The 120,424-nt window shown below is 40.5% G+C and overlaps 3 protein-coding genes across 4 annotated transcripts; 2 read left to right on the forward strand and 1 right to left on the reverse strand.

Annotated features, from left to right (window-relative positions):
- Positions 1 to 13,285: 13,285 nt before the first annotated feature.
- On the reverse strand, positions 13,286 to 15,192 carry rpl19 (ribosomal protein L19). Its single transcript, XM_079565427.1, has 6 exons — positions 15,146 to 15,192; positions 14,683 to 14,789; positions 14,353 to 14,475; positions 14,145 to 14,265; positions 13,858 to 13,968; positions 13,286 to 13,477 (listed from the first exon to the last, which is right to left on the reverse strand). Exons 1-6 carry the CDS (start codon positions 15,148 to 15,150, stop codon positions 13,354 to 13,356), a joined length of 591 nt encoding a protein of 196 aa, XP_079421553.1. The 5' UTR covers positions 15,151 to 15,192; the 3' UTR covers positions 13,286 to 13,353.
- A 7,883-nt stretch (positions 15,193 to 23,075) lies between these two features.
- On the forward strand, positions 23,076 to 96,806 carry cacnb1 (calcium channel, voltage-dependent, beta 1 subunit). Of its 2 annotated transcripts, XM_079564439.1 has the most exons (14): positions 23,076 to 23,324; positions 35,606 to 35,692; positions 68,092 to 68,211; positions 68,985 to 69,107; positions 69,327 to 69,463; positions 70,963 to 71,030; positions 75,998 to 76,026; positions 84,945 to 85,025; positions 85,200 to 85,258; positions 85,339 to 85,448; positions 91,880 to 92,031; positions 92,116 to 92,211; positions 93,115 to 93,300; positions 95,916 to 96,804. In XM_079564439.1, exons 1-14 carry the CDS (start codon positions 23,235 to 23,237, stop codon positions 96,483 to 96,485), a joined length of 1,908 nt encoding a protein of 635 aa, XP_079420565.1. In that variant the 5' UTR covers positions 23,076 to 23,234; the 3' UTR covers positions 96,486 to 96,804. The 2 variants fall into 2 exon arrangements, with proteins under 2 accessions (XP_079420565.1, XP_079420566.1); XM_079564440.1 differs by lacking the exons at positions 23,076 to 23,324; positions 35,606 to 35,692 and adding an exon at positions 49,633 to 49,855 and having other exon boundaries at positions 95,916 to 96,806.
- Positions 96,807 to 104,350: 7,544 nt separating this feature from the next.
- Positions 104,351 to 113,947, forward strand: arl5c (ADP-ribosylation factor-like 5C). Its single transcript, XM_079564614.1, has 6 exons — positions 104,351 to 104,399; positions 105,340 to 105,400; positions 105,515 to 105,662; positions 107,819 to 107,902; positions 111,019 to 111,170; positions 113,222 to 113,947. The coding sequence occupies exons 1-6, from the start codon at positions 104,354 to 104,356 to the stop codon at positions 113,268 to 113,270; spliced, it is 540 nt and encodes a 179-aa protein (XP_079420740.1). The 5' UTR covers positions 104,351 to 104,353; the 3' UTR covers positions 113,271 to 113,947.
- Positions 113,948 to 120,424: the final 6,477 nt, after the last annotated feature.

The raw sequence follows: 120,424 nt of genomic DNA on the forward strand, positions 1-120,424 counted from the left end.
TATAGACAGCTTGGTCATAGCTTATGTGGCTGTGAAATTGCTGAAGAAAACTATTCGATAATGTTTTCTTATACACAGAGCAAATGGGAAAACAAAGCTACAATGGGGAACATTCCAGGTCATGTGATCACATTATATCGCCAAAACCTTCAAAACTACACAAACACGCTTGTAATACGCAGCTAGACCCCGACAATGCTATTTTTGTTTTGCGATGTCAGATGTATTAATTTGTAAGAGGAGAAAACTTTAAACAAACAACTGCAACATCTCCATGGCAACGAGCTTGTGATTCCCGCTCCCGGCAAAATTACGAGAGCTGCAGTACGAACAGACATTCTTAAACAATTTTCATTTTGAGTAAATCCAAATGTGTGATTCGTGTGGTTTTTCATATGTTTTCAATCCTTCATTAAATTCCAAAGCCCTTCTTTTCCTCCATAACACACTTTTCTGAACTCCCTTGATCTGAAAGAATCCAGGTTTGGGGCAGATGCATATTTGATGTCTTCATACTTGGAATATCCCAAGAGGAGAGACAGCACATGGAGGGGCCTGCCGCTGGGGAGGGAGACGAGGCATACGGATGACCTTTTATGGATCATGAGATACAGGCAAGAATGTGCAGAAACATGCGGCAGGAAGCGGTGTTATTGTAGCACAGAAATGTTATGAAGTGAAACCACAGAGATCTGACTAATAAAGAGTGCGCGGTTCAGTTACTCAAAAAAGAATCTCATTTTCCATGCAACCAAATGGGGAAAACCCCTTCTCTGTTTTATACACAGCTAATAAGAATAACAGGAAGTCTCAGGAAGTGAGTGAATTTGAACAGGTACCGGTGACTGTTTTTTAACAGAAGCTTTGTCCCATCAGACACTCTAACATCTTTAGATCAAGTCCCAGAATAAAGGACTTTTATTCAGTCAATGTGCCTCGGACTTTATGGACACACGACTTTTCACAAAGGAAAACAATATTACTTATTATAATTATTTATTGCATATTAATTGTGAAGTAACGCCGACTGTAACAAGTGAATTTCTCCTTTGTGAGATCAATAAAGGTTTATCTTATCTTATCTTATCTTATTAATACATATCGGATCAGTCCCTGTGTATCGTAATACGTAATACTAGTTGTTACACTTTGCATTCGTTTGCGGATGGAGACTCTCACCCCAGGTGCTAAAAAACATTTACAGCTGCACCACTGAGAGCATCCTGACCGGCAGCATCACAGTGTGGATGGGGGTTGTTAAGTAACAATGGTGTTCGTGAGGATAGATGAAGAATAGGCAGCAGTCTGGATGTCTTATACAGGAGAAGTTTATTTACCATCGGTACATTGGTACACAAATTCGAGACATTGCACTAGTCCTACCATTCAAGTCTGTCTATGCTTCCACAGAAAAAAGGGATAAATACCCTCTCAGAGCGTCATACTGATACACAAGAGTCTGAGCACCACAGTCTATGACAGAGATACAGGGGGCTCCACTAAGCAGGATCGCCTGGCTCTCAAGAAGGTGGTCTGCTTGGGAGAGAGGATCCTGAAGATCAGTTTTCCTAAATTGTACGACATTTACACCCAGAGGTGCCGGCTCAAGGCAGAGAAGATATTTAGGGAGACCAGCCACTCTGTAATAACCTGTTCTCCCTGCTCCCATCAGGGAGGCGATACTCAAGACTGCAACTGAGAGGATTAGGAAAAGCTTCTATCCTGCGGCGATTGGACTTAAGCAGAATGAAATGTCGTGTGATTGGTAAAGTGTTATGTGACTGACGATGTGATTGACTGTTGACTATGTAACCAGGGGCTACGGATGGAAACTAGCTATTTAGCTCTAATCTGGTGCAGTCCATCTCTGTCTCTTTGAGCCTAATGTCTCTGTACATTGTCCCTTCAATAAAGATTAAAGTAAAGTAAAGTATAAGACTGCTTAATAAATCTGACTCCTAGTACCTCCCCCGTAGTATATATTGTCTTGTCTATGTCGTTGTTATTGTTGTGGTCGCTGGACGGTACAAAATAAATTTTCACTGCATAAACATATGCACAACACCAGCCTGAAAAAAACGACATCACATCCTGGGGCTAACTAACCCCCTGGTTTCTCAGAATCTTATAGTGACTTTTTTTGACCACTTCAAGATCTTTAGGCCTGATCCTGCAGCACTGGTGATGAAAGTGTCACTCCTCTGTCTCCACCACCAACTACCACAGGCAAGCGAGGATAGAATCTCTGGTACACAACAGCGTCAACTTTGCGGTACAGATGTAGACCGGGAGCCAGACCCCCTCCTCAGGCACATTTTTGCTACCTTTTCCAAACTAGTATCTTTCAATAGAGTATATCTTGGGTCATTACCAGTGGGGACCCCCCATTGCAACTCGGCCCTGTTCGGCTGTGGGACCCCAAAAAACACTTTAAAGGGACAGGCTTCAGACGGAACTTTGTGATTCTATCCAAAGTAGTGCTGTGGTCTCATACAGAGTCACAGATGAATGAAATTTAGAACAAAGAAAGCTGACATGATGAGGAACAAAGTAATATGACAGTTTTGGGCTTTAGCTATTTCTTTTTCCTGTGAGACCATTCCATGGAAAAGTTACAGTTCAACTTCACCTTTTTGGATTTGCTTCAAATCCCCTAAAACTCATAAATTAAAAAAGATATGCAGCTCAAATTGTATTCACAGAATATTTAGTATATCAACATCAACTGTGCCAAGTTTGAAGCAAATCCAAAAAGGTGAAGTTGAATTGTTGTCCTAAAAGCTGTAACTTTTCCATGGAATGGTCTCACAGGCCTATATGGACAAATGCATGAGGATTCCACAGCTCTGAGAGGGAACGTGGAACACATTTTCTGTTATAGCTGCTGATCCGTTTGAGGTACTGAGTTCATCTTGGGCTTAATATGAAGCTAATGAGTTGGGACAGTTTTCTATTTACATTTGAAAAGGTAAAAATAAACTCAAAAGACAATGATGCACTCATTTGTGAAGCGCTTTTCTTATATACATGACATTTATTAAGCATTTTTGTAGATATATTGTTTAATATATGGAAAAAGAAATAGCTAAAGCCCAAACCTGTCATATTCCTTTGTTCCTCATCATGTCAGCTTTCTTTGTTCTAAATTTCATTAATCTGTGACTCTATGTGACCACAGCTCTACTTTGGATAGAATCACAAAGTTTCGTCTGAAGCCTGTCCCGTTAAAGTGTTTTTTGGGGTCCCACAGCCGAACAGGGCCGAGTTGCAATGGGGGGGTCCCCACTGGTAATGACCCAAAATATACTCTATTGAAAGATACTAGTTTGGAAAAGGTAGCAAAAATGTGCCTGAGGAGGGGGTCTGGCTCCCGGTGTAATGTATCTTTCACAAGAATCTCGTAAAGAGGAGTTTGGGTTCCTCTTTTAGATCTGATTGAGGCTTGCATTTCATCACTGGCTGCATATGAAATCTATCACTGAGTTGTGATTCACATGTAGGTTACGTTTGATCACGGCCATGAAAGCGTACGTACATCTAGTGTCGGTGGCAAAATGCAGTATAGGTGAACTAACTGTCTGCACATGGGCAGTTTAGAGAAGCAAGACATGAGCAAATTATGACTGACCTTTCCCAGTCACTTATATTTTCTTTACAGTAGCTCTGTATTGTCTGGCATAGTTAAATTTAGACTCTGGGCCATTTTGAAGCATTTTGGCCTGTCTGAGTGATATTGTTTTTAAATGACTGTGCGCCTTTGCCTGGGGGCTGTTTCCACTATCAGAGCTGACCATCTGTCGGACACGCCGCTAAGCACGAAGGTGGAGTCTGGGCGGAGGGCTCCAGGGACGTTAAGTGGTGAAGACGAGCGTGTTGCAGTTGTGCTGTATAGAAACATTTAAACTTCAGTGTCACATGTTTCAACACATGAACATACTGACATTGTAAAGAGTACACAAAGCTACGTGATTCACCGATGTCATTTATAATGAGCAGCACTGCGAAGGCAAGTACACGTTTATTTGTTGTTGAGTAAGAATTAGAAGCCAAATAAATCAATCAAACAGAGGCCTGACGCTGGGCAACAGCAGGAGGGTCTGAGATGGTTCGTATGGCTGTAACTATGACCTTTACAAAAGCAGAGCTGCTATAAAGTCTCTTCTCTGAGCGACAGGATCGAGTGCAGAGACCTGAGTACTGAATTGACTATTTCATCTAAAATTTTATAGTTAAGGTACCTTTACTCACAAATACTACTCATACTTCTACTGCTGCTTGGCCTCTAGGGGCATGAGCTACTTAGTTCTGCTTTAAGGCCTTAAAAGTAATTAAATTGGATTCATACTGGCATTAAATCTGATTTTTTTTGAAAATATTATTTTGTCTTTAGAGACTGAACCTGAACTATTTATAACGTGTATTTTGTCAGAAATACTAAAACTATGGTTCACCTGCCATTTTGACTGAAATTTGACACAATCTTTTACTCCCGTTGTGTTCAATTTCTATTTGAATATCAAAATGTCCCCCTCATTCTCCTGCTTGATTGAATGTTAACGAATCATATGCCAAGAATTTTTGCAGTTGCAGCATTAAGAATAGAGTATTTAGGCATCACAATGGTATTAAAAGGCATTGTTTATTAATATTACTGTGAATTAGTTTGCAAGATCATTATTATTATTGGAACGATTGTGTCAAACGTAATTTCCGGTATCTATCAAAAGAATTTGCAGAATGTCGGCTACATGAATAAGTTAGTAAAAGCAGCGTCCACTAAATGAAGTTCTTCGAAACATGAATGAGGCAGATTCTTCCTGACGTTTCTTGTGCTTGATCTTATGAGGATGTTGAATATCACGCATTTTTCCTCGGTTTACCGCTGTGACCATCCAGTTTTCTGTTTTCGGTACGCTCCGCATGAATGGAAGCTCTTGTGTTCCTCTGGGCCTGTCCCGAGCAGTGGATATACCAGGTGGAGGGGGTCAGAGGGGGGGGAGCATACTCTCTGACTGGGGGCTCCATTTGGGAACAATAGGACCCCTGTGTTTTTGGAGTGCCTTAGGATTGAGGGGAAGTTGGTCATACTGTACCCAGCCCCATCTGTGCCGCTAAAGGCCACACTGTGAGCTGGGACGTCCGGTCAGGGGCAGCTGTGGAGGAGACGGGCACATATGTCACTTGTATAGCAACTACATTAGCTATCGCGCCATCTGTACCTCTGAAATAGCACGGCCGCCATCTCAATGACACTCTATTGTTTTCCTTTAAAGGCTTTGAAGACCTTGAAGCACGGGGGATGTTTTTGTTTTTTCACTTTTGAACTGTAGATGATGCAGGTTCAGGCACAGTCGCAAACATCCTGTCTTTATGACGACAACTGAAGCTTCTCAAAGTGCATCGGGTGCATTGGTGTTTGGAATTTCTGCAGACTTTTTTTTGTCGCCTCTGCATTTCATAGCCAATGCCTCAGAGAAACGAGTGCAGCCATGGCGACTCATCTCCAAATGCACAGTACCTCCCTGGATGCTTAAAGTGCATATGACAAAATATGACTTATTCAGAAGGATAACATCAATTGCAAGTTCATCAGTTGCATAATTATCGTTTTAATTTCAGCGAAGCAGCAGTTTTAATGACGAAATTTTGGACAGAAAAAGCTGTTGACAGGAAGCGACATAGAGGTAAAGTTCCATAGAAGTTTGACTCATTTCCTATGCGTTTGTACACACAATAATTAGCTACTTCCGGGTCCATACAGTTGAGAGTTCCACTGATTTACACAGCAAAACACGCAAGAACTTTATCTATGAAATAACAGCAGAGAAAAGGCCAAAAACTGTTTTACACCTAATTAGAACAATATAGCTCACAATTTCTCCCGGGAAAAAGAAGATATTTTATATATTTTTAAAATATAGTTTTTATATTTAAAAATTTAAAAAAGAGAGAAAATTAATGCCAGAAAAGTAGTACTAATGAAAATCCAAAGTAAACGTAATATTTCCTTGTGATCAGATATTTAAAAAGAGCCTTGTAGTCAGCTCTACAGCAGGTTAAAATCAGCTAAATCCCATTATAATGAATACGGCTAAAGCGCCTTTGGACCCGTAAGTGGAGCGATAACATCACCACTTAATGAACGTACAGATGCAGACGGCATCTCTGGAATCGCCCATATATGGCCATGTTTGAAAACAGTTAAGGGGGAAAACAATTTTGAGAAAAATCTGGAGAGGAGCAAAGTGGTTCAACAGCCCATAAATAGATAAATAACGGAGAACGCTAACATGGTGCTACATCTTAGCATTGGGCTAATGCTAACGATTAGCCAGCGCTAGCTACGACTGCCGTTTTTTGCCACCTCAGGTCTTACGCGTAACTGCAGTCTCTATATTAAGCTCGTGCATGACGGCACTTCAGACCCGAAGTAACACCTTTTTGAGTGACAGTGCAGGATTTTAGAGGCAGTTGTGGTGAACAGGTCTGAGCTCATTCTACACATTAGGACAAGGCTGGAACATGTAGGAAAATACTTAATGTTTTACATTTTTAAACTCCGTATGGTCCCTTTAAGGTCCTATGGCTGGTTTTGTGGGGTAAATTCATTTTTGCCCCATACTGTAAAAGTTGAAATTTGTGGAGGGAAAAAAACAAAATGGATGTTTTCAGTCTACGTTATATTAGGATTTGTTGATATTGTCAATGGTCAACCCAAATTGTCAATATGCAACAAAAAGGGGTAACCTTTTTTTTTGTCAGATCTTGACACCAAACGACTATATTACATGACCTGTTGTGAGTTGACAGAGAAATATGGGATGCTTTCAAAGTTTTGCAAAAATTTATCTATATCTAATCTTTATTTAGCACAGACACATATAGATTTAAAACAAAGCGACAAAAGATTAAAGAGACATTTAGACAAAAGATTATACAAACAGTCTCTCCATAAAGAAACAATGAGTATTTTCAAGAATGAGTAAAAATCACCAAGAAATAAAACTCTCTACGTCTGAAAGTGTAACAACAATGCAATGCTTTATCTGTAAATCTGTTCTGTTGGGTCAGTGCTTGCAGACTTCCTGTTTGTGCTGAGTCACTTGAGTCGCAGACGGTTTGTGACAGTGTCTCCGCTCTGTTCATGTGCTCGGCTTGTGACACATGTCTCTGTTTACAAGTGCACTTCCACCTCCAAACACCACCCAGAGGGGCCTGAGGCTGTATGTTGGGTTTAAGAACAAGTTCAAATCATTTTTACTCATAATAGGGGGGTCCGGGGTTATTTGTCACATTGATTTTTATAGCTACACTAGAGGGTAGGCTGGTACTGATATATAATATGTGTATTGGTCTTCCTCTTCTCTTCCAATAATAATTGTTTTTATGCCTTTTCCCAAACGTTTTTTTTTTTTGGGGGGGGGGGTTATTTCTGTAATGAGAGCTTTGCTTTAGTTAGTGCCTTAAACAAAAGACACTGATCTGAAGGACACAGATGTTAGCTTTGATTTGAGCCGTTTTAGAGCTAACATGCTAAAGCCGTTTGTTTGCTAGCTTATATTGTTGTGAACACTTGGAGCTATTTGTCACAAAAACTGAGGGGTCATTTGTCACATGGGGTGTAAACAATGGCCGCTGGCTGCTCTGCTTTATGACCACGACACTGGGGGCCGCCATTGCTCCGCTATTGCTGCAGTACCTCCATATCGCCACTAGGCCCCCATTGAAAAGCATTGGAGTTTAGGCACCTTAAAAACAACTTTAACGCCTGGTTTCAATTTTTTCAACACTAGACTAGGCTGGATATTCCTCCTGAGATAACGCTGGGTTAATAACAATATATGAAACCAGGCTGGTTTTCGTAATATGAATTTTTGAAATCTCGTACTTAATGATTGTCGGACTGTTAGCATTGGAGCAGCGCGAGCTACACGTCACGCAAGGGCCGAGTCTACGGTGAAAATCCCGCCCGTATGTCCTTTTTAGGAACATGCTTCGTCAGAGCTGGGGAGGGGGGAGTCTGTAAATCAGCCATGAATTCCCCCTCGGCCGTGGTCATTATGGTAAACGGGGAGGAGTGAGCATAAGACGTCCATTATTTTTTACAGTCTATGGGTGTAAATGGTGTGACGTTTTTTTTCTTTTGTGTCTAGTATGTTTTTATGATCACCGAAAAGACAAGGTCACAGATACAAGCGGCCGAAATGAGCTTCCTTCACAGGGTAGCTGGGGTGCTCCCTTCGAGATTGGGTGAAGCTCAGTTACCCGGGAGGAGCTCGGAGTAGAGTCGCCTTCACGTCGAAAGGAGCCAGTTGAGGTGGCTAGGGCATCTGTTCCGGATGCCTCCTGGCCGCCTCCCTTGGGAGGTGTTTCAGGCATGTCCTATTGGGACGAGGCCTCATGGAAGACTCAGGATACGCTGGTGGGACTATGTCTCTGAGCTGACCTGGTGTCGCCTCGGGGTCCCCCCAGAACAGCTGCAGGAGGTGTGCGTGGATCGGGAAGTCTGGGCTTCTCTGCTGAGACTTCTGGAAGAAAATGGATGGATGACTTTACTTTAACATTAGCTTTTATAGAGACCGTATGTTTGGGTCATTTTAGTGAATTTGTACATTTTACACCTCATAAAAAAAAGTTACAAAGGTTTATCAAATTTCAAGTTAAAGGTCCTATATCATGCAAAATCGACTTTTTGGAGCTTTTAGCCATGTTGTTATGCTATTTCCTTATCAAAAACACCCCCAGAGTGGTTTGTGGCTTCATTCACGCAGCTCTCAGTAATCCTCCTGAATCCTGCTCTCTGAGCAGCTGCTCCTCCCTCTCCTGGTGAACGACTGACCTGTTCAGTTGTGTCGTAACAGCGGAACGGAAGTGCTCGACGTCTGTAATGTAATGTCTTAATTCTATGCTTACGGCCTGATTTTAATTTGTAAAACAGCTTTTTCATTATTTCTGTCGTAAGAGAGAAACAAAGAGTAAAAAATTTAAAAAAAAGAAACAAAAAAAAAAGGATGTGCCCGAGGTGCTTCCAGGTCAGCTGAGGCCAAAACAAACACATCGCGTCTGAACAGATCAGTCATGTTTGCGCTGCAGCTGTGAAGATGGAGCTCGTTACCTACTCTGGACACACCTGTTTTTTATTCTTAACTAACGATAATGTCACGGACGGAGAAAAAGAAGCGCGTTTGGCTACGAGGACGAGGAGTTTATATTCAACCCTTTTCAGGAAGAGGCCACTCAGCTGTTTTTTTCTCCGGGAAACAGCGACTATCAACCAAAATATTGTTTTTCTGTGTCTCTGATGGATGTTTGGTGAACCTTCGCCAGAATCAAAGTGGATTAACTTTTATAACCAACGTGAGTCCCATAATGTAAACAGCGATGGAGCAGAGGGTGAGTCAGTCCAAACGCGGGTTAGCTTGTGTGTTAGCATATTAGCATGTGTTAGCCATTTATGAAGCTGTGTTGCAGATGTCAACTCCTTATAACTGCATCGTGAAGTAACTTCACTTATTGCTGTTTATTTATATTACGGTAAAGTTGTATGAGTGGAGAGAGGGGGCGGAGTTAACTGAATCGAAGCGTTGTGTCTTCCGGGTTTGAAAAATACCTCCAGAAAACACTTATATTTATCACAAAAATGAGTGCTCCATAATGGTAGAGGTACAATATATCATATAAATGCCTATACTTAACTTTGGAATGGCTAAAATAGCATGATATAGCCCCTTTAACTAAAAAAAACTCCATTAAAAACAATAGTGACAACCAACCCCACACCTTGTGATAACTTGCCCAGCGTATGGGGCACATTGTCACGGTCGATTTTGTTGTGTTTGACGGTTAATAATTATTATTTGCAATATGATAGAAAAAAAGAGCGAGGTCGACTTCAAGTCAAGGGTTCAGGTTTACTTTAATGCAGGTCTGACACTCTGTTGATGAGCAGCAAATTCTAGAAAAAAAGTATGACAAATGTTGACAATATGCAATATAAAAAAAAAAACACACACACACCACATAAGACAGGGATCGCAATCCTTGGGTCAGGATCCCAAATGTGCACATGCCTTCTTTTCATTCTGAACAGAGCCCTCGACCTTTTTTTCAAAGCAAATATTCATAAGGCGGATGTTCATGTGGCTTCTGTTGCTGTGCTGTTGCAATGCCGTGTTTATTGTTCAAGAATATCTTCATAAACCATTGAAATCTCCGATATTTATTACCTTAAAATAGTTGAGGTGAAGCTGAAATGTAGAATGACCAAGTGCCACCTCTGGGTCACCCCACTGAAAGAGGTTTAGACACGCCCCTGTAATCTGACCATCTGAGACGCCCAAATTGAGATCAACTCATCTCATCCCCCTTGTATAAACACTGGGGTATTTTAATGTTGTGACACTCTCACCTTTTATCTCAAATGCCCCGATGATACCTCGAGCCCGGGTCTCACAGGGAGGAGGGGGCAGTGGCGGGACGGCCAGGGGATCATGTGTTTGGGAACAGCTGATCTCTCCACATTCCTCCGGTGCTTAAGCTTTAGGCCTGAAGTTCTGGTGCCTGTTTGAACTGTTACCACTGTGTCCCGCGATTAAACACCCTCTTACACCAAACCATGACATGCACTGTGTTGATGTCAGGGGGTAATTTTGGCCTGCGGATGATGACAGAGGAGGATCAAGTATTGTTAAGAATTACTATCATTTTCCATGCCATTCATTGTTGCCTGCGCCACCCCTGATGAGATGGGGGAGGCGACTTATGTTGGAGTTTTAAAGCCCTAACCTTCTGCTGTTCTTTAGCAGTGATTTGGAATGACCTCAGAGCCCTTTTGTTGAGAAACAGACACATAAAGCGACATCAACTCCCCTTCCTCAAAATGCCCAGACTGCCCTACCTTTCTGTATTGACCTATTTCTCTCCTTATGGGTCTTGGGGCTAAAGCAACAAATAAAATGGCTCTATGGCGACCTTTAAGTTATAATTTTTCAAGTCTGTCCCACCCCATCTCACAACTTCTTCCAATTTTATTAAGTTTTTGAGGTGGCCACCCGAGTGATTCTACGCCCCTCATGTTGTAAAGAGAATCACCCTAAACAGCACCCTACATGCTCTTTGCCAAAGGTGCCAATAAGACAATTAGGTTTACTGTAGTGTTGGCTATTTCGTTGGGTGCCATGTGGTACCGTTTATGGCCTTTAGGGGGAGCCAACGTCGCCGTCTTATCCAGGCAGAGCAGGATGTAAGTACTATTTTTCCAACATGTATTGAAAGTATGTCTGAAACTGTTCTGAGGGAGATACAGGTTAAGGAAGAAGCAGGATGAGAGTTCATACAGTGAGCACTTGAGTTTATGCCGAGGATTATTATTCCAGACATGACAGGAAATTAAAGTCATCATTATCAAAACCAATTCTGTTTTCTTCTAACGATCCTAAAATACCATATATTACTGAAGTGGAGTTTTCCGTGGGTTTTGTTTTACTCTTTTGTCTCCAGTAGGGATGGGACGATAATGAAATTTGGGGTCACGATTATCTTGGCCAAAATAATTTCAATTAACAGTATTATTAAGATATTTGCCCATGGTTTCAAAAATCACTGAAACAGCAGAAATGATGGGGATTGGGCATTTACTAAATATTCCTCTTCATTATCTGCTGTAAATGTCATAATGAGTGAGACATAAAGTAAGTATTTAAAGGCACACTGTGTGACATTTTGGACTATACTGTTGTCATCAATGGGGGAGACTGGGTATGGTGGTTGTAACATGGGCAGAGTTATAACACTAGCAGTTCCACCACTCAGGGAGAAGACAGGAGTCAAATGATCATATCAGTGTTTACCCACTTCCTCCCTGATCACACATCATGATTGTCAAGGTTGCAAACAGGTTCATGCAGATTCTATAGAGAAAAAAAATATTTTGAGGTAAGAAAGTAATTTTTTTGACCTATAACTAATAAGACTATATTTTTAAATTGTAGTTTCTCAGGCAAAATGTGACGAACATTTCCCCTGATAATTTCAAACCATTATGCAAATACAGCTCGCGAAACAATGTCAACAGGGGTATATAGTTAATAACACTTGATTTTAATACTTTTGCAGAATGCCTCGGCAGTGGAAAAGAAAGATTGACAGATTTGTGCCAGCTAATGTTTTTTTTATTTTTTTTAAAGCATCTGATGTGGTCAGAAAGAAGGGCAAATCAGATAAGGTGCAAACAAATAGTTCTCTGGGTGCAAAGGCACATGGGATCTGCCACGTAAAACTGAGCAGATACTGCAAAACACAGCTGAAGCTGAGAGTCCCAGTGTAGGTTATACTGAAGCATCAACAGTTTTCTCTGAGGTGCAGGAGAAAGTGTTGGCTGATTATTTGACTCAGACAGCAGACCTGTATTATGGACAGACTCCACCTAGGGTAAGCATGACAGTTTAGAGAGAGAGACATTGTTCTTTTATTTAAATAAACCTCTTTTTGAGACATGTCACATGACGTGGCCTCTGTTTTTGCTTCTTTTGTTTGTTACAACCTACCCCGGTAGTGGGGTAGGTTGTAACAAAGGACCACCATGTATTTGACATCAACTCACGAGGTCTGTGATATTGGTGCCATCTGTAGTTAACAAATGTAGGTCCTTTGTATAAAGGTTTGAGAACTCGAGCTCAAATATTCAGTGAGTTACAGGGGCTGAAGTAAAAAGTGTTACAACCATACCCGGTCTCCCCTACAAAGCATGCAGCTCATGAGCAGCTCGACACAGAAAATGCTATTTCTGCAGTGGGTAATCAAAGAATGGATTTGGATGAGGAACTAACCTACTGAAATATGAAATACTTTAGTCACACCTCCACGGAGACGTACCCACTCCCGGTAAAGTTGTTGCTGTTTGTCTGATGGATTTAGCGACTATCTCACTATTGCACAATAATCATTGGCCCTTACCCAAATCTAAAAGCTGCATTACGTCTCAGTGCAACGCCCCATTTGAAAGCTAAGACCAACAAAGCAGATCTTTTTTCCTTGTATTATTGCTTTGTCACTTTTTTTTTTGCCACTTAAAGACTTTGAAGCCAAACACACAAACAGGCAGGGTGTGGGGTCCATCGCCGTTCCAAGTGTTTGAGAGCTACTGTGTGACGCTACATGAATGAATTACAGGATTAAAGCAGTTAGGGATTTTCTTCCTTTGGTTCCAATGCCTCATAGAAGTTACATAAATATGGTCATGGGTGCATTCATTACCTAGTTACTGAAGAACAACAGGAAAACCAGCTGTGTCTTTTCTGTACACTTTTATTGTGGGCACTTTGACAGATGGAAAAGTCAGGCAGAAACAGGAGATTACTTCTTGGTCTCCTCCTCCTTGGACAGGTTCTTGATGATCTCCTCCTTCTTGGCTGCAATACGTTCCTCTCTGCGCTTACGGGCCTCCTTCGTCTTGGTACGACGAGCCTCGGCCTGATCGCTGAAACGCAAGTATTTCAAAAACATTAGGACCCCACATTTGCACCAAAACCTAAGCATTTCAACCTTTCTGATAAGCATCCTTTATTAGAAAGTATTGGTATTTGTTTAACACTATCCAAGAAGAAAGAATAGACTAGGTTGGGGCAGCTGGATTAAAAATGGTTGAAGATCCCAGTCCATTAACAAGACACTAAAAGCACCTGATTTGGACAGAAATTGACACCCAGGCAGATTCATTAAATCCAATTATTTAAAAACTGCTCGACGTAATAATATTTTTTTCAAAAGTGACGTCAGTTATGAACAAAGTAAGTTCATTCGTTTTGACAGATGGGATTTAATAGTATTTGACTGTGACGGTATATCTAGAAAACTTACGACAGGAGCTTCTTGCGGGCCTTGTCTGCCTTCAGTTTGTGGATGTGCTCCATCAGGATGCGCTTGTTCTTGAACACATTACCCTTGGCCCTCAAGTAAAGGCTGTGGTACCTGCACAACACGATGGAAAGAAAATGAGGAATAGACGATAGAAGGCTTAGTTGTGAAGTGAAGTTACAGTGTTAGATAATTTACACACTTTCTAAAAGATCTAATGCAGAGACTTTGTAATTTCTATGGCTTTAGAACAACTTTGTGCTTAGGAATATTTCCAGTGATGAACCTACATGTGCCTGTCGATCTTCTTAGCCTCCCTGTAACGACGCAGCAGACGGCGCAGAATTCTCATCCGGCGCATCCAGGACAGCTTCTCAGGCATACGGGCGTTCGCTGTACCTTTTCTCTTACCTGTTCACGGAAAACAAATATGCCCAAATGAATAAAATCATATAGAAAAGCAAAGACACCATCATCTCCATTCTCGTCCATGCCTACCGTATCCCATGTGTCTGCCCTTGCGTCTGGCCAGGGTGTTCTTGCGACAGCGCGCCCTAGAGTGGACCGTGACAGGTTTACGGATGATCAGACCATCCTTCACCAGTTTACGGATCTGCTGGCCTGTAGCAAGGAAAAGTAAGCAAGTCAATGGGGGATTGTGTAAACAAGACAATCTAAAAAACAACACGTGACTAATTTAGCAGGTCTGTTTAGCCAAAAAAAGAGACTGTGCATGGCCACTGATAGCTTTCCATCAAGAAACAAACAGACGTTCAATCGCTATTAGGCGAACATCCTCGATCTAGAATTATTAAAGGTTAGACTCACGGGAGTTCGCGTTGGCGATCTCGTTGGTCTCGTTGGGGTCCAGCCAGACCTTCTTCTTGCCACAGCGCAGGACGCTGGAAGCCAGCCTCTTCTGGAGCCTGAGCATGCTGCAACACAAAGCTTTAAAATCAAACTCTTACGTCTTTGACAATACATTTCTATCGTTTGACTGTGTGAAAGTAAGAAATTTCGTGTATTTTTGATAATACATTTTGGCACTAAGCTAAACTTAGCCACCGGGCTAAAGCTAACCGGGTTCGGTTGACAACATGGCTTCTCACGAGCTACAACGTGGTGAGCACAGTCACAGAATACAGGGTTTATAGAGTGTTTTGAAACGTGTTTATTATATAAATGAGTGTAGATGGACTTTAAGCATCTTCGACGCTTATCACTGTGCCGATGTAGATGTGGTTAAATGTAAAAATATTCCGTTTTTCTCTGGAGTAAAGGCGGACCGTACCTCATGGCTGCTACTTCTGTAGGAAAAGGAAGGCTGAGGCGTCGAGCCGGGAGCTACCATTTTTTAGGAAAGTCCAACTGTGAACGTTTCAGAAATAACGTTTGTCTAAACAGTCACGTTGTTCCTTCGTAAGACGATGTACAGAGAAGATTATATTTTAATGTTTTCATTCGTAGGACTAGAGTTTGCTTTCTTTGGGGAGTCTGTTATAAAACGGTCGTATTTTGAACCCCCCTGTAACGCTGTTTGGTACAGGCCCAGTGTTCAGATACTGCATTATGGGTAAAATTGCACAGTGATGCATTCTCCTTTATGGCCACTTGATGGAGACAAATCTTATACTTTACAAATGTCCATTTTATGTCCAATTTATTACAGACCAAATTTTGCAAGTCTAAAGTATGAGGTGTTTGCTGATATTTTGGTATCTATAGTTATGTTACTTGGTGTGTATGAAAATGTTTGTTGTGTAGGTATAGTTTGTTTGTAACTGACCTATAAGGCAACAATATTTTTGTAAATTGTTAGTCTAAAAGGTGCCATTCAGTTGTTGCTAATGTTAAAGGAACAGGCAACCGTTTTTCCATGCTGAGATATGTTCTTACCTGAGCTTAGACGAATTGATACGTACCTAGTCTTGGTACCCGTGGAAGAGCGTGGTTGTTTCTAACTTCACCCCGTTTGGAGCTATATGAATATGCTGGAAGAGGCTAAATGCTAACAAGACAGGTATGCATCAACTCGTCTAAGCTCAGGTAAGAAAACATCTCAGTGTGGAAAAATGGTGGCCTGTTCCTTTAAGTCCCAGCGATAACAAATCATTGTTTCTGTCTACCACTATCTTCATTTGTTTTATTAGTTTATTTAAACATGGACAATGCACATTAATCAACATGTCTGTAAATGTGCCAGTTTTGGATATCAAGTTAGTTTCCAACTGGGCTAGATGTAGATTGCCAGCAGCAAACAAGACTCAACTCAACTCAATATCCCTAAATGTTCGATGGCAAAACCTGTAAACCAAGAATAACTGAAGTTTTAGTTGAAATTGAAAATGTGACTATTTTATAAAAGCATTGCGTGATTTAGGCGTCTGTAAACCTGTCTTGTACAAACTGTCCATTTTCATGTTCTGATTTTGTCTCCATCATGTCCATGTGTCCGTCTCCATGGTGACGATGTTTGCTGCACAGCATCCAAAACCCGCCTGAGGACTTCTTCACCTCCTCAGCAAAACCAAATATTCACAGCTAGGACTTTAAAGACTTGCATTATAAAGAGATATTACGGAGCGAGCAAGACTTTTGTAATCTGCTCCGTGTTTCCGAAGGTTTCAGAGGTTAAACTCATTTGCAATTCATCCTTATTAGACATGTTACAGCTAAAAGAAGATTTATTATGTAAGGCTAGATCACAAATCTTTAATGGTGGTGTCAGGGTCACACAATATTAGTCTGGCTTCAATTTGTCATCATTGCTTTTTGGATTTAACCCTTTAATGTTACTCCCTACCACATTTTTTGTATTTCTAAGCATTTAAAAAAAAAAGATGTATAGACCTCTGAGTTACTTAAACCAGTCCAAGCCTGATCTAAACCAGCACAAACCAGTCCATCCAGACCTGAACTAAACCTGGTCGAAACCAGTAAAAAAAACTGCTCTATACCTGTCAAAACCAGTATAAACCAGTCCAAACCTGTTCTAAACCAGTCCACACATGGTCTAAACTGGTCCAAACCAGGTCTAATCCAGTAAAAAACTGCTCCATACCCGTCAAAACCATAATAAACCAGTCCAAACCTGGTCTAAACTGGTCCACACCAGTCAAAACTGCTCTAAACCGGTACAAACTAGGTCGAAACTAGCCCAAACCTGATCTAAACCAGCACAAACCAGTCCAGCCAGACCTAAACTAAACCTGGTCGAAACCAATCAAAACCTCCTCGAAACCAGTATAAAAAACTGCTCTATACCTGTCAAAACCAGAATAAATCAGTCCAAACCTGTTCTAAACCGGTCCACACCTGGTCTAAACTGGTCCAAACCAGGTCTAATCCAGTAAAGAACTGCTCCATACCCGTCAAAACCAGCATAAACCAGTCCAAACCTGGTCTAAGCCAGTCCAAACCTGGTCTAAACCAGTCCACACCTGGTCTAAACTGGTCCAAACCAGTCAAAACTGCTCTAAACCGGTACAAACTAGGTCGGAACTGGCCCAAACCTGATCTAAACCAGCACAAACCAGTCAAGCTATTCCAACCCCAACCTATACTAGTCCAAACTGGATATTTTGAGCATTACAAAGTTGAACCGAATAGTAGCGATTGGCACAATTCGAAACAACACATGATTCAATAAAGTGTGCTCTACCAAACGGTTGAGCAAAGTTTTAAAGAGCTAAGTGGAGTATTTTTCCTGTTTAGTCCACATGTTGTCTTGGTTTTATACTGATGGCACTTGGAAAGCAAAGTCAAATCACTAAGGAGGTGCAACTTTGTGTGAAAAGGTGGAAAAGCATTGGGAACCTATATTTAGCAGATTGCAGTGTTGAGTTTGTATATTTCTGAAGTCCTCCTATAGCACTGTATCTGAAGGGGAAATAAGGACTATTGAGTTGCCCACGTCCGTGTTTTAAATAACTCTCCCTGCACTTGAAAATGACTCAGTTTTAATTTACACTTACGCTGCTTCCTGCAATAATGGCCCAGTTGAGAACGTGGTGGTGTTGCAAGGACTTTATTTTAGCTTTTCCTTTTTGTTCTTGCATCTATTAAATGTGTTTTGCTTATTTTCAGTTGGTTCATGACTGGTATAGAGCTACCGCAGGCCCAAACATTAGGGCAAGGAATCGAAATTTAATCGAAATCGCATCTACATGGTTAATCTCAATAATCGTCATGGGACTTTATACTCGTCAGGTTTACAGCCACTTCTTTGCCAGAAACAGCATTTTTGTTGAATTTTTGGTTGAATTTCTGTCACTTTTTTGTTGAGTTTTTGTCCTTTTTTTGGTTGAATTTCTGTCACTTTTTTGTTGAGTTTTTGTCATTTTTTGGTTGAATTTTTGTCTCATTTTTGTTGAATTTTTGTCACTTTTTGGTTGAGTTTTTGTCACATTTTTGTTGAGTTTTTGTCACATTTTTGTTGAATTTTTGTCACATTTTTGTTGCGTTTACATCCTTGCTTTCTCCTTATTTTTCGTTGCTGTTTTTGTGTTTTTTCCCAAGAAGCTTTTTGATCAGGGTAACGCCAAACTGGAGAAAAGACTCGCCCGGCCCAAGCTATTGGCACTGGAGGAGAGCATTTGTTTGTAGTTGAGCTGAGGTTTGTATCCAAGTATGTCTAAGTTCATGAATCACTTACATGCATATGAGAAAATAAAATACAATAATGAGAAGAAGAAAAACTGACACACTCTATCTATAAAACATTGTAGTCTTAAACATACAGCTAATTATCACAATTTTACCAGTGCAAAAGCAAATTCTGTTCCGTAAACTTCATTCAGCACATGTTATGAAATGTTATGACACATTTCGATCAAATCATGTGTATATAGTAAGTCTGGGCAGCGCTTTGCAACAGTATGGCAAACATTAGCCACTTCTACTTTAAAAAAAACAGGAGCAAGTTTTTGTAAAGGATAGACAAAGCATAAAGTCTGGAAATAAGAAATGCACCTTATTCATTTCATGGTGATTTGATTCAACATAAGCCTAACCTTAAAAATACCATGTTCCCTGTAAATGTTTTAAGGAAACATGGTATTTTCCTGGTGATAATATGGAAGCAGGTCTGCAAACTTCTTTACTTAGGGGAGACCGGGTATTGTTGTTACACTTTTTGCTTCAGCACCTGTAACTCACTGGATTTTTGAGCTAGAGTTCTCAAACTTTCATACAAAGGACCCACATTTGTTAACTACAGATGGCACCGATTCAAACCTCTGCAAGAATATCACAGACCTCATGAGGTGATGTGAAATACATGGTGGTCCTTTGTTACAACCTACCCCACTACCGGGGTAAGTTGTAACACATGCTGGGGTAAGTTGTAACAGTTAAACAAAAGAAGCGAAAACTGGCCTGATAAAAGAACAATCCAGAAGAATGTCTCTCTCTCTCTCTAACCTGTCATATGCTTACCTCATGTGGAGTCCTTCCATAATACAGGTCTGCTGTCTGAGTCAAATAGTCAGCCAACACTTCCTCCTGCACCTCAGAGAAAACGTTGTTGATGCTCCAATATAACCTACACTGGGATGATCACTGGACCCCGGTCTCTCAGCTTCTGCTGTGTTTTACCGTATGCTCAGTGTTATATGCAGATCCCATGTGCCTTCGCCATTGATCTGACTGACTTGCCCTTATTGTGACCTCATCAGATGCTTTTTTAAAAACACTTGAAGGCACCTCTGTAAGTCTTTCTTTTCCACTGCCTTGGCATTCTGTTGAAGTATTAAAATGAAGAAAGTGTCATTAGTTGTGTAAGGGGATGGTTGTGTTTAAACAATGGCTGACAGTATGGGGTGCACTGCAAAAAGTATATAACTAGATCAGTATAAACATCTCAATTTGAGCATAATAATCCAAATTTTTAGTTGTTTTGACTAGTTAAGAAGTTCTTGGGCATTTGTCCTAGATTATTTCACTTGTTCTGAGATGTTTCTGACTCGTTTCGATACATTTCGTCCTTATTTCAGGTAATTTTCTTTGCCAATGGGGTAAGAAAATTGGTCTTATCTCATTGGCACTTTACTTTCTTATTTCAAGCGAGATTTACCCTAGAACTGGTCTGAAATGTCCTCGAACAAGCAAAGTAAACTGGAAATCAGGAAAAGTGTGTAAATGAGTGAAAACCGCTCAAAACAAGATACATTTCCTCAATTCAAGTCATTTAAGCCAATGCTTGATATTTACTTTTTGTAGTGTGGGTTTTGTTTGTTGTGTTAGCATAATGGTTTGAGATCAGCAGGGGAAATGTGCATCACATTTTGCCCGAGAAACTACAATTTAATCTAATCTAAGTCATATGGTTTGATGTGCAATAGTATCGGCACTAAACAAAACATAGCCCTGGTCAAAAAATGTACTTTCTTACCTCAAAATCAGGCTTTTCTCTATAGAATCTGCATGAACCTGTTTACAACCTTGACAACCACCATGTGGGATCAGGGAGGAAGTGGGTAAACACTCTCCCCATGTTACAACCATACCCAGTCTCCCCTACCTTGCAAGGCCGTGGGAACCCAGGGTGCTGAGGGCGCTGCAGCACCCCCTGGTGGATAGTTTGTGAACTGCAGGCAATATTAACCTCTTAACTCCCACCTGAACCGAGCACATTTTCTCCAGCTTTACCCCAGTCCAAAAGCTTCTGGAAAAAAGGTGTGAAAATAGCAACAAAACTGAGACGAAAACAAGGATGAAAATGTGAAAAAAGTGAGAAAATATTGACAAAAATTGACAAAAAATGACAAAAATGGACAAAAAAAAGTGAGAAAAATTTGACGAAAAATTGAGGAGAAAATGGATGAAAAAGAGACAAATAAGTCACGAAAATTTGACAAAAATGAGATGACTGCCCAACAAAAAAAGTGATGACAAAAAATCTGATGTGAGGAAAAAGATCCATTAGTTTTGTAGGTCTTAGCTTTCAAATGAGGTGTTACACTGGCCTACAGGATTTGGGTAAAGCTGAACTGGAGAAAATGCTCTCGGTTCAGGCGGGAGTTAAGAGGTTAATAAATAGGATTTATGCACAGAAAAAGTATTTTGGGGGTAAATTTCGTCCCTCAGCGCCCCCTAACTAAAATATCTTCCCACGGCTCTGCTACCTTATGCTATTTCTATCCATCATATATTACAATGTTATTATCTCTTCTTAAAATGAAATGAATGAGTGCACATGGAAGTTCACCCAGGGCCGCCTGAAGAAGCCCCTGTGGTATTAGAGACCTAACCATGTTTTAGAATAAATACCCCATTTGCTCATATCAAGCTTACATTTTTGGACACTGTTATGAACACATTGGTAATTAACAGGCACATCACTGGGACAACATAAGTCCTGTCCCTTGACAACTGCACACACTGGCCCCGCACTGTAAATAGTGGTAATTGCAGCCATTTACCAGTCCCCCTTTTATAGCCCCATGCAGCCAGCTCTTTTAAACCAACAATTCCCTTATCCTCCCTCCAGGAGATTTCAACTCTGCCCCTTCCCCAAAGCGCTGTATCAATAACACCTTCCCTTGGTTGTAGGAATAAACACATTTTTTCGTTTTCTTTGACTCGCATCGCAGTGGATCATCTGCCACAGCTGTCAGTCACTCAGGGGACATTAGGGCCATCAGTCTCCCCTCGCGCGGCCCTGTTGCTCTCGCCAATCGATGAGCGGAGGTGGGATCAGAGCGAGCGGGGCGTGGACCGTGGCTCTCAGCTGGAGTCTGCCGAGCGCTCGCCGAGAAAAGACACCGGGCAAGTTGGAAAAAAGCATCCAGGTTGTGACAGGAAGTGTGGAGAATGGTGTTTCAAAGTAAACGCCGTGGACCGCTCCGCCGCTGTGGTTTTGAGTCTGGACTTGTCCACTTTGTTTTTGTTTATATCACTTTGCTCATTATTTCCAAGTCTCAAAACGTCAAATTAACTAAAGTCTGATTTGAGAATGTAACACAATTATTTAGTCGGGCTACATGACAATTGGTGAAAAATAGATGGTTTAATTCTAAATAGACTGGTTTATGCCACATCCAGTGGGGAGTCATTGCTCGTTGTTAATATACATGTAATTTTAAGTTGCAAAACAAAATTAATGATTTTTAGAATTGTGATTGTTTTTATTATTGGGGTCCCCCTTATAATTTTAGGATCGCCTCTTGACCTCCAGTAATGCAAATTTGTCCTCTGTAAAGGACATTTTTAAACCTTAATATCTCTCACCCAATACATGGTACTGAATTAACTCCTTACATCTACAGAGGACATTTAGAGCTGTTCTATGATACCAAATGTGAAGGGGCGGGGCTTTGGTAAGTTTCTTTTTTTCATCCAGGAAAATGGTGGCCGTCAATGCGAGCATATTTTATGGAAACGTTTTATGGAGCAAATATTGGATTGATTTGTTGTTTGCATATTTCATATATATATATATATATAACAACACATTAATACACAGTAGGACTTAATTTAACTGTATTTTACCACAGTATTTAAAAAATGTACTCTGGACATTTGTAGTTATTTTGTCCATTTTGATGGAGAAAATACACACTATAACTACACAACCCCACATCAAAAGTGGAAACCCCAGGCAAATGCAGCTGTGATACACTTGGTGTCGCAGATCAAGATGCCAGAGCAAAGCCTGTGCAGAAAGTGCATTCCTCTGTGTCTCCAAGAAGAGGAAATGCTTTTTGAAGTATCATTCCAACAAAGCAACACATAAGTGATGATGGACAGTGTTTTGGATCATTATAATGTTGACTTTTTGGCTTTTTCTTTGGGATTAATTTTGCCACCATGGTTCAGTTTCACAAGTATGGCCGTCCAATGCCCACTGGAGTGGACACATGATATCTTAAAAATAAAAACTTTGTTTAATTTTTTGTTACTTATTTTTATTATAGTTTTTCCAGTCTTCTAAATACCTTACAGAGATTTGAAAAAAAGTGAAGTGATGCTTGAACTTAGAAATGGCTGGGATAGGGAGTAGGATTGTGACTCTCAGCCTACTTTGAGCAGAAATGAAGTAGCCTAGATAGATATCCATCATCAACACAAAAGATACAGTATTACAAAGCAGCTAAGTTCAATAATACACATGGTAAATACCCTAAGCCAACTATTTTATTTTGAAAAGGCAAACCGGAAGCTTGGCTGCGGTCACGCGCTGACCTGACTTCATTGTGCGCTCCTGTGTAACGCCGGAGAGGGGCAGCTGTTGCCATTATTATTATCATCAGCCGCTCAGACACACCGCGAGCCTGAGGGGGAGAAAAGAAGAAATAATAACATGACAACACCGACACCGTCTTAGAAAAAACTCAAATACAACCCGGAAACAACGTAGATTTTGTAAAAAAGTTAAATCAATGGTACAGAAAAGTAGTATGTCTAGGACGCCTTCCACTTCAACACAGGAGATTCAGATGGACATGTTCGAGCACCATCCCCACACGCAGGTAAGCGAGATGTTACAAGGCGAAAATAAGGCGTGACACGCGCGGGGGAAATCACTCGTTTGGTTAAAATGGGTGCTACATTTCGACTGATGGATATTTTGTTCTTAGTCAAGATGCCGCACACTCGGAGGATTAACAGGTTGTTTCAGTGCATCTCGACGGAGGACTTGGGAAGCTTTGCAAATCGTACCAGCTGGAATCATTTAAAGCATGAATTTCTTGTTAGAATATTGCCAATATTAATAATGTGGGATTGCTGATCCTCTAGTCGCCTATAATTTGCATGTTAATTTTTAGCGTACAATTTTATGGCAAATGCTAATCCCGGGTTATTGCAGTGGATATTCTCGGGAAGTAAATGATCTTGTAGGAAGTCATAATGTTAAATTGTAAGGCGTCTTGAAAGGGTCAAATATAGATCAGCGGTTCTCAAACTTTTCACACCATGTACTCAAAAGAAAGATATTGCTGGATGAGTCTAAAATTGCTCATCATATCCCATAGTTTGAGAACCAATAGATCATATTATAGTGATGTTGACGTGTAAAGCTGTTATATTTCTGCAGTTATTGGGTTATTTTGTCCCATATTGATCAACACAGGCTGGTTTGAAGGGTATTTTGAGATTGCAAAGCCACCTCCGCTTTCCAAAAATGATGCCCTGCCTTTCAGTCAACAACTTTATTTTTTTTGTCCATGGGCTGTCACTTAGATGTAGCCACAAATAGGCCCCGAAAGAGGCTTTTGAGAATGACATGAATCTGTAGGCATGTTTAGTCATAGCTGGGATGATATTATATCGGGAAGGAACCACCTACGCTCCACTCAGCCTTTGTCTCTCTATAGAGCTGGGGAATTAATAATAACTCACCGGCTCTGGCAAAACAGCAGCGAGTCAAAAACACGAGATACTGTAATGTCATCAGCGGTGTGTGTGGACTGCAAGAACTTGTTTGTTTTCTTCCTTGTGCCAGTGCCGGGCGATAGGAGACAAAAGGGGACCGACTACATCGACTGTACTTTATTACACATGTCCAGGAGTAACATTACACTTCGAAATGCAACAATTACTACAAATAGGGCAGGGCGATGTGGCCTAAAATCTGTATCTATGAATTAGAGCTGAACGATATGGACAAAATGTCATACCTCGATATCGATACGACACGGTATAACTACGGGTCAGGTGAAAACTAAGCATTTTTCAGAAAAATTAAATTCTAATACAAATGAGTGCAGTTTTATTAACGATATATATCTTTGGCGATATTGATATCGTGAATGTTCATATCTCGACATCGATACGATAACGATATATCTTTCAGCCCTACTATGAATATAAAAAAGAAATATCACGATAACGATATATTTGACGATATAATTGACAACGGACAAATGACTTCCAGCCTTACGCCTTTTTGGGAGATAAATGCAAAGATTTTTTATTATTTTCTTGTAGCGCCATATTAACATTAATTTAATATGATCTACTCTTTTTTTTTTTACTTTTTAAGCGTAACATAAATTATATCGTGTCCACAGCGACAAAGAATTACGTTGCGATATGCAATATGGTAAAAAAGAAAGGTCAAAATATGGCAAGGCAGCAGCTAGCATGATATAATATATTCACCTACCATGACCAAGACATAACTACTATATCAACTTGTTTGATAAATGACAGATAGACCATATTTTCAGTCCATTTATTTGCATTTTCCTCCATTTGTCTAATGTAATACTTACATTTTTACCCAAAGTTGGCTGTTTCTCATTGTATTTCATGTCCATTGTGGGATAGTTTCAGATTAAATGGTAAATGATCTCAATTTATCAGAATCAGAAAAATGTTTATTGCCATTGTTTGAGAACAGGTTCACAAACTAGGAATTTCTCTAGAACATCTCTATAGAACATAAAACACAGAATTTAGATTCAAAATTAGCTCTAAAACTTTAAACTATACAGTTTTGTAGCTTGTTATAGCGCTTTTCTACCTTCATCAGACCTGATGCGCTTTACAGGAAAGAAACCAGTCACCCATTCATACTCCAGTGTACGCAGACACTGGGAGGTGCAAGGTGGGTGAAGTGTCTTGCCCAAGGACACAATGACAGTGTGCACCTTCAGGAGCTGGGATTCGATCCCCCGACCTTCCGAACTGTGCCTTTCGAACAGAACTTTAGTGTCATTTATAAGCTTTAGTGTTTAGTTTCTGTTCCATTATAACGTCTTCAATAATATCGTTATCACAATAGTTTCTTACCTCAATATGTCGGATCTTTAGATTTAGTTATCGTGACAGGCCGACCAAGAGGCGTCACAGAGAGTGCAAAGATTTGAAGGAAAGCAACTAAAAACCTGTCGTTCAGAGAAATTTACTAAACCACTCAAAATGAAAGGAATTGGACACTATTATAACAGGGTTTCCGCGGGGCATTTAAAGTCATTGAAAGAACTGTGATAAAAGTGAGGCTTTAAATATCATAAAAACATGGATCGTAACAGCTTCTAAATCCAAAGTTAAAAGGTTCAGTTCACATTGCTCGACTTTCGGCACACCAGAAATTTATTACAAATTGATCGAATCACCATGGCCGAAATCTTTGCGTGGATTTGGGGACCAGTCACACAACGAGGAGGGACGACAAGACGATGACACGCTATTCGACATTCGGAAGCTTGTAGCTCTTTTATGGATAAAAACATTTTTTAAATATTTATGGATCCGACATAAGAGCAGCAGATGTGACGACATCTTTCAATCAAGCGATACGATTGGCTATGGCCACGTGCAGACCACACTCCTACGAGAAAATTAATTGATGGACCCCAGACTTAATATGGTTTGTGATCGTACCAGCTGGAAATATTTAAAGCATGAATTTCTTGTTTTAATATTGCCAATATTAATAATGTGGGAATGCTGATCCTCTAGTCGCCTGTAATTTTATTAATTTTTAGAGCGTACGATTTTATGGCAAATGCTAATCCCGGGTAATTGCAGTGAATATGCTCGGGAAGTAAATTATCTTGTAGGAAGTCATAATGTTAAATTGTAAGGCGTCTTAAAAGGGTCAAATATAGATCAGCGGTTCTCAAACTTTTCACACCATGTACTCAAACGAAAGATATTGCTGGATGAGTCTAAAATTGCTCATCATATCCCACAGTTTGAGAACCAATAGATCATATTTTAGCGATGTTGACGTGTAAAACTGTTATATTTCTGCAGTTATTGGGTTATTTTGTCCCATATTGATCAACACAGGCTGGTTTGAAGGGTATTTTGAGATTGCAAAACCACCTCCGCTTTCCAAATCGAATCACCATGGCCGAAATATTCGCATGGATTTGGGGACCAATCACACAACGAGGAGGGACGGCAAGACGATGACATATATCTTTCAATCAAGCGATACGATTGGCTATGGCCACGTGCAGACCACACTCCTACGAGAAAATTAATTGATGGTCCCCAGACTAAATATGGTTTGCGATTTTAGTCCGGCGTTAGCGAGGCTATTCAATTGCAGGATTTTCTGACAATTTCTGTAAAAGTTCTGTCAGTTTAGACACACTTTTGCACAAGAGCTTCCTGTTATTTCCAATCCGCTTTTGAATATCAAAAAATTCCATCAATATTTGCACTTGTGGTATTAAAATGGGATTCAAAAGCGTTAGAATCGACGTGCTGCTTGACCCTGTGCAACATGAGTGTCAATGATCGTCACATGGAATGAGCTTTTGAAGGACAAGTGACACAAACGAGTTTTAGAGATCGCTGTAAAGGGTTTCAAATCATTCGGAGCAGGGGATTGAAATGACCACAAGATGTACAGGCTTTGGCAACACTGATAAAACTACGAACGGCGTCTTAGGCTGGAGTTATGTCAATTTGTCGATTTGTCACCTAACACCAACAATGTCTATTATGTGACCGTAAAATGATGACTCGAATGTTGAAAATTCCTCAAAATGGCGTCCACATGATGAAAGAGACATGTGACTGAGAGCCATCTGTATGTCGGCGATGTTTTTAGGATGTTGGATGTATGGGTACATTTGTGAACATGGCTGACAGCTCTCCCTCACTTCCTGCTCTCACCTCGCCTCGTCTGTTTTTAGCGGTGGGAACAGATGGACCCCCTCCGTTCGCCAGGCAGCGGGGAAACGTTTGTGCTGCTTTTAATCAATCGCACGCAAAGTTCATTCAGGAGGTCATGGCAGTGTGAGCCTTTGTCATTTCCCTTTGGAGATTTCCTGTGGATTGGCTCATAAGAGAAAGATCGGGGATGGGTTTGGTGAGCAGTGATGTCTGACGGGTAAATATGGGCAAATGATTGTGGTGTCGCTTAATGGGGCCGAGACAACTCTATAGGAGAGATACAGATTTCGAAAGTCAACAGAAAATGGACAAATGTTGTACCTCATCAGTATTTGGTGGTGATTAGATTCACAAACTCTTTCTACTGGCCAACATCATGCACATGTTTTTGAATATTGTCACTACTACTACTGAAGGAAATGACTCAAATCACAACAACGCTGCCCATGAAATGACTTTCTGTTTCGATCCAGCACGCCAAAATAAAAGCCCCATAGATACAGATGGCATCTCATTATAGAAGGGGACGTGGCCGCGCCAAGGGGGGAAATAGAATCTTTTCGGAAACACAGATTTTCACTCTTTTTAGCCGTTTTCTGGCGAAATATAAACTTATTTATCACATACAAATAAACTCAAGTCTAAATCGGGTCCATATGGATGTTTATTCACAGCAGATTCTTCAGTAGAAGTGAAAAAATGGCAGTCATAGCAAGCGCTAGCTAACGTTAGCATTATCACGAAGCTAACATGTAGCGTCATGTTAGCATTCTCTGTTTTTTTATGTATTTATGGGCTGTTGAATCACTTTGCTCCTCTCCATGTCTTTGTATCTTTATTTAGTAGAAAACTACTGTATATTCACAATTCAGCATTTGTTAAAGTAGTTTTTGAATAATTAGAGAAAGTTAAGATTTTTCTCCAAATTGTTTCCCCCTTAACTGTTTTCAAACATGGCCATATATGGGCAATTCCAGAGATGCCGTCTGTATCTATGTTATTCATTAGTTCAGCAGTTCCTTTGTTCAACTTTCTCTCTGCCTAACTATTAACAGACAAAACACTTAAAATGTGTATATTTAATTATATTCTTGTAATGTTGCAAGTGCCGGCTGAACTAATCAATGAGACGAGCTGTGTGCTTTTATTTTGGCGTGCTGGATCGAAACAGGAAGTCACTTCTTGGGTTTCCGTGGAAAAAGTGGTCCTCAGTAATATCGTTTATCGCAATATTTTACAGCCTCACGTAAAATTCTGCTGTTGTGAGGCCTATTCGTGATTGTTGAGAAAATTGGGAGGCTGGAGTGCTACTTGAATGTAAAAAAGTTGCATCAAACTTTGTCCTTTGGGTGCTCTTCAGTGCAGAGATCAGTTTCAGAGGGTCACAGTTAGGGTTAAACAAACTGAGGCACTCCAAAAGTAGAAATTAATAAAAAGCCTTTATTAATACATGGCTAGAGGAGATAAAATCCTTGCCAACGCGTTTCGGCTCCAGGCCGTCCTCAGGACGTGCTCCAGATGGCTGCCTCTGTACAGCTATAAACTTACAAGCATTGGTCACAAGTGGGTTGGTCCAAGGTGGGTGTGTCCTTTGTCACCTGGTTCACAGAAGACAAAACATTAAAATATGTACAATGTATAATGTAAACACTATTCTGTACATTCTTTACAAGACCATACAGAGAAATGTGAATAATTATTTGTGCAAGATGCAGATTAGACCCATACATTTTGCAAAAATACTAACAAATCTAATTCTCCATTGAGGCCTGGGAATTCCATGACTTTGAGGGAATAAATCCAAAAGGTTTTTTAATCTGTCCCCTCCTCTGATAGTCTGTTTTTGCTCTGAGCCACACATTTTAAGGCTATTACAATTCCCATGGTGGGCATCTTTATAATGCATGGCCATAGGATATAGGGTGTTGCTTGTTCTATTTGTTTGATGTGGATTGCCCAGGTAATGACAGAGCTACTGGCCAAAAAACTAAGACAAAAAAATAGTTACCCGTGTCACCGCCGTGCACAGCTTCAACTATAGACTCTTTGATTTAGATCATATGAAGGCTTGGCAGCCCTGCCAGGGTTTAGCTGAGGGTAAGCAACTATTGGCTTACCACTATTGTGTATGAAGTGAATGAATGACTACAGGGTAGATTATAAAGCGCAATTATTATTAACAGACTATTGGAAATGTAATGACTTAAACAAGCTGCATCTACTCTGTTTCTGAACAAGGTTATTAAAGTAGAAACAGTGCATTAGTTTGTTATTGTCGTAGAGCTAGAAATAAATGATACATGGCTTGGCTTATACAATAACAATAATGTCATTTTCATTATTGATTAAATGTGTGACTATATTGTGCTCTGTGGGGAAATGTGTCCCCTGTATTCGACCCTTCCTTGTGCCTCGGGGCGACCTGTGAGGAGCAGTGGGCGACCGTAGGGCAGCACCAGGGGAACCATATCCAGGATCTCAGTCAGGAACCACCGACAGAGCAGAGGGTCATAATGTTATGCTCCATTTGCGTACAGGTCCACTAAATTCAAACCCACGACCCGGGGCCCCACATAATAATGCCACACGATCTTTTGCACAGATGAGAAAAGTCTTGGCCTGCACATTCAGCGCTCCGATATTACTGAGATCAAAGATTGTGTTTGTTGCTGCCATCAGATTGTACCGCTGCATAAAGAGAAAGCCTCAACCTCCACCTAAGTCCAAGGTTTGGCCGAGCAATGTGATATAAAACTGAACCGTGATCCTACTCTGTGACCATTAGGGCTACTCCTTATGAGAAAATGTTTCATCTTTGATAGCTATTGTAATATTGCAATAATTATGTTGATATTTTGCTGAGCCATTTCAACACAATGCACTCAATCGTACCAAATTCACACACTATTTGTTTATTTGGTCTTTTTTTTGTGTCAGATTGTGTTAAACAAGACCAGACAAAATAGATTAATCAGGACCAATCCGAAGCTTAAAATGAACTAATTCTTTAAAAGTTATGATTGAAACATGGCAACAACAAAAAAATGATGAATACTTTATTGTCCATCAAGGCGGAAATGTGTCTTTGGCATCACCTTTAAGACACATAAAAACAGATCAACATCCAGAGCGGCAAACGGCAAAATAATGCAGGCTACTGTCTCATCAGACAACAGCTTCTCCTACAAATTTAAAGCAGTACTAAGTAACTTATGCCCCTAGAGGCCATAAGCGCAACTGCCGGTGTCATAGCAAGTTGCTATTTTTTAACTTATTAATTGTCCGTGATAGTAAATACTACGCTGACAGAAAAGACAAAGGGAGAGAGGGATATTGTACATCCAATTACACAATGGAGATCATTTTTTTAACTAAAACTTGGCTGTAAATACTGTTTAAGTGGCGCTAGCCCGCAGTTAGCTTTGCCCGTTAGCCTGTTAGCTTCTTCTTTGTGATTCCATTGCTGTGTATTGGTGGATCCGCTCCGGTGGCAGTCAAGATGCAATTGTGGTTTTCTGGCCAGAAACACCAGGGGGAGATGAAAGACCCTCTGATCATCTCATTAACACTTGTATTACCCCAGAGGGACAACGAAAAGTATTTATTAAGGTAAACAAGTTACTTAGTACTGCTTTAAAGAGCTGCTTTTACTGCTCTCGGCACAAAGGAGTTCACATATATGTTTTTCTTTGCGGATATGACTCTGTATCTCCGTCCTGACGGCGGGAGTTCGAACTCATTGTTTTGCGGATGGGAAGAGTCATTTATGATGGACATTGCCTTCTGTCCCAATCGCTCTCCATATAGACTGCCCAAAGATCTCTGTGGCTTCCCAATGATCTTTGAGCTCATGTTCACGAGTCCTCTGGAGTTTGTTCTTATTCTTCACAATAAGGTTACCATACCACATCAGCATGTTAACGAGGCTCTTATACCGTTTCAAGAATAGACAAACATGAGCACTTCTTAAAAATAAAGTCAGTGTTCTCCATTTATGTATGTGCCGAGATACTTGAAGCTGTCAACTATTCCGACCTTTTGACCATTAATCTTTACAGGTGTCAGTGCCTCATTGTCACTTTGCAGAATGAGCTCCTTTGTTTTAAGAACGTTTACCTCTGAAAAACTGTCCACACACCACTGTTGTAACACGGACAAGTGACTAAAATACTGACTGTACATCACAGTGTTCCCTTTCTGTAATAAGGCGAGCAAATTAACAATACATTATGCAGCCCTTGACAATCATCCAATTTAGAGGGTTTTTTTTTTTTTTTGGGATGCACTTTCCCCTGCCCACTCCTCACATTCGTCAACCTCCCATGCTCTCACTAGTGAGTAATCTGAGAGGATGTTTACCAGCAGGAAGCAGCCCATCTCCACTTCCTCTGGCATTTTCTCTGCCCTTTGCCGATTGGAACATGCCGCATAGAGGCTCTGACAGGGCACACACCGGAGACACGTACGTTACAACTGTGGAGCTCATGTTTACAATCGGGTTGATGGTTGTGGCTTAAAGGAATAGGCACCGTTTTTCCATACTGAGATATGTTCTTACCTGGGCTTAGACGAGTTGATGTGTAGCTGTCTGGTCTTCACGCCTGCGCTCGGTCACGCAAAAAGATCGAAGATGTTGTTAGCATTTCCTCTCCTCCTCTCCTCTATGGGGCCAAACGGGGGGGAAGCTAGAAGCGACCAAGCACTTCCACGTTTTCCCTATTCAAATATGGTTACTTGAGTAGTTACACGATCCAAGTCTAGTCACACAATATTAAACATGTTGATTTTCTAAGCGGATAAAAAGGAGTTCTATATTGTAGGGCATAGTAACACCTTAGGACCACTTTGACTTTACGTCTAAGTGGAGGAGTTCAAGTATCTCGGGATCTTGTTCACGAGTAAGGGAGAGATGGAGCGTGAGATCGATGGACTGGGCGCACCCTTCGAGATCGGGTGAGGAGCTCAGTTACCCGGGAGGAACAGCTGGAGGAGGTGTGCGTGGATCGGGAAGTCTGAGCATCTCTCTGCTCAGACTTCTGCCTCTGCGACCCGGCCCCGGATAAAGCGGAAGAAAAGGGATGGATGGGTATACTTGGATTGTGTAACTACTCATGTAACCATATTTAAATAGGGAAAACGTGGAAGAGCTTGGTCGCTTCTAACGTCAGCCCCATTTGGCCCCATAGAGGGGAAGAGAGGCTAAAGGCGAACAACATCGTCTTTTTGCGTCACTGAGCGCATACGTAAAGACAAGAGAGTTATGCATCAACTCGTCTAAGCTCAGGTAAGAGCATATCTCAGTATGCAAAAACGGTGGCCTAGTCTTTTAATAAAGGCTCTACGTACAGGCTCATTTCTTGGCCAATTTGAGATTCTTGTTTCGTTCTACTCTCAAAACACGGCTGCACCTTTAGGTATTATTGGTTCGATCAAAGTGCGTTACGCAAACGAAGCATCACCTTTGAGAAAGAGCGCTACTAAACTAATGGTTAGTTTCAGCCCTAAACTATTCCATGTCCTCATATCGTCCGGCCTTGCTCTCCATTTTGTTGCCTCGTCCTCATGACTTCATCAAGTGCCGTAAATCACTGATGACATTCAAGGCTGTTTCCATGATCCCAGCCCGTTGCTCGTCAACAGTGATATTGTGACGGTTGGTTGAGTTTTTAGGAAGGCCGTGCAGATGTGCGGTTGTCGTCCCTCGTGTCATGTTTGCTTAGAGAGACGCACGTCACTTCCTCGCGCTCCCCTGATTGCGTCGGTCGTGTGTGCAGAGTGAGTAAGGAGATACACGGCGGAGGTGGTATCGCAGCGTGAGTTAACCTCTCACCGAGCCGCTCGCCATCACCGGACGTGGGCCGTAAACAGATGCGAGGAAGAATTTTCATTTAGGAGCTGTGAAATTTAGTCAAAAGCTCAAGATCCTTCTTTTTTGGGAGCAAGTGAATAGAGTTTGGGATAATATCTAATTGCAGTTTTTTCCTGACAAGAGTTAAGATTTGCGATTTGTATTTTAGACACATCCAGGACCATTTGAGCGAAGACTGAAAAACAACCTGTTCAACTAATACAAGAAACACACACACATTTCAGGACGTTCATAGATGTCTTAATGACAACATTAGCAGGTTTGAAACACAATAAAGACTCGATAAAGAGAAGATATGTTTGCAAATGTTGTACAGATGTCAGTCTTTGGAACCATTCAATTTGCGATTACCGTCCAATTGTGAGTAATTGTGCTGCTGAAAAAAAATTATTTTGTCAGTTTGGGGCATCTTTGATCATGTGACCAAATATTAATAAGTATGAAGTGTGTCGTCGTGTGGCTAAATAAGGCTTGAGTTTGATCGACCACTTTTAAAACTGTTCCTAGCCTTCCTTTTTATGAATGCTCGATCCAAAAATCCTTCGCATGATAAGGATGTTAATAACTTACTCTATTCAAAGGACTTCACAGTTAAAATTACTATTTAAACTAGCAATGAGTAATGACTGTAAGCTAAAACTGTTTACCATACACATTTCCTTTAAAAGTACAACCATTTTCAATTTGCTTGTGTTTTATGGCAGATGTGGGGGTATAGCTCAGTGGTAGAGCATTTGACTGCAGATCAAGAGGTCTCCGGTTCAAATCCGGATGCCCCCTGGGATTATTTTAACTTTAAAAGAGTTTTGAAGAAGCACAGTGTTTATTTAATTTCACTACAGGCATTTTTTAGGCAATACTAAGTAACTTGTTTACCTTAATAAATCCTTTTCGTAGTCCCTCTGGGGATAATGGGATGATTGGAGGGTCTTTCATCTCCTCCTGGTGTCTCTGGTCACAAAACTTCGCTGCCACCGGACCGGAGCCACCAATACACACTATTTACAGCCAAGTTTGAGTGAAAAAACACGTGTGCTACTAGCATCTACAGCAGTTGTTCCCAACCTTTTCAGGCTGTAAGATGTAATCAATATTTATAGCTTTGAACTTTAGTCACTTTCTCAAAAGTTTGGTCTAAGTCACCGTCAGGGGGATCCAGATTCCTGCCACTTACCCTATAGTTGAGGTTTGTTCAGTTAAAGCCAATTGAAAGCACTGGTCCTGTTGCAGTTTTCGTGTTTGGCTCAGTAATGTGTCTGGTCACGTCAGGATTTGGTGCAACAATGAGAAAATCACTGTGGCAACCCCAGATGAAAGGGATCAGCTGAATGAAGCACAAAGGTTTCGCTATAGCTTTTTTTGTTGTCTTTCCAAGGTTTTATTTTGAACATTTTATCTGTAAACTTTTTGTATCGAATTGAACTCGAACTCTGCATTTTTTCTATGTTGCCGCTACTTCGAAAGTTGGACTTGATGTCAGTTTTAAATGTTTTATGAGGTTATCTGTGTTGCGGGCAACATTGTGGAGCTTTGGTGCTGTTTTTTTTGCCTCGTCATAGTTTAAAAAATGTCCGTTGGTAAATTGAATAAACACTGTACTTCTTTAAAACTCTGTCAAAGTTAAAATAACTCCAGGGGGCATCCGGATTTGAACCGGAGACCTCTTGATCTGCAGTCAAATGCTCTACCACTGAGCTATACCCCCACACCTGCCAACTACACACGCTCCTCAAAGTGTAAATATTACTGTCCGCTCCGCCTCTTTATCTAAACCAGCAGCAGCTCCTGTTTTTCCCACCGGCCGTGACCGCACACAGCGACGCGGCCAGCCTTTCCTGATTGCGAACAAATGCGATTAGCCGGCATTGCGCAACCATGGCGACGCGGACCGGGCTGGTGGGCCGACGGGTAATTTGATGTGTGGCCCGGGTGAGACCATTTGCCAGGGATCGGGCCAATCGCATTACGGCGTCCCAGTTTGCATCAAAACATGAAAAATGACGATAATAAAAGCTCATAATGGACTCTGTGGAACAGGAGCAGGAAGCGCTGGGTCTGCGGGACTTCCTCTGCGGCTCGCCGTCTCGATCTATCGGGCTAAACGGTTTTGGATAATGCCGTGTAATTTTTCTGATTGCAAGTGGATTTTGGTGTCTTTGTGACCGAGGTGTGTTAAAGTTCGACGGAAGAGAAAATCCCTTCCTTACTAATCGGAATAGCTATTGTCACTGAATTTCGGTCTTCTTCTTCTGGGCCAGTCTGTAAAGTTTACAATCATCTCTCCTCCATCTTGTTTCTCTTCAGGGAAAGTACGCCAAGAGGAAGAGCCGGTTCAAGCGCTCAGATGGCAGCACCTCGTCCGACACCACCTCCAACAGCTTTGTCCGACAGGTAAGATCTGTGCACCGATGTTTCATTTCAGATCAAACGTAACTCTTGTTTTCACTACATAAAAGTCAGGGTTTTAGTAATATCTGATTTGAATAGACTGTATGCTCCTAAAATAGTAGATCTTGTAGAGACAGTAGATAGACGCTTATAAACTACTTTTCATCTAGCTGCATGTTATAGTGAGCTGTTTTACTAATAATTGTATAAAGGGGGCATCCGGATTTGAACCGGAGACCTCTTGATCTGCAGTCAAATGCTCTACCACTGAGCTATACCCCCTGTTATGAGAAACAGTAAGTCTGTTGCTTTTAGCTTTTGTTTTCTAAGATAGCGCTGGCCTCATGTGAAACCGACAGCAGCACTAACTATGTTTAGTCTCATGCAGTGTCTCTGTGGTACATCGTGTACCAATGTTGTTCTCTGGGCTTATTCTGGAGATACTTCTGCTGATCAACTGCAACTTAGAGCAAGTATTATGCTTTTCGCAGGTATTTGGTAATAATCTCAAACATGTCTTTATTAGCCTGGCCAGCCAGAAGAAACGCTTTGTCTATTCTTTACAAACTCTGGGATCAGGAGTGATTTCTTCGAATTCCCGATGGGCGTGATTGACAAGCAATTTAACCAATCAGAAAAAAGCCAGATGTGATGCACAAATGACATGCGACATATTTTGTAAAGAAGGAAGTTTATAGTTTTACAATGGCATCGGCCAAAAGAGCTGAGACTAATGTGAACGATCTACTTTGTTTTTGCGACATAAGGATACAAGGAGTCATTAGAAAGTCAGTTCAGATTTGTGTCCGGACCATCCGCTTTTTAGGGAGTTAAACCTACTCCCCTCCGGACGCAGGCTAAGAATGCCCTGTACTCGAACTCGTCGGGCCAGGGACTCTTTTATTCCAGAGGCTGTTGCGAAAATAAATGATCATATGTTGCTCAGTGAAGCTGCTGCAAATTAGGCTTTATTTGATCTTGTGCTGATTGTCTCTCAGCTTCAGAGCCAGACTGAGGATGATGTGACTGTATGATCTTTGTCCCAAACACAATTGTTGTCTCACTGTGTTTTTTTGTTTGTTTTTGCTTTATTATGTGTGGACACTTGCTGCATAATAATTTCCTTCGGGACATTAATAAAGTTGAACCTTGAACCTTGAACCTTGAAACATAACGATTTTATCAATCAATGTATGTTTGGAAAGGGATGAAAAACGTCTGATAGATGGCAACTTCTTGTTGCCATCTAATAAATCCTTTGAGAGAAGATGAAGCATCAACATCTGCGCATATACATTCTTGTTAATACTTAATTTCACTAGCAGTTAATTCGGTTTCTGTCGTGACATCGTGGTCAGTGATTGGATCAATATCAAACTTTTTGAGATTTGATTGGCTGTTAGCGAAATTCCAGATGGTCCAGTTTATGGCTGGCCAGACAAAAAATGCAATATTGAGCTTAAAAGAAATCCAGTCGTTTTACTTCCTGGTTTTGATGCGATCTCCCCATAAGCTCGTCCCGCCCCCTCCTCTTCCTCTTCCTCCCCTTCTCTGTGCAGCTGTTTTAATAAAAAGAGAAAAAAAGAAATGCTACTCCTGTGGCTGTAGTGAAACCACAACAAGTGTAGCAAGAGTAGCTACTGGCGACAATTCAAAGATTGCTCAAAGTTGCACTAGCGGCTCGAAACACAACCGGTTTGTTCTTATTTTGAGCTGTTTTACTAATAAATGTATAAAGGGGGCATCCGGATTTGAACCGGAGACCTCTTGATCTGCAGTCAAATGCTCTACCACTGAGCTATACCCCCTGATATACAAAACAGTGACTCTGTTCCTTTTAGCTTTTGTTTTCTATGATAGCACTGGCCTCATGTGAAACCAGCAGCACCAGCTATTGTTTAGTCTAATGCAGTGTCTCTGTGGTACATCGTGTGCCAATGGTTGTTCTCTGGGCTTATTCTGGAGATATTCCTGGATACATAGATCCTCAGGAGGAGATTTTTGGGAGCTGAGAGTAGCCACTGGAGATTCAAAGATTACTCAAAGTTGTGCTAGCGACTCGAAACACAACTCCAGGTGTGTTTTTAATGAAAGACAACATTTGTAACGTGGTAAAAATCTTTACAGAGTCGATTTTGTATAATACCCCCTCAAGACCTGGTTTGTTCTTCAAATAGGCGGCTTAAACCCCTGGTGGAACTCCCCGAAGCGAATAAAGGATGTCGGTAATTATGACATAAATGTTTTCTTACAATAACTGTAGCACAGAATTAGACATAACATCCGTGCACTGTGCTGATCCTGTGATACATTTGGCTCCGAGTTTAATGGCCTTGATCTCACTTCAAATGCATTAGTGCAGCTCCGGCCCACACAATTACTACACCAGCGCTTAGGTCCAATTAAAACGACTCCTGTCTGTAGGATGTTTTAATTGTATTCAGTCTCTAAAATTACAAGCAGTGAAGTTAGGTCGGTCACTCTTTCAAAGCCGATAACATTACCAGCTCATCTCCATTAGGATTGAAGCAGCCGTTCAGTGGAGCTGATCATTTGGGGCATTTGTTATCGCTGGCTTGTATGTTTTGTGTTTGAAAACATGCTGATGCTCTTGGGATGTAACACACTATCCCCTGTAATGATCCTCGGTGTGACTTTAATCATGACAGCCTTTTAAAATCAAAATATGAGACACTTTGAGCTGGAAAAAATGAAATTGTTTTGTTCATGAAGATAAGGGTATCTTGATTATAAACTGTGTCAAATCATATCAAGCATTCATTATTGGGTCACTTATCCTGCTTTGAGACATTTTATTTCCTTGCTATTGGCTTTGCAATGACCGACCAACATGCAGAATACACATATCATTAGGTACACCCCTATATAAATCACCATAACTGCATCTTGCCACAACAAGCTTTCAGATTTTACCAGAAAATATGCTTCCTGACGTTTTTAAGAGGCGCTGTCTGGTCTGCTTTATCCCCCTATTTCACCGGTCGGTGGTTGTAGCGTGTTTGCCTTCACCCCCAGCCCACACGCCGCTCTGTAGCTCGCACATTGAAATGGCTCTGATAGCACCACAATAACAACAGCAGCCCCCCTGGGACTGGGACTACACACGGCCGCACTCTCTGAAAATCAGTTATGGGAGCATGGGACAGCGCGCGTGATCGGGCGTCCTACATTTTAGATTGGGTTTGTGTTATGACTTGTTGGCAATTTATTTCTTTAAAGCTGCACAACCTGAAGTGTCAAACCGTGGAAGTCGTAGGTAGTTGAGAAAAATCTCCCAGCTGTTGCATAAATGTATTTCTAGCTCTCACAGACCCTCCCGCACATCCCCATTGCTCCCTTAAAGATATTTAGCAGCTCGTCTCAGTCGGAGTTCATGACGAGACAGAGTGGAGACGTGAATGCTAACTCTGTGCTAATTTAGCTTCTGACTTCCTGCTTTGCGCTGGAGGAAAATGTGCCATGTTTTGACACACAGCAGCGCACGGGAACTGTTTTTCTTTCACTAATGTGCAGTTTACAATGTGGATCTATGGTGCAAAAAGAAGTTACGCTAATACAAGAAAATAATTTGAATACCACAGCTTTAAGGACAAGGTATTTTGACTTGAGTTTTAATTGTTTTGCTTTTGTTGCTGTTTTTGTGTCTGTAACTAGATTGGATATTGGTCCCACTGCCAAGGGACCAATAACCCGTGATTGCTGGTATTGCCTCAAAAACACTGTGACCAACTCAATATCAGAGAATATCGACATGCCATACATTCAAGCCTCTAGTTTTCACATTGCTAATGTTGTTAATGCGAGCTTAAAGCAGTAATAAGTAACTCATGCCCCTAGAGGCCATAAGCGCCACTGCAGGTGTCATAGCAGGCTGCGTTTTTTTTTACTCATTAATTGTCCGTGAGAGTAAATACTACCCTGACAGAAAAGACAAAGGGAGAGAGGGATATTGTACATCCAATTACACAATGGAGATTTTTTTTTTTTCACTTGAACTTGGCTGCAAATACTGTTTAAGTGGCACTAGCCCATAGTTAGCTTTGCCCGTTAGCCTGTTAGCTTCTTCTTCGTGATTCCATTAGTGTGTATTGGGGCCTCCAACCCGGAGGCAGCAAATCGCAATTGTGGTTTTCTGACCAGACACATTCCATTAACACTATACTACTGTTTTACTCCTAGGGACTATGACAAGGATTATTAAGGTAAACGAGTTACTTTGTATTGCTTTAAAGTAGGGCTGCAACTAACAATTATTTTGTAATTGTATTTTTTACTTTTTCATCACATATAGCTTAAGTGGCACTGCTTGAGGATGTGTTGATGGAGTAAACTAAAGGGAAATGTTTGTTGGAGGCTCTATTCGTGAAATTTACAATGTACAAAACACTACAGACCCTAACTATAAAGTTTTCATCTAAAATAAAGATTTTTTTATGTCATTTTTGCTCCATTTAAGTCTGTGTGAACCAGAAAACGATTAATCAATTAAAATAGTTGAGTATTTCAATAATCGATTAGTCGTCGATTAATCAATCAATTAATTGATTAGTCGTTTCAGCCCTGCTTTAAAGCTACACTGCTTGATTTTTCAGCTAATGAATAGAATACAAGCCTTTATATTATTTCAGGTATATCAATTGTTAAAAAAAAAAAAAACTTAAAAAAAAAACGTTTGTCTTTCGTGTGACTGGCTCGACTCTCCTAAGACCTGACGGTAACTTTACTTGGAGCGGGACGTCTCCAGCTCGTCTCCATGGAGGTGTGGACTAAAAGCAGCCAAATGTTAGACTTAAATATATGTTTTGCCACTGCTAATGTGGCATTTTCTGTGTTGACCCGGTTATTAGCATGTTTTCTACCTGGCAACAGTAGAATCCAAAATGTTACACTGTGTGCCTTTAACTATTAAAGGCTGGCATCGATGTCATGATTGGAACAATTTATTGGGCATTGTTGACAGTCTATGTTTGCACTTTAGTTTATGATAAAGCTCTTACTTTTGTAATGTTTCACACTTGCACAACAAATCTATGGACAGCACTTTATCTACATAATTGGCAGATATTCAAACACCATCTGTTTTACTGAAATATACACTGCTTAACAAAAATCCTGCATTTTTGATTGTGTTCATAGATGTCTCAAAAGTAAAGTCAGCACGTTTGATTCACATGGAGATAAGAGTATGGTTGTTCGTTGATTACCATATATTAATAATTTGCCAACTGTGACCGTTCTTGTATTGTGGTTAATCTTGCAGCCCTGTCCAGCTAAAGGGGGCATCCGGATTTGAACCGGAGACCTCTTGATCTGCAGTCAAATGCTCTACCACTGAGCTATACCCCCTGCTTTGAACTCCAGGAGCTATTGTGTTTCTGGCTTTTGTTTTGGATGATGGCACTGACTGCAGCATCAACAAAGGCAGTGTTATCTCGAGCTGAATGATGTTGCTTGTATTGTTAAAACTAAAACTAAAAACTGAAAAGTTAAGGTTGATTATTGGCATTTGAAAGTGTATTTCAACTATGACTGCTCAGAACCAGCGACATGGCTAGAATTGTATTACCCAATCTGCACTGCTTTTCTGCTCTGACATTTCTGAAGCTGCGCAGTGTCACTGTCAAAAGTGTCCCCCCTTCTTTTCCGTCTGACCCCTTCATTTGTGAGAGGAAAACGATTTTGCCCTCCGCCGAACGACCTTTACCCCGTCCTGTCTGGTGTCTTTATGTAGGAGGAAAGTCAAACGCCCGTTGCTGATGTACATGGGGAGTCATAGCCCCCTGCGGTTTGCAAAGGTTATAGCTCCAAGCGGCAGCCACAGCATTTCCCATTGCTTAAGATTGGATTATTTGATAGAGACCAGTTTCATCTTTTGAACTAAAAACTATTTGTCTGGTCCATTTCAATTTGAGTTTGATTTCCTTGGAGATTGGATTAAATGCTTCAATATTTAAGATGAACAGGTTGTACTTTTAAGTAAGTGCTTCTATAACTGTACAACGAAATAGTGTTCAGGTGTTAGTCCTGAGCCGCTGCCACTGTGGGCCAATCAAACCAGCATGTTTTTGGATGTAGAGGAAACCGTAGCCTTCTGTCTCCTCTGATCCTTTGAAACGGTGCCTGTCCCTGTTCCAGAGCGTGGTGTCCTGCACTGGTCAGCGCCTCCTCCTCCCTCTTCCTCCTGCGCAGCTCCCTCCGCTCCACAACAGTCATTCACCATCTTCTGGGAAGGGCTTAGCAGTTAATCAGTTTTTTTCTCCAGCGAACGCCCATGAGCCAGTACAATAGTAGGCATGTGTGGCTTAGCTGTGAGTCTTGTCCCCTTTTTGTTTCCTGTAGCGCCTCTTGTGACCCCTCCACTGTGCTGCAGGTGTGAGAGGCTCTTAGTGCCTCTTCAATGTTTCAGAAGAAGAAATCTACATGTCTCAAATGTCTTTAACTCATAAGCTAGCTGTTTGTTTACTTTTAAAAGCTGCTTTCTTCGGACCATTATGGACTCTTTGCAGTAAAAAAGAATCTGCTGAACCTCCACATAAACATGGCAAAGATGTACAAAAGTATCCAGTAATGGCATCACTTTATTTTACAGTACCTTGATACATGGTACCTAACTAAATTTAGTACAATGTAATGTGCTCTCAATCTGTAATAACTTGTACCTATGGGTTAGATACACAATGGAATCACTTGTATTAGTACTTTGTAGATACATAATGTTAGGATTAGGGCTTAAGGTTAGGATTAGAGTTATGTCTTATTACATTATGTACCTACAAACTACTAATACATATTATTCCATAGTGTATCTAACCTACAAGTTATTACAGATTGTTACAGAGCACATTACTTTGTACTAAATTTACTTACCGTAAAATAAAGTGTTACCCCAGTAAATAATGTGGAACACAGAAACCACAAATGCAGTTCGGAGAAAAAGGCAAAAAACAAAGCTGTACCAAGACAGAGGGATGCTGCTTGTTTACACATCGCTAATATTGAATTCACCGCTACAATCGTATAGATTTAGTACTTAAAAATAAATGGCTCCGAAATATGCTAAGTATATATTTTTTATTAACAGCACTGAGAGAAAACGCAGCCGCAATTCACCACAATGTCTCTCATTTCCCCTGAGTTCTAGGAAGTTTTGGGAGGGCTCATTTTAAGGCTGTGACTGAGCTCTTTCCAATGCAAAAACAGGAGGTCGCTGTGACTTTTGTTCCATATATCGGCCCGATATATCAAATATACGAAAACCCAGAAAACAAGCTTTATATATCACCTCATATACGTTCCCCTAGAAAGTATCTTGAGACCTCAAACTACCAAACCACTCCATTGATCAGCTGCACAATGTTTAGCGTTTTGGCTAAGCTGTCGAGAAGCGATGTGGTTTTAAAATATATGCAGCACCACTCGAGAGCTTAGCCAAACGAAACTTTTAAGTCACAATGTTCTTGGTTTGTTGTTAAAGACAATCAAGTTTTCTCTGGCCGCACACGTCTTTTTTTACTCCCACTGTAGAAAGAAAGAAAAGTCATTACTTATAATGGGTTAGAGTTACTTGCTAAGATAAATACCCCTGTCTTGTAAAGCTGTACTGATTTCCCTCGCCGGGGAGTGGACTGCATCCTAAACAGCCCAAATGGCGTTATACACAAATTGATTTCAGACACATTCCCAGTTCTGTATGTGGCATCCAATCCAAAGAAAATGACTCACACGGGTTTCCTATGGCCTATACCTCAGCCCGTTTGTGAAGCGAGCACTGTATAGGCTGCACTGTCTGTCTCACGCTCGCCCACACACCGAAAGCAGCTAACGGCAGCGCTCGACTTGGCTGGCTATACACGCCGCTCGCCCCGGTTACCCAGGCAACCGGGGCCAGTGAATCTCCACAAACGCGAGCGCGCATACACACACACGCCAGAGCAACGTGGGATGGAGCGGGCGAAAGAGAAGAGCGCCGTTAGATACTGTAGGCTACGCGGTGGCGAGTGGGTGCAGCCTACGCCTTTTCGAGGATGTGGGTTTTTGTGTCGAGTTCAACAGGAAAAAAACCACACTCTTTTCTCTCTCTCTCTCTCTCTCTCTCTCTCGCTCCGTCTATGAAGGTGTGATAAGAGGACAGCAAGAAACAGGAGAAAAAATGCGGCGCTCGTCTGCCACTGGGCACATCGGCAATATGTCCGCTCCTGTGACAGAAATACTACTTATCAAAGGAGCACTTGGATTTAAAAGAAACATTAGGGGATGTTGATAAAACCTTGTATGTTTCAGATGCTTATAGTTGTAGAGAAAACAGGGAGAACATGCAAAGGCCCCACCCAGTCCAGAAATCGAACTCAAGGCTACTTGCTGTGCAGCCAGAGAGTTGACCAATGCGCCACCCCAATAATAATAATAATAATAATAATAATAATAATAATAGTAATAATAATAATAATAATAATAATAATAATAGCACCTTTCTAGATACTTAAAGACACTGCAATCATATTGTACGTTCAAACAAAACTACTGGACTTACATTCAAAAGAGTTGCCAACATTTAAAGGGCCTATATCATACAAAATAGACTTTTTGGAGCTTTTAACCATGTTGTTATGCTATTTCCTTCGAATCAAAAACACGCCCAGAGTGTTTTTTGGCTTCATTCACGCACTCCTCTCTGAGCAGCGCCTCCACTCCCTCCTGGAAAACGACTGACCTGCTCAGTTGTGTCGTCAGAGCGGAACGGAAGTGCTCGACGTCTGTAATGTATTGTCTTAATTCTATGCTTACGGCCTGATTTTAATTTGTAAAACAGCTTTTGTATTATTTCTGGAGGTGCCTGACTCGTCCGCGCTGCCCCTACATGGAAAACAAACGCACCCCCTGAGCGTCTGAACAGATGTCATGTTTGCTCCGAAAGCTGTGAAGGAGCTCTTTCTAACCTACTCTGGACCCGCCTGTTCTTTTTTCTTACTAACGATAATGTGGCAAAAAAGCGTGTTTGGCTACGAGAGGACCGGACTTTATTCAACCTTCTCTCCGGGATTCAGCGACTATCAGCCAAAATCATGTTTGTCTGTGACTGTCTCTTGATGGATGTTTGGTGAACCTTCGCCAGAATGAAAGTGGATTAACTTTTATAACCAACGCGAGTCCCATAATGTGATGGAGCGGCCAGGAGTCAATAAAACAAGCGTGTGTTAGCCATTTGTGAAGCTGTGTTGCAGATGTCAACTCCTTATAACTGCATTGTGAAATAACTTTATTTATATTTCTACTACGGCAAAGTTGTATGAGTGAAGAGAAGGGGTGGAGTTAACTGAATCCAATCCATTGGAAGAATACCTCCAGAAAATACTCACAAAAATGAGTGCTCTATAGTGGTAGTGGTAGTGGTACAATATATCATATACTTTACTTTGGAATGGCTAAAATAGCATGATACAGATCCTTTATCTCATCTAGAGAGCTTTGTTGTGGCTGGTTTTGGTGACAGCCACGCCCTCCAGATATAAATGTGGTCGTGTGTCTGGTGACATCAATGGAGGGTGCCCCAGACATGGCCCAGCACCAAACCATAACCAGGGCTTCCTCGGCTCGGCTCGGTCCCAGGTGTGTGACAACACGATCTGGTCACGCTGCCTCCCGCTCACTGAGGAGTGTGCCGGTGCCAGAGCAGTGGAGCGTGGCTATCAGCAGCGGGCCATACCCTATAGTAGCAACAAGCTTTGACGTGTAGTTGATAGCTCCAATAGGGATAAGGAATCATCTTTTTCTTGGCATTTTTCACTGCATTTCTACCAGTTTGTATCACTAGCAAATCCCCCGTCTGCTGTCTCATCGTTACACAGTGCTTTTCTGTATATGAGAAATACCATGCAGAAAAAAGCAAGATTGAAAAATCAAGCGCAGCCCTAAACCATTCAGAACGAATCCTCTCTCGGCAAAAGGTATTATTTAGATAGAAACGATTAAAGGCGTAACATTTCCTGTCGGTTTTATTGGGTGGTACATTCTCAAAATGAGGTCAATATTGCGTATTAGAGCATGAGATTGGGAATGAAGTGCAATGTTGATGAGCAACATGTAACAGATGTGTCCCAGATCAGAGCATGAAGGGCCCAATTCACTGTGTCCTTCAGAGGACACAAGGCCACGCTCTTCCTCAGCGATAATGAAAAGGAGCGGCGTATTGACAGGCAGCTGAGGAGGGGGAGGTCACCGGGTTCATGACAGTATTCAAATTAGTCAATGGAAATTCATTTTCTCAGATTGTAATGTTATGAATAATACAAACTCCATTGGTTAATACTAGTATCACAAAATAAGATCAGTCATATTCTTACCATTATCTAAAATGTTAAAGCCTGTTTTCCCTGTTTTCAAACCGTGGAAGAAGGAGGTTGATTATAAACTGTTTGCTGCCGATCCAACTCATTTCTAGCTCACACAATTCCTCCCGCATTATCCTGCATATTGTCCATTGTGCATGTGTAGCTTTCTCAGACTATAGAAATGGTTTGTGCTTCCTTAATTTCATGTTAGCCATTGTTATAAAGGCGCTATATAAAACTAATAACAAGTCTCTACTCCAGTGGCAACATTGTTTCACTCTTCTACAAGAAAATAAATCAAGTATCAGGTGAAATCTAGACTAAAAACAAATTAATATCTCAAATACTTTCAATAGGGGCTGGAAATATGACAAAAAATAATAATTTTCAGACTTGATTATGTAGTTTAGCTCTGTTTTCCAGCTCTGCCCCCCGCCCCGCCCTGTGTGGTGGGTAAAGGTTGCGTTGCTGGAGGTACAGACCCGGGCCGCTCTCCCCTTGGCCCCGACAGATGAAGCCCAGCAGAGGCCACTGTCTGCTGTGAGCTCCCCACAGCACCATCTGCCTCCTCTGCCTCAGGGAGCACCTACCCCACCGCTGCCACGCCGCTAACAGGGCGCCCTCTGGTGGAGGACACAGCAGCGCCACGGCAAACCCAGCAGTGGCTCGTGCAACACTGTGTTTTTAGTGGTGGGACTCGTTAAAAAACAAAAAAAAGTCGAGTTAATTATGGCCTTTGTAATTCATTAATCACAATTAATCGCATTTAAGCATCATTAATTCGGGGTTGAGGTATATTTCAGATGCTTCTTTGTGTTTTCCTAAAAGATGTGAGGCCTGTGTGATCATTTCAAACACTTCAAAGACAATATCAGTTTGATCTATTTTGGAGAATGATAGTTTAGTTTATGTAGGCTTAACTGTGCGCATGAACCAGTTTGACAGTGAAATTGTGTTTGGCTTCACGCCGTGTTCGTCCCTAAGCAACGTCTCGCAGGAAAAAGGAAACTGAAAAAGTGTCTGTGCCGCTAAAGTAAAGTGTTATTCATTTATTTCGATGAATATTTCTAATCTCGCTAAACCTCATGAATTAATCGTAATTCATTAAAAAAAGTCCTGGCCCTAGTTTTTACCCGTTGCATCGGATCAGGGAGTTCTGTTTGTTGAGGTCTTTGATTGGCTTTTATTGTCAATTCATCCACAAGAAACATAAAAGAGAATTTGAGTTATCAACTTTAAATGCAAGAGGAGTCAAATACACAAATCAATGTAGCAATTTGTTTTCACATTCATTATTAGCTACTGACAATTCAGATATTCGATCAACTACTTCATCCATGGTTTTTCAGTGTTTTTTTTTTTTTTTAGATGTGGTTGAAATGCCAAATTTAAGTTGATGTGAGACACAATAGTTGAAGATGTTTCGCCATCCATCCAGAAGCTTTCAAGGCAGTTTCTCAATGTGATATAACTGTCTATTATGAACTGAAGCCCTTTTTGATTTGAGCTGGTTGTTATGGGAAAAAAATGCCATGTTCGATATGTTTTTTGAAGTGCAGAATAGAGATGCACCGATCCAGCTTTTTTGCTACCGATACTGGGGTTTGAGTGTCTGCCGATATGCGATATTAACCGATACCAAGAGACTTTCTTAAACGTGTCTTTCTCTGAGGGAGAAATTGAATTGACTCTTTTCTCCATTTTAAGATCAATAAAGTTAGTTTATTGCCATGTTCCAGATCATTTGTCAATTATATCTATTGATAAACTCTGCACAGCTGGTCTGTCAGAGAAGGTTTTTAAGGAATGTAGATAATGATTTTAACATAATTTAAACCGAGGTTGACGGGCCGTGGTTTGTTCTTTGTATGTTGTCAATGTTTGGATCTTTCTGCTGTGGTCATTATTGTATTTGTGTACGCAAATGAATTTCCCCACGGGGACAATACATTTTCTACTACTACTACTAAAGGATGAACATTAAACAAGGATCACTGGACTTTTCTACACTAAATATCCTTGGTTATGTGACAGATTTTAGCTTACATTAATATATACAACTCATATAAAGTGATCTGATCATTACAAATATGTGATCAGTTATTTGTTAAACTAAAATACAAACACTTGGCTTCAGCAGTGGTTATTTTATTGTATTAGGCTTCTTTACGTATTTCTATCATAGTTTCTGACCCAGCCTTGATTGATTTTCATTAGCATTAGCATGCTTCCACTAGCTTTAGCATGCTATTGCTAGCGCAGCATTTTGCTTTGCGATCAAGGCTACATTTGCAGGGGTTAAACCTAAATCAGCGATTGAATTCTTCAGGTTCTTAGCTTTACAATGATATACAGCATGATTTAAGTGGTAAAAGTTGTGTTTTTAAAGCATTGAGAGCCAAAACTATCTTAAAGAAAATATATTGTATTCTTTTCCAGTATCGGCTCCGATATCCAATACCAGTATCGGATCAGTGCATCCCTAGTGCAGAAACTATATTATTGCGATGCTTCACTAAACAATCTCAATGCAGTATTTTATTCAATTAAACAAGGATTGTTTGTTTTGAGAGATTAAACAGGTAAAAATACTTCTTTTATTACATTCATTATGTCTTCTTGAGTAATAAACTTTAGTTTTTTGGTTTCTTTTTGAAAGACACTAGGTAGAAACAAAAATGTTTAAATACCTTACGCGTTTCGACGGACAAGGAACTACTTCCATCTTCGTCAGAGGCGTCTCCCGACGTGCATGATGCGTCTCTTATTGGGATGTTGTTATTCCCAGGCGTGGCCACACTGACATAAGCAATAAACCTGTCAGTGTGGCCACGCCTTCCGCCGAGTGCTGGTTAGTGGAGAAGTGCGTCCCATGTGTGCGCCAGGGTAAAGGCGCCCTCATCTCTATTGATGGATCTCTATGGCCTCCCGGATCCAGCGCTTGTACTTTTAGCTCTTGTACATTTTTGTTTCTACCTAGTGTCTTTCAAAAAGAAACCAAAAAACTAAAGGTAAAAATACTATTACAGGACCATATACCAGGCTGAAAATTGATGTATTATAAACTACTTTTTGTTTTACCAAACATTTTAACAAGGCTATGATTGTCAAAATATGTAAAATCTCAGTCAGATGGAACGCCTCAAAAATCTTTGTGTTATTTTGTGGCTTTTCTGTAACATGGATATTGCGTTTCCTAATTTGTCAATATATCACACAGCTCTAATTTTAATATTCGCTCTAATCCCGATTCCGGACACACCAATCCTACACAATGCCATCATAACATTAGTCACGTCGGGGTTGGTGCGCGCTCACTCCGGACACTGCCCCTTATCCCGCCCGCCCCCGTCCCGCTCACGTCACTCACCGGGGGGGCATTGAATGTCTGACAGTCACATACCAAGCCTCCTACTTGTGGATCTCTTTCTGCCGCGGCCAAGGCTAAATATATTTCCCCAGTTTGCAAATGTAGCACAAGTCTTGCAACCCGAGCCCCCCCGTCTAACTCTCTCGCTGCCTTCCTTTTGACAAGGTTCACGTTGCCCCCATCCCGCGAGTGTGTGTGTGTGTGTGGGACGCGGGGGGTGGGATAGATCGGCTGTTTCAGGGGAGGTTAGGAAGGTGCTTCTGTTCTCTCACTTCGGGTCGCCAGCCAGCTCTCCTTCCTGCATATACACCGATACAACGGGGGCAACTACACAACTTCTACACACAATAGTCCGGTCTAAGTTCGCCTCTGGGTTTGCCGTGGATCGGGGCGAGCGGGGCAAACAAAAGTATGGAGAGGAGCGAGAGAATCCACCGGCCCGTCGTGGTAAGAAATCCTTTCAATACTCCTCTCAAAACTTTCAATCTCTTACTTGGATTTGTGTAACGTTTCACTCGGGCCAGGATTTGAAGTTGTCCCGACAGCAGACAGATAGCAGTCATTAGCACTCTCTCTTCCCCCCCTTGCTCTTGTGTAAAGTGGACTTCAAAACGGCCTGTCCATTTTGGGTCGGGCCTCAGCTGCTCGGCAAAGGCGCTGTGTTTTTAATTAGACACTACCAGTCCCAACCGCTCGCCTCCGCTGCTATGTGCACTTGCTGTCCCGGGATACTGGCCTTTTCTGGGGGGCTTTGGTCCCGCGAGTGCCCCTGATTCAGGCCTTGGCTTCACATTGGACCATTACATGTCATTTTTCTGGCTATGTTGTTAAATGTATGGGACACTTGACATACTCGACTTGAATTATGTGATTTATAAGACATTTGAAGATGGCATTTCTAACAGTTATATTCATGTACTTGAGGAACCTCGTGAACTGAGTATTTTTATCACACAGTACTTAACTTCTACTTGAGTCATGCTATTTCGAAGTAGCATTACTCTTACTTGACTTACGTGCAGTCATTCTTTACACAATGAGTGACAAAAACCTTACGTTAATATGAAAACAATTTGATTTATAATGGCGTATTAAAAATCAAACCTTTCATTCTTTTATGTTTATGTTTGGCTGGTCCTTGTGCATCAACACTAACACAAAAATCTGATTTTTACCCTATTACAGGTACTCAGTCAAGTAAGATTTTCACTAAGTACTTTTTTGCCTGAGCAACATTATAATTCGAATGTTTTAAAATACTCATACTTGAATAACCTTAAAGTGATAGTCTGGAAGTTTACATGTATTACAAATGTTACTAAATGTTCAAAATCTCCCACCTGGTCTTGCATTTTGATGTAAAGTTTAATATATAAACATTATTTCTTGTAAAGTCCCTCCTGCAACTAATCAGAGTCTAGTATCCTCCCGTGTTGACCAATGAGACGAGTTTTCCTGTGAACCAGCCTGTCAGGTCCAATCAGGAGGGAGGGGGAGGGGCTTGATTGTTCAATTTTGACAATTCTGTCCCTGCTCTCCTCATTTTACAAACTAAGAAGGGCTTTCTGGTTAAAGAGGAGAGGGATTTGATTGTTTGCTTTCAAATTTCACTCTATCTCCCCCCACGTTGCAAACTTACAGATTATCACTTTAACCCCCACCTGAACCGAGCACATTTTCTCCAGTTTGGCTTTGCCCAAATTTGAAAAGTGTCAAAAGAGTGGCAAAGGTTAACCGAAAAGTGTCAAAAATGTGTGACGAAAAAGCAACAAAAACGGCACAAAAGGGCAACTGAATAGTGGCAAAATTGCTTTAAAAAGTGACGAAAAAGCGACGAATATGCAGCAATAAAGCCAAAAAAGAGCAATAAAAGAGCAACAGAAATGTGATGAAAAATTGACAAAAAAAAGAGCTACAAAAAAGCAATGAAAAGAAATGGTTGCGACAACACAGCAACAAGAGGATACAGATCTGTAAAGTTTCAGATTTGGGTAAAGTCGAACTGGAGAAAATGCACTTGGTTAAGAGGTTAAATATTTTAGCTTCTTGACCCACCTTTGACTGTAACCAGTGTGACAAATCATATTTTTAATTACTAATGGGTGGTAACAGTAACTTGAAAGTTAAACACTCAAGGCTAAGTAACAGAAAACCCTTTGACCCGGAAAAACACACGACCCTGTAGATTAAATTACAATGCAATAACACCTCATGGTTTGTTTAGGGTTGTTTGTTAACCTCTTAAACCGGGCAGCTTTTAGATTTGGGTACAGCCGAACTGTAGAAAATGCACTCGGTTCAGGCATTTCTCCAGTTCGGCTTTACCTATATCTAAAAGCTTCTTGACTGGAGAGCAACAGTGTAACGCCTCATTTGAAAGCTAAGACCTACAAAAGTGATTGTAACTTCTTGGTAAATTTTTTGAAAAGTTCTTGCCACGTTTTTGCATCACTTTTTTGGCACTTTTTGTGGCGTTTTTGTGGCTTTCTGCATAGATTTTAATCGTGTTTTCGCTATGTTTTTATAATTTCTTTGTTGCTTTTTCATTGGCTTTATTTCATTGCTTTTTCTTGCGTTTTATTTGCATTTCCTTCCTCATTTGTGGCCATTTTTAAGCTATTTTCAAGAAGCTTTGGGCAAAACCAAACTGGAGAAAATTTGATTGGTTCAGGAGGGAGTTAAGAGGTTAAATTGTCATTTACTGAAAAAATCCATAGGTACTTTTTAGTCAAAGACAATGATCATTTTTCCATCAAAATAATAGGAAATCTGTGAAGCTACAGGTCAAAGTCAGTCCAATCTCTCTCTATGTTGAATTATTGATCGCTTCAGTTCATTTTGTGAAACTTTCATGTTTCAAGGATAATAACCTGAGCCGACCTATTTTAAAATGCACTGGCCTTGTCTATAACTGCCATCGACACTTTCCTCTTTCTGGGTCGTCACGTACTATTCTATAATCACTCCTCACACACAGTATTCAGAACTCTCTGCCTCCTGCACCAAACACCCAGACCCGGCTGTGTTGGAAAACATTTATTTTACACTTCTTCGTCCTCACTGAATAAAAGGCACTTCTTTGGTCCTCAAGCTATAAAAAGGAATTATCAGCAGACAGATGCTCAGTGGAAGTGTTAATGGGTGACTTTAGTTAAAACGGGTGGAAAAAAAAGTAGACGGAAAAAGCCGACTGACAAACTCCAATGCTTGACGGTTATTTTTAAAAACAACAATGGCCACCGAAAGGTTTTCTCTGGAGCCATTTAGCCATTTGAAAGCTAAGACCTACAAAACTCATCTAAATGGAGCTTTTTCTTCTCATTGTCTTCACTTTTTTTTTTAATTTCCATCGCCTTTTGTTGGATTTTCGTCACATTTTTTGCCACATTTTCATCGCTTTTGGTCACTTTTTTTTTTTTTATCCATAGTTTTTTCCGTCACGTTTTTGTTGTATTTTCATCCTCGTTTTCATCGCAATTTCGTTGTTGTTTTGGCACTTTTTTCAAGAAGCTTTTAGTTTTGGGGAAAGCCAAACAGGAGAAAATATGCTCCGTTCAGGTGGGGGTTAAGAGGTTAAGAGGATAAAAAGGGATATTTCAGGATTTTTGACATAGGGCCTCATTTCCTAGTGTTGTTGATTTCAGGAGATTTAATTTTTTTTTTTAATTCAGGCAGTCCTTATATTTGATTGCCTGGCAGGGAATTAGTCTGGTCACGGAGCAATTGGAGCAGTTTGAACGGGCGAGCCTAACGCGCACAGATTGTCAGTGAAATAAACCAATTAGCGGACGTGACGACAGCCGTAGTCCAATTCAAAAAATGTGAAGTGAATATAAACTCACGTGGAGAACGCGTGAGAACGACTACTTCATCCATGATTAGTTTTGGCTAATGTTAATGTTGATTGAACTAACAACATAGTGGTGCAGCGAGTGATATAGCCTTGTCATTTCTCTGTGACGGTCGTGATTGGTTCAGCTAGGCCTTAGCAACTTGTTTACCGTGTCTGACCGTGTCTGGTTTATCAGGCTATATATTTGAAGAGTTTAGTGATTCTAGGCTAGTGCTAGGCTAGCGCATGTCTATGGTAACTAGTAGCCTGCATTTTAAAACCTCTTCCAAATCATCGGGTAGTCCTATAAAGCTCCTTTGTGAATTCCACTTGTAGTAAAGCTGGCCGCAGGTAAACAAACTACTGTAGATCCGGTAACCTAGCAGATCATTCCGCCGCTGCGTAGCTTACAACCAAGAAGCTGCTCAAATATAATTTATTTTAAATGCAAAATGGTTATATTTAAGAAATCATTCAGTCAACACAGACATTTATATCGTTAGTCTGGTGTTATAAGTGATTTGCCTCAGGTGCACTGTGCTTGGGTCAGACTGTTTTTAATGCAGGCTACTAGTCACCATAGACATGCGCTAGCCTAGCACAGGCCTAGCACCACTAAACTCTTCAAATATATAGCCTGGGATTGCATGAATTTAAAAAATAACTAGGATAACGTTCACCACTGGACTCCTGAGTGCGCCCTGATGCTTGAGATAAGAACATTTCGGGAGCGTAAGGCATTGCTGATCTCTATGCTCTCTATGTGGACTGTGGTTCAGTGGGTAAACTTTCCAAGAATCACGAGTTTGATGGATCTATTCTCCCCGTCAGCCTGATTGTGATTGTTAGTGCTTCGGAGTGGCTGAAGCTACAGTTTGGCCTGTCATGGTCGTGTCATTCAGCGCTCAAAATAGCTCTAATTGATCAGTTCCTCCTAAATAAATGTTACCTGTATTCTGCTGTAATAGCCTTGGAGTCCATGAGGATCATTCGCCATTATACACCCACTCGTCTTTCTACGACATCGCTTCACCTCCTCTGTGTTCTTAGCAGCACGTCCTCTCTCTCGGAGTTCCCTTCTTCTTTGTGAAAAATTGTCATTTCTCGCGTTGCTGTCCGTGACTCATCTCCCCCGGCTCTATAGTTGCCATGACACTGACTCCTTTGACAGAAAATAAAAGCGACATGAGCATCCGCAGTCATCGACCATGTACTTAGTCAATAAACCTGTCATTGTTATCGAGACGTACTGAATAGTCTGTTGTAGCTCACTGGTTTTTGTCCCACTGCTTTTAGGCTCAATCTCCGTTCGGATGTGACGTGAATGTTGCAGGATTCGGGACATTGCCCAAAGACAAGAGGGAGATAGAAGTAATGAGAAAAGGAAATCTAACGTAATGGCTTTTTTTTGATGCAGTTAAAAATCACACAGGCTGATAAGTATCTTTTATCAGAGAAGACGATTAGTGTTAGTGTTACCGTTGATGCCTCGACAGTCAAACAACAAAGTGAAGTGATCCATCTGCTCAAATAGAATTTATTGGGTGACATGTTCACACTTTAGTAAAGCAGCCCAAAATCCTTCCCTAGTGTATAACTCTTTCTGATTATGGCGCCGAACAGAAAGCAGACACCGGCGGGGGACCAGTGTTAATATGTTAAAATATTTCGTCATATTTTTGCTGGCTAAAATTAGACAAAAACTAAATTACTATGACTAAATAAAAAACACACAGAAGAGACTAGAGGTCGACATGTACTGTATATTGGGCCGATTTTACAATATTGGCTTTTGGCTAATCTAGTGCTGATGAAAATACAAAAATCGGGACCGAAAGGCAAGGCAAGGCAAGTTTATTTGTAGAGCACAATTCATACACAAGGCAATTCAAAGTGCTTCACAGTTGCATAAATACAAGAAAGAATCAATAAAAACATCAACATAAAACTAATCAAATGCAGTATGAGGCAAGAGTGTAGATAAAATACTTTCAGTTATATGCAGGAAAGTGATAGGAACTGCCCCCAATGATGAAAATTACTAACTATAAGTGTGTTTAAGAAATAGGCCACGGTTTTTGCTTGCTGAGATATATGTTCTTAGCTTAGCTTGACGAGTTGATGTCGATTTTCTAAGCGGATAAAAAGGGGAACTATATTGTAAGGCGTAATAATACCTTAGGAGCACTTCGACAGCCGTGCAGTAATGTGGAAGAGCTTGGTCGCTTCTACCTCCACCCCGTCTGGCCCCATAGAGGAGAGGAGGAGAGGCTAAATGCTAACAACATCATTTGTCTTTATGTGCGACTGAGCAGGCTGCATGTCATTTTCACGCACAGAACTCGGAGAATTCAACCGCTGATAAGGGCAAAATGCCGTGGCTAGCAACAGTATGCTAATGCTAACGACAACCAATCAAAGCTGTGAGGGGATCACCTAAAGTAATAGAATAAAATTGGCCAGTGCTGGAGAGTATTTATGTTTTTACAGGATTTTAGATCAGACATTTGGAAAAATCTGCCAAAAATATTGGACAAGCATATCGGCATCAGCCAATGAAAATCATCAAAGCGTCCCATGGCAATTTGAAAGAGCACCATATCTATGAAATTCTCTACGAAAGGAACAGGTCTGTGCCTTGTTCATGTGGGAGAAGCTTCATGAAGCAAAGGATCTTCATTAAATATTACTATGGAACAGTGTTTTATTTATTTTAAGTTTGGGGCAAGTATGTTTCAGAAGCTTTTGTTACATACTACAACATTTCAGCCGAAGCTTGTTCTCAATGCCCGTGCACAGTAGCAGTAGAATTTGTAGAAAATGTATTGTCCTGATTTGCAGTGAGTAAAAACAGACACAAAGACAACATTCTCCACAATAATGTCTCCAGACATTATCCAACAGCAACAGGCCTGGGATCAAGCCACACCCAAACATCGATGTCCAGTCTCAAGGATAAAATCATTAGCTATATTTTATAGATAATCTCCCTCTCTGGTCCGACCAGCTGTGCAGAGTCTAAACAAAATGCAGTTTTAGGTACTTAGAAGAAATAATAGTTATACAGTTCATGAATAATGACAAATAAAAATGCACATTGTTTAATTGTGGAATGACTTGTGGCACAAATGACTGATCCTGTTTTTAGTGAGTCCGATTTTCCTACTTCGTCCACAGCTCAAGATAAAGTTAAAAGACACATCATAATCATAGGGTGAGCCTACAAAAAATCGACAAAAGCGCACCAAAAAAGCGTTAAAAAATCCAACAAACTAAGCAACAAAAATGCAACTAAAAGCGACAAAAACACAGCAAAAAAGGCGACAAAAAGTGATGAAAAAGCAGTAAAAAAAAAAAACACGCGGAACCAACATGAGGAAAATTCTTAGATCAGTTTTGTAGGTCTTAGCTTTCAAATGGGGCGCTACACTTCCCCAGTTAAAGTGATAGTCTGTAAGTTTGCAAAGTGAGGAGAGAAAAAGCTCAATCTAAAAGAAAACCTCCCCACTTTACCCAGAAAGCCACTCCTAGTTTGCAAAATGAGGCGAGCAGGAACAGAATTTTCAAAAGTAAACCATCAAGCTCCCTCCCCCTCGCCCTCCCTCCTGATTGGGACTTACAGGCCGGTTCACAGGAAAAGCTCGTCTCATTGGTCAAAGTGGTATCCCGGGGATTCTGATTCTTCTAAATCAGCGAAGGGAGGGACTTCAGAAAAAAAATATTATTATCTAATTTTACTTATGCTACCTCAAATTTCAGACCCAGGCAGTCACGTAGACACAATTAGCAAACCATTTAAACTTACAGACTATCACTTTAAGGGGTTAAAAAGTTGTCAAAAAAGGCATCGAAACTGGTTTTAGCACCGTATTAGTGTAATCACATGCATTAGTGATATATTAGAGTCAATTTACAATCTCATTCATCAGCAGAATTTTCTTCACATGTTTGACTAACAAAGGTCTGGCTGCCAATCCGCGCTCACTCACAAACCAGAGTGTCTTGCCCAAGGACGCAGTGACAGGATTGGCTCACCTCCGTCAAATTTCAGCCATTTGAAGCATCATCCTGGCGGTCTCCTTTATTTCTTTTACGTCATTGTTATTTTAGGCTGTTCACACTTAAAATGATTGGATTACATTGTCTTTCTGCAACCAGGAAAATGTCATTAGAAATTTCATATCTTTTTCTAGGATGACCTGGTTCCAGAGGGGAGTCTATTGTTTGTTTTACATCTTCCTGTTATCAAGTCTCTTCTTTCTACATTGGGTTTTGAAAGACTGGCACGCTATTTTTATTCATTTATTTGATTCAGAACCTTTTAAATGTCTCTTTTTAATGAAACTTTTAACACTTGAATTCCCTCCATTATCGTTGCTATCTCTATCCATGAAATCACTTTCTTCTTTGTTTCTCCACAAAGGCCAGTGCTGGATAAACCATGTTTACTCACTTCCTTGCCGCGGGCCGTTGCTTTGAAAACTTTCCTTTAACATTGTTTTGTCCCGTTTTTACACAGCCTCCTCCGTGCACCACGCCATGTTGCTTAATTTTCGCCTCAGTGAGCACGAGCGGTAACTATTTTCAGTCGTCTCGGTGCTAATTCTCATGCCTTATGTCTCGCGCCTTCCCAGTGCTCGGAGATAATTGTCTAACTTGTGATTCACACCTTTTGTTTTGGTGGAAATTATTCGTAGATTGTAAGTTTTGCAACAATGATGATGTGGACTGTGGACCTCGCGTGGGAGTGTTGCACCGGCTTCTGGTGTTACTGGATTTGTCTTTGTGCCTCAGAACTGGTTAAGTTTAGTTTTAAGCCATCAGTGAAATTGCAGGAGCTTGGTTGGAAAAAGTCAAATAACAGTCAAATAACACAGTAAAGAATAATGAAAAGGAAAGAAATCAGAATTTGCGGGGGAAAAAATTCCAGGATTTGCACCGTTACTGAAATGTCCGTGTTTATGTGTTTAGTTCTGGTAAAGATTTGTCTTTGCCCTGGTCCCGTCCCACTCATTCTGCTGTTTCTCCGTGGATTTCTGTTTACTTCAAAACAATTCTGTCTTGACTTACTGTAGCCATAATAGACTAATCCTGGCTTAGTTCTGTGAATTAGTGTTAGTATTATTGGTTGGGACGATACACTTTTGTCACGATCTGATACATATCACGATTAGAGGTCGACCAATATATCGGCCGGCCGATCTAGCGCTGAAAAAAGACGATATCTCTGGGACCGAAAGTGATAAAAGTGACTTCCTGTTGTTTGCATTGGAAAGAGCGAGTCCTCAACCCCCCAGGCCTCAGGGCAACAGACAAACATCGCCATGAAAATTGGTTAGCTACAAGTTTATTGAATATAAGTTGAAGTCATTTTGAAGCTCAGAACCCGGAGAATTCAATCGCAATTCAATCAACTGCGTTTTTAACATACGCAATTGGATTTATGAACACCATGTAGAAATCCAACACCTAGCACAGTATGCTAATGCTAATGGCAGGATGCTAATGCTAGCAGCGTGTAATCAAAGCTGGGACAGAAACTATGATTGAATCACTTTTAAGTAATAAAATATAGTCGGCCATAACATTTATGTTTTTACAGGATTATAGACCAGACATTTGGAAAAATATCAGTCAAAAATATCGGCCAAGCATATCGGTATTGGACAATAAAAATCAACATCGGCAGTCGACCTTTAATCACGATACTCAGGACCGATCCGATACGTATCATGATACATTAATACAAAATGTAACAAAGTGCTGTGTAGCTATAGCTGTAAAAATTAGGACTGGGACAAAATATCGGATCAGACTTGGATCGCAATACCAAGTATCGATACTTAATCAAGTATCGCAATACTTTCAACACTTGTGTTTGGAGGCACTTTGTTTTCCAGGAACAGTTACACTGCACTTTGTCACTTCAGTAAATGTCAATTGGCATTTGGTTTATACACTTTGGGCACATTACTATTTACACATTTTAAGGCAAACATGTCACTTGTTAGACTTACGTACTATATTGCAGTATCGGATCGGCGCCTGAGTGTCGTGATATGTATCGGATCGTGACAAAAGTGGATTGTCCCAGCCCTAATAAAAATGCCGTGAAACACAGGTACTGAGATACTTGATAAAGTACTTGGTATTGCAGCAAAAAGTATTGCGATACGATATTTTGTCCCCGCCCTAGTTAGTATTGTTCCGGTTTAGCACCGATTACTCAAATGAGTTACTCAGACTTTGTTATCCAGGCTTAGACATGCAATTAAAGGGATATTTCAGGATTTTTGACATAGGGCCTCATCTAGTTTTCCTGAGTGTTGCTGATTTCTGGAGATGTTTTTTTTTGTAATTCATGCAGTTCTTATATTTGAAGAGTTGCGTTGCGCTAGGCTAGTAACTCTGGATAACTAGGAAATAAGGCCCTATGTCAAAAATCCCGAAAAATCCCTTTAAGATCTAATTGCCATTGTTAACACAAAATGTAGTCCTTATATATTTGAAACATCAGTCTCGCCAGACTCATTCTGATAATTTCAGCGCTTACATTGCCCAAATCTTTCTTTGTATCTGCCAACAATTGCTTATAGTTTTGTTTTAACTGTTGCCCAGAGAGGACAAATCCAGCAGTTTGGACATTAGGGCTGAATTTCTTGCACTTATTTCTAATATAACATAAAAAAAGCAATGGTCTAAAGTCCAAAAGTATAAGTATTGATTAGGTAGCATTGTCAAAGTTGTAACATTAGAATTTATTAGTTTACAAACCAATATTAATATCGTCTCTGTAAATAGAAGCAGCCCATTGATCAAACTCTTAACAGCCTCCACACGATTTCCCTTTGGTAAATTCCCCCCTGAGTCTTTTATGTGCTATCGATCCCCATATGTCTCGTTCCGCGCCTCTGTCTTCCCTTCCTCGCATGGTTTTGGTTACTATGACACTGGCGGGGTCTCTACCTGTCGCCGGCCAATGGCGTCGCCGCTTTGACGTCAGCTGACCCGCTGCTATTTTGAACTGTGTATGTGAAGCGAAGCACGCAACCGAATTAGAGACACGAGAGTGAGGGTGGGAGACGGGTTTTTGTGATTGAAAATTGCTCGCATCGATTTGAGGCCATTCTGTTTCCTGTATCGACCACACAAAGAAATCTATCTGTACTTTCTCTGCGGTTTGTGTTTGTTGACTGTGATTCATCGGGAGTGACTCAGAGATACAAGGCCATCACATCCCTCGCACGCTCCACTTTTCTGATCCGCGCACGTTGTAATTTATAATAGCGACTGGGGCAGCGCAAATACACGACGCTCAATTCAATTTAAACAGCAATCGTAACCAATTTGTTTTGTTTTATCATCGATTTGTGTCAAAACGAGACTTTAAACATACTAAACCATGACCAAAACAAGGCAAAAATCTAAAGAAATGAGAACTTTTGCTCATGTTAAAGGAAAGTATTACACAAAATCTACTTTTTAGAGCTTTGGACTATGTTACAAAGTAGTTCTCTCTTCAAAAAACATACCTGGAGTTGTGTTACGAGCCACAAGCGCATCTTTGAGTAATTGTTGGATCTTCACAGGTGGCTATATTTTAGCACCACAGCACCAGCTCCCCAAAACCTCCTCCTGAGGTCCCACTTATCCAGAAAATGCTTTCCTCATCTCTCGATCTCTCTCGAGCTTTATCCTTTCATCGTTTCTTGAAACAGCTGCATAGCAAAGGGGAGCTGTTTTCAATCAATATTTCATTTTCTAACCAACAAAGTGTAAAGATGCATTTGAGATTATTAACAAATACTTGCAATAATAATACCCCTTCTTTATATTTTGTTTTAGGCTGTGCTAGCAAAAAATATGTAAATCTCAGTCAAATAGAACCCCATTGTGTCACCATGTATTGCTATAACAATAAAGGCTCACATTTTGCTAATTGTGAAAGATATTGATCTTTACTTTTAGGGCTGGGTGTTATGGCAAATTAATATTCACCTTTTTTTTTTTTTTTACTGCAGAAAGGATGGGTAAATTGAGTTGAAATGACTCAACATTGACCAAAATTGGAACTGGCACCAAATTATATCTCTTAAAGGAACAGGCCACCGTTTTTCCATCAGAGCATTTAGATTTTTTCAGAGCACCTTTTGCTCGCTCCAGACACTCTCACTTCAGTGTTCTATACAGAGGACCCAAAATATGGAATATCCTGCCAACTCCTCTCACGGAGCGTTCCCCAATTCAGTTTAGAAAATCTCTTAAATCTTTGCTTCTGAGTGATTGCTATTTTCCTCTTGGGATCCATTTCTAAACCCAGTATTGATGTACGTTGTATTGTGTTTTCTGACAATTGCATGCCTCACATTTGCTTTTAATTTTAACTTATGGAGGTTGCCACTCATTAAGCCCCTTGAGGGTTTTCGGCAACCTTCCATCACATTTGTGAAACCAGATGTAATCATGCTATTGTTTTATTATGTGAAAATAAATCAAATCAAATCCATACTGAGATATGTTCTTGCCTGAGCTTAGACGAGTTGCGTACCTGTCTGGTCTTTGTGCGTGCCCCTGGAAGAGCGTGGTAGCTTCCAACTTCACCCCAGTTTGGAGCTATAGGAATATACTGGGAGAGGCCAAATGCTAACAACATCTTTGGTCGTTGTGCGTGACTAAGTGCATGCACAAAGAGCAGACAGGTATATGCATCAACTCTAAGCTCAGGTAAGAACATATCACAGCAGATCCATGGGAACATAGATTGGTTAGCGGCACAAACCATCCACCAGGGTGTGCTGCAACACCATCAGCACCCTGGGTTCCCACGGCCTTGTATCTCAGTATGAAAATACGGTGGCCTGTTCCTTTGAGAGGTTTGCGAGATATTTCACTGCGGCCATGGCCTCAGTGTTGTCCTTATTGTGGAAACTCTGAGTAAATTGGCTTCATTTCAATGTGACCAAAAAAGCAAATAAATGTACAGACGATGAATATTTGGCCTATAAATGTTCTGTCATTTATTGAAGGATAAGTCGATATAGAAATCATCACAGCAGCCCTACCGTGAGCTGAACCTTGACTTGAAAAACTGTGTGAATCAAGGCTAAACCAGGATGTAATCAGAACCAAGCCATGACTAAAGCAGGACTTAATCATCAGCCACACCAGCAGGCGTTGTATCGAAAGGCCATAATTTTTACGGCTCTCCTTCAGTATCTGTGAATTGCAGAAGAACATACTTGTTTATTGTTTGGCTGTAATTTGAAATGAAGGAAATATTGCTCACATGGATAAGAAATGTGATTCATATTATAGAAGCCAACACATGAAGTGATAAAGTTGACAGGTTTTTAAATGAAAAAAAAAAAAGAAACATTATTGCAATTACAACACAGCAGTCGCCAGTGATGATTCATATTTACTATTTTGGAGTCGAGTTAAGCACCTTTTACTCATGACTCAGACACTGGTGGGAGGAGAAATGATGCTGTTGTGGCTGTTCTCATCAGGCAAAGAAACACTCACCAGAAGCAGCAAATTAAGAAAAATCAATGCCGTTTTCCCACCTAGTATTAGATAAGATGGCGGAATCATACTGACTCCAATTTGTGATCCAAGTAGTAACAACATTTACAACTCCAGAGGCCTTTGCCGCTTTTTTCATGTTTTCATCACATTATCGTCTCTTTTTGGTGATATAGATACAGACTGCATCTTGTCATAGAAGGGGGCATGGCCTTGCCAAGGGGGAAAATAGAATCTTTTCACTCTTTTTAGCCATTTCCTAGTAAAATATAAACGTATCTATCACATACAAATAAACTCAAGTCTCAATCAGGTCCATATGGTTGTTTATTGACAGCAGATTGTTCAGTAGAAGTGAAATAACAACAGTCGTAGCAAGCGCTAGCTAGCGTTAGCATTAGGACGCTGCTAACATGAAGCACCATGTTAGCATTCTCCATTATTTATGTATTTATGGAATGCTGAACCACTTTTCTCCTCTTTCTATCTTTATTTAGTAGAAAACTATAACTAAACTACAAACGCTGAAATATGAATATAGTTTTCTACTAAATCAAGATACAAAGACATGGAGAGGAGAAAAGTGGTTCAGCATTCCATAAATACATAAATAACGGAGAATAGATACAGACGGCGTCTCTGGAATCACCCATATATGGTCATTTTTGAAAACAGTTAAGGGGGGAAACAATTTGGAAAAAATTTAAATTTTCTCTAATTATTCAAAAACGTAACAAATGCTGAAATATGAATATAGTTTTCTACTAAATAATGATGCAAAGACATGGGGAGGAGCAAAGTGGTTCAACGGCCCATAAATACATGAATAACGGAGAATGCTAACTTGATGCTACATGTTAGCATCGTGCTAATGCTAACAGTTAGCTAGCACTAGCTACAACTGCCGTTTTTTCACTTCTACTGAACAATCTGCTTTGAGAAAATATCCGTATGGGCCCGATTTACACTTGACTTTATTTATGTGTGATAAATACGTACATATTCTACCAGAAAATGGCTAAAAAGAGTGAAAAATTGTGATTCTCTAAATATTCCATTTTCCCCCTCGGCGAAGCCACGCCCCCTTCTATGACACAGAGCCGTCTGTATATTCTGCCAACCTCGTCTGAAGCAGTGGTTACTCACATTAGAGCTTTATATACTTCTTTTCAAATTCTCATGATACTGAACTGACTTGGAAATACAAACATTGCTCAGTGCTATTTTACGGCATTTAAAAAAACGTTTTTAATTGTAGTCCACAGTAGTCTTAGAAATCTAGACTAAGAAGTGTTGAGGGAGACGCTGGGTAAGAAAAATCAAACAGGAAGTAGTTGCAGCCGTTGCCGTGACAACAGGGAGTTGCCACCACGTGCTGTTTGTGGAGGCTCGCTGCGACAGGTGGCCGAGTCAGAGTCAACAATGGACGGGTGTTTGTCAGACTGCTACGACGAATGACGGGGATAAAGAGAGTGGGAGGAACTATAAAGGCCACACGGGAGGATTTGTAATAGGTTATAAACACGCCTGCTACAAGACGAGAGTCCATCTGCATGTCTAAAGGAAGATAATGATCATTAAAACAGGCCTGGAGACATTTGAACAGTCAACTTGAGTGTTCAAAGAGCTGATCATTCAACCTCCACAAGCAGGAATAACAAAAAGTAATTCAGAAGTCTTATGGTGCCAAAGTATCCTAAGTTTGCAATAATGACTAGGACAGTTAGGGGTATAGTACTGACAAACAATGCTGACAAAAAATGTGAAATCTTTTTGAAAAGCTCAGTTGGACTGTTGTGAGTTATGCGACGCCGCGCAACATTTTAACTACGTGCACAAAAACTGCTGCCAAATCGCCGAGCAGTGAAAAGAATGAAAAATGGTGGTTGTTTGTGACATTGATTTTTGGTTTACTCCCTGAGCCCGCTGTGCAGCCTGTCATCACTGTGGGCCAGACTACAGCGGGCAGAGGAGGAGCTCAGCCAGGCCAAATGAGAGCTATTAGCACAAAATGAAGGTCCATGTCCTTCCTGTGAATAGTTGCATTTAGGGTGATGAGCATGTTTGCAGGAAAGCTATATGAAAACAGCCGCTGCACAAGAGGTGATGCCAGTTTTGCTGTATAATTCATAATTACGATAAAAGCTCTTTACCTTAACTAATACTGTATTTCATGGTTTATTTCATACTTTTTACATCAGTGGTTCTCAACTGTCTGGTAAGGCTTTGGGACCCACCATCACCCTAGTACACGGGTAGGCAAGTTGTTGGTGGAGGAACGATTTTCTTCATCGACAAAAGACCAAGGGCCGGACCCTCCAATCGTAGGTCGAAGTAAAGCCCCACTTTCTACAAATGCCATTGTTGTGCATCATATATGGCCTAGACAGGTGTTCTGCTAAGAACTGTAAAAGAAATTGACCAAGTTCTTCACGTTTCTAGAGCACTTTAACAGGCATTTGATCTCTGATTTGTGTAATCATGTTTTTCAAAACCATCTCGAGGGTCAGAGGTTCTATGATGGAGGGCCGGTTTTGGCCCCCGGGCCTGATGTTGCCTACCCCCTGCCCTAGTATGACAAGCCGCGACTCACGATTTGTTATAATGCAAAATACTGTAATTTACTTACAAATTATAACTGAATACGCATAAGCTTTTAAAGATGAAAATGATCGAAACAACTTGATAATGGGGTGGGCCATATTGTATCGCATATCGTTATCGCAATAATTGTTGTCGTTGTAATTTTTTATATCGTTATGGACACTGATAATTGTTCCGCAACCCACTTTTGGATCCACTACAGTTTTACATCACATATACTTTCCAAAAACTTTCATCAGATTAGGGAAATTACTTTACGATTGTGTAGACTGGTTTTCTCACTTCTCTTTAGTGAGTTATTCTGTCAAACTCTCTTAACATTTTCACACAATCTCAGATATTATGTGAGTTGGTTTTGTTTTTTACCCTGGTTAGTTTGCCTGTGGGTATTTTAGTAAAATAATATTATTGCTCAGATTATATTATTTTGTCCTTTATAATATGCCTTTTGAGTTTTTGACCCCCTTATAATGTTGTTTCCATATTCAGTCTGAATATGGAGCTTCCATGGCTGGAGCTTCTCAGTGTTTTCAAGAGTCTACACAGCTTCAGTGCTCACATTGCCTCCTCTACACAGCATGCCTGATAATTAAAAGTTAGAGGCGTGAATAATGTTGGAATATGGCTTAAAAAACAATTTTAGCCATATTCCAACATTATTCACGCCTCTCTCCGTCTAATCCCCATTTTGTAAAGAGTTCTCTCACAGTCGTGCCGCCATTTCAAACTTATTTCAGGACTTTTTCCACTGCAGTTCTAGTTATGCTTTTTTCCACCCAATTCTGTATTTTCGTCTCTCTCTCTCTCAGTGGACCCTTTTTTTAATTAGCAGCAAAGTCTTGTTCGAAATCCCAGGTGTTGGCTCGTCTGGCGTTTTTTTCACATTCTATCACAGCGAGTTGTTAGCATCGTTTGCATATGCTGCTCGTCACAGAACAAGTGCGGTCTCGGCTCTATTTTAGAAGCCCACACCTAGTGACTCACTTCTGCGGGACCTGGGAAACTCAGCTGTCCGCGCTCCTGTCAGCACCTCCCACAACAGCCGCCTGTCATACCTGCAAAGAGGAACATCTCAAAATAAAATGTGGCAAAGTGATTGTCATTAGGGCTGCTCTATATATACTCCAAAGATTGTTTTTTGCAATTTCCACAATATCCGTATCGAAAGATGCCGCAATAGATACAGACGGCATCGCGTCATAGAAGTGGCTTCGTCGAGGGGGAAAACAGAATCTTAAGAGACACATTTTCTCACTCTTTTTTGCCATTTTCTGGTGGAATATGAACTTATTTATCACATATAAATAAAGTCAAGTGTAAATCGGGCCCGTATGGATATTTTCTCACAGCAGATTGTTCAGTAGAAGTGAAAAAACGGCAATTGTGGCTAGCGCTAGCTAACCGTTAGCATTAGCCCGATGCTAACATTCTCTGTTATTTATGTATTTATGGGCTGTTGAACCACTTTGCAAACTCTCCATGTGTTTTTATCTTTATTTAGTAGAAAACTATGTTCATGATTCAGCATTTGTTTTGAGTTTAAAGTTTAGATTTTTCTCTAAATTGTTTTCCCCCATAACTGTTTTCAAACATGACCATATATGGGAGATTCCAGAGACGCCGTCTGTATCTATGCTTTTATTGTGTGACGTCACGACTTCCACTTCCGGGTCCTAGCATACCGGCTAATATGTGAGAAAAGAAAACATTAAAAACTCTTTAATACAACCATCAATATTTCTGAAACTCAACGGAGAGTTACCAAACCTACTTATTTCTCAGACTCATTAGCCAAAAATGCTGCACCTACTGCTAAAAAAGTATTATTTACTAGTCGGTGCTTTCGGGGATAGCGTAGCTGCTCCGCCGTTAGCATTTATCTCCACTAAACCGGAAGTACCGATTTATATAATATATATCCATATTTGGGCTCAATATTCATCTTCATTCATTACATTTATTAGCATTTCCTCTTTTTACTTTATTTTTCCCAAAGTAAGTTGTGTTTTATTGTAGTCTAAGTACTTTTCAAGCAAAGCTTTAGTGTCATTTTTAAGCTTTCCTAGGTACGTTCTGTGGCATTATAAGGTTTTCAGTAATATTATTTATCGCGATAGTTTCCTGCTGCCTCAATATATCAGTTATATATTTATCGTGACAGAAAGACCAACGCATCTGGCAACCTTAAGTGTGGGGCTCACGCTGCGTGGAATAAAAACATGTTTACAAAAAAAAGAAAAAATACTCAAAACCTTGTGTCATTGTCAATAAAACAACATGTATATAATGGATCCTAAATGTCGTTAATGTGCCCTATACTCTGTCTAAAAAGTTCTCATATCGTTTCCTCTAGTAGCCACTTGACACACGGAGCCCATAAACACCTCAGTCTGTGCTTCATGGTGGAAATGCTCTGTTATACATCCCCGGCTCCCGTTACATACAGCGGGGTCGTCTTACAGAGACCAGGCCCCCATTGTGTCTGTTATGGGCGACTGAACGAGCACAATCAGGTGTTAGTTCACCAGGTCACTGTAAATCATTGAAGAAGTGTATTTTTAGTTACAATTAAGGCAATTAGACAGTTTGTGGGATATATATAACACAATTAAAGAAAAGGTTTTGTCTTTATACTTTATTTTACTACTTTTATTTACTACTACTTTTCTTAGCTTTAAATCAGACATCATTATGGTGCTTCTAACCCCCCGTGTCGTCCCAGGGCTCTGCGGACTCGTACACCAGCCGGCCCTCGGACTCAGACGTGTCGCTGGAGGAGGACCCCGAGGCGCTGAGGAAAGAAGCAGATCGGCAGGCGCTCGCTACGCTCGAGAAGGCCAAGGTTGATATTATTATTTGATTTTTTTTGGGGGGGGGGGTCAGGACAGAGCATGTTTATGAACACATTCGAGACACGTCCATGTACGACTTTCATCTTTAGTCACGAGACAATGTGCGGAGACACGAAGCTCACAGAAACAAGGGCGGACTGTGCCAGGATAGAGAACAGAATAGTAGGAACTTATTGAGATTGATGGGAATAAACATGAATGTGGCCTCTTACCAGACAGATATAAACGGAAGCATACAATTCTGATTTGTGTGTTTGAAGAGGACAGTGTTTTAGGATGTGGCAGATACAAAGAAGGATTTTGGGAGATGGAATAGACTCATTCCATGTTTTATTCATCAAGTGTGCAGTATTGCAATATTATATTGTTTAAAAAGTCTATTATTTAGGTCTGTTCAGTTTAATGCAGCGCTGTGTCAGACACAGGCTTGATCCACTCCTCATACAGTATTGGTTAGTGTCAGAGACAGGTGAATTTGACCAGACAAACAAAATCATTATGATAAAGCTTTGTCATTTGTCCAACCACTCATTAGAAAAGTATGAAGCAGAATGTGGGTTTAGGGACGTTGTGTTATCCTGTGTTATCTATGTGTTGACATGAAGATTTGATCCCCAAAACTCCAAGCCTAAAATTCCCATTGATAGTTTCCAGACAATTTCCAGAAATATATCCGCCCCTTTGCAACCCTAAGCACAATTATTCAAATGTCCAAACAAACACATGTCTTCAATCTCCAACCTGTCACTTTCCTCCTCTCCAGACCAAACCAGTGGCTTTCGCAGTGCGGACAAACGTTGGTTACAACCCCGGCCCCAGCGATGACGTCCCTGTGCAGGGCATGGCCATATCCTTCGAAGCCAAAGACTTCCTTCACATTAAAGAGGTTTGGACTTTAAATGCAGTTAGTATACATGATGGTGTTTCAGAGTCACTAAGATAAGATTTTAAAGAGGTTTGATATCTGGATTGAGAAACAATAGATGGAAAAGTCTGAGTATCGTTAGAGTCCTAAAACCTTTTTGAGTCATTTTGTAGATATTTAAAATTATTTTTCTCAAACAAGTGCCTCCCAGCTCACCTGCATTGACCTGTTCCTTTGCAGAAGTACAACAACGACTGGTGGATCGGGCGTCTGGTGAAGGAGGGGTGTGAGGTCGGCTTCATCCCGAGCCCTGTCAAACTGGAAAACACTCGACTCCTGCAGGAGCAGAGAATGAGACAGAACCGCCTCAGCTCCAGGTAAAAAAAACAAAAAAACAATTGCTCTGGCCTGATGAAAGTACAAATCATGAAAGGTGCAATGTTGCAGTGTTGTTATTTTTCACCTATAGCACAAGTAACTGCAGGAACAAAGCAGCAGGGCAGGTTTGAGTGTTTTTGGAGACTTCAGTCACAAATCCCCCACATCATAATGATACCTGATAAATGCAAAGCGACGCAGCGAGTTGCGGTGCAGCACTTTTATATAAAACAACAGAACATCCGATATCTGCTTCTCTGTTTGTTGATTTGGAATTCTGTTTGAAGCTTTGCAGTCGACTTGAAATTCCCTTAAATTTGTTCTGTTCAATATTAGCTCAATTGGAATTATCCGCTGTTTCATGAAAAGTAGCACTGCATAATAAATCAGAGTGAAAAATTGCTACTTTAGGCAAACCGATGAAAACATTGAGTGGGTGGACATTTTAGGCTAGTTTTAGCCCTTAGTGTCTTTGTTTTAATGTCAGTGTCGCTATTGAACTGGAAATAACAATAACATTACATACACTCACATGTGCAGTGTGTACTACCTCCCACAGACTCCAAACTTTTTAGTCTTGTATTTAACAATATTTGAAAGGTTTTATCTGAGGGATTTTTTAATATACAATCCCTAGCCTGATTTTTTTGATAATTCAAAAGATATCCGAAATCCCCTTTGAATATTTGTTTGTGTATAATATATGAACAAAATAAAACCATAAATGTAAACATGGCTCTCGCCATTATTTAGATTTATTATACGGCTCTTCACAACACAAGTAGAACGCTCCATTGATTTGAATGGGATTTTCCAACGTTCTACCAGTCATTATTTTCTGATAGAGGACCTCTGAAAAAAATAATGACCGCTGCCAATAGAAACGGAGTTCGTGCTTGTAATACAGGTCTTTCACATCGCTCCGCACGTACGTAGTCGAGGACATTATCTCTGTCCCCGTCCCTGCGAGTAAAACTAAAAATAAACCTTTCGGCCTTCATAAAAGTGTATGAAGTTTATGTTGTGTGTGTTCAGTTGACAAATGGCCGTATAATAAGTGGGATAATGTATAGAGTGCTGGTCATTATTATTATTATTATTATTTTCCCGATAATGACCAGTGTTCTATACATCATCCCTTACTTCATCACTAAAAATACAGGTAATTTTAGCAATTTTTTATGCATAAAATTTTTATCTGGAAACATGAATGATTCTGGATATGTTAAAATGCACAATGAACTATTTACTTTAAAAACCAAGCAAATCCAAGCATGATTGCAATACTTGTTTTTGTAAACGTTATGTACATGTTTAAATCTGAAAATATGTTTAAATTGCTCATACTAGTATCAACAACAGCCAGTTTTTGGTATCGCTTTTGTATATGTTTTTCCTTCTGCCTTTTTACATTCAGAAATAACAAATAACCTTTTATCAGACCAGTTCAATCCAGAAAAACTGAAACGTGTTTATTTTCCTCTCTCTCTTTGGGCAGTAAGTCTGGGGGAAGTTCGAGTCTGGACGTTGCCACGGGAACACGCCGACCCACTCCGCCCGGCACAGGTAAAGGGTCAGGGGCCTCGCAGGGGTCATATGGGGGTCATCCCGGACGGGTAGACAGCTCAGCGCTCAGAGTCAGAGGAGAGGAGACAGGCGGATGGAGGTTTTAATTGCAGCGTTGCTCAGCGAGGCGTGACAGCAGATCAGTCCTAGAGGAGAGAGAAGAGGGACAGGAGAGGAAACCGATGCTTATTATCAGGGACAGCAGAACGGGAGGCTCAAATGGACTTGTAGGGATCGCAACTTCCATATCTTTGCTCTATAATATTGTCTCTTCGTTAATGTTTCAATATGAGATTTGTTTTCATACAGTTTCAATTAACAGCACATAGCGAAGTCACAGGATGGGAACAGCTTGATCCTTAAAAGAGTAAAAACATGGCAACTGTGGCAATTATATAGGAACACAACACAAATAGGGATGCACCGATCCAATACTGGTATCGGATATCAGAGCCGATACTGAGAAAAGTACGATATTGGTTATCAGCTACAAATATCCGATACTGAACCGATACCTGTTTTGGCTCTCATTTATAACACAACTTTTACCAACTAAATCTAAGTCAGTATGTGCATGCTGTATGTCATTTTGAAGCTAGAACCTGGAAAATTCAATCGCTGAGTTGGTTTTGACCTCTGCGGATGTATTTTTGATTGATGTGGCTAGCAACAGCATGCTAAAGCTAGCGGCAACTCATCAAGGCTGTGTCAGAAACTATGATACAAATGCCGAAAGAAGCCCGATAAAATAGAATCAGCCAAGTGTTTATATTTTAGTTTGTAAAATGCTGTTAAAGCAGAACTAAGCAACTCATGCCCCTAGAGGCCATTAGCACCACTGCGTGTGTCGTAGTATGTTGTGTTTTTTTGCTCATTAATTGTCTGTGACAGTAAATACTACACTGACAGAAAAAAAACAAAGGGAGAGAGGGATATTGTACATCCAATTACACAACGGAGATATTTTTTTTTCACTCAAACTTGGCTGTAAATACTGTTTAAGTGGCGCTAGCTCACAGTTAGCTTTGCTTGCTAGTCTGCTAGCTTCTTCTTTGTGATTCCATTAGTGTGTATTGCGCCTCCGGGTCGGAGCAGGGAAAGCTGTAAGTGTGGTTTTCTGGCCAGAGACACCAGGGGGAGACGAAAGACCCCTCAATCATCCCATTATTACCCCCAGAGGGACTATGGGATTTCTTAAGGTAAACAAGGTACTTAGTACTGCTTTAAAGAATAACTGATCTAAGATATTTATTTGTTATTATTATTTTATTAAGTTGTAATGATCAGAACACACTGAGCTGCCTCTCCCTAGCGTAGTGTCAAAAATCCAGTGTTTAGTGTTTTTCCATTAGTTTATTAATAGATATAATTGATAATTGATCTGTAACATCATGCCCAGAAAATACTTTATTGATGGACCATTCACTTTTTCACTCAGAGAAAGCCACTTTTAAGAAAGTCTCTTGGTATGGTTTAATATCGGATATCGGCAGATACTCAAAGCCCCAGTATCGGTATCGGAAGCAAAAAGCTGGATGGTGCATCTCTAAACACAAACATCATTTCATCGTAATATGAGTCATTTCAACCCTAGCCCTAACTCCTACCCAACATAAAGCCTGTCAATTACCAGGAAACATAAGAAAACAAGGCTGGAAAATGCATTACCCCTTTAATTACCATACTGTTCCCATCCTATTACCATGATATTACTGTGCTATAAAGTAAAGTACAGCCAATTAAGGCAAAAAGTGTTTATAACTATGAATTCTTCTTAAGCTGGATTGAAACTGCCACTACTAGAAAAACTGTGCATTTTAAACCCAGTGTTGACGGTATCATGAAAGGTTTACATTCCTAAGTAAATTGGAAGCATCCTATCCAACCCCAGAGGACGAAATCTCCCCAACTACTTATGTTTCATCTCCACATTTCAATCTCTGTCACCAAAAGGAGTTACTTTTCTGCAAACTCAATCACAGCATGTTATAATCGCCTCATGACTAATATCAAAGGCTTTCTCAAAATAGCCCCAGTATATTCTTTATTGCTTTTAACTCTTTCAACAGCTGCTACGATTACATTAATAGCGTGGCGTATTTTGCAGAAAGGTGACTCTTTTCCTCATGGTGATTGGACTTTCTTTTCATTGTTTCATTTATTTTTATCTTACCACTGTCTTAGCAATTTCAAACTACATCTCCTTCCATCTGTTTGTACCTCATTCCTTCTATGCATTTTTCTGTCTTTTTCTTTCCTTTTTTCGTCCCGTCCCCTCACACACTCAGTCCACCCCGACGCCAGTTTTGAAATTGACTCCTTGGACTTGGATGCGGAGGAGCCCCCGGAGTTGCAGGGCGACCCGCGCTCCCCCAAAGGCATGTCGGGGAGCGTAACGTCCCCCCATCAGGCCAACATGCACCGCCTGCCCTTTTTCAAGAAGGTAACGCTGCAGGCTGACTGGACAGTAGCATGCACTGTGGCGTCCCGGGACAGTTCAAACTCTAACTGCATCCTCGTTGAAACTTAACCGTCCAAACCAGATGTGTCAAATTCAGATTTAGCCATTTGTGAGGCTCTGTTTGGCCTCCAAAGACAACACTGATGCAGATTTGGGGTGTGAGTAGGTCTTAAATCAATCAACAAATCAACATTTCAATGATTCAACTGATTCCTGTGAAAACTTGAAACATGAACAGTTTCAGTGTGAGTGTTTTATACAAGAGGACTTTAGCGGCATACAGAGAATTCAACATATAATGCACTCAAAAAGGGAATAGCAGTACTTAAAAACACATTTACTGAAGTAGAAATGAACCAAATTATTACTCAAATCAAAGAACAAAGGTTGTGAAGTGAAATATTACGTAAATACTGAATAACTGTAATCTGTACTCGTGAAAAACAAAAAAGTTTTTGTCACTCAAAGTAGAGGATTACCAAATGTTTTACTTAGTTGAGGATTGATACTTAAAACTACAATGCAGTATGTGTCATAAAAACGAAAACAAAATCGTATCCAATTAGTTTTTTTTGTGTGAAATTGTGAAAAGTATATGCATGTACTTACAAAATTGGGATCGAAGCAATGATAAACTGGAACTTAATCATTACTAAAACTTAAAGGAACAGGCCACCGTTTTTACATACTGAGATGTGTTCTTACCTGAGCTTAGACGAGTTGATGTGTACCTGTCTGGTCATTGTGTGTGCCCTCAGTCACGCAAAAAGACCAAAGATGTTGTTAGCATTTATCCTCTCCTCCTTTATGGTTCCAAAGGGGGTGAAGTTAGAAGCGACCAAGCTCTTCCGCATTTCCCCTATTTAAATACGGTTACGTGAGTAGTTACACGATCCAAGTATAGTCACACAAAATGAAGGGGAACTATTTTGTAAGGCATAATAACACCTTAGGAGCACTTCGACGTCCGTGCAGTAATATCTTCACTTTACTGCACGGACATCGAAGTTATCCTAAGGTTTAGGAAATCGACATGTTTAATTTTGTGTAACTATGCTTGGATCGTGTAAGATTCAAGATTCAAGATTTTTTATTTGGTTTGAATATATGTTTCTTTCATCCTTTATTGTGGAGAGGGGGAAGAGGGGTGTGAGGGAGGGCAGGGAGTTCAGCTTCCCGATGGCCCTGTGTACGAAACTGTTCCTCAGCCGACTGGAACTGACCTGTAGATTCCCCAGTCTAATCTCTGAAAGCACAACCTTGAAGAGACTGTGTGATGGGTGCGAAGGGTCCCTGGCGATTTTGATGGCTTTGCGGGTGAGACAGGTGGAGTACATCTCCTTAATAGAGGGGAGAGGGGCTCCGCAGATCTTCTCCGCGTTACTCACCATGTGCTGGAGGCTCCTTCGGCAGGACATTGGAAGTTGGACGTGACGAAGGCTGGGTCTTTGGCTCCTCTCAACTTGTGGAGAAAGCACAGACGCTGATTTGTTTTCTTGACCAGTGATGTAGTGTGCATGGTCCAGGAGAGGTTCTCTGTGATGTGCACACCCAGGATCTTAGTGCTGGTCTCCCTCTCTACTGCAGCACCGTTGATTGTTAGAGAAGCATGCTGGACCCGCGCTCTTCGAAAGTCCACAACAACCGGTAATTACTCATGTGACCGTATTTAAATAGCACGGTGTTTAAATAGTAAAAACATGGAAGAGCTTGGTCGCTTCTAAGTTCACCCCCGTTTGGCCCCATAGAGGAGAGGCTAAAGGCTAACAATATCTTTGGTCTGTTTGCGTGACTGAGCGCACACACAAAGACAAGACAGGTACACATCAACTCGTCTTATAAGCTCAGGAAAGCACATATCTCAGTACGGAAAAACGTTGGCCTATTCCTTTAATGTTAATAACTTTAGTCAATCTCTTTAACATAAGTTTAGACAGTCAGTTAGAAGTGTCCCCTCTTTTGCTGTAGACACAAAAAATGTGTAAGTATCAGTCAGATGGATAGATTTTGTTGTTTCTTGCTGCCCTATTAGAGTAGCAGTAAAAAGTACGGTATCATACGTAGATGTACTTGAATGCAGAGACCCATCGTCACCCTGGAATCTCTCCCGTGTTCAGCCCAAAAGCTGAAATGAGTTTGACACGACTGGTTTCTGTGACTAACCTCTTGTAACCCCCTTTTCTCTCCTCATCTAACCTCCACTGTTGGTCCTAAACTTTTGAATGTGTTCTGGTACTATTCAAGACTTCAGGAGGCGTTGAACTAACCCGACTCTGAAATTGCTGCTTGTGCTGCGATCTGTCTCCATCTATCCTGGCCTGTGTAAGCGTCGGAGGCTGTCTTTTCGAATCAATGGGCGACTCTTCTCACGATCCACTCCTCGTCTCTAATCCGAAAACTGTCACTAACTCAAGTGTCCTCTTGTGTTTTGTGTCTTTTTTTCTCCTTTTTTTTTAATTTTGGGCTGCGTTTTGGCTGCGTTTTGTGTGGAATGACAATGATGTAGGTGGCCCGGCTAAACAGAAGCAGAAGTCGGTGAGTGTGCATCCCTTACTAACAAATAACATGTTATTAACGACTTATTTCCTGTCTCTCTGAAAACATTCTGGTTTATAAAAGCTGAGAAAGGCAAGAATAGCTGTGGAAGCTTTGGTTTGGAGACGTATTTGGCTAGAGATTGACTTTAAATTGACTTCTTTGTCTGGCTGCAGTAAATGTATCCACTATACATTGGGTTTAGCACATTCCCTTTCCATAAATGTTGATGTGATATTTAAAACCACACCGCGAAACAATCCAGGCTGTTTATTGCAAGATACAAGAGCAATTAAATGCTTTTTTGCTGCGGTGGTCAATAAAGCATTTGGAAGAGGACTAATTATAAACATAATCTTTGTCTGGTGACCTGTGGTTAAAACTGAACACATCATTAGTTACTAGTGGGGTCTAAAGTATGTTGTTTTAAAGTGGACATATCCTCTGACAAAGCAGTTGACTGTAATTTAGCTGTTTCTTCTTCTACAGTGTCAGCGCTTCGTTCTGCACTTCCTGGATTAAAACCCAAAACTGTCCTCCACATTTTTAACGACCATAATCCAACATAACATCGGTTCTGAGCCGTTCTAAAAGTGTGTTTATCGGGAGGAGAGTTGCGAGTCTTGAAATCTTTTGAGTGCTTAACCCCCCCATCAATGTTTCATAAATGACAATTCAGACAGAGATACTCACATAGCTGTTTATTTGGATAACACGTTTCGACATGTGCCTTCCTCCCAGCGTTTACAGTCAACACCCAAAATAATGTCTTTAAAGGAAGAGCTTGGTCGCTTTTAACTTCACCCTATGTGGAGCTATAGGAATATACTGGGAGAGGCCAAACTCTAACAACATCTTTGGTCTTTTTGTGGGACTGAGGGCACACTTCCATACTGTGATATGTTCTTACCTGAGCTTAGACGAGTTGCTATACGTACCTGTCTGGTCTTTGTGCCCGTGGAAGAGCGTGGTAGCTTCCAACTTCACCCCCGTTTGGAGCCATAGGATTATACAGGGAGAAGCCAAATGCTAACAACATCTTTGGTCGTTGTGCGGGACTGAGGGCACACACAAAGACCAGACAGGTGCACATCAACTCGTCTAAGCTCAGGTAAGAACATATTGCAGTATGGAAAACGTTGGCCTGTCCTTTAAGTCTATTTTTAAACCCCGTATACATGATGTGTCCACTTTAAAACAACACATTTTGCTTGCAGAATGACAAGGCATTAGCTGCTCATACTGAGACACTGCTCACTTTTATTTTTCTTTGTTGGCAGCAATAAAAAAGAAATGGGAAAAGGAGAGTTACTGTAACAATGTGAGAGGAACCACAGGCGCCAACCAGCTGTGTAGAAAGAAACAGTTTCTCGGTCATTTGTGAAAACGACTTCTAACTCCATAATACACATTTCTTATACCTTCTGTGAAGCGTGTGATTGAACCGAACCCTCTGATTTGTAAACCTCCGCGTGGCGAGCGGCGTCCCCGGTGCCGACGCAGGTGTGGACGTGTGACAGACCGTCGTGTTAGTCAGAGCGTGTCCCGCAGTAACGCGTCGCGACAGCCTTTCATTTGCATCGGAGACACAGGCTTTGATTTGTGACACAATCCACAGATCATGTTGTCAGCATCATTCGAACTGCGCACCAAGACATCATTGTAACATGCCATGAGTGGATGCAGCAGCTGTCTGTGATCGCGTTGTTAAAAGTGACGCCTTTTGATCACGATGCAGATTTATAGATGTATTGTATCTTGATATCTGATGCATTACTGTTTATCAGTGCATGCAGAATTTACACATTTGGACACATTTTTGTTGCTGCTTTCCTTGAAGTTTGTTTAGCCCTGAGCTGTGACCCAAAGGCCACACTATTTTCTATACAGTGCACTATGTATCACACCTCTTTTGTCGTGATTTTGTAGTTTTTGTAGTGAGAGAAAGAAGTGCTCTCAAATTTCCCCTCAATGCATCTTAAAAAGCAGTGAGAAAAGTGAGCACCGATGGTCACTAGACGGGTCAATATAGACCACAATTGCCTGGCTCTGCCATACTCTTCCCTGTCCATTCCACGCAGGGAATTAGTCTGGTCACGGAGCAATTGGAGCAGTTTGAACGGGCGAGCCTAACGTGCACAGATTGAAGTGAAATAAACCAATAAGCAATTAGCGGACGTGATGACAGCCGTAGTCCAATTCACAAAATATGAACTGAATATAGACTCAGGCGGAGGCAAAATCCTTGACGACTTCATCCATGATTAGTTTTGGTTGTTAATTGAACTACTACAGTGGTGCAGCGAGTGACGTGACCTTATCATTTCTCTGTGACGATTGGTTGGGTCTCAGCCGCCAATCAGCAACTTGTTTACCGTGTATGTCCAGACCCACCTTCTTTCGCGTAGAAAAGAAATATATGACACGTTGCTAATGCTAACACTAGCTGCTGACGTTTAGTTCGAGCTTTGAAACGATTGATAGAAGCTTCCCCTTCAGGCAAAAATCCAATAATCCAAGCCATTTAAAATCCATGTTATAATGAGGTATTAATCGAACCTTAGAGCTTTTGACCATGTTACAATATTGTTCTCTCATCAAAACATACTTGGAGAAATGTTTCTGGCCACTAGCACATCTTTGAGTGATCTTTGGATCGTCCCCAGTGGCTGTTTTTAGCATCACAGCTTCCAAATGACTCCTCCTTTTGCCGCAGAGCTCCTACATACAGTATAGGGCAAGCTAGTGGAAGAGGGGTGAGAGGAGTTTGCTTGAATAAACAGGAAGCGAAACTTCCTGATTATTTGTTTTAGCTGCTTTTGATGAGTATTAAACATATTAAAACGGCTGTAAAAATCTAGAGTGGGTCAGACTGTTTTTAATGCAGGCTAGCTGATATCGTAGAAATGCACTAGCCTAGCGCCACGAAACCCTTCAAACATAAGAACTGCATGAATTACAAAAAAAATATCTCCGGATAACTAGGAAATGAGGCCCTATGTCAAAAATCCTGAAATATATACCTTTAAATCTGCGAGGACTACGGATGGAAAGCAGCCCATGGCTAAATCTGGCACATTTACACAAAGTTACTGTACTGAGTGTTCATTAATGTGCACTGGCCTCTTCAAATAAACAAATAGAGTAAAGTAAAAGTAAAGTATTGCATATTCTAACCAACAAAGTGTAAGTGATACAACTGTGTTATTACCAAATACTTGCAAAATGCACATTACCCTCGCTTTATATTTATCTCTAATGGACATTCAGACACAGCTCTCTCTCGACTTGAAAATGTTAAGGAATCACTGTGGCAATCTTGAGTCACTCCCCTTTACAAACTTCCTTGTGTCACTGAACTTTTGTCTGTGTATATGCAATCATCCATTACTTTGGAGTTTGCAATTCAACACTTCGGTCACATCCTGCCCTTTCACAGACAAAAGCCTTTTAGCATCTTTTGCAATATGTATTTTTATACCCCACGAATACAAATGAGAGGACGGCTTTATGTAACGTAATGGAGTCAAGCAGCCACTCCAACGCGCTCTCCCACTTATGAGAACCTGCTCAAAGGAACAGAAGAGGCGGCGCGCTATGAATGGACTTCCCAGAGACGCTTCTAGGTTCAGGCGGACTAGAGTCACAGCATAGGTCCCCAGAAGCCCGAGCATTTATCTGTCATACCTGCAATACTGTAAAGCTTTCAAAAAATACACTGAGCTTAAACTAAGCTTAGCTACACTAGCATGAATTATAGTACTTCATTGGTTACTCAAACTATGGGGCTCTTTAATTGGTAGATTTGAACTTGTTTACTTTCTAAATACCCCAATGTTCATGACGTATTGAAAAAGTACAAACTTATATTGTTCCTGACCAACAGAAAAGTTGGCACAAAAAGGTCACTCGCTCTAATATTTCGTTGTAGCTCCTTCAGCTTTGATCAAGCTTCTCCAATGTCAAAAGGATCCCGTGTTGTTTTACTTTTTTACTAAGATCTTGCATCGATGATGGGAGAGTGTTACAATCCGGCTCAGCTAGTGTGGAGGGATGTAGCAAAACCCAAGATGGAAAAGTTATGATTTCAAAAAGGAGTGTAAAAGGAAAAGTTAACAAAGGAACAACAAATATAAACAAACTAAGGCTGTTTACAATATGTACAGAAGGTTAACCAAAGCAAAGTTACTAAAACTACACAATAGCTTCACAAAACGAATGGGTGTCTCCAAAACAAGTCACAGTAAAAACAAAGACAAGTGACAAAATGAGACACAGTTTAAATTAACTAAAAACACAAAGCCTTTAAAGCAGGGGGAGGCAAGTGTGCGTCGTGGAGGGCAGATTTTCATCATCGCCAAAGGGCCAAACCTCCCCATTGTAGCCTTTTTTCTGCAAATGCTAATGTTTTACATCAGGGGTTCTCAGGTGGTCTGGCTTCGAGAGCCAACATTACCTTAATGACAAGGTGCGACCGGAATAAAACTGTAATTTGTCATATATCGTATAAAATATTGTATTTTCCACACACGATGATGAAAACAACCCAATAACATACATTTTAACAGACTCTGGTAGTGTTTCCGTGCAGTTTCAGATGGAAAATATTGAATAAAAGTTTCCTATATACTTGCGACCCACTTTTGAGTCCCAGCCCACCAGTTGAGAATCACGGTTTTACATTATATAAGACCAAGTGGGATGTTCTGCCAGGACATTTTTAAAATACTGACGCTATTTCTCGCATTTTGTAGAGTAGTTTAACAGGTATTTGACCTCTGACATTTACATAATAATGTTGGGAGCCAGAGGTTCTGTGCTTGAGGGCCGGATTTGGCCCCTGGGCCTGACGTTGCCTACCCCTGCTATAAAGGAACAGGTCACCGTTTTTCCATACTGAGATGCGTTCTTACCTGAGCTTAGACGAGTTGATACGTACCTGTCTGGTTGTTGTGCCCGTGGAAGAGCGTGGCAGCTTCCAACTTCACCCCCGTTTGAAGCTATAGGAATATGCTGGGAGAGGTCACATGCTAACAACATCTTTGGTCTGACTAAGGGCACGCACAAAGACCAGACAGGTACGTATCAACTCGTCTAAGCTCAGGAAAGACCATATCTCAGTTTGTAAAAACGGTGTTCTGTTCCTTTAACGACACAAAGGAACACAGATAAGATAGCGTACTGGCCACAAAGACCAGCAGCCCAGAATGATTCCAAGTGTGGCCTTTATAGGTGTGGCTGCAGAAGGTGGTTAATTGGGGCTGTAACAGAGAGTGTGACCACTGTGCAAAGCCCTCTCCAGCACATCCAAAAGACTCTGTGGTGGCCAATCCATGTGTGAAAATGATGTCTCCCTGAACCACTCTTTCACAATGAACCCTTGCATTGTCATCTTGGAATTTGCCTGTGCCATGAGGGAAGACGAAATCCACTGATAGAATAACCTCATGTCGTCAGCTGATCTCATTCTGTAGGCACGTAGTGTTGCTGAACCGAGACCTGACCAACTGCAGCAGCCCCAGGTGGTGACTTTTCTCTTTCAGTCAGCCTGTGTATAGAACATTTTTCCTGTCGCCAGCGTGAATGGGCTTTTCCTCAATTGGATTTAAAGGCAACAGCTGCGAGTGCTGTATGTGTGCATTATTTCATGATTCAATATGAATGTGTATGTCCTCCCACAGTGATTGCATTGGGTTGTGTGGGCGCCGTGTATAAGTCACACTGTCAGCTACACGATTGGATTTACATTGAAAAAGCCTGAGGGAAAATGTGATGCTTTTACTGTAGCGTGATATAAACATTGAATTTCCAGGACTATATGGATTTTTAACATTTTACCTTTTCATACTGAATGATAATTGTTGTGGGTGTTTAGTGTGGCTTTAAATGCTGTCAATGTTCCACAATCTTAATATAGTGGAGATAAAGTTTAGAATACTTAGTGCATGGGGGCAAAACCTGACACGTTTTATAATATAACATAGAAAATACATTTTTTACAAATGTCAAATAGTCTCATCATAGAAGGCGCGTGGCTTTGCCAAGGAGGAATACAGAATCTTTTAGGAAACACAGTTTTATTTTTATTTTTAGCCATTTTCTGGTGGAACATGAACAAAAGTCAAAATCGGGCTCATATCGATTTTTTCCTCATAGCAGATTATTCTGTAGAATGGAAAAAACTGCACCTATAGCAAGCGCTATCTAGCGTTAGCATTAGCACAAGGCTAACATGTAGCATCATGTTAGCATTCTCTGTTTCTTTTATGTATTTATGGGATGTTGAACCACTTTGCTCCTCTCCGTGTCTTTTTATCTTTATTTAGTAGAAACTATATCAACAATTCAGCATTTGTTAAAGTAGTTTTTGAATAATTAGCGAAAGTTTTGATTTTTCTTAAAATTTCTGAACTATCAATATAGTTTTCTACTAAATAAAGATACATAGACATGGGGAGGAGCAAAGCGGTTCAACAGCCCATAAATTCATAAATAATGGAGAATGCTAACCTGATGCTACATGTTAGCATCGGGCTAATGCTAACAGTTAGCTAGCGCTAGCTGCAACTGCCGTTTTTTCACTTCTTCTGTACAATCTGCTGTGAAAATATCCATATGGGCCCGATTTACACTTGACTTTACTTCTGTGTGATAAATAAATTCATTTTCCACCAGAAAATGGCTAAAAAGACTGGAAAATTGTGTTTCTCTATAAATTCTTTTTTCCCTTCATGCCCCCTTCTATGACGAGATGCCATCTGTATCTATAGAGGACAGGTCTAAACCAGGTTTAAATGCAAATAAACAAAAAGTAAACCAGGCCAAACCAACTCTATATTTTCACGCTGAACTAAAATAGGATTTCATCAGATCTCAACTCAAACTTAACACCTGCTGCACGTGTTGTTTAAAGATTTGGAGCACTAGGAGGAGGCTTGGTTTCTCGTGGCATTGGTGTATTTTTCGTGTGACATAGTAACATGTTGTTTTAGCCACAGACAAATACATTTTCGATGCGTTTATTACACATCGACGGCTTAAGAAATAGCTCTAGGTTTAATTCCCGGACATAAATCTCCACATTAGCGCGGATGAAAGGTGAAGTGTGACAGTGTTACAGCCGCAGTCACATTTTAATTAGTTCTGTTTTAATTACCGAGCTGCCTGGACTCAGAGAGAAAAGAGGAGGAGGAGGAGGAAGAGAGAGAGGGAGAATAAGAATTGATCCGGGCTCCTGAACATTCATAAGCAGTCAATAAAATAAATGGACTGCGCCGTCTGAAAGCACAACATCTATCAATCTGAGAGCTCAAACAGAACAGAGACGGAGGAGGGACGGCGTTTTGTACAGACTTCAGTCAGAGACGTTTCTATATAGGCAGTTGCAATTGTCTGAGGCGAGTGGCCACACCAAAGCTGAACATTTGCCTCATGTGAAAACAAAGTGTTACTCTTTTGGTGAAGTCTGCTTGGAAAATGATCACTGCAAGCACTTTGTGTGGAATGGTAAAAGATGACGCTGAAACTGAATACGATTTGAAATATGAGTCTCTTCGCAGTAAAGTTTAGGAATGTTTTTAATGAGTGTTTTTTTGGATAGAAATTATGTTAAATACTATAATGATCTTGGGTCAGGACTCGGTGCAGCAACACTTTATGCCCAATGAATGAGATCAGGTGACGACCTCAACATCCTAAGTTATTCTATCAATGGATTCCTTCTTCCCTGATGGCACGGGCATATTTTGTCCGGTTCACTAAGTTTAGATTTCCACTGTTGTGGGATTTTCGTGGCGACTATAACTATATATTTTAGGGAACCTTTTTGTATTTTGTATTGTAATTAACTTCCTGTTTCAATCCAGCACGCCAAAATAAAAGCACACAGCCCGTCGCATTGAGTACTTCAGCAGGTAACATTACAAGAATATGATTAAATACACACATTTTAATGAATAAGAGGGTGCTTTTATTTTGGCGTGCAGGATCGAAAAACAGGAAGTCACTTCTTGGGCGACGTTGTTGTGATTTGAAGTTCTGCACAGAATCAATTATACCATTTTTCCATTAGAGTAAATGGGAAGTTCTGGTCATCGCTATGGTTACTCCACTAAAACATATGAGAAGGGTTTCATTGACTTCTTTGGAACGATCAAATTTTCTGCCAAAATGTGTAAAAAAAAAAAAACAGAATCCACAAAAATCCAGCAAAATTACATAGTGGACCTGGCAGCACAGAGTGGTTCTGGGAGGCATCATTTTCACACATGGATTGGCCACCACAGAGTCCCGATCTTAAAGGAACAGGCCACCCTTTTTCCATACTGATTGGAGATATATTCTTACCTGAGTTTAGACGAGTTGTACCTGTGTGGTCTTTGTGCGTGCCTGTGGAAGAGCTTGCTCGCTTCCAACTTCCCCCCTTTTGGAGCCACAGGAATATGCTGGGAGGGGCCAAATGCTAACAGCGTCTTTGGTCGTTTTGCGTGACTGAGGGCGTGAACAAAGACCAGACAGTTACGCATCAATGTAAGAACATATCTCAGTATGGAAAAACGGTGGCCTGTTCCTTTAACCCCATTGAGAATCTTAGGGATGTGCTGAAGAAGGCTTTGTGCTTTGGTCACGTTCTCCCATCATCAATACAAGATCTTTGCCACAACGAATGCGTTCTGTAATCAAAGCTAAAGGCACTCCAATAAAATGTTCGATTGCTTTGTGGTCAGGCAGTGTAAGTTTGAAATTGTACATCGGTGACTGCAGCACTTTGGCTCGTTTGCATCAACCCCTCTGTAGTTTTGGCAAATATGGCGTCTCAAACAGCCCTGTATTTGATTTACCCTCAAAGCCAAAGCCATGTGAGATTTTACAGCAAGTAGATGATGCAAAACGTGACTGTGTGATGTGCTTTGTCCCAGATGGAGCATGTCCCGCCGTACGATGTGGTTCCCTCAATGCGACCCATCATCCTGGTCGGGCCCTCGCTCAAAGGATACGAGGTAAGAAGCGTGTGATTGTTTTGGTTTGATGGAGTGTGGCGGAAACCCTTCCAGACACGGAGAGACACAGAGACAGTAATTGTTCCTCAGTTACCGTCTATATGAAGCCCCACTGAGACTCAGACTCTTAGTGCGATTTATTAAAACCATTGACTGTATTCACTGTGTGTGTAGGTGACAGACATGATGCAGAAAGCTCTCTTCGACTTCCTTAAACACAAGTTCGAGGGCAGGTAAGAGCAGAGCGGCTGTGCACATGGTTGTATCTTCATTTTGATTCTGTTGTAATATGAATGATTTCCGTGTTTTTCAGGATATCCATCACACGAGTCACTGCCGACATCTCTCTGGCCAAACGTTCAGTCCTCAACAACCCCAGCAAACACACCATCATCGAGCGCTCCAGCACCCGCTCCAGCCTGGGTAAGACACCACAGCACCAGCACCGCTCGCGTCCCATCAAGAAGAGGAGACAATAATTTATAGATACAGGGGGGGACTGATCCAACCCTTCAGATGGATCTCATAGGGCAACCAGCCTAGCCTTCTAAACGAAAAAAAGAAAAAATATTAATAAACATAATACTTTTTATCTATTTTCGATTTGCAACACGATACTCGACATTTCAAATGGGAAATTCGTCAGCCTGCACGTAGTACCTTTAGTCATTGTGTTGTATCGCTACTGGACACTCATTTGACACTATCTGTGTTTCATGCCATGTTTAATAAATTAATAATTTATTAGCCGTCAGATAACTGAAATACTGTTTGCTTTTGTGAGGGAAGTTAGTCAGATACATCACTGACACAAGTTCATTGTGTAGAGTTCAAATGGACCAATGCTGCGCTCCAGGCAACTGGTATCTGGGATTTTTCCTAATAAAAATGTTCACGTACGACCTCAGAGTTCCGGTTGAATAAACTTGTATGTAAACATAACTGATATTGCTACAACAGTTAGCTAATAGTCCCTAGCTAATAGTTATATTATTGTTTTATCATAAGCTGTACTTCTACATTTACATGTTGGAATTACCACTTCGAGCGGCGCTCCAGGGCATTTTTCCGAGTGAGAACACTGAATAACATTGGCTTTAAAGCTGCACTATGCAACTTTTTATGTGGAAAGAGTTGATATTTGTGCATATTTGGCCTTATAGTGACCAAGCGGCTGCATGTGTGGTCAGCATGGCACCTTTACTTTCCATCACAGTCTTTAGGATGCTCCAGGATCAATTGTTTTTAGAAGGTTTTCGCTGCTGATGGACCCTCTCACCAGAAAACCTACAAAACAATCGATCCTGGAGCGTTGTAGAGACCAAAGTAAAGGCATCATGCTGATCATTCATACAACCGCTTGGTCGCTACAAGGCAAAAAAACTTGCTTTGGACTGCCGCTCGTAGTGGTAATTACAACATGCAAACTCGAAGATGTCCAGACTGCTCTGAGTTCGGATACGAGACACTGGAGAAGTGCAGCTGATGATAAAACTTCAACAAAACCACTGCAGCAGTAACATTATGTGGCCCTACAAGGTCAAATTCACACAAATATAAACTTTTTTTTGCCATAAAAAGTTGCATAATGCACCTTTAAACTTTAAAAAGTAGGGAAAAGAACAATGAGACAACACATTGTCGTGCCCAAATGTTTTCATGAGAACAACAACATTGACGGGAATCCTATGTGGTTATGGCAGCACAATCCTGATATCTATGTTGGGTCGAGTTGGTCCAAAATATGAAACTTAAAGGGATATTTCAGGATTTTTGACATAGGGCCTCATTTCCTAGTTATCCAGAGTGTTGCTGATTTCTGGAGATATTTGTTTTGTAATTCAAGCAGTTCTTGTGTTAGAAGAGTTACGTGGCGCTAGGCTAGTGCAAGGCTAGCGCATTCTACGGTATCAGCTAGCCTGCATTAACGACAGTCTGACCCGCTCCACAGTGCACCTGAGGCAAATCACTTATAACGGCAGACTAACCATATAAATGTCTGTGTCAATAGAATAATTTTAACCATTTGGCTTTTAAAATAACTTATATTTGAGCAGCATCAGCTTTGTGGTTGTACTAGCTACGCAGCAGTGGAGTGATCTGCGAGAAAAAAGTCCCTCAAAATGCGATCATTCATGTGATGTAAGGTCAGTTATATTCCAAAAAATATTTGACACAGACATTTATATGGTCAGTCTGGTGTTATAAGTGATTTGCCTCAGGTGCACTGTGGAGTGTGTCAGACTGTTTATAATGCAGGCTAGCTGATACCATAGAAATGCACTAGCCTAGCACTAGCCTAGCGCCACGTAACTCTTCAAATATAAGAACTGTATGAATTACAAAAAAATAGCTCCAGAAATCAGCAACAGTCTGGGTAACTAGGAAATGAGGCCCTATGTAAAAAATCCTGAAATATCCAGTATTTAGCCGTCAATAACTATAAATGTATTTTATCCAACATGTCCGTTTTGGCCCGTTTGTGATGCGATCTATAAACCCCAGCAGTATTTGTGTCCAAGTCTGTTTAAAAGGGTTTCTACAGGGTACACAATGTGGTTTTAATGTTCCAAGAGTTCTTCGATTGAAAAGCTTTCCCAGTTTTACTCTTTTATTTTCTGATCTGGCCTTTTTCTTTCATCCTGTCTTCTCTCCCACCTCCTCCATCTTCCTTCCTCTCTCGATCCAGACGTGCTGGGTATGTATGCTCCTCTTTCCAACAAAAAAAAAAAACAATCTTTCCTCCTCTTGTCTTTTATTCCTTTAACTTTTTTGTTGTTTTGCTTTTCTTTACAACACCCATCATCTGCTCTCACTGCATTTGTCTGCCTGTCTGCTTGCCTGTCAGTTTCCATGTTATCCATCGTGAAAGCCTGTAGTCTGTAACAAAAGATACGAGTCAGGAAATGTTTGTAGGAACGAGTACGATCTGGGGAGGGCATCAGGGCGTCTGCAAACTGCTGCTGTACGACTTACAGAGCCGTGTTAAGGGTCTTGTATTGTATCTAAAGCTGTTCATGAGCACTGCCCTAAATATGGTTTAGAAATATATTTTAAAAGAAAGACCTGGATCTTTTCGGCCTTTCTAAGACACTGCAGGTGAATGGAAAAATACATTTAAAGATTGTAATTTTAAACTTCTACTGTAAATCACTGGCATGAACATGAGAAAAAAATGTATTTCCAGCTTACCGTTATTTTTATTTATTTTTTACCTCTTAACCCCCACATGAACCGAGCACATATTCTCCAGTTTGGCTTTACCCAAATCTAAAAGCTTCTTTAAAAAAGGGTCAAATAGCGACAAAAACGAGGATGAAAACGCAACAAAGGTGCGACAAAAATGTGACGAAAAAGCGATGAAAATGTAAAAATATGTGATGAAAAAACAACAAAAAAGCGATGGAGACAACATGAGAAAAATTTAGATGAGTTTTGTTTTAGCTTTCAAATGAGGCATTACTCTGGCCTATAGGCTTATGGACCTTTTGGATTTGGGTAAAGCTCAACTGGAGAAAATGCACTTGGTTAAGGCGGGGGTTAAGAGGTTAAATCATAAGAAAGTCATTTATTTTTGCGCCTAAAATGGAAGAAGAAAGAACTTTATTTGTGTACGGGCATGGTCACAAAGTGCTTTACATTTACAGACAATTTTACATTTCACACTCCATACTCGGTGTTGGTAAACTACATACTGTATGTAGCTTCAGTTTTCCCTGGCCTATTGTACATGTTTTAGTGGTAGTGGTAGTGGTAGTGGTAGTGGTAGTGGTAGTGGTAGTGGTAGGCCCCGTCCAAATGGGAATTGCACCCGGGACCTTCTTGCTGTGAAGCGCTACCGTGCCTGTATTTTCTACGCCAAAATCTATCAATCAAAATGGATCAAGCCAGGTTTAAATAGATTTTTTTTTTTTTACATTTACTGTGTTATTTAGAAAGTTTTTGTGAAGGGGGCTTTTGCATATAATCTGTAAAAATTTAAAACTGAATAAATCAGGCTAGGATTAAGCACACGCCTTGAGAGTTTGGAGTCTGTCGGAGCAACTAAAGTGGAGATTTGGTTGCAAGAGTGGACTGAAACCTAATTTTAAGAAAACCGGCACTGATGTTTTGTCATGTATATATTGGCGGACTTTTGCGTCTTGAAAAAATAACCATACCTGGATTTCACGCTCAGTCGAATTGCGTGAAACATGTCAATATTTGTGAATTCATTTTGTCATATTGTAGTGAGTTCCTGACGCACAAGTCGACAAAACCTAAAATAAATTAGCTTTTTTTTATTAATGTACATAAGAACGATCAATTGTTCACCTGCAATGTCTCACCTTAAGAAATGCATTGGTCTTTTCCGAGTTCGGGAAGTAGCAAAGAAAAGATTGTTGAAGTACTACAGGTTTAAGTTCAGCTCTTTCTCTCTGAGCCTCCGAGCGGCTGAACTCGAGGCGGTATTTCTACAGATTGCTCTGGCCCTGTTATCTCCCTCAAATGACTGCGCCTCAAAAGAGCAGACCCAGAACATTGTGCCTTTTGATTTTAATCTTACATGTCAAACGATCGTAGAAACACTACTCTAAACTGCGGCGCTATTTCTGAGACTATTACCGAGGCGCCAGAGACAGGTGGATCAGCGGCTGAAACGAAGCTGGGAGAAATTACCTCTGGTCCCATAAAGATTCAATGCCTGGACTCGGGACTCGGGAAGATATAAAGATGCTTTTGATTGAGTGAAGTTATGGGTGACAGAGGAGCAACAGCTTAAGCAGCTACAGGACGGCGGAGAAACTTGCCAAATCAAATGACTTGATAACCATGGCAACCAAGAGATGAGTCAAAAGAATAAGCTATCATATTATCTTCCAAACAAATTCATATGAAAGTTTTTTTTTTACACAGTTGCGAAGAAAAGCCAACTCAAAAATAGCAGCATTGAAACAATTGTTGGGTGATTTATAGTGATAAAAGACAATGTATTTTACTTGAAAAATGTACAAAAGAATTACAATAAAATATACAAGTGATTCCATAATTACAAAGAACCGAGAGAACAAACCCCGATCAGTCTCGAGTTAAAAGTCAAATCAAACGGGCAGGTTTCAAGACAACATTTTAAAAGAGGTCTAGTTTTGATATAATCAAATCAGAATCGCAATCTCTACGAGAAACAGCTCCTAGTTTTGGAGTTTGGACGAGACAATGTGTGTTAAAGGGATATTTCAGGATTTTTGACACAGGGCCTAATTTCCTAGTTATCCAGAGTGTTGTTGATTTCTGGAGATATTTTATTAGTATTCATGCAGTCTTTATATTTGATGAGCTTAGTGGCGCTAGGCTAGTGCTAGGCTAGCGCATGTCTATGGTAACTAGTAGCCTGCATTAAAAACCTCTTCAAAATCATCGGGTTGTCCTCCAAATGTTGCCATATCTGATTTGTCGAAAGCTCCTTTGTGAATTCCACATATAGTATGTAGGTAAACAAACTACTGTAGATCCGGTAACCGAGCAGATCACTCCGCCGCTACGTAGCTTACAGCAAGGAAGCTAATGCTGCTCAAATATAAGTTCTTTTAAATGCAAAATGGTTATATTAAAAAAAATATTCAGTCAACACAGACATTTATATCGGTAGTCTGATGTTATAAGTGATTTGCCTCAGGTTCACTGTGCTTGGGTCAGACTGTTTTTAATGCAGGCTAATAGTTACCATAGACATACGCTAGCCTAGCACTAGCCTAGCGCCACTAAACTCTTCAAATATAAGGACTGCATGAAACAAAAACAAAAATAAATAAAAAATCTCCAGAAATCAACAACACTCTGGATACCTAGGAAATGAGGCCCAATGTCTAAAATCCTGAAACATCCCTTTAACCTCTTAACCCCCACCTTAACCGAGTGCATGTGCTCAGACGGGTGTTGAGGGGTTAAATGAAACTGTAGGAAAGCAGTTGTTTTTGTTTGAGCTTAGGTTTGTATAAAAGGTATGTCTGAGTTCATGTATCAAATCAGCTGAAACATCATGTGACACTTATGAGGAAGGCTACAGAAAGCATCCGAAACATGTCACGGAAACAGCGCAGTGGTTTGTTTAAAATAGTCCCTGAAAACATCCCTGGGTCCACTCAAATAATGATCTATTTGTTTATGATTTAACACAATAAAGTTGTATAATCACGGTTTACATGAGCAGATATTCTCACACAGGGAGTCACAGTGAAAACTTACTAGCTAACTTTTGAGTACTAAAATCACTGCTGTGCCTATTAGCGCTTCCGACAAAAACTAATCCCTCTCTCCAGGCAGGTCTGCCGTCTTGTTTTGTTGACACTGTGGGGAATCGTGCCCTTATTAATAGTAACTCTGAGTGCCAAATGCGTCTCATTCTGAAGTGCCCCCTTCCTTTCACACATCGAAAACGATAAATATTAAAACTAACAGATGCGACACGCGCCTGTGGGGAGGCGGCACTTCGAATGAGAATGCCGCGCTGCTCCATTTAGCCGTGCTCAAATGGAAGCGGAGTAATATCGATGTGCATGAAGTGCTAACACCAAGACCGACGCGAGTGCTGAGCCTAATTTCAAAAGAGGCTGGGAAGATGTGTAAACTGTAAATGAAACAACAGGAAACATACTATTGTTTGCAAACCCAGATCAACAAACAATACAAATCTACTGAAAATCCTGATACTGTATATTGTATTGTACGTTAAATAACATCCGTGCTATTTGCAAATGATTGTGTTGCTGTATGTTTTTATTAACCTCTTACACATTGTCCTAACTCCCCTGGAATTGGCTCTTTTTAGTCTGGACATCTCGTGTTGACATATTTGTGTGTGTCCCGGGACGTAGCGGAGGTGCAGAGTGAGATCGAGCGTATTTTCGAGTTGGCCCGCACCCTGCAGCTGGTCGCCCTGGACGCGGACACCATCAACCACCCGACCCAACTGTCCAAGACCTCGCTGGCCCCCATCATCGTCTACATCAAAATAGCCTCGCCCAAGGTACCGCGGCACCTCTGCGTTCATACGGGACGTCTGAAGCTGCGCTCAAAGTCTCGTTTCACTGACCTCGCTGTCTCCTCTCAGGTCCTACAGAGGCTGATCAAGTCCAGGGGAAAGTCCCAGGCCAAACACCTAAATGTCCAGATGGTAGCTGCAGACAAACTGGCTCAGTGCCCACCGGTGAGTTTCACAGAAGAAATAAACGTTAGTAAATGATGCCATAATATTTGTGGATCAATATGTTTTATGCCTTTTTATCGTGAGCTATTTACTGTACTTATCCATCACTAAGCTATGTTTTTGTTTTGTTTTCATTTCTTCTTTGAGTAGTTTTATCATACAGTATCACATCACATGTTCCACCTGTTACTCTTACTTACTTTTTCTAAAAACATAGCCTAATGTATATAAATAAATTGGTTTTCAACTTTCAAAATGGATTATATTGCCCAATATTAAAGCAGAGATGTCATGCAAAATTTACTTTTTTGAGCTTGTAGTCATGTTATAATATTCAAAAACACATCTTGAGTAGTATTTAGCTTCATTCACACAGTTTTGAGTAATCCTGTTCACTTTGGTCATGTCATCTTCTACTGCTTTAGCCTTCTGATCTGTATTTCCTGTATTTTCCTGCTTTACAGAGAGAACATGAATCTGCCCTCTTAACACAGAAAGTTAAATAATTTCAACTGGACATTTTTATACATAGTTGCCCGACGTTTCGAGAATCATCCAAATCTCTTCTTCAAAGGGGTGTAAAGTCCTATCAGATGGTCGATAGGAGTTTTGCTTGATGACTGTGCGATCTACAACACTTTAGCTTTCAAATGAGGCTTTACTCTGGACTATAGGCTGTAATCTTCAATCGCAGTGTATTTTCTTAACCCAAATCTAAAGCTTAGATTTGGGTTAAGAAAATGCACTGGGTGGTAAGAGGTTAAATTGAGACAAATAAATCTCCTCACATATTTATCGATCTAACATGGTCCAATTGCGTTCAGTTAAAATCTCATAAATCTACCCAATAATCATGTCACCATTGTTTGTAACCATCGTTTTCTCAATTGCGTTCTCGTTTAGGAGTTATTCGACATCATCCTGGACGAGAACCAGCTGGAGGACGCGTGTGAGCACTTGGCCGATTATCTGGAGGCGTATTGGAAAGCCACTCACCCCCCGAGCTCCAACCCGCCCAACCCCCTGCTCAACCGCACCATGGCCACTGCCGCGCTGGCCGCCTCCCCCGAACCCGTCTCCAACCTCCAGGTACAAGTGCTCACCTCGCTGCGCCGGAACATCGACCTGTGGCCCGAGCTGGAGGGGCACGACCGCAAAGAGGCGGAGCACGCCCTCTAGAGGAATGAAAAGGAAGATCAAGAGCCACAATATTATGGGAGGGGGGGGGACTCTACCGGGAACTTGATCGCCTAAAATGAATGACCCCCCTTTTAGTGCAATAACACATTGGTATATTTACTATGTGTCAATTTAGGTTTTTCAAAATAAGGCTTTGGCTGTTTTGGATATTTTTATAAACATTATTTCTCAAGCAGTGCAAACTTACACACTTTTCTCAAAGCATATTCACTACATTGGTACAAATTCTTAGTATGAGCCTTTTGAGATTATAGAGTGTTGTGTTATATTGTGTTGTTGCTATAGTAATTGTTGCCATTACTATAGCAACAACACATCACCATAAGCCAGGTTTCTCTGTGTAACTTTAAACCGATAGTCAGAAAAAGTCTCCCTCATTGTCTACAATTAAGCTGATTTGAGAAATTATACTTATTGCTTTTTACATTTTCATAAACATAAACTATGCTCATAAAAAAGGAATTATTTAAAGAGGAAATAAAGCCAATGAATTACATTTTACTACACGTTGTATTGACTGTGTCTGGAGATTTATAGCAGCTCACATACAATACCAGCAAGTTTTTCAACAGGGGTGATCCAGAAGTCATCCAGATGTTCCACAGCTCTCTTTAATGTTTTTTTTTTCTTTACTAATGTTTCCTTTGTACCTCGAAAAATGCCTGTTTATGAAAATATCCATACACTTTAACTCAGCCAAGGCCTTCAGACTCTTATATCACCCCAATTATAAGTTACTATAAAAAGCCAAATCACATTAACTTTGTTTCAACCCCTCTCCGCTCTCTGCCTGTCCTCCCCGGCTCAACTTAAAACGGCAAAAATAATGACCCAAGAAGAGACCTCTGTCCCAGGCCCATACCTTTCATTTGGCTCCAATTAAGTGCAAACGAAATCCGCTCCCTCGCTGCCCTCTGCCCTCCGCCGCCGCCGCTGCCTTTTTAAAAAAAAATGCAGTCCTCTGTCCTCCTGATCCTCATCGTCCTCCTCCTCCGTGTTGCCGTGGAACCGCACCCTGAAAGAGCAAGTCATGGCCGTCTTTAACACTGATGCTAACAGGAAATGTGCAAATAAAACAATATGCCTAATGAATTTTAAACAATGTCTAATGCAGTTTGAAATATGTTTTATACTTATGCATGACCTCATGACTAAAAACTCCCAACAAATGGCCTTATTTTGCTTGTAAATCTACATGTAGATTGTGTTAGATGATTAAAATATGCTACTAATAATACAACAAATATCGTTAATTAAAAAAGTGCAGTTTAGTTGATAGTAGTAGTGTCTCGATGTGGTGCGTTTTGACAATCATCCAGCAGGTGGCACTGTATTACTATTTTGTCATTTTGAGACACAATTAGCATTTAGGCAACTTGTCTTTCACTGTTTAAGTGTGGAATAGTGAAGATTATAGCTGACACAACAAACACAACACTTACGACTCTAATTCAACATAATTTCATTCTAAGCATAGTATAGATTACCTATTTTTGTTCTATTTATTCTAATCGTTATTCTATTCATTAACTGTTGGATGTATTGTATGCCGTTTAGAAGCTCTACAAGAAAAATAAATCTCAAAAAAGAAAGACAAGCAACAAATAATCAAGTACGTTTAAAAGTAAGAATTATTTGATTTTGAGATAACATCATGGTGATCAATTAAATGGCAACTTCGTTTAACAAAGCAGTTAGAAGTTTGACTTGTTACTTCTTTGTGACTGAGGTGATGTCCCATTACACATTAACATCTGACACCACCTCAGTCACTGTTTAGCTCTGAAATAGTCTGGAATCAACTATAATGATGTTAAAATTCAATATTATTATGCTATAGTAAGTTTGTGGGAAAAAAGTTTATTATAGCAGTAAAGTAATCATTAAAAAAAACAAAAACACTTTGTTGTTTGTGGTTCAAAGCTTAATAAATCAGGCTAGAAATTAAGTTATTGAAATTGGTCAAAATCTACAAAATCCATGTCCTCACCTCACCCATTTCCTTAATATGCTTTTTGAGGAAATGGGTTTTTAAGTCACATTTTTTCTTATAAATCTATGGTGAAACAATGACTTAAACTGGCTCACAAGACTGATAACAAATTAAACTGTTTTGCCCTATAATAAAACATTTTGAATGCGATTCTCAAATATCTGGCGCCTCTTTGCAGCTCCTTTAAGGACCTCCAGGGGGCCCCATACCCGACATACCCCATACCTAAGTTCGGGAACCAGTGCCTTAGAACAGGTTCACCTACACTGGGCTTTGAGTGCCTGATTTAAGTGGGAAAGCGCTTTATAAATTGAGACCATTTACCATTTATTGATACAAGGTGAAACTTCAGGAAGACTAACTCCCAGTAAAGATAACAGAGTGTGGTTGCATGGCAAAAGCTAGTTTTTAAAATGTGCTTAACGCTGGTGTCTAATCGTGTGGCTAACCCGGCGTGTGCATTTGCTCTGTGTTTTGCATGTTGTGTGGCACGCGGCTGTGACTTACCCAGGGACAGTACCTGGTTCACGGGGAGCAGGAGCATGAGGGTCCCCTGTCTGAGTCTGGAGGCGGCGGCGGTGACTACCAGAGCGACAAACCCCATCACCAGCACCACGCCCCTCAACAGCAGCAAACCCACCTGCGCTCGTCCCGCGGTCAACTCCGGGGCAGCAGCACGAGTCGAGGTCTGTCCCGGCAAGATACGTTTGACTCCGAGACCCAGGGCAGCCGCGACTCCGCCTACACCGAGGCGGGAGACTCCTGTATGGACATAGAGACCGACCCGTATGAAGAACCAGAGCCGTACAGGGGGGGCGGGGGCGGAGGAGGAGGTGGAGGAGGAGGGGGCAGCCGCTTGCACCTGTCCCAGCATCACGCCCCACGCCAAGCCTCGTGGGAAGACGAGGGAGCCGAGCCGGACCAGGAGAACCTAAACCACCCCTCGCAGCCCCCGCCGCCTCACCATCAGCCGCACCCTGGACGGCCCAAACTGAGAGAGCGCTACTGCCAAGAGGACACCAACACGGGACGGAACAAGAACCAGGAGCAGGACTGGGGGCGCGACGTGTACATCCGCTGAGTGCACTGTCAAAGAGGAACAGCTGCAGTATGTTGGTTAAAATGACTTGAGTTTGTGAGTTTTATTTCAGTGGCTGTGGCTAATTCGAGTGCCAGACCTAATTAAATATACCAGAGGTGGTCAGTAACATAACATTTCTACTACACTGCATTTCTATAAAGGCTCCAAAGATAAAAGTACATTTGGTCATGTGTTTTGTGAATTTCAAAAGCCTAATAAACTATGAACAGTTGGTGGCGCTGTAGAGATGTATTATCAAATGCCACTGGCTCACCACAAGGACAAAGGTTTGTCCCCATTGTGTTGCTGTACAGATGGAGTATTCAAGCCGCAAAGTTAATTTTCTTACTTTCAGCTGTGAATACTTAAGAATATCCCACAGTAACTACTGAGTACTATCACTTAAGTAAAAATGTGACTGAGCAACCTTTATGGTATTTAATACTTGACCAGTAGTATTTGTACTTTTACTCAAGTAATGAAGTCAAGAAGTTTGATTTGATTACTTGAGTACCACTAAAATATACCAAAAACAAAATTATAAATAGTTTTCCAAATTCAAGTCATTTTAGCCGAAGTTTGCGTTCCTTTTCTGCAATGTACAAGTGAAACCTAAAAAGTGTAGACTGTGGAGCCAACGAGGAAAGGGAGCAGTTTAGGATTTAGGAGATACAGTATAAACATAATGGACTGTGTGAGTGGGGGGTTGGGGCCACGCCTGACAGGCAACAACAAATGATCCTGTTTACAACACTTTTGGGGCTGCACAATATAAAAACATATGCCTAATTTTGACAATAACAACATGGTCAGTGTTGGAGAAAAGGAGATGCAAAGGCTGTTCATTTAGAGGTCATCGTCTTTGGCTTGTCACTGCTCAGGGTAATTGGAGGCTGGAGTGTGTAAGTCTAAAGGCGAGTGAGGAGGGTTTCCAATTCACTGATATATGCACAGACGTTTTGCAACCACTCTGCCATTGTGCACTTTGCTGTCCAAGGGTCTTAATTGTCTTAATAGTAATTAGGCATCACTGCAGAGTAGAGCCCATTCCTGCTGTACCTTTAGGCTTGGTTGATGACACAGAGACAAAGATGTTACGTTGCTAAACACAGACTGTAGACTAGACTTTTGCGCAGACAGCAGCTTTGTGCAATTTTCAGCTTCATACCTGATGCATTAAGTGGGCTGGACAGTGACAGACTGCCATGGCAATGTTTTTGCCATAGTGGTCCCTTCCCAAGCTTTACCTCCGGCAGACCGTACCAGACTGGACCTGGACCTGGACTGTTGAGGATGGTGGGTGTGGGGGGTATGGAGGCCACATGCGGGTGTTTTGATCACGTTTCTGCCTCATGGAGTTTGCCCAGTGCTCTTTGATACTGGCACAAGAGCGGCACCATCAATATATTCCGGAGATAGACAGTGTTTGTAGTTTGTCCTGCGAGTGTTTAATAAGGAAGCAGCACCGCTGCTTGTAGCACACTGCACAACTTCGTCTTGAGCGACGATGTTGTTGTTGATCAGGCCGATACACTCAGTATACTCGTTCTTACAAGCATTAATTTAATAAGGTGTTTTTTTTTTAAGTCAGTGAACCCCAACCTAGGGATTAGTAAGCCAAAGTGGCCTCCGCAAAACTTCACATGGGGTCCCTCTCAAGTGCTCACTAACAAAAAATGCTCAAACTATTTTAATCAATTACTTGAATCTTCCTTAAAACACAGTGGTTTGTCAAAGGCAAGTGCCATGAGTTACCCATTCCCCTTTACACATACAGATCTGATCTGATTGGACACTTGTCAAAGAGGCATGTTGTTATTGCCATTGAAGTCGGGACATCATCGACGGTCTTCTGTCTGATAGTAATATATTGTGCAGCCCTAATGCCAGAAACAATGTAAAGTAACACATCAGATGCCATCGATTTCTTCTTGCAATTTACTTTTATGCTACTTCGACTACTACTACTACGAGTCTGTTTCTGTTTCCGATGTTGCATGAATTTCACTGGTTTCTACTGACAGCACGAGGACAGTAAATATTACGATTGTGAACATTAATGATTGTGATTTGTACAACTCTTCGGTCGTAGAGCTGTAGTGTCCTCTGCCGTCTCCGAACAGGGTCTCTCTATCTCCCCTTGTACACAGTGTGTCGCCGTTCACGCAAAGCATCTTGAGTTGCAATGGCCCAGGGGTGTCCAAACTACGGCCCAGGGACCAAACCTGGCCCTCAGGCTCCTCGCTGAATTGGCCCAGATTTCGTTAGTTGGCACATTTCAAGCGGCTGTACCTATTTATTATATGTATTTATTTATTTAATATGGACATAGCCATAAAAATGGACGAACCAGATGCATTGTTTTAAAGTGTTAAAGCTGGTTACAATAGATAAAACACATTTTAACAAGACAAGGCACATTTTACACGTGGGAACAACTCTGGCTCGATTTCAGTCACTGTTTCAGCTCTCTGCTAAAGATGTTAATATTAGTCTGCTGTTTTAGTCCAAAAGGCAGTGCTTAATCTATCGATGAGCCAAATCACATCAGGTTTGGACACCCCTGGCCTGTAATATGAGTCCATCAATCTGTCACCTTCATCCTTTTATTTATTTTTGATCACCAAGACCTTAACAAGTGGTGTGTTGCCATATTATCACATAAAAAGCTGTCCAAGCCTGGCCAGCCATTGAAATTGTTATTTTATGGATTTTCTTTTTTTCTGTGATCATCTTTAAAGCTTTGTTGTCCCTTTTCGAAAGCTCACGCACATGTTTGGAGGTCGACTGAACTCAGGAAGCCCTTCACTAGTGTAGGATTCAAAGCTAAAGTTGTAGATGTAGTGCAAATGCCATTAATTGCACATACTTCTAATGTGGGGAGTCGTTTCAATGTGGATGATTGTGGACGCCCAAGAGCACAACGACCAAGAATGCATAGGAATTGTGCTGAAATTCCAACCCTCATAGAGAGATAGAACTTTTATCAAGCCTTAGGGGGAAAAGTCAGAAATGTGGCTGGTCAGGCTAAAAAAAACAAAAAGAACGTTTCTCAACCATAAAGGTCGCACTCCAAAGATGTTTACTTCTTCCCTGACCGTACCGTATTGTCCTCCCATTGAAGCTTTGTGGAGTGTCTAAAGTATCCACTGTTTTTTTGTTTTTGGTCGTTTTCGTTGACACTGCTGCTGTTGTGCGAATGGAGTCTTTCGTCTGTAAAATGTCACTTAAATTCAAACAAACTCTGATCACAAGTGCCGGATTGTCTCGCCAAGCCATGTCCACCTTCGTGCCGCCGGTGGGATGTCTTAACCTTATAACCTTCGTCTTCATACCATTTCTTCTGTGCGTCTCCTGTGGCTACCAAAGTATGCACCGTAGCCCTATACTTTCTCGCTAAAGTGTATCATTTTCCTCACCAGGGCTTATAGTTATATCGGGAAAAAAAAGAAAAAAAAACACTTGTGCGCTCCGGAATTACTCTCAAACTACTTTTTGGTTGTCCATTTTTGAAAACTCTCTTATTTTCTTTTTGATTTCTGCTGGATTTTACCTGTGGACATTCGCCTCTTTTTTTTTTTGTACGCTTCAGTTTTTGTGAGGTTTTTTGGGAGAGTAAGATTCACAGTTTGTCCAAACAATGATTGAATCGTTGAATGTGTTTTGGCGGGTTGCCGTGGCAACCTGCCCCCGTCTCTTTAGTTGAATAAGTATATATGAAATGATAATCCGTAAATAATGGTATTGTTGCGTTATCGCAATTGTTAAAAATATGAATAAACATGTATCATTGGTGCCTGATTGTAGCTACATTTTGCTTTTTTCTGCCTTTCATTTTTAATCTGTGGATAAATTCGTATTTTAATTAAAAAGTTAATCAAAAAAATGTGGTACGTGTGATTTGTTTTCTGTGGGGTTTTTGCATGCAGGTTCTGTTCTATTGTTGCCCAAAGTAGTTTGTTGTGTTGGCCATTTGTATGTTTGTCCTGGCTAAGATACAGATATGGCATCTCTGGAAGGGCCCATATATGGTCATGTTTGAAAAGAGTTAAAGGGACACTGCGTAACATCTGGGACTATATTGTTGCCATCAATACAAAAATGTTCCCAATGACCAGCTCGACACAGAAAATACTATTACTGCAGTGGGTTATCAAAGGATGGATTTGGATGAGGACCCTCACATCGCCATGGAGACGAGCTGGAGACGTACTCACTCCGGGTAAAGTTACACTCAAGTCTTAAGAGAGATGAGCCGCTCACAGCAAAGGCACATGTTTGTTTGTACTTTGATGAGGTGTTTCTCATATCTGTCATAAGATAGATGCTTGTATTTAAAGGAATAGGCTACCGTTTTTACATACTGAGATATGTTCTTACCTTAGCTTTGACGACTTCTTTAGGACCTGTCTGATCTTCGCCCGTGCCTTCAATCACGTAAACACAGCACAGACGGCGTTAGCTTTTAGCCTCTCCCTCTCTCCACTATAGCTCCAAAACAGGTCAAGATAGAAGCTACCAAGCTCTTCCACGTTTTCCCTATTTAAATATGGTTACATGAAGTGTTACACTACAAAGTATAATTACACAAAATTAAACAATGTGGATTTTCTAAGCGGATAAAAGGGGGGACTATAATGTAAGGCGTAATAATACCAGGAGTAATTTGGCATCCGCACAGTAAAGTGAAGATTACTGCGCAGTAAAGTGAAGATTACTGCGCAGATTTCGAACTACTCCTGGTATTATTACGCCTTACAATATAGTCCCCCCTTTTATCTGCTTAGAAAATCCACATTGTTTAATTTTGTGTAATTATACTTTGTAGTGTAACACTTCACGTAACCATATTTAAATAGGGAAAACGTGGAAGAGCTTGGTAGCTTCTATCTTGACATGTCTTGACATTTCTTCTTTCATCATCTATTTTTATGGCTGAATTTCACAGTCACAGCAGCGGTTTCGGTTTGCATTGTACACTATTTTTTGCTTAGCCTGTTACCGTAATCAGGGCGCTGGGGTTAGGGTTAGGAACGGCAAATGTGATGTAAGTAGTGTTTCACTCACACAAATCTCACACATATGTTATGAAACTAGGTCTTGGCTTTCAAATAGACTGTAAGCTCTCCAGTCAATACTCTTTGAGATTTGTATAGATTTGCATAATTGCTAACCCTCACCCTAAGGTGGAAGGTAACAGGTTGTTGTCAGTATTGTCCATTTTGAGTTTCAATATAACAATTTAACCTCATTCCTAGGTTTGAATAAATGCTTCCAAATCAGAAGAAATTAAATAACGCACAGATCATTTGCATCATCGAAAAGATTTAAATTGGACTTGATGTCTTTTGTATCAACTCTGATCACAAGAGTACCAGGTTTATTTCACTAAGGGAAAGTGTGGAGCTATAGGAATAACCTATTAAACTCATTTATATGGCCCATCAACATTTAAAGCTGCATTATGCAAGTTTTTATTCGGATATTAATTTGATATTTGGGCGTATTTGACCTTGTAGTGACCCAGCAGCTGCATGAGTGGTCAACACAGTGCCTTTACTTTCGATCACAGTGGTCTCAGACGCTCCAGGGTCCATTGTTGTGTAGGTTTTCTGGTGAGAGGGTCCGTCAGCCGTGAAAACCTCCTTAACAATTGATCATGGACCACTGTGATGAAAAGCAAAGGCGGCGTGCTGACAACTCATACAGCCGCTGGGTCACTACAAGGTCAAATAGCCTTAAGAAGATGTTCCAAGGCTGGATATGAGCAGCAGGAATGTCAGATCAAAATGCAGATACCGCCTGCAAAGAACAGAAAGATAAACTAATATGATCTAATATAACCCAGGACGAATCAAACTGTGTGACTCTACTTTACATAAGCCCGATTATGTTGCACAAAGGATGTGGTTATTTTTAAGTTTGACAATGTGGAACCGTGATGTGAAACTTGCTGAATCTGCAGCAGAGGAAGTGTGACAACAACAACGTGATTTCCATCTGAGCTGGACGTGACCAGCGTGACTGCAGAACAGAACACATTAAGCAATAACAAGTTAGTCTACTCTATTACTTACACTCAAATCGTGTCTCATTTTGGAAAACTGACAGTGATTTTAAAAAGATTACATTAAAAACTATATGTATGGTCAAATTGTGGTCAAATTGAAAGAATTCAGTGTCATATCAGTACATAAGGTAAAAAATAGGCCTATAGACTATATTGTCAGATTGTATAAAAGTAATTAATACTGGCAGGCATTCAGCTAAAGGGGGGTAGGCAACAGTTTATAATTTGGTTAGCTGAAGACAAGAGTCATCATATTTTCAAATTCTCTCCAACAGGGAAGAAACAGAAAACTCAGGCCTCAAAACCTGCCCTCAAGTCTAGTTAGGTAAAGTAACAGGATAATCCCCGGGGTAAATCGCTGGGGAGTCCGGGGACTTTCTGTGTCAGTTCAGTTTTTCTTTCTCTTCTCCTGATCTTCCTGTAACACTCCACACAGGGAGGAAACAACAGGAGCGCTTAATCTTCTCCATAAAAGGCTCGTGCATGTGTGGGCGATTCCTGTTGCGTCACCGGAGCGCCCGTGTCCCCGGTGTGACGTAGTGAAATGTACATGATGCGTTCAAGGACACTTTATCCGCTGTGCGATCCCACACAATAAGCTCAAGTGGGAGATTGGGGGGGAGGATATTTGGAAATAAAATCAAAATACAGCCTATGTTTCATAAATATCTCGACTGCTCTATTAACACTTTACATGACATTTATGTTTTTGTTTTCTCTAGGCCTACCTTTTGGGCACTTCATCAATGATCTTCCTTTGAAAGCTTTTGTAGCTTAATCTTATATATATATTATATGTATATAAAATTGTAGTTTTTGTAGTGTTTGCTGTACGCTACAATAGTGAATAGCTCTACAACTAGAATCCAAAACATGACTAACATTAACATTGAGTAGCCAAAATATTTACTCAAGTGTAAGAACCATCACCTTAATATAATTGTTGTACACGTCAAAGTAGTGGCCCAAATATCTGGACTATTCAAGTAAGAGTAACAAGGTACTTAACTTGTGTAATGTGTAAATTTTAATATATTTTCAAAGAAAAGACTATAAATAACAGATATTAAGAAATCATTATGATGAATAAGGTAGCAGATCTCAATATACAAGTCAAACAGTCAATATTAAGATTTATTTACTCACAGCTGGCACAAGTTACTCTTTATTTTATTTTTTTACTCAGGTTAGAGAGAACAGGTGCTTCATTTTAGTATTACTAAAGTGGAAGTAAAAAGTACCGAACTCCTATATGACTGTTGTTGTTGTTGTTGTTGTTGTTGTTGTTGATAGTAACAGTCAGGCCAATTACCACTCTCTCAACCTCTTAACCCCCACTGAATCCGAGCGCAACAAAAAACGTGCCGGAAAAACAAAAATGCAACAAAAGACGCAATGAAAAAGCAATAGAAAAAGTAACACGACGACAGCACGTCAAAAAAAGTGATAAAAAAGTAACAACAAAAACGTGACAAAAAACGCAAGGCCACAATAAACACTACTGAAACCTAGTATTTGCACTTGTGTAATAGGCCTCAGGTTTACACTCGGTTGTCATTGTTGTTATTCTGAATGCCCAATTTTCCCCACGGCGCATGAACGCAGCTCTACTCCGCGCGTGAGTCATTTCAGAGCGTTTCCACGAAGTGCGTCCCTCCCACAGACTCCGAACAAAGTGAACCTGCTCCACGCGCGGACGGACACAGACTCATTCAGCCGGGATCAGGTCAGAGAGGACAATAACAACAACAGCGCGCGGTAACACGGGTTATATTTAAGTTATTATAAAACGATCGTAATGGGATTCATGCTGACGAAGATGCTGACTGTGTTCGGGGACAAAGGTAAGATCTTGATTTTTGACACGGCAAAGTATGACTTAAAAGTCTATAGTAGATCATTTTTTATTTATTTGTTTAAACTGGCCAAGTATGTGCCTTTATGACTGTTTATAAAGCTAAAGTAGGCAACTGGTTACTTTTATTTTTACTATTTACCTTTTTACTATCATCTTTGTACATAACATTATTAGGCAATAGGCACAATAATCACATCTGTATTTCCTATTGTACAATTCTGGCACTAGCAGTTTTTACCCACACCTGGACCGAGCACATTTTCTCCAATTCGGCTTTACCCAAACCTAAAAGCTTCTTGAACAAAGCGTCAAAATAGAGACGAAAACGATAATGAAAGTACAAGGAAAAAACACAACAAAAAATGCTGCAAAATGTGACGAAAACACGACAAAAAACCTACAAAAACAAAACAAAAAGAGACGAAACTATGACTAAAAAAAAGATTCAGAAATGTGACAAATGAGCCCTTACTTTGGCCTATAGGCTGTAAGCTTTCAGATTTGGATAAAGCCCGATTAAAGCAGGGAAGATGTTGCAATAGTTGGGTTTCTATCTCTACTTATTTAATGTATTTATTTATGAAGACAATTACTTGAAATCAAAGTTACTAAACTGTAGCATTCACAAGCAAATTTCCATCGACATCTTCCTTTTTGTGTGTGGTTTATAACATTTAGCAATTTATGGTTTCTGTTTGACTATAATGGGGCAGCAGGACAGTCATGCACTTATATAATGTTAACACTGTGGACATTGCATCACAGCCACCTCTATCTAATCTGAGTCCATCACTAATGCTTCAAATAACGACAATGAAGCAGTCTTTGAGCCTGCTATAATGTACTTTCTCTTGATCATGTGACACAAATTGCTTCGTCGGAGTGGAAACTAAACAGAATTTCCTTGTTCCTTCTCAAACTTTCAGAGCACAAAGTCATCATTGTGGGTTTGGACAACGCTGGGAAGACGACAATCCTCTACCAATTGTGAGTTTACTTTTTAAATTTAGTTGTAGCCTGTATATTTTTGGACTATTGTTATTATGACCGCTCCTCTACAGTTACTAAAATGGTAAGTCTAACCTTTGTGTTTCTTTGCAGCCTGACGAAAGAGGCCGTGCACACGTCTCCAACCATAGGCAGCAATGTTGAGGAAATCACAGTTCGAAACACGCACTTTCTCGTTTGGGACATCGGGGGACAAGAGAGTCTACGAGCGAGTTGGTTCTCCTACTACGGCCACACAGAGGTAAAAAACAACGACATTTAGATTAATAATTACAGCATGGACTGGAGATAAAGTTTCCTGGTTTAGACATATGGGAGGGAAAGTGAAGCTGCTCTTGTTGACCCTAGAACACTAGCGCTTACATTCATAACACCATCACTAACGCCGGGTGATTTTTACCCGAGATAATACACCCGGTAAAAAACTTCTAAAAAAAAAATCTAAAAAAACTTGACAATACATGACACATTTGAGTCGTGTTCTTTTATATTAAACTCATGTCTAGTAAAATGAAAGAAAAGCATCATGAGAGAACCATATAAAAATGCTCCAAAATTAGGAATTTGGGAATAAAAACAAATCCTAAAAAAAAAATAATGAAGATGGAAACTTGATTTTTGGTCCACCCATTCCTGGGATATGTGAGACTTCTCTGGTCAAGGCTCAGTGTCTTTGGCACAAACAGATGGAGAGAGAAACAAAGTATGTCATGTTTTGAATGTGTATAAATGACCAGCTGACTAAAATAACTATGTGTTCCTCACTTTCTGTGAAGCCAGAGACACAGAACTCTGCGACAGGAGCAAAGCTGTAGTTGAAATCGCAAAATAAATGTGGCAGCCCTGAATGTCAACCTTGAAAGGGGCAAGAGCCTGATTAAATACATTAACCCTACCCTGCCTTCTATCACTATCATTATGTGAAAATCCCCCGAACATGTGCCTGTAGGAAAAAGTGTGTTTTGGATTAGGAAAACACCCAGGCCATCAACGATGTCAAAGACAAAGCTGAAGCCCAGAGACCCAGGACACTCAGATAAACGCAGCATGAAAAGCACATAAATGTATTTGCTCGGGTGAAAACCACCGGGTAATAGTGTTCTAAGGTTAAGTATGTTGTGGTTCAAGTCCTCATTAGTTTCTTTAGCTATTTGTTGACCACCTCTTACCTGAACCAAGTGCATTTTCTCCAGTTCGACTTTACCCAAACCTAAAAGCTTCTTTATAAAGGCATCAAAATATCGACAAAAACGAGACGTAAATAAGGGTGAAAACACAGCAAAAAAAACATCAAAAGAGCAACAAAATTCAACAAAAAAGTGGGAAAGACGTATCAAAACAGGTGACAAAAAAGTGACGGGAAAGCAACAAAAATGTTACAAAAAAGCAGCAAAACAGGTGACAAAAAAGGAGGGAAAAGCAACAAAATCACGACAGAAAACACAAGAAAAACGTGACAAAAAGATGACAAAAAAAGTGACAACAACGCAAGGAAAAATATTCGATCAGTTTTGAAGGTCTTAGCTTTCAAAAGAGGCTTTACTCCGGCCTATAGCTTCTGAACGCCTGTCCAGTAGTTTTTAGATCTGGGTAAAGTCGAACTAGAGTAAATGTGCTTGTTTAAGGCTAAGAGGTTAAAACGCACTAGTCCTGATTTAGTTCTGGTCTTGATTTAACTTTGCTTCAATAAAAGCCTTTTCTTGCTTTGTTTCGGCACGAATGGTCAACTTTTTCCATTTCCCACAACTACCTTCAATCATCGCTCATTTACCCACTGTATAAACTTGTCGACTGAAAGAGGAAATGGGGAAAAAGCAGTTAAGATTTAGCAAGATAACCACCAACATCGAGAAACACTAGTCCATACAAAAACAAACAAACACAGCAATTAGGGGCTATAAAAAGATCAAATCAATTTCTTCAGTTGAGCCTGGAAATGTTTTTTTAGGCCAGAACACAATGACCCAGTTTACCTATTCATCTCCTCGGCTCTCACGACTCTTACATAACAAACAGCCTCGTAATTGCCCTTTTCGAACATTTTGTGCGCACTCTTGTTCTTGGAAGAGTTTCAGATAAGGCAGCACGGATGATAGGGACAGTCTGATAGCTGTGGATGTTATAACCAGGTTGTTGTTGTTTTGTACTAATGTTGTATTGGCTGCTACTGAATGTATGGAGTGTTCAGGCATATAGACTAACTTTGCACAATGAAGCCATCTCCCTAAATTTAGTTTGTATGGTTTATTAGACATGACCGTTTAGTGCTGAAAGAGCGGCAAACGGTCGAGTCACCACATTAAGGCTGGCAAAGTGCCCAGCTTATGTACATGCACCAGTAGCCTATGGTGCAGCACATGGTCAACCTGATGTTCATATGTTTGTTTTACGTTTCAGATTGTGATCTTGGTGGTGGACAGCACAGACCGGGAGCGACTCTCCGTCAGTAAAGAGGAGCTGCATCAAATGCTCGCACATGAGGTAAACACTGATTATCAGAAAAACAACTGTGATGTAAGAGGTCACGATTGAATCCATAGGTTGTGCTCACGTGACATCACAATATTCTAAAAAGCCTATGGATACAGATCAGCTGCCATCTCTGGAATCACACATATATGGTCATGGTCAACAGGAAAGGGGGAAAACAATTTGGTGAAAAATCTAAACTTTCTCTAATTATTCCAAAACTACTTTAACAAATTATGAATTATGAATAAAACGAGAAAAACTTATCAAAACAGGTGACAAAAAAGTGATGGGAAAGCGTCAGAAATGTAACAAAAAAGCAGAAAAACAGGTGACAAAAAAGGAGGAAAGAGCAACAAAAAACATGACAAAATAGCACCAAAAACAGGACACTATATTGTCTATTAATTCAAAAACTACTTTAGCCAATTCTGAATTCTAAGTATAGTTTCTACTAAATAAAGATACAAAGACATGGAGAGGAGCAAAGTGGTTCAACAGCCCATAAATACATACATAACGGAGAATGCGAACATGATGCCATATGTTAGCATCGGGCTAATGCTTACGGTTAGCTAGCGCGAGCTACGACTGCCGTTTTTTCACTTCTACTGAACAATCTGCTGTGAGAAAATATCCATATGGGCCCGATTTAGACTTGACTTTATTTGTATGTGATAAATAAGTTCATATTCCACCAGATATTAGCTAAAAAGATGCCGTCTGTATAGTTAAAAATTGAGGTGAAGCAACTTTTACTTTTAAAAAGCAACTTAAGAATCATCTGTTTAAAAAGACTTTCGAGAACAAATAGAGCTGCCTCTTTGAATACATATTTTTTACTGTCTTTTACTGTTTGTTTTAGTTGCTGTCCACTGTAAAGCACTTTGTGACCTCTGTCTGTGAAAAGCGCTCTATAAATAAAGATTACTTACTTATTTACTAACTGAAAATTCCATGGCGGTAACTGTGGCAACTGGCGAACTGCAGATTTTTTTTCGTTTTTGGCTAATACCTCAGTTCATTGTCTTCTCTGTCAGGACATATGAACCAATGTCCAATTTTCTCTGAGAGGTGTCCAAAAGTGGTGAAAACTCGGAAACATGAGCCTGATGTTGTCCAATTGAAAGGACTTTCAGACATAAAAATAATAAGTCAGGTTTGTGAATACTGATGAGGAAAAACATTTGTACTAAAACTGAAACAAAACACATTACCAACATAAAAAAAAACTGATGATTATTATCTTTTTCCCCTATTTCTCTCAATCTTCACTTTTTTCTTTTTCATATTACTCAATACAAATTTTCGTTTTACATTTTTTATACAGAAAAATGAGATAAGAATAAACTAGATACCTGCTTATGATGAAGAGAATCCTAGCGCCCCACCAATAATGGCCACAGTATAGAAACAAATTGCCTTTACATTTTTGGTAAAGTTTAATGGAACATACTGTGGAAAAAGTAGAGACAGTTATCACATACCACAGCTGTATTTCTCATGTCACACACACGGCTGCACAACGTTCACACCTTGTCTTTGCGAGGCAGGCGTATCGTATGTACAGAACGGAAATACTTTTAACAAAGCAGTCTGTTTCGGTCCGGGTGAAACTGCCTGTACTGAGTGTTGACTTCACAATATGCAAACAAAACCGCCATGACGCAACTGGCCCCATGACTCACAGAAAAGTCATGACAGGTTCTTTGTTGCTTCTCGCCGCGTCGGCATTTCTTTGTTTTCATATTCGACATAATGTTGAGCCGTCTCAGGAATTTAAATGGCGAACAGCAGCATTGTGCAGCAATGTGTTTAGGATTCAGACACAATTTGGTTGTTCCTAAAGTATTTTGTGATTCTGGTGCTAAATGTTGGCCGTGTTCAAAGGTTTATTATCGGTTTTGAAACAAGTCAATATTTTTGTATGTGCAGGTCAAATGTTCAAAGTACAAAGAAAGGGAAAGTGTACGGCAATCATTACTCAATACAGTATGAAGAGCTCATGTTCAAAAGCAGATATTTAAGAGACTAGATGCAATTTGGCCATTTTATACTCACTACTGCCACCTCTGGTCATACATGTAACTGCAGCTTCTATATTGAGCTCGTGCATGACGGCACTTCTTACCCGAAGTAACAACTTTTTGAGTGACAGTGCACGATTTTAGTCCCTTTAAGTTGTGTATTTTGATTAAGCTCTTAACCCCCTCCTGAACCGAGTTTGGCTTTACCCAAATCTAAAAGCTTCTTGAACAAAGCGTCAAAATAGCAACGAAAACAAGGATGCAAATACAACGCAAAAAAACACGATAAAAAGTGAGGAAAAAGCAAAAAAAGTGACAAAAAAGAGTAACAAGGAAGAGAAACAATAACACAATAAAAAAAAAAGCGACAAAATCATGACTATAAAGTGACCAAATGTGACAAAAACAACAAAAAACATCAAAAATCAAGGAAAAATGCGATGAAGAATGCAACAAAAAAACTACATAATCAAGACGAAAAAAGAGACAAAAACACATCAAAACCGCAGTGACGACAGATCCGTTTTTTTAATTGTTTGGAAACATTCCTGGCTTAGCTGGAGGCAGGAAGCTAGATTCCTATCTATTTCCATTGTAGCTGTTGTCATAGTAACGATAAACAGATATCTAACTGTTGTTGGATCAGATAAACAGATAATCAGATAAACCTTATTTTATCGTCTCAAATGTCATTCCTCTTGTTCTTGCACCTTAATCCACAACAGGAGCACATTTTTTAGTTGTAGTTTTACACTTACAATTGCTAGTTTTAGTTAAATCTTATTTCTCTTGATCACTTCCTGCCTCCAGCCGATGTCACTGATGATGTAAGCAGCGAAAAGGGTCTATAGGCTGTGAGCTCCAGTCAAGGAGAACTAGATTTGGGTCAAACTGAAGAGGAGAAAATGAGCTTTATGTTTTCATGGCACTGAAACAGACCTGGTAATTGCAAACACTGCTATGTAAAAGAGAGATTTACTAGCATACGATCTGTTTTTGCAAATTATGTGCATCAAAGTCATTAAACCTGTTCTCATCTGACAAAGAGAAGAAAATAACATGTTTATTTTGTTAACTACAGGCCGTCTTATCTTGTTTCAGGACCTCCAAAACGCTGCTGTGCTCATCCTGGCCAACAAGCAGGACGTGAAGGGCTCGTTGTCCCCGGCTGAGATCTCCCAGTGGTTAACTCTGGACACGATCACGACTCACTCGTGGCACGTTCAGCCCTGCTGCGCCCTGACCGGGGAGGGGTGAGGCGCCTTCACAATAATACGCTATTTTAAACCACCATTACCACTGCGTCATTTTGTGATGCAGGTCTTTAGAAGATAACTGTGGTACATAGTTTTCTTAAATAGCTTCTGATGTCATTTGGGATAACATCTAAACCACACCTGTTGTTTGTATGTCCCTGTAACACAATAGCACAACTGTTTGACAACCAACCTCCAACCTGCTAAAAACATGTTACCAACACCTCCGCTTTTTCTAGTAGAGGATTTAGATTTGTTTGTCCTGCAGTATAAACAGATATTTGTGGGGATATGACGTTTGACTAAAATTGCTCATTCGTAAAGGAAAAGAAGGCTTTTGAATGATTTGCACAGTACACAAAGGAATATTTTGGCTGACTAAAATTGGACCTAAAGGAACAGGCCACCATTTTTCCATCCTGAGATATGGTCTTACCTGAGTTTAGACGAGTTGATGCTTACCTGTCTGGTCTTTACGCCTGCCCTCAGTCACGCAAAAAGACATCTCCTTCTCTCCTCTATAGGTCAAGTTGAAGCCACATTTTCCCTATTTAAATACGGTTATGTGAGTAGTTACACGATCCAAGCATAGTCACACAAAAGGCCTTACAATATTGTAAGGCGTAATAACGTAATAACACCTATAGAATTGTCTGCACATAGCACAATATAGTATATAGTATACGCATTAACTCGTCTAAGCTCAGGTAAGAACATATCTCAGAATAGGGAAAAACGGTGGCCTGTTCCTTTAAACTAAATTAAAAGTTGTTCATGAGACCAAAAGTACGATTTAAATGTCCAGATATTTTCGTCGACTAAACTATGACTAAATAAAAATGAAAAGGAGAGGCTAAAATCATATAAACTTCCCATGACAGTTTAGGAATGAGTTTGGACAAAAAACACAATCTATACATGCCTTTCCGTCATGTGACCTTTGTTGTTAAGGCGGCCATTTTGAATACCGAATTAGAATTATGCAGTACTACAACATGTAACGATATTTTTATTTTTATTTACTCTTACGCTCAAGAAGATAATAGTAAAAACTCGGCCCCAGAGACGCACGTTTGTGTGAAGAAACCAGTGAGTCAGTGTTTAAGATGTTAGCATGCTACCGGTTTGCATTTAGCTTCAGCAGCTCAGGTCTGACCTCTCCAAGAGAAAGCCCTGAACCACAAACGTCGAGCCTTGGATACAACATGTGACAGAGGTCGGAGCTGAGCTGTTACTGTAGTATTTCCTCAGTGTTCATAGAAGGGTTTTTTGTGTTGAAGCCATTGACAGTTGATTGCTAACCGGTAGCATGCTAACGTCTTGAGCAGCTTAAACACTGACTCAGACTGAGACTCTGTTGACATGACAAACTGTAAAAATCACAGAGAAAGGTTTTCTGTTTCTTCTTTGATGTGTTCATTTAGTCTGAGGAGTGAAGCAGATCTTTAGTAAATCCTGCTGTAGCTCGACAGATTTGCTGGTTTCTTCACATAAACTCTGAGGGCGTGTTTTTACTGTTACCTTCTTAAGCAATGATTACGAGTACATAAAAATGCCACTGTCAATCTGTTTTCTTTCCTTTTCATCCTGAGTAGAGATATTGTTACATGTTGTAGTACTGCATAATTCTAATTCGGTATTCAAAATGGCCGCCAGAACTATGCGTGATGTCATTGGAAACTCATGTCTGCTTATAAAAGGATCATCATCTAGAGAAATGTACAAAGGATGCACAGCAAACAAGCACTTAATTTCTCCTGATAGGTTTCCCACAGGCACAAGATAAAGTTCTGATCAGGTGTAGAGATTTATCTGAGAGTATGGTTCAATTCACAAGTACAAAACTATTTCAGTGGAAATCTTAAAACTTTTGAAAAATACCCGCCACTGTTGCTATTTATCAAAAAGATAAATGTGGCGCCTTTGTCTTTTCTCTGTTGCTCTCTTACTTTAATATTATTTGGAAAGTTTCTGTTGCTCGGTAGTGAAATTGTTGTTGAGTGTAAGTTTTTCTAAATGCCCATTTTTCTTTCTTTTCCTCCCTGTAGCTTGCCCGCCAGTCTGGATTGGATGCGATCCAAAGTTGTGGCAAATTAACAGTATTCAAGGGGACTTCACTTCCTCAAACTGAGCCGAACAAATGGATTTCCCACCAGGAGCCAAAGGAGGGGATCGGGGATCATTGAGAACCTCTGCTAATATGATTATATTTTGATAATCTGGCAAAGTGGACAGTGATTTGGAATTGAGCATTATGCATGAAAATGGTTTAAAAGAAAGCAAAGAACTACTTCATTAACTGCTGTAAATTAATCTAAAACACAGGCAGCATCAGAAAACTGCAGTGTGGACGATAACTCTCGAAGTATTTCACATTTTTAATCCTCCATTTGTTTACTAAAAGGGAATTCAACACAGTAAGGGGTGTTTCCAGCCAACCCAGTAAATACAAGTGAAACGTAGATTACATTATTGCCCAATCTGTTCCTGTAACCGGACTCTGATCGTTTAGTTGCACTTTCAACATGACTTCCTCCCTTTAATCCACAGAGAACACACCAGCTGCCTTTAATGAACCAATCGTATCAAATCAGATGTATGTAAATAATGTGTTTATATTATGTGGAAGATGCCAAGACTAATTTATTTGTAGCTGTTCGGGCTGTTGTAGGCCTTTACACAGTGATGTCTTAACGGGAATTAAGCTGCTCAAGACTTTATTTAAGTTGTTTTATTGTATATTGTTTAATGTTTTTGTAAATAAAAAACAATGCTGAAAGGTGATGTCTCGTTAAGGCAATATTTTTGGATTATAAAAGTGTAACGTACAATATGAACTACTATTTGCAATTATTGTAAAGCATCGAGGCTCTAGCTACCATCTTTTTCATATTTTTACAGAGGGTTTTTTCCACAACAGTTGACAAGAAAGAGTCTTTATTCAATCATCGTGGTTGTGTGAAGCCATTTATGGTGAAATCACTACTATTTTTAAATCATAATGAAAAAAGAAAGTACCAAAATGACCCTGATCAAAAGTTTACATACGTAGATGAGGTTCTTTATTTTTTCTGAGGGTAAAGTGGTCCATTCTTCTTGGCAAAAAGCCTCCAGTTCCTGTAAGTTTCTGGGCTGTTTTGCATGAACTGCACGTTTGAGCTTTCCCCACAGCGGTTCAATGATACTGAGATGGCACTAACAGCAAAACAGCATCAGCGAAAACACCTCCATATATAAGAGTAGGTATGGGGCACTTTTTTCTTGTCACCAAGGCCAATGTTGACAACAATGATGGCTTTCCGAGACAGAAAAGTATCATCACATCACAGGGGGCATCCGGATTTGAACCGGAGACCTCTTGATCTGCAGTCAAATGCTCTACCACTGAGCTATACCCCCATGTGTTGGCAAAGGGTTTCATTTGAAAATTAAAATGCTCCAAAAAAAAAACTCTGAAACTGATATATGATATAGACTCATTAGATGCCAAGTGACATATGTCAAGGCTTTGTTATAAGTTTGTTGATGGTTTATAGTCCATTTTCAAAATATTCTAACTTTATGAGATTTTTAATTTGGGGTTTTTACAAGCTGAGCCATAATAATCAAAATGATAACAAATAATGGCTTCACATATCTCACTTAGCTTGTAATGAGTCTATATTACTTTCACAGTTTACGTTGCACATTTTAACGATTTTGTAATTTTCAGGGTGTCACCTGTACATTAGGAAACGTGGCAGCTGAATTAATGGATTATTCTAGACAGAAAAGGATCATCACATCACAGGGGGCATCCGGATTTGAACCGGAGACCTCTTGATCTGCAGTCAAATGCTCTACCACTGAGCTATACCCCCGTGTGGTAAAAAGGAGACGTTTTGAAGATTAAAACGCCAATTAACTTATAAATAGGAAAATAATACTAAGTTTGAATCGTTTAATTGTTATTTAGTCAATGCTTAATTTACTGAGAAAAAAAAAAAAGTTTTTCATTTATATTTTGAAGAGATGTTCGATCGTTACACACCGTGATACATGTTTTGGCCACTAGAGGGGAGTAGATCGTTGCTGCCTATAATGGCTCATCCTTCAAAGTTTTATATGAGAAGAGATTCAAATCACATGGTGGAGACGTTCTTTTAGGCTGCATGTTATAGGGTATTTAGTTGGTTCAGATTATTTTTATTTAGGCAACATTATTTTCCCTCCTTATTATCTTACACGTATAGGTCTGTTCCACAGCTAGAAATACAGATCAACCATAGAGGTTTAAAGCCACGCGGTGTAAACATTTACCCAATAAATAAAATAGAAAATAAGCATTTGTTTTATGACAGATTGTACAGAATAGCCTTTGCTTTAACCGGCTCACCTCTCCTAAGACATGACTGTAACTTTACCGGGAGTGGGTGCATCTCCATCTCGTCTCCATGGAGATGTCCAGCAGAATTTGAGCTTTAAATAGGTTAGGTCCTCATCCAGATCCATTCTTTGATTATTTGGGAAATTAGTATTTTTCTGTGTCGAGTAGGCCTCCCTAACCCGTTGTGTAAGCCTGTATGTGAAACTAGGGGGCAGATCTCGGTGGGACACTGTATAACCTGACGCAGCTGCGCGCACGACCCTCCCGCTGTTTACGTCACCGTCTGCACGACCCTCAGATTATTTCACTAAACTCCACAAACCCCAACATAAACACTGTAGGACATAACTTATCTTTCTTGGGCTGCCAGCGTGTTGTTTTCCTTAGATGTTTTATGGCTCCCCACCCCCCTTTTTGTGTGCGTAATATTGGCTATAAATAAAACATTTTGGCCTTTGCTCATAAATATCTTTGAACTTTGGCTAAGACAGATCACGTTTCCATACAATAAAAGACAAGCAGCCAGCGTTTAACATTTACTACTGGCTTAACTTTTGCCTAATGTAAATTTATACTGACACCTACTGGTTTAACAGGAGAACTCATTCATAGGTATTGGCCTTTGAGTGTGGGAGAAATACTGTAGGAGCAGAGGTGGTCAAAGTACTTGATTTCATTACTTGAGAAAAAGTACAGGCACTACTGGTAGTATTACTCCAATACAAGTAAAAGTACAGATACTACTGGTAGTATTACTCCAATAAAAGTAAAAGTTGCTCAGTCAAACTATTACTTAACCGTTTAACCCCCACCTGAACAGAGCACATTTTCTCCAGTTTGGCTTTACCCAAATCTAAAAGCTTCTTGAAAAAAAAACGTCAAAACGAATGGAAAACAAGGATGAAAACGTAACAAAAAAGTGGCAAAAATGTGACCAAAATAGGATAAAAAAAATCCACCAAAAAGTGATAAAAACACAGCAAAAAAGTGAATAAAAAATTGAAAAAGTGTCCAAAATGCAATAAAAATGCAACAAAAAAGTGACAAAAAATTATGAAAAAAATAGCAAAAATGTGATTAAAAAAAAGTGACAAAAATGCAGTAAAAAAAAGTTACAAAAAGCTATGAAAAAGGGACAAAAATGGGTCAAAAACACAATATAAAGAGCACCCCCAACAAACAAAAGAATGACAAATGATGAAAAAGTGTCAAAACTCTGATGAGAACACGGCAACAGCACAAGGGAAAAGAACCATTCAGATCAGTTTTGTAGGTCTTAGCTTTCAAATGAGCCGTGACACTGGCCAAGAGGCTGTAAGCTTTAAGATTTGGGTAAAATTGAAGCGCACTCGGTTAAGGTGGGGGGTAAGAGTTTAAGTGAAAGTACTGAAGTCATTTCTGTGGGAAATAAAGCATTCAAAGAAGAAAATAGACATCAATTTAAAAAAAGTGTTGGGGAAAATAACTTTACAATCATGAACACTGTGCCCAAATTCAGGCGACTGGGACAATTATTCTTCCTTGTTCCAAGTCAGTGGCATTTGACTGTACATTGGCACATCAGCGCCACCTACTGTTCATAGAGTGTGCATTATGAAGTCTTTTAAATGAACTAAACAAATGTACTTTTTACCTTGGAACCTTTATGTAGAGTGGAGCAGAAAGTATGAAAATGATCAGGCTCAGACCCTGGCGGAGGGCTGGATTAATGATATGAAATACACATGATGAATGATGGGGCGGTCAGTTGACAACGACGAGCAGGGCCGAGAAGAGGCCTGGTGGTGGAGGAGGGGCGGAGGAGGGTCGCAACACAGCTGGGAAACGGCCGAGCGATGGACGAGGAAGCTTGAAAAAAGGCATCCTGAGTGATGAATGGCTGAAGCAGGAAAGCAAGCTGTGGTGATTGGCTGTCGTGAAGGTGCTTCTTGAGACGGGGCTGTGATTGGATGACTGGTGAGGAGCTGCTAGTGATGAGACAATGAATGAGTGCTTCCAGGTTGAATTTGCACAGAAGCTTCATTAAGTTCTCAACTAAAATACCACTCAAGTAAATATAGATCCTCAAAACTCTACTCAAGCACTTAAGAACATTTACTCCACTACCTCTGATTCGGAGTGGCATGTTTGATTGATACTGAAATAGGCTAATCAGTGACCGGGTGCTACACATTGGGTTGACAAAAACTGGTGTAAGTTCCATTTTTGGCTACCGGGCTGTGACTTGGCCTCCCCTGCGCTACTGTATGATGCAACAGTTTGAAAATAACTTGTGTCCCAAGGTCAAATTGGCAGTTGCCTATGACGAGAGAATCCGAGTAAACTCAATTATCAGACACAGAAAGCCAGACAAAACCAACATCACAATCTACAGTAACCACACGGACGAGTCACAAAGAACAGACAACGGTAGCCGAGCTTTTGATGTTTCCACAGCACCAAAATGTTCAAAGTTGGCCTCTAATTTTATGATCTTAAAATAATGTAATGGCAGGACGCCTGGGTCAGAGCATCTCCAAAAACTGCTGCTCTTGTGGGCTGTTCCTGGTCTGCAGTGGTGGAAGAAAAGTCGTGAAGTGGCATTTTAGGTGTGGGGCTGGGCTTCTTCTGTATACAATGGTATATGAACTGTTTATAGGAAACTGCACTGATAATTGTCTTTGCCGTGCGTCTCATACAGTAACAGCTACAGTCTTTTTTTTCAAACTATAGTTTTCTCATGTTTGGTCTCAGAGACAGATGAAAAGGATGAAAAGGTTTGGTTTTGAGGAGTGGTCCGGAGACAGCCACAACACTAGTAAAACTTCTGTCGACTGCGAAAAACAGGGCTTTTTGCGTAACCGCTCCAAATTAAACCGAACAAATAAAGTTTAGCTGGTGGAGCCACACACCGGGTGGGGATGTTGCTGTTCTCACAATCCTGAAAAATGTGTTCTGAAATGTTATATACAAACACTACAGAGAACTGCATTGTACTGACGGCCTCTGATTTCAAAGCTGGGAGTTGTTAGCCACTATGTTTAATCTGAAAAGTCACTTCTCACTCCGCTGTGGGTCTGAGCTGTGGGTGGTGCCATGCTGTGTTTTGGGAATGTTGAAAGGAGTAGAAATATTGAAACACGAATTCTTTTAAAACAGCTCACTCACTTTTGAAAGTGAAAGAGGAATGATGAGTCAGAGGATCCTTTTGTTTTGTTTTTGTAGCATTTTTATTCTCTATGATGTTCTGTATCTGTAGCCAGGGTGACAATGAGCTGAATGCTGGTGTATTGTCGTCATCCAAAACAAATTGGAAAAATTGGTGATGTTGTTGGCAGCAATGTCCATAGAGTCAAAGCAGAATCAAAATTTACAGTCAGAATGCTTTTGTGTGACCACTATAGCAATACTAAGTAACTTGTTTACCATAATAAATCCTTTCCCTAGTCCTTCTGGGCAGAGCCGTGGGAAGATATTTTTGTTAGGGGGTGCTGAGGGACAAAATTTACCCCCAAAAAGCTTTTTCTGTGCATATTTCCTATTTATTAATATTGCCTGAAGTTTGCAAACTATCCACCAGGGGGTGCTGCAGCGCCCACAGCACCCTGGGTTCCCACAGCCTTGCCTCTGGGGATAATACAAATGTTAATGGGATGATTGGGGGGTCTTTCATCTCCCCCTGGTGTCTCTGGCCAGAAAAGCACAATTGCAACTTGAGTGCCACCGGGTCGGAGTCACCAATACACACTAATAAAATCACGACGAAGAAGCTAACAGGCTAACGGGCAAAGCTAACTGCGGGCTAGCGCCACTTATAACAGTATTTACAGCCAAGTTTGAGTGAAAAATAAAAATATTTCTATTGTGTCATTGGATGTACAATATCCCTCTCTCCCTTTGTCTTTTCTGTCAGCGTCGTATTTACTCTTGCGGACAATTAATGAGTAAAAAATAGCAACATGCTACGATACCTGCAGTTGCGCTTATGGCCTCTAGGGGCAAGAGTTACTTAGTACTGCTTTAAGCTTAATATAGTGCTTTTTCTGGTTGCTCAAAAATGTTTAACATTGCATTATTATTACTATAGAGCGGCCAATCTGCGCCCATGGGCTAAATCCGGCCCTCTATCATGAACCCTCTGGCCCTCAAGATGATTTTGAGGAATATTATTACCCAAATCAGAGATCAAATGCCTGTTCTCCCACTTTAACCGGGCGCATTTCCTCCAGTTCGGCTTTACCCAAATCTAAAAGCTTCTCGACTGGAGAGCTTGGTCAGTGTAACGCCACATTTGAAAGCGAAGACCTTGTGGTCATACCGCCTTTGCGATGCCCAATCCCGTCAGACCTTGGAAGCTAAGCAGGGAAGGGCCTGGTCGGTACTTGGATGGGAGACCGTTTGGGAACACCAGGAAGCCTAGCGAATGTAGTGAGTGAGTGAGTGGTTGGTGGTGGTCGGAGGGGCCGATGGCGCAGACTGGTTGCCTCGCTTCCGTCAGTCTACCCCAGGGCAGCTGTGGCTACAATAGTAGCTTACCACCACCGGGTATGGAGTGAATGAATAGTGCAATGTAAAGCGTCTTTGAGTGTCCAGAAAAGCGCTATATAAAACCGATGCATTATTATTATTATTACCTGCAAAACTGATCGTCTTTTTAGTCGTAGCGTTTTAATCAACTCTTCTGAAGCATTTCGGTCATGTTTTCATCTTATTTATATCACTTTTTTGTTGTGTTTTTTGTAGTTTTCGTGTCATGTTTCTCTTTCTTTTCTTTCTTTCTTGTCCCTTTTTTGTTGCGTTTCATCCTCGCTATTTTGACGCTTTTTTCAAGAAGCTTTTAGATTTGGGTAATGCCGAACTGGAGAAAATGTGCTCAGTTGTCCCAGTCCATTCTTAATTTTACAGC

This window comes from Gobius niger (genome assembly GCF_951799975.1).
Source record: "Gobius niger genome assembly, chromosome: 10".
Taxonomy (NCBI): Eukaryota; Metazoa; Chordata; class Actinopteri; order Gobiiformes; family Gobiidae; genus Gobius; species Gobius niger.

Bases quoted from the DNA above. Each gene is read 5' to 3' on its own strand.
- rpl19 (XM_079565427.1), bottom strand. The intron at 13,969-14,144 runs GTAGGTTCATCA...CGTGTTGTGCAG, and splicing joins AAGAAGATCGACAGGCACAT to GTACCACAGCCTTTACTTGA. The intron at 13,478-13,857 runs GTAAGTTTTCTA...CTTGCGTTTCAG, and splicing joins GCCCGCAAGAAGCTCCTGTC to CGATCAGGCCGAGGCTCGTC.
- cacnb1 (XM_079564439.1), top strand. From the start codon at position 23,235: ATGGTACAGAAAAGTAGTATGTCTAGGACGCCTTCCACTTCAACACAG. The intron at 35,693-68,091 runs GTAAGATCTGTG...GTGTCGTCCCAG, and splicing joins CCAACAGCTTTGTCCGACAG to GGCTCTGCGGACTCGTACAC. The intron at 85,449-91,879 runs GTAAGACACCAC...CCCGGGACGTAG, and splicing joins CAGCACCCGCTCCAGCCTGG to CGGAGGTGCAGAGTGAGATC.
- arl5c (XM_079564614.1), top strand. From the start codon at position 104,354: ATGGGATTCATGCTGACGAAGATGCTGACTGTGTTCGGGGACAAAG. The intron at 107,903-111,018 runs GTAAACACTGAT...ATCTTGTTTCAG, and splicing joins ATCAAATGCTCGCACATGAG to GACCTCCAAAACGCTGCTGT. The intron at 111,171-113,221 runs GTGAGGCGCCTT...TCCTCCCTGTAG, and splicing joins TGCGCCCTGACCGGGGAGGG to CTTGCCCGCCAGTCTGGATT.